The 144179-nt window shown below is 43.2% G+C and overlaps 4 protein-coding genes across 4 annotated transcripts in view; all 4 read left to right on the forward strand.

The window, feature by feature from the left end:
- The first annotated feature begins 24506 nt into the window (after positions 1–24506).
- On the forward strand, positions 24507–29953 carry cav2 (caveolin 2). The gene is made up of 3 exons (XM_076090005.1): positions 24507–24746; positions 24956–25143; positions 26911–29953. The coding sequence occupies exons 1-3, from the start codon at positions 24594–24596 to the stop codon at positions 27059–27061; spliced, it is 492 nt and encodes a 163-aa protein (XP_075946120.1). The 5' UTR covers positions 24507–24593; the 3' UTR covers positions 27062–29953.
- Positions 29954–34209: 4256 nt separating this feature from the next.
- On the forward strand, positions 34210–42901 carry cav1 (caveolin 1). Its single transcript, XM_076090006.1, has 2 exons — positions 34210–34397; positions 41799–42901. Exons 1-2 carry the CDS (start codon positions 34293–34295, stop codon positions 42138–42140), a joined length of 447 nt encoding a protein of 148 aa, XP_075946121.1. The 5' UTR covers positions 34210–34292; the 3' UTR covers positions 42141–42901.
- A 14616-nt stretch (positions 42902–57517) lies between these two features.
- met (MET proto-oncogene, receptor tyrosine kinase) lies at positions 57518–120346 on the forward strand. The gene is made up of 20 exons (XM_076090007.1): positions 57518–58721; positions 80490–80693; positions 85638–85766; positions 86120–86296; positions 88324–88478; positions 89012–89126; positions 89249–89385; positions 90440–90604; positions 90912–91011; positions 101289–101498; positions 104469–104618; positions 107718–107877; positions 109090–109224; positions 110698–110958; positions 113592–113672; positions 115925–116106; positions 116302–116411; positions 116813–116978; positions 117120–117256; positions 120031–120346. The coding sequence occupies exons 1-20, from the start codon at positions 57519–57521 to the stop codon at positions 120344–120346; spliced, it is 4293 nt and encodes a 1430-aa protein (XP_075946122.1). The 5' UTR covers position 57518.
- An 11681-nt stretch (positions 120347–132027) lies between these two features.
- The window catches only part of LOC142947800 (F-actin-capping protein subunit alpha-2), a 16943-nt gene continuing 4791 nt past the window's right edge, over positions 132028–144179 (forward strand). Inside the window, exons 1-5 of the mRNA XM_076089639.1 lie at positions 132028–132134; positions 141056–141119; positions 141576–141627; positions 142338–142401; positions 143394–143600. Of these exons, the coding sequence (XP_075945754.1) occupies positions 132096–132134; positions 141056–141119; positions 141576–141627; positions 142338–142401; positions 143394–143600 (426 nt within the window). The 5' untranslated portion in view covers positions 132028–132095. The remainder of the gene's footprint in view (positions 132135–141055; positions 141120–141575; positions 141628–142337; positions 142402–143393; positions 143601–144179) is intronic.

Consider the following 144179-nt stretch of genomic DNA (forward strand, 5'->3'; position numbering starts at 1 on the left):
GGGGGCAGTCATCCCTCAGTTATGTAACCTCCTTACCGCTGTTGTCATGGCAGCTTAGTGTTGTCATAGCAACCTGCTGCCAAAAGTTACAACTAGAGGAAAAAGGGGAGACACCGGTGTTGACAGAGAAGGAGCTCCGAGCAGCAGGATGTACGTCATCTGCAGAATGTTCTGGCTCGCTGCGTTGTGGTTTTACAGTGGTTGTGTGTGTGTGTGTGTGTGTGTGTGTGTGTGTGTGTGTGTGTGTGTGTGTGTGTGTGTGTGTGTCTGCGTGGTGGGGGGTGATTATGTTTTGGATTAGCAAACTTTTGTTTGTGTGTCAGTATACATTTTTGTGTCTTTGGCTACAGTCCTGTGTGTACATCAGACAGAACGTGTGTATACATGCAGACTTTCTTCTTGCTTGTCCACATTGGGTTCTACATGTGCGTTAAGAGGTTTTAGAAGCCACGTGTGGTTCAAGGCCTTCGTGGTTTCCTGACATAGCGAGTCAGAAAAAAGCCCAGTTGGCACCAGAGAGGCAAGAGATGAGGACCAAGAGCTAAAGATGGCCACTGCGTGATGCCTGGTTGGTGATGCACTTCCAGTAACCAGCGTCACCAAAGCCCTCGCTGTTCATAAAAAATAACAAATCTGTGTTTCAACATTTGAAGCCACGGGCAATTTATGCACCTTTACTAACTAAATTAATTATTCTTCTCAGTGGGCTTCTCTTTTTGCCCCATTGCATGCTTGATCCATTAATAGCATAAGCACTCAGCTAGTCACCTTCATCTAATGAAGCTGATGTTATGTGTTTACCTCTTTAGCACCATCCACCAGGATCAAAACTTCACAACCAGAAATAAGTGTAACTAGTAAATGCAGTCTATGGGAGATTTGCTATCATGTTCTGAGCTTGTAGATGCAACACGACTACCGCTTCTCCTACAGTTCAATTCAGTAGTACCTAGAGAAGCAAAGTGGCAGGACCTTCTTCAGATGTTCAGAAATGTTTTAGGATGATTTGGAGCCTAAAATCAAATGATTAGTACAAAGATGAGTATTGACAATAATCAGGGTTTTTTCTGACAACTTCTTACCAAGCATCATGGTAAGAAACAATCTTGAATCTTTACATATTGCAGAACACTGTATTCCGCACACTGAGAAAACATACTTATACCAAAAGGAAGAAGGGAACTCTGTTGTTCAAAGGCAAGACTGAGTCACCAGAACTGAAGAACATTTGTTCTTTCACCGCTGAGGACCACAGGATCAGGAGAAAGAGAGGGGAGGAGAAAGAGAGGAGAGGAGAAAGAGAGGAGAGGGGAGGGGAGACGGAGAGGCCGATAAAAAAGCATGGGAGCAAAGTGACGTGACATACAGATGAGAGCAGAAGACAGAGACGTGAGAAGGAGGCAGCAAATAAGTTAGTGGAAGAAGGGAGAGAGGGATGGGAGTGAGAGAGAACAAAGGAGCAGCTTTTAGTATGTATCTTGTCACGGCCGTTTACCATTGCTATAGGTAGCAGAGTCCTATATTATAACCATCAGCCCCCGGGCACAGACATGCAAAAGCCCCCTCCATTTCTCCTACATAGGTGCAAGACACACAGACGTTATAGTCGCTGGAAGTCTCTTTGTAGTTGCGTTGTGTCTCTTCTTGAGTGTCTTTGTAGTTGTAGTCATTGTGCCCAGTAGGCCCGTCCAGTAATTCCTCCATGATTATAACTAATAAATAGAGACATTGATGATAATGTGAACATGCTAACTCTCTTGTTTCTTGATATGTTTATGCTCTAACTCACCCTTGTACAGTCATACGACACATTCTCATGCACCAGGTGTCAAATATTGCACTAGTTTTGTAGCTCTATGTCCGTAGAGAAGGGCTATGTGGTAATGTCAAAAAAACTATTACTTCAACAGGTAGCTGAAGCCAGCGGTGTCACCGAAGTCATGTCTGAAAAGGGCGAGAGAGAAGACGGATACAGAAATGAGGAGAGCAACACTAGAGCAACACAGAGTGTTGTTTATTTGAGTGTCTTGATTTTCCCACACTATGTCCTGATAACAGAGACATTCAGACAGTTTACCTAATTACAAAGGCAGGCAGTGTGTGCATTCTCTCTCTCTCTCTCTCTCTCTCTCTCTCTCTCTCTCTCTCTCTCTCTCTTCACTCTCTGAATGTGTGCGTGAGTGCGTGTTTGTGTGTGTTTTATTATTGTATCCAAGGCAAAGCGGCCGTCTCTAAGTTTCCATCCTCCTCCTCCTCCTCCTCCTCCTCCCCTCCTTTTCCTCCTCCTTCTTTGGAGCGGCAATTTCCTGAACCGAGGCCAGGAAACTCTGCGTCGGTCGGTTGAGCTGAGAGGCAGAGAGGATTGTGGGAAGAAGGGGAGGAAGGGGGTGACGGATTGGTGAGGGGTGAGGGAGGCTTTATATAGACACTTCTATGCAGCTACACCGCACTTTGCTGATGTTTAAGAGCAAAGGGGGCATGTAAAGACAGAGAGGAGATTCATTTCTTTTCAAACGGGAGTAAAGGGGAAAAACGGCGAGTGTGCAAGAGAGAGATGGTGTAAAAAGGTGATGGAGGGATAGAAGTGGAGAAGTGACAGAGTGAAGAGAAGAGCAATGAGGCTTACAAATGACAGAAGAACAAATCAACTGCATTGACAGATTGACAGTTAATGAAGCGGAGGCTGACACAAAGATTCATTATTCATTATTTGAAGCTGTATTATTATATATTGTTGGCCACTAGAGGGCAGATCAATGCTAAAATAGGCTGAAAGATGCACAACCCTGCATTTTCATGTCTTACAAAGTTAAGGCTAACATGTTAGCAGACAGTTACAGTAACGCATCCTCCTTCGGCCTCCACGGAGCCAAATTAGCCTTCATTTTGAGTGATATTTCTTGCCCATCTGTTGAACGTAAGTCAAATATTGATTCTGGTTTTAGCTCTGGTTTGGTCTCCACCAACTCCTGAGGGAAATATGGTTGCTCGATTCTTTCAATTTCTCCAGCTATTAACAAATTTTCCGTGCACGGTCAGAATTGGGTCTATGTCGATGAGAGAGTTTTTACTTCTGCAAGTCGACCTTTGCAAACTTCGTGAATCTCTTTTACTCTTATCAGCGGTTTTGTGGCCATTTTCTGTCTGAATTCTTCATGGATGTGGCTAGCTGAGTAGGAAGATGACGTCCCCACAGTTATCGCTCCCCTACACTACTGAAGTGCCCTTCATCAAAACTTCCACCAGCTCATCAGTCGTTCCACAGCCTGACCTCGGGCTTGAGTTTTCCTGCAGCGATCAATTCAAAAATGGCGACCGGGGGCCTGAGGGGCCGAGATAACGCCTCTGATTTCATGTTCAGCTGCACAAAGAAAACAAATCTCACGCTTCCTGGTCGCTATTAATTAGCCTGAGCTCGGCCACTCGGGCTGCTTATCCAAGGTTGTATGGCTGAAGTGCACACAGATACAAATGGATGCACACTCAACTACACACTGTCCCCCTTCCCATTAGCTCGTTATCTTCCGTACACCGCTTCCTGAGTGGAATGTTGAGGAAGGATTGTCTCACTCTGGCACAATGTTGACATCCCTGGCAGAGCAGAGCTGTGTGTGTGTGTGTGTGTGTGTGTGTGTGTGTGTGTGTGTGTGTGTGTGTGTGTGTGTGTGTGTGTGTGTGTGTGTGTGTATGTGAGGTGAGATTCCTTAAGAGTGACCTCATTGAAGGCTCAGCGTGTTTTTAAACTAAACTACCTGACTTGTGTAGTGTAGCAAATGAACTGTTCACTGTGTAGAGCGGTGATGCTGGTTTCCAGCTGTTACTGAGTCTCAAACTTTTACAAGTTTAGCATCAAGATAATAACAGGGATATGAACTCTCACTGAAACCATAACTTAAACGCACTATAAACAAATAAAAAATAAAAAATGTGCATAAGCACAGCGACACACTTCTGGAGGTCTGTAAAAGCAGGGTTCCGGGTTGGGGTTGGGGGGGTAACCTCAGAGTTACCCATAGACTGTAATTGGACGTAGTCATCGTGACGTCATCCGTTGGTTTGTGGATTGCTGTTTTGAAGCCTTGAGTTCCACAATTTCACCGTCGCCATCTTGGATTACAGCCGTCGCCATGTTGTTTTTTTCGCAACCAATAAACAAAAATTGGCATATTTGGATTAAGGAGCAGTGACGTAGAGACGCCGTATACGTCTCTGGTAGCGGCAGCAACCTGTCAATCACTGTGTAGCCCCGCCCAAAAGCATCCCCTGCTTTATGGTCTGTTTGACTCTAAATGGACCATAATTTACTAAATGAACATCATGTTGTATTGAAGAAGACTTGAAACTAGAGATTGAGACCATAAACTCATGTAGTTTACAAAATAGGTCGTAATTGTGGGGGAACACATTCAAACTTTAAAAGAAATCCTGGCTAACAGTAAATGCAGAATAGGTCTCCACTAACTAACAATGTTACATGTCTAGTCTCTGGATTCACAAAGAAACCACAGATGAAAAGCTCAAAATGAGAAACACTCCCATGTGTTCATCCTTTGGTCTGAAATGCCTGAAATGTGGAGGAAAATCATCAATTCAGACAAATCCAGGCTGGACAGTTTTCTTAACGCGTTAGAAGTCGTTGGATGTGAACCAGTGTGATTTTGTCTCGTCTGCCCAGAAAATGACAGATTATGTTTCTACTCTCAGCTCAGCCTGATCCCACGAGGAGCCCAGATGCTCTCTCTCTCTCTCTCTCTCTCTCTCTCTGTCTCTCTGTCTCTGTCTCTCTGTCTGTCTCTCTCTTTGTCTCTGTCTGTGTCTCTCTCTTTGTCTCTGTCTCTGTCTCTCTCTCTCTCTGTCTCTCTCTCTGTCTCTCCCTCTCTCTGTTTTGACCCATTGGGTTAAAAGGGAAACTTTATTTGACACAAGTGAAGACATCTATTCTAAAAATAACTGGCACTCAAAAAGCCTCTTTCACACACAATCTGAAGTAGAATAGAGTTCATGTGCAGCCGTCTGCTGGAGCTAATTTCCGTGTGACGAAGGCATAAAGAATGTCTTCTATAAAAGGAGCTGAATGTTTTAGTTTGCTGCCATTTTACATCTGCTCGTTAGAATGGGATAATCCTCTCTGAATAGTGACTCACCAAGTGTAATCTTAGAAGTGGAGGGATCATTTGTTTACAGTGCATGTTAGCGTCGGTACATGATTAAAAAAATATATATATCTTTTTATGAGCGTTTTGTGTTGACATTTTTGGAAAAACATTACTTTGTTTGTGCACTTTTATTTCACTGTCAAAGCAAGTTTTGTTTTTCATATCTGAGGAGATTAATGTCTCAATAAAAGCCGGCCGAGATGAACTGGCTTCTGGCTGTTGATGCACACCAACACACACATGTAAACACGCAAAATGTCAACACTCGCATGTACAAATTGCAGTAAGGTGCTACTCGTGTCAGGACAAATGGCTGCATCTAATCAGCTTGGCAGTTTCCAGGCGTCAGCGACGTTACACAGTGAGGCTATATATATATATATATATATATATATATATGGATATATATCCATATATTGTATGTACAATATCACGCCTGTTATTTATTTAAGGCCTTCACACATCAGAGACGTTCTTTTTCCACTCCTTCTATTCTTACCTTTCACAATAAAAGCCCTCGACATACATACACTTCACATGCAGAGTATAGCCACATAGTTTCCATGGTAGACCATGATTATGTAAGTGTATATCACCCAGGGGGGATTTATGTACAGAACACACGGTCTGTGTCCCTACATGACTGTTCAAAACTCAGCAAGACAAAATATTCACATAAAGTCATTTCAGCTTGTTTATAGTTGATTTGTTTGTTGATTTAAAAATAGCATTTCAGATAATGCTTAAATACATCTTTTTTATGAATTTCCCAGAACTGCAATTATCTACACATTCAGTTCATAAGCGTCTAGGTTGTGGTTGTGCTCTATGTAAATGACCCCGCCCTGTCTGCCACACCCGACTACAGTTCACTCCCTTCCTTTAGTTCTTCATTCGCTTTGTCAGCAACTCTCCACCAACTTGTCAGCACAGTTCTGCCAAATCAATCGCCCTCATATCCTCAGGCAATGAATCTTTCTTTTTCATTTATAAAACTGTGTCGTTCCCTCGTTCAGATCCTACGGAACGTACCGACACAACAAAGCGGCGTGCCAAAGCTTCCAGTCAGACTGTTACGAGACAGGAAAACAGCAAAAAGGATAATCCTTCTCACACCTGACTATACCAGGAGTTACTGTTATGCTGCCGTGACTCAGCAGACCGCTGACTTTTGGTTGCATTGTTGATGATTTAGGAGCTGACGCTTATTCTACTGTTACACTCATTAGAAGTTAGTCTACTGTCTGATAATGGCAGTGTAATACACTGCAGTATTCACACAAACACTTTACTGTGTGATGAGTCTGAAAACTGTGTGGATATTCTATCTTTGATTTAAAGAAAATCAATTCACAAAGTGCTTCATTAAACCAGAACTTCTCATCTATTTTTACTTTGTGCTTTATTATGAAGGTTCATCTCTGCCAGGAAAAGAAAGAAAATGTAGATCATTGCAAATGTTAAATGTGTTAGATAAGTCAAAATGTTGGCATATAGCTCATCATTTTGTCTCACTGTGAGTCTTTTGTTTTTCCTAACAGTTCACTGTTTTATTGCTCTTTTCCTGGCCTGAATGGACCTCCATACTTTGGAGCAACTCCTGGTCTTGTCCTTGTCTTTTGTCTCTTATCTCCAGCTTCGGTCTCCAGACACCTTGCACACCCCTGACCGGTTGCTCCTCTACAGCAACGACTCTGTCTCCTCCTCCTCCTTCTCCTCCTTATTTTCCTCCTGCGAGGAGTCACTGGGTTCGGCCTTTCACCTCTGAGCCGAGCCCATCCTCCCACACCAGCGCCGCAGGTTGCGTTCCTAAACAGAGGAAACGTGTGGTTTCGATATCTGCTGCTTTCTCTCACACTAGCATTTTTCCAAGAATGTTCCTCGTCTACGTAACAATGAGACCCAAAAGGCCAGAGCCACGCCCTCCAACACAAAGGTTGGATGACAGCGCGGTGGAACACGGGTTTAACCCTTGACCTTTGACTGGATGTAAACACTACACGCTGATCATCCAGCGACCTACTGACATTTAAAAGATGGCCATGAAGCCAGAGCAGACAAATGCACAAAAACTTGACAAAGTACATTAACCTTTGAAAAGTTTGCTTTTGAGGCTTTTTTTTTTTACTTACTTAATCAACTTTACTACATTTCAGAGAAAAATATAAACAGTTATTTGAAAGCTGTAGTTACTAGTTACAGAGCAGATTATTATTCTAAATTTTCTTAAAAAGGCAACCTTGTTATAGATTACATTTTTTTATTTATTTAAATTTCCACAGCGGCATAAATATAAGTGTTGGAAGTGAGATGCCAAATCTGAATGATCCACATAAGAAACAATACTTCAGGCCAATCACAGTTTCATATTAATTTCATGTTAATATCTCACTGTCAATAATCCAATATTACACGCTTAATATTTACTTGAGTAAGATTTTATACGTTGAACTTCTATTTCCAATTAAATATTTTCACATTGTGATATTGCTTCTTTAAATTGAATAAAGGATCTGAATACTTCTTCCACTTCTGATTTCTCTCATTTTAATACGATAATGAGTCAAAGTCTTCAATCATCAAATGGGCTTCAATGGAAAAATGTCTCTTCCACGCATGATAGAAGATGTGGATGCGTGGCACTCGGTACGCAAGGTTGACACTCATGTCCGTGCATGATACCATTTTACATGTTACTGACTCTCAAGTCACTCCCAGAGTCAACTCTATAAACAGATATCTGCATATGAATGCAGATATCTGTGGGGAACGGGACATGTTTTTGGTTTCAGAAGCGTTCTGGTTTCCATTTGTAGTCTTAGAGCCTAAATAGCATAAACTAATGCCCCTTTCATGCAAGACAGGGTGTGCGCTCGCTGCTGGGATCAGCACAAACATTGCATTGCACTTTGCTTAAAAAACTTTGGGCACCGCATTCGACAAGGACGCTTTGTTGTCTGAGCAAAAAAGCCGTCAGGCCTTTGGAAATAATGGGTTTCAGAGTGCAGTGGTGCCGTTGCCACATTCTGTGTGAAAGGCCCATAAGATATGAATTCAGTCCAAATGGTGGCAGATTCTCTTTAGACATGGCGCCACAATTCTCTGATCTGGACTTCATGTTGTCAACGCTGGACGAAGAAGGCAAAAACAAACAGCTGCACTTGGTCAGCGGGCTGAGCTACGCGTTGCCAGATGAGGCTGTAATGAGTGAGCGGATTGAGTTTTCCTCCTCCAAAAGTGGAGTGGAGTGCTTGTTTGTGGACCAAGGTGGAAAGAAAATACCCCCCTAAAAAAATATCACCCAGGAGCCGCTTTGTCAAAGCCTGAAGGTGCGTGAGTGGAGGGAACAGGAAGAGGCAGAGAGAGGGTAACAGAGTGGGCAGTGTCTGGGCTTGGATGGTGTGGTTGAAGAGAGAGAGAGAGGCAGAGAAAAGTAGAGAGGGGAACTGAAAGTGAGTAAGTGAGAAATCAGACATAATTATAGACCAACGGCAAAGACAGGGCGATTTCTTTAGCGAGGGAACCCCTTGGACTGGTGAGAGGATTGGGTAAGGAGGTGAGGGAGGCGGCCTGTGACTCAGAAAAGGGATGTTTGTTTGACTGGCCCTGCGGTTGCTTCCCAACATGGCAACCGGCTGTTCGCAGCATAGCAGCCACTCCTTCCACTCGTCAGACTGAGGGAGATTCCTCAGCACACCGTTTCATTTTGATGAAATGGGAACCAGATTATTGTCCTTATCATGATTCCAGGGAAACCAGCCGGGCCTCCCAGGCCATTCAAATGTACAAAACGCAGTCGATGCACTGATAGACGATTGTAACCAAAGTATAACCTGTACAGTCAAATTAAAGGTTTACCAGTTCAAACCTCCAACACAGTGTTTTTCCATTGGTTGTAAAGTGTTGATGTCAGTATGAAAATTCAGAGGAGAATTAATTCTGGTGCTAAAGTTTGAAAAAAACTCTGACACTCTACGTGGCAAATCTGATTACGTATAACGATAAAGTTCATAGGGAGGAGGTCGGGGTGGATGGTCGGGTTAAAGAACATGGTGAAACACAGCGAAACCAAAAGTACACGTGAAGGTAGGTTACGTAAGTAGTACTGTTACTTCACTACGTAAGAAACAAACTTATTTCAACCCACACAATCGTTAACTAATGCCATGTACGTAAATTAACCAAAAGTCAACGTTGACCTATTTCACCTTCTTTTGTTATGTCATTTACAAACTTAACTAATGCCACGTGCGTACGTTACGTAACAATCATACTTATTCAAACCATAGCTACGATCTCTGCTTAAACCTAACCAGGTAGTCTTGTTGAAAAGGCATTGTATGCATGTTACGTCCGTAAACTGCTGCTAGAGGGGTACGTAGAGCGTCATAGTTTGAAGCTTGGGGCCACGGACCAAGCTGCCGAGTTTGACTAGTTGGGAGTGAGAACTTGTTTTCACATGATATTACTTGTCTTGTTTTTTGCAATTTGGCAACTAAAACATGGCACATTTTAGGATGGACAACATATTGTACTTATAAAATCCGAATGATTTTTTGTCTATTTTTAAATTGATGCTCAAACTCAAACCTCCATCGGAGGTCTTCTTCTCAGGATGTGAAGTGTGGTATTTGGATGAAGAGAGGTGTATCAAATACATGTAATCAAAAGTAATCAAACAGATTCAAGGCCGTCCGTTCATTTTCCCAACCCTTAAAACCCTTATATCTTTTTGCCACACAGCTCTTAAAAACCATGAATGTGTTGAAAGTTCTGTGAAGACAGATTCCTGCACGTGGATTGACCGGGTGAGCATCAGAGCAAATGTCTCGGAATTTATCCAGCATTAAAAAAAGCAAAGTCCAGAGTGAGTGTGTGCGGACAATGCAGCGCTGTATTTGTGAAAGTGGACTGGGCCGCATGCTCTGTCTTGAGGGGGAAACCCTGCCACTAAATAGCATCGTTAAAAACCGAAGATCTCCCCCCGCGGCGTTAAAAGAAGGCTCTGTGCTGTTTTGAAAGCCGTCCAGCGATGGCCATTTTGTGTGAAAGCATCATTCACGTCCCGGGCTAAGATTTCTGTGGAAAACTACCGAGGAGGCACTGAGTCTGTGTGTGTGTGTGTGGGTGTGTGTGGGTGTGTGTGTGTGTGTGTGTCAGCAGGCCATCGTGTCTATTGGCTCGTGGCTTCTCAGTTCGCCACACCCTCCATGTGTGTGTCAGGTGTGGAAGTAGCTCAGGAATGAGAAGACCTCAGCACGTCTGAGAGTTGGTAACCTTTTACACACTCAATAAAGAATGTGTGTTTAAAGGATCGTCAGCAGCATCAGCAGTAACTCCATTTTGTTATCAGTATTAGGTCCACAGAAACAGTCAGCGACTCAATTAAATGTACATTTGTGGAGTTCATATCTCCTTCAAGATGCACACGAGTGATGTTGCTGATAGAGGCAACAGAGAAGACAGCACAGTCGGCGTTTGTGATGGTTTATCTGCAAATGGATGTGGATCCAGGGAGGCACTCTGTTCCCTTTATTATCACCATAGCAGCAATGTTTGTCACAATGGCAACACTTAGTAACTCAATACATTTGTTATGTTTAAGATGATATATCCCACAAAGGCTCTGCAGTCTGCATTCTTTAAAGGTGTATCTGTAGTTTTATCCTTTGAACCCAGGGGTGTCAAACTACTGGTCTACTTCGTATCACAAGACAACTTCATATGAACTGTTTACTGCATGTTTACAGTTCATTCTTAAATCTGGTCTGCAAGCTTCCTCCTTATTTTAGAGCTATTCTTAAATGTGTGTAGCATTTAAGCGGATCTATTGGGAGAAATGGAATATATTTTTCACAAGTATCTTCTCTCTTGTGTCAAATCACCTGAAAATAAAAAGTCGTTATTTCTACAGTAGCCCAGAACGCACAAACCAAGCATCGGCTCTAGAACACGGCCATTCGCATTTTCGTCTTTTTGTGTCGGCCACCTTGATTCTCTTACACACTTTGCACGCGGGGGAAGTTTCAGTTAGCTGCAATCTGCAACCTCACCACTAGATGTCATAAAATCACTGCACCTTAACTTTTTGCTAGCACAGCTGCCAAATTGGAGAATAAAAATTAGATATTTACTTGAAATTTAAAATTTAGCAAGCCAGTCCACTACCACCTGAAATTATGTCCATAATAGACAATAGCTCCCAGCACAATTTACATTCAATGCCAACTTTATATTTCCAACGGAGGAAGTAGCGCTGCCTATATGTAGCAAGGTAGAAAGGTGATGTGTGGATGTTGGGATGGGGGGGGGGCGGTTAGTAACATGTAGCATGTAGCGTTTTTGTAATCATTGTATTTAATTTGCCATAAACACTAACTTGTCCTAATCGTAACCATAGAGTTGGTATTCACAGACATTATAAACGTTTTATAAGGGAGAATTTTAACAAAACGCTGGCATTGGTAATGAAAAAACTGAATCTAAAGTTTGGAAGAATTGTGCAATATCATTGCTGGCATTAGGTTTGAGCAAGCTGCACTTAACTATGTAACCTGTTGACATAAACAATTGAACTATGACTGAAAGCGCTGTGATTTACACCGTGCTTTGGTGGCAGAAGAAATCTGCAGTACAGTACAGTGACCAGCAGAAACAAGGCAGATAAAACCAAGACTATCCAAGAGTTTGTCTCAGTCAGCATCCTCGAATGGGCTCCAGCCTTCCATGACCCTCAACGGGATAACCGGTATAGCAACGGGGTGATATTGTGTTCAGCCGTATTGAAAGACGTTCTACTTTCTGCTCTTCTTGTCTGCCGCTCTATTATTTTCTGTTATTGCATTCGGAGTAAACAACCACTGGCCACGCGTAAATGAGCAGAATGATAACACTATCTGTGAGGGGAAATAATTGCTGTATCTGTTGCATAGTTTCGCAAATCTTGTTTTTGCCAAGTAAAAAGCCAAGCCCTCGCATTCCTCCGCCTGATGGAGGGTGATGGAGCAGAAGAGAAGAAATCAGACATCTTTAAACAGTTACTCAGAGCTTCCAGTCAGAGCTGCTGTGGTTTGGGATATGTGGGCTGGTGCAGTGTGTGTGTGTGTGTGTGTGTGTGTGTGTTGGTCTTGCAGAGGACTGATTCTCATGGAGGAGCTGGGTGTGTCAAACCCAGCCCATATTTGTGTCAGGGCGCATGAGTAAGGCCTCATGGTTAGAAGAAGCGGGAACCTCCTGAGCGACGGAGCTCAAGTAATCTTTATTCCTGGAAAAATCTACGCTGTGACACATTATCTATGATAAATGTTATAGATTCAAAGTTACGTGATCTTTTTATTCGTCTGTGCACAGATGGTTCATGCATCATTTCAGCCCTGTATTTACTTGAGATGGACACTTGTGTTTCCGAAAGTCACAACCTTGATCCCAAAGCCATGCTCACACAATCAAACAATCCAATGTCAGAGTATTTTGGATATTACAACACATGTTGGGCATGTTATCAGATCTTTGTATCTTTGGAAGACCCCTAGCTTATTCCCCCTGTAAGCAACGTTTGTTTTGAACTCGTGTTAGCGACCCAGTCTCCAGGGAACACAGCAGATCACGTAGCTAAGTGGGTGATGAAACATTGATTACCTTGCAGCCTGTACTGTATCACAGTATAAATATATTGTAGCAATTGGGGACCACTTTGCTGGACCACGTCCAACAAGACCAGCTCTGCTGTACATGGAGCTGCAGTGGGAATATCTTTATCTGACATTATTTTAAAAACTGAACAAACACCAAATAAGTCACGCAATGAAAGATGTAATGAGTGTTGTTTTTAACGTTGATGTTAACAAGTCTTAGAGCAAGGAGCAAAAACTTCTCGTTTATTTCCTGTCAAGAAGCTTTGTGCTGTCTTAAATTAACACGCCAACAAAACTCTATAATGTGTTATTATCTATTACCATAAAGCCCTAATCACAGAGCCTTGACATCATATCTGGGAGACAATGTCAGTAAATGTTAGTAAAATACAGACTTTGCTTATCGCGTGTAAATGCGTCACACGATGGGCTTAAGAAGACATTTTGTCCAACACGAGGACATTGTATGAGCAGTAGAGATTGTGCATTGTATCTTTCAGCAACAGTGGAATACATGAGTGATATGGAACAAGTGTGAAGACCGGTATTGTGAAAATCTGCAGCTGCTTCACAGAGTGATTTCAGAAACACTTTCACCTTCGGCTCCGTTTTCACAGAAGTTTGAGTGTTTGTGCTGTTGCTGCATGATGAGATTATCTGATTGCACTCGATCTGATAAAGATGTGCAACACTCTCTGACAGAACAGTAGCAGCAGAACATCTGTGTGCAAAGAATTGAGTAAGGCTGTGTTTCATTGCTTATGAATTCAACTTTAACTTGTGTTATTTAGTCTTTCAAAATACACACAAAGTTACCATTTACATTTTGCTGGCAATACTTCTTTACCTTTTCTTATCAATTTTGAGTGCAGGATACATTTTTCTTTTAACAGAGTACTTTTACACTGTTGTAGTTTTACTTAAAGCTACTACAAGGAGCTTTTATTTCGTGTGGATGTTGGCGGTCCCTGTGGACAAAAGCGGTAGTGTCTCGCTGAGCACCAGAGTCCCTTTAAAATACTTCTTATTTTACTGCTGCATGATCTGACAGTCTGACCCGACAGTCCTGGTTCTGGTTCTCCCGTGCCTCCCTTCCCTCCAGCGGGCCCAGCAATGCGGCCTGGGTCTCCAGCAGCGTGGTGTCGGTGTTGGCTCCACACGGGGACCGGAGGAGCAGCAAGGCTAAGCTCAGCTCCTGGCCGGGAGAAAGGTCCCTGCTGCCGGATCTTCAGACTGCAGGTTGAAGAAGGCAGAAAAGCCGGATCTAGGTCTGTCCGCAGCTGACGACAACAAATGATTAACATCTCAGGTTTACTAACTCTGTTACCTCGGGCTATGACGTTTTTGTTTCCGCGCTGAAATGCTTTCCTCCAAAACTGCTAAAAGATGTTTTGCCAGTTGTTCGGTGGGTCTGTCAGCTCTGAGCTGACTCAACACTAGAAACATTGTACCAGTGTGGTACTGTTCATGACCCAACAGCTGCTCTGCATACCTTCCAGTGCTGTCATCCTTCACGTGATCCGAAATCACTTTCAACGTGGGAGGAAAACACATCAGTGTCTCACACCTGGTTGGAGCCAGCACTCCCCACTTAAGAGAGCAATTCTTTGTCTGCCATCCGTGAGAGGAATTTACATCCACTTGGCACAAGGCGTGAAATCTCTATCAGTCCCCGGGATGACAGGGTGTTACCAACAGATTAGAGGGGATGCAGCGCAAATTATGTTGTTGTGATATTCTCATTGCCTGCTGCATTAGTGACTTTGTATTTTCGCTAAATACGAGCATAATAAACCTCACAACCAAAGACATGAGTGATGATCTGTGCCCTGGGGTCTCTGGAGTTCTGGGTGTTTATACTTCAGTTTAGAAGAAAAAGCAGTGGCAGGTGCACACAGGCCTCCTGCTCAGCGTGAGGTGATATTTTCCATTTTTATGTTATGAACCCGACGCATGACGACACAAGAGGCAGTTTTCTGGCTCCCCGAGAAAAATGGTGGCTTTATAAAAGGTGATCAAAAGTGTTTTCAAAAGTGTTTTCCTGGCCGCAATAGTTTCCTGTGTGATCAAAGCTACAATGCTGACTTTTCTATGGTGCTGTTTGGTGGATGGTTTCATTCACAGCTCCACTGTGGTAGCTTGTAAGGAAACTAACAACGACAACTTGTAGAAAGTAAACTTTCATGATTTTCTCAGTGCAGCACTCACACTGTAAAATGACAATTAGTCCTGTCAAGGTATGTTTTATGATGATTTTGATGTTTTTCCGCTTTAAGCTATTCTTAACGTACACAATGACAGTAGACACGAATAAGACAAGTTAACTCCAGGAGACCAAACCTCACTGGAGGTAAACCCCAAACTGGTGTTTTGTGTTGGACCAGAAGCTTTTCTGGCCTGCACCCAAGTTCACCAACAGCTTCAGCAAACATTCCAACTCTCAGGGACAAACTCTCCAGTCAGCCAAAGTGTGTAAACCTCACAGTCCCTGTCTGAGATGAAAGCACCTTCTCTATCAACCATTACAACAAATACAGGATTGTATGGTTGATGACTTGCACACTGATGGTTATACATGAATTAGCTCTGGTTTAGTTGGGCTACCTGCACTACAACTGTTACCAAAACCACTTGCTCTGAGGGCAAGAGGATTTCAACCAGCTTCACGCTCACTTCCTGTGTGACAGGCTCGCAGGTTTATCAAAATATAATGCAACAGAAAACTGCTCCCATCTGCTTTCATGTTTGTTTTGTACTCCCAACCCGCGTGGAAGCAGCTGACAGCTGAGTGACGGAGACACGATTGTTACAAGAATACCTTATAAAATAATTATTTGTATTTTGTCTAGAAAAGTCTAATCATTGTTTGTGAATGAATTAAAGTTACCACAAGTAACTTTAAAGTGTTTATGAAACTGTCTCAATTTAATACTGATGCTTCTATGATCTACACAAGTGAACATCATAGATTTTAAGATAGATTGTGGCAGTTGATTACCAAAAAAATGGATATTTAAAAGATTAGACAGCCGTGATTTTGCTCTAGGCAGCTAAAAGATAGCTTCTTGCTAATGTCAATTATTCAATAGCCCAGTTCGGGACTAGCGCTATTCATTGCAACCCTCTAATTAATTCAGTTTTGTCAAATATTGCGAATTTTTGGCATCAACTAGAAGAATAAAAGGCATCAGACTCAGTGTTCCAATGAAGGATTAAAGAATATTTGGACACCTCAGACATCGCTTCATGTTGTGGTGTTCTCCACCTCCCCGTATCTTTAGTATCAGGACTCCTCAGACCGTCAAATCCATTTGTATTAAGTGTGTTTGCATTACAAATGTGGCAAAACATTTGGAGCCTGTCCTGCCTTTGACCGGCCGGCACACTGAGAGCAGAGCGACAGGTGAACCTGACAACGTTTACAGATGGCTTCCAACACGTGAGACACATCTGAGCTATTTTGGAAAATGGTTTGAGGGGCTTTCGAGCTTCTTGCTGAATTTTTTCCACTGCCAAGAACAAATGTGACACTCAGTGCCTCAGTGTGTCGGGGCCTGTCGGGACATTCCTCCCTTCTCCCCCTCTCATCTCTCCATCCATCCACCACATCTGAAGAATGAGCAGGAAACGAGGAGCAGAGACAACGATATAAATACATACACCTCTATTTTTGAGTCTGGGGAGCTCTCTGTGTACTTTTACTACTGAAGTATGTACATTCACTTTTATTTAGGTAAGTTTAAATTAAGATATCAGTCAAAGCACCAATTACGGAGCACATTATTTGTGTGCTGTATGAAGGTGACAAGCAGTTATTAATGCTGAGTTTTGTTCATGATAGAGAGATCTATTTAACACCAAGTCTGAAAAGTGAAGCTAATGCTGAAGTGCCTTAAACCTGCATTCTCTCTAGTGTCCACCAGGGGGCGACTCCTCTGGTTGTATAGAAGTCTATGAGAAAATGACTCTACTTCTCTCTTGATTTATTACCTCAGTAAACATTGTAAACATGAGTTTATGGTCTCAATCTCTAGTTTCAAGTCTTCTTCAATACAGCATGATGTTCATTTAGTACATTATGGTCCATTTAGAGTCACACAGACCATAAAGCAGGGGATGCTTTAGGGCGGGGCTACACGGTGATTGAAAGGTCGCTAGTTGTCCGTGTTTTCCTCTTAGAACTTAAACCCGTTCACAGTGTGTTTTCAGTTGATGAAAGTTAATTGAAACATTTTTGTTGCCTAAAAATGTCTTGTAGAAAGTTAGGTTGTAACTTTAGCTCCACCCTCTCCCGTCAGTTCAACCTTGGACTGAATAATGCCACACATTTCAAAACCACTTCGTTTTTTTTGCTCACAATATTCTCGCTGCGTTGTATGGAAGTCATTAGTGTCTGGATGTTATCAACAAGTCACATTTCAACATGCACACACAACAGTGTTGCATTATGCATATTTGATTGACAGTGCACCTCATATGCGACATGAATTTGTGCTTGTTCCAAAAAAGAAAGCAACATCAACACTTGGGCTACAATCAGCAGCTTCTAAAGCAGGAATTTGTCTCCTCCAGTTACGATATTGTTGTGCTTTTATGTATTAAAATGGGAGAAAATATCAACACAGTAAACATTTTAAAGGATAAATTGGGATTATTTCATTCCCGTGTAAATACATCTCACTCTCTAAGTTGTTTTCTTGCACATTCAGAGTTTGTCTGCTTCATGAAATATGATCGTCCTCTTTTCTCAGGTTACGTTGCCCGCGGTGGTGAAGGGCGTCGCCTCGCTGCAGTACTGACGGTGAGGACAGAAAACCTGGCTTTAAGGAAGAGACTCAACTATAGCTTTACGGTTTTAATTATTGCTTGCCAGAAAGAAAGTAATGCTGTATCTGTTCAATTCTTTAACATAAAGAAACCGACCTCACAGGCCGTCACAGTTATTACAGACCTGTGCATGTTATTCCACAGAAGTCTGTGCTTTTATTCCATTTTATTAATCTCAGCTGTATTGTTTCTTTTGTATATTTATTAGCTATTTAAATTAGATTTAAGTCGTTTGATTCCATGTTGAAGTTACCTCTCTCTGTGGCAGACTGACGCACACAAGGCCTTGGTTTGATTTCGCTATACGGTCATTTTCTTTGTTTAACAGGCCCAGTTCTGAAACAGCTGCCCGTGTGCCAGAAAGCAATATTCATTATTACTGGAAAGAATTCGAGTGAGTCACTCGCAGAGACGGCAGCACCGGAGAGAAGAAAATGGCCGCTGCGTATGCCAGACGCCAGGACGGTTCACCCCGTCCTCTTCTGCCCAAAACCCCCAAAACATTTAAAATGCGGATCTGATGCATTTAATAAAGACATAACTACAGACTATCACTTGAGGTGGGGTCAAACTCGTGACCCTCAGGGTACAGGACAGCTCCAGCCGCCTGAACCGACAGAAACAACTACACACAGAACACACGCATGGCGCTCTGCAGGCGTTCACTAACAGATTCAGGGCAGAATTTACATTAAACAGACAACCTCATACAAACATGGATAAAGATAAATATGCCACAGAGCATATATACGACACGTGTGTGTGCTCCCACACAAATATAGACACACGTGTATTTATACACAGACCGTCACACAAACTCTGCGTTTCTGTGTTTTTTATCTGTATTTGCAACCTTTGCTGCTCTGTAGCACAAACCTGCTCCATCATCAGGCTTTGGACCGACACACAGACATTCATCAGGCTTTCGTCTGCGTCTCATTTATCAAACGTTTCACACGTATATTTATGTTTCTGGTTCGGCTCGAATCTGAGCCGAATACACGATTTATAGCCGACAAAACGATTACGATGCAAACAGCTTCATGATTAGGTTGATTTTTCTGCAATAAATAGAAAGCTAGAAGTGATGCCCTTCATCATCTGGGGAATAAACGCTTTAGATAACATGTGCTAAGCGAGTTTCAAGAGGCCCTTTTAACAGCAGCTCACTTTAACGGCTGTGACTAAATAGAATGGGACCTTTATCAGTTTTTTCAATCACACCTGTGTTTACCTTGCATTTACATGTCAAAATGGCCGCTGTGAAAAGGGCCCATAGGTACTTGCTGTCATTTCCCTTTTCTTCCCCAATTATTTTAGCTGAACGTCATATTTCCCCTGAGCTGATTGGAGGGTTATTCAGATCACCTGTTGAGCAGGGTGTGAGGGAGGGAAGGCTCCTAATTAAGACTTGAGAGCAGCTTGGTGCACTTCCCCTCTTGACCAATCAGAGTGTGTCGACGCCATTTCTTTAGGGATTTTAAGAGAAGTGGGGAACTGGTTGTTCTGATGCTTAGTGACTTAGTGCATATCTCATTTTAGCAGATAGTCAGACAGACGCTCTGGGTTTTAAGATAAGATAAGATGGACTTTATTGTCCTGAAGGACATTTGTGTTGGTGGACACATGAAGTATCTGCTGTTTAGGCTCTTTGGAGATTTTTGAGCGTTCTGAAACCCAGCTGGAGTGAATGTTAAAGAACACCTCAACGTTACCTGAATCACGACAGACCTTAGTGTAATTTTTGCAAGCGTTACTGCTATCCTCATTATAACCTATAACGCCCGCAGGCTTACTCTATTTCCATGAAAACCCTCTTCATACACAATTATTTATTATCAAAGAGTAATTTAATTGTCTAAGAAGCAATTATAACTGCAGAGGCGGTTTTTTCTTAGATATGAAAGAGGTACTTGTGAGTTGTTTCTCCAAGTAAATATTTTTATATTATGCGGTTGGAAACTGGTCTTCAGGCTACTTCCCCATCAGATAAAATCTGTGGAATCAGCACAACGATGGGATCAGTTGTTTTTCTGTGATGGCTTTGCTTCTATTCTGTTTCGTACCGTTCTGTTCTACTTTGTTTTTATTCCTTGGAAACTGGAATTCTGAGTTTAAGTTAACACTTAAGTGAGTGAAGGAAAGTGTGTGTGTTTCCTTTAACTCGCATACACACATGCAACCATATACATCTATGCCACATGCACAACCGACTCTGCTTGAATACACACACAATATTCACACAAGTAACGGCACTAACACACCCTTAAGGTGATGTGTGTTTCAGACCGTAGTGATGAGGGTCCTTTCGGGTGGAACAGGAAATCCCTGTGCTCTGCGGGTGAGCTGATATCATTGTTCCCTCTGGAAACTCCTGGACAAATATGCATTTGTTCCCTGTGATATCGGAGGAAACGTTTCCACGGCGCTCCGCGTCAGGACGCAGCTCCTCCAGGGAGCGCCGGCCGGGATGTCCTGGAATGTGGCCGTTTGGTGAATTCATTAAATCATTAACCTGCAGGATCGAGAGGCACGCAGGCCAGAGGAAGGTAAGCCGGTGGTGCCTGGAGTGGAGCTGCAGCCGCACTCAACGCCTGCAAACAAACACGGCACTTAAAACAGAAATCAAATAAAGAAAAAATCAACAAGAGCAAAATTGGAAGCAAAGTAGTTTGTACTTTTTGACATGCGAACCCTTGAATTTACAACAATATAACGTAAGTAGAAGTATTAACAGTGTTTTGTCTGTTATTAATAACTGCAGATACTCAGATCAGCAACAGGGTCTTATAAATCTCAGCTGCACACACGTTGGCACCACGTTGGACGTTCCCCAACACTACGACATGATGGATTGAGTGGGATCTAGCAGTGCAGCTGGTTAGAGCCTCGGGATAAGAGAGCAGCTGAGGAGTGAGGTGTAAATTCCTACTAAAGTCCAGTGGCTCATTCACTGACAGATATAAGTAGAGTGAGATGAAGGATGTTGGCTGTACTGAATATCAGAGGTGAAAACAAGATGGATTCCTGTGTGTGTGTGTGTGTGTGTGTGTGTGTGTTTGAATTACTCTTGATGGAGCATGCAAAGTGTTTTTTTATCTCAAAGCCCTGGTGGTTTTGTAGGAAATTTGGGTTTAGAACTGTGCTTTAAGAAATTATAATAGTGTTTAATAATTCATAATTAAGAAATCATAATTAGAAGTGTCTTGGAATACATAATTAGAAGATTCATAATTGTAGAAGTGTTTTAGGATTTGTAGTTTTAGAATTTGTAGTTAGAAGTGTATCTTAGTAGCACCTTTATATTTGCTTGTGAAACTTGTGAAGGTTTTTGCCAAAAGTTGCAAATCCATATCTTTATATAGAATGTTTACCATAGAAGTGTTAAGCCATAAAATACAGTCATTGAATGTTTTAAACTGTAAAGAATAGTATGTTGGGAGTAAGGGACAGATAGATTTCTAGACAGGCAATTACAGGTCATACCCGTGCGAGGGTCCTGCGAGGAGGAGGAGCCAACTGGATTTAGCCAATAGGAACTACGGACATTATGGGAGGTTTTTTGAACTATGTAAGGCGGGGAAGAAAGAAAGTCCGGCCTCTTGCTCCTGTACCACTGGGTGGGGGGTAACGACTTTTGGGGTGAGCAGGTCATATTCGGTGTAACTGTAAATGATGTACTCCACTATGCAATTGTTTTAGCATGAGAGGTATTAAATGCTTTGTTTATAATTGAAACCGGTTCTCTTTGTGTAAGAGGCTGGATTACATGCGGTTTCCACACAGTCTAGAGGTTCCTTGAACCTAACAATTTCAACTCAGGAGCTCAGTCCTCTGCACGTCTGATACTTCACTCCTCCTCAGCTGGACACTATGGAACATTTAAATATTCATGTTCATCTCAAGGAAGTGGACACAAAAACATCAACACCTCAAGTGTTTGTCAATCAGCGTCCTGTGAGGACCTGCTGGCAGTGAGGGGCGGGGTTTATGTTGTTCATTCAAAGCAACAATGTGGTTAGCGTGGATGCTGCGATAGCATCAGTTACATCAGAACTGGAGATTATTTATTCATCTCAACTCAAGACTTTCCATGGCAAAGACGTTTTCACTCTTCTCCCGACTCGCTTCAGCAAGAGTTTGATTGACAGATGGTTCATCCAATCACCTGCCAAGTATTTTTTGAAAGCGCCAGCTGTTTTCCAAATAGCTTCTCGTGACTGCTTGTCAGGTGGTTCTGTGTACCATTAGGATTGTTTTGAGATGAGCTGCTTCTCGCCTAGAACGTGAACGAGATCAGGCAGCAGCAGCAGGTGATGACAAAAAAACTGCTGTCAAGACGAACAGTTTGGTAGCCTTTAAAGAATATACAGATAGTCACAGGTACATCCTGTTAGATACGATCTGTAGGCTACTTGTATTTCAGGTTTATTCATATTTGATGTAAATATACATTTATGTAAAAATGTGTGTGTATCTGGAATTGTATTCTATTATTCTTTTTATGTTTGCCTTGTAAAACACTTTGATGCTCTTTTTGATGAGAGCCATATAAATAAGCTTTATTATTATCAACCACACGAGACATGTTTTTAGATTAAACCTTCATTGCACAACATGAGACTACGATCGAGCGTTAACATTTACAATTACAACAAAGAGTGCCGGCGCTCTCAGGACTGGCTCATCTCGAACGAGCCTGAACTGTCAGGTCACCATAAATGGTGGACCGAAGGAAGTTTGAGCTGAGCTAAATGTTAGGTCTCCAAACTCATCATCATTATCCTCCTGTGGGGACTCTGCATATCCGCTCCAAATGTCATCTCACTCGTTAACCAGTATTTGTTGATATATGCCCAAACTTTTGTTCAGACTGACTGACATCCGAATTAGCAAACATCTTGCTATAATCTCATCGCTGCATTGGTGTCCAAAACCCAAACCAAAGGCAATAACTTCCCCCCGCGGCTCTGTCTTTCACACACTCTCATGTCAACACTGTCCTCTCTCTCTCTCCCCCCACCTCACCCTCGGGCCATCCAGCCAGGTCTCCCCCCTCGCTGAATGCTTGTCTGTCAGAATCCCTCTCTGTTGCATTAATCCGGGAGTTTGTTGTGTCGTTGTCCAGGGGTCGGCCCTCGATGGCTCTGAAAGCCCAGCGCGCCTCTGTTCTGCCTGCTGCGTTTCTGCTTTGCTGTCACTCACGGTCCTGACCTACTTTATATGTTGTGTCTCTGTGCGTTCTGTCCGGGCCCTGTGGTCTAAACAAAAGAGTCTGTTGTTTACATGTTGCTCATCAATAGGCAGGATGCTGGACCTGCCGCATCAACAAATGAGATGTGGCTTTTTTTAGTAAGACAAACATTTTTGCTCACAGAGCTCCACTGGAAAAACCGTGAACTGGACGTGAATAAATACAAATGTAATCGCTATTCATGTTCTTTATTTGTGGTGGATTTTGGAGATGATTCCTTTTTATGCCTCTGGTCGCCGGTGACATCCGTGACCTGAGGCATTATGTTTTCAAGTTGTCCGTTTGTCCGTTCTAATGAACGCGATAGCTCTGGAACACCTGGAGGGACTTTTCTCAAATTTGGCACAAACATCCACCTGGACTCGAGGATAAACTCATTCAAATTTGGCGAAAAAAAAGGTCACTTATTTTGGCCCTAACTAAAGAATGAATTTGCTAATTGTGACAAATTTACACAAATGTCTAATAGGATACAATTATGGATGATGACATTCTGGACAGACATGGATGCAACTGGTTGGTGGAGGCGTACAACCGTTTAGGAAGAACTTCATATGTTTGTTTCTGTAATCGTGGAGGCAAAAGTCAGGTCAGACCTCTGTCCTCAGATAGTTCACTTTCTTGTCATAATAGTTTAGGTTTTTCACGTTTCATTTTTAGGTTTAGGACAAACCTCGTGGTTGGGCTTAAGATAAGTACGTAAACTAGGTCAAAAGTAAACTTTTGTGCAGAAAACACATCACAAACCTCCAAAATGTAACTTCAAGATACCTCAACAACACTTTGGTACATGAACACCGGGTTCCTGGGTGAAAGTCCTGTGTTTGTTTGACCCACCCACCATAAGTAGTCTTTCTCATACTTTATGCTACGTCACTTCCTCTGAGCGTAGCGTGTTCACATGCTGTAACAGAACAGACCTCGTGTACAAAAGACATGCAAAAGCATGAGTGGTGTTGTCATTGCACCCTATATTGCTAATAAATTGTTGTGTCATTCATACGTTTGGAGAGGCCGGCCTGGGCTGCCTGAGGAAAAGTCTTCCTGTTGTGGTTCCTGTTTAGGCATCGAAGGACCTGCAGTTATTCTAACAATGTTGGCTGGTGTGTTCAGAGCATGAAGCAGCCAGAGACGAATAAATCCATGCAGACCAAAAGGGAAACTTGCGGTAAATCCACTCAATGGGTAGAACAGTGTGTTCAGCTACAGCAACAATAATAACCAAGCTTTTAAAGTTACAAGGTGTTGTGAAAATAAACATGTGGGTGTTTCTTTCCAAAAACAAAATGCCCGGGGGGTTCAATCGTTAACTGATGCATCTTTGCATCTTCATTCAAAAGTGCAAATTTTTCAAAACATCACTATGTATGATGGAAAAGAAATGTCTCCACGGAAAACCACTTTTTAAAAAAGATGATTTGTGAAAAAGAAGAAAAGCCTGCAGGTTGTGTCTAATCATGCTTAATCACATGAGGAGGTTTGGTGTAGTGAACCCTGATGGCTCCTGGGTGTCCATGGCTCATGACAGTAGAGCCAGTCATCACAGGGCCTTTTGAAACGGGCCCGAGGATGTGACTTGGAGCTTTGTTGCGTCTCCTCTCGGCTCTGCTTTCCATACAGGGGCGGGGTGCAGCGCTCCAGTCCGGCGCACAGCGCGCAGCGCTCCTTCACCGGCTGCTGCTCTGCCTGCACTGCCTGTCCCGTCTGAGCGCGCACAAAAACATGGGTCTGGAGAAGGAAAAATCGGACATCAGCATAATCATGGACGAAGACGAGTTCAACAGGTCGATAGAGCCGATGCTGTCGAAGAAGGGGAAACGCACGTACGCGGCGGAGCCGGACCGAGATCCGAACGATATCAATGCGCACTTGAAGGTAAAGTCTGAACACGGTGTTTGAAAGTGAAACTACACAAGATAGCGGTTGTTAAGTTGAATTATGTACTCAATAATGTGAGTTTATTGTTTTCACGTCACACACTGTGTTAATCTGCAGCCGGAATACCTGGAAGTCGCTGCCTGCGCGTCAATCCATCATCTCCAAAGCCAGTTTTATTTTGTTAAAGCTCACTGTACTACCAACAGGTCGGCTTCGGGGACGTCATCGCGGAGCCCGTCTCCACGCACAGCTTCGACAACGTGTGGATAGCGAGCCACTTCGCGTTTGAGGTGGTCAAATTCTTCTTTTACCGCGTGCTGACCACGCTGCTGGCCGTGCCCATGGCTTTCATCCTCGGACTGGTCTTCGCGGTGCTCAGCTGCATCCACATCTGGTAGGGAGAAGTCCCCCCCCCCGACCTGCAGGTCTCTGTTTCTGTGCTGAGTTTAGCCTGGCGCATGTGGCACTGTGCCAAATGTTGGCCATTACAATAAATAATTATGCACACAGATATAACAGAGGGATGACATGAAATGCTCTTTTATGAGTGAAAATAAAACTATAGTCAGTAGATTAAACATATAATATTGTACAAAATATATAAAAATATATTTAAAAGACGTTCTACAAACATCATCAATTTCCAATATAAAGATTATTGAAGTATTATAGTGATTCAACAATCTATTTCAGTATGATAATGTCACTTAAACCCTGTTTTGAGCACTGAAAACACTTTTTAAATGTGTGTGGAACATTTGTTACCCTTGCCAGCATTGCTGTGGCTCTTTCAGGCAAACATTGAGAGAAGTTATTTTTACAGTCAGGCGTAGTATGACGTCAAAGTCTCGTCAGCGTTTTGTTTTCATACTTTCATTTGGACAGTGATGTCATGCATATGTCGTCTATATGCGCCTGCATCAAGTTAAACCAGGTGCCTCCAGGTTTAACTTGATGCAAGACGTGCAGTTCCCAACCACAACCCAAAGAGTCTGTTCATTAGCACTTGATGAAACAACACTTTATGCCCAGAAGTCAGCGCTGAATGGAAAGTTGGGAGGAATGTTGAGCTCCACTGGTAGTTGAGGGGGGGGGGGGGGGGGAAACGCCCTGTGCCCTTTGCTGGATAGCTGGCATTCTAGCAACAACATAGACCTGTTTGCAGACCGGAGTGGGACATTCTTCAGATGCAGATAGAGAACTGACCTTTTAACCTCAAGCTCAGGACGATTCCTTCAAGCCGCCGCAGGTATTCGTCAGTAGAGGACTGAGCGATGACGCTGAGCCGGTCAATACACACAGAGGGGTGCAGCTTCAAAGGAGGACACAGCTTTCACAACACACCTTTTTTATTTCATGTAATTTATCGGAGAGAACGTCACAAGCTGCAGGAATGTAACCATATGATACCGTTCTCTAACCAACATTTATGTAAAGATCAATGCATCCAAAACATAATTCATTTCAGAGCCATAGATTCTCACATACTTTTTAATATTTGACAGTAGGACAGAAGGTTGACATAGCTTCATCCATCAGCAGCATCCTTGAGCTAAAAGCTGGAGCAGCAGGGCAACAATTTCTACATGAATCAGTAAATCTGTGAAACTTGATGAGAGTTAAGTCACAGCGACAGCCACTTGAGATCAAGAGGCAAGCGTTAGATGGAGAGGTTGTTGATCGATATCGCAGGGTAAGAATTCAGCCCAGTCTCAAGGAAAACAACGTTCGTCATTGTATGTTACTGAAAACCACGGACACGTTCAATGTGGAACTTTCTTAACCCCAAAAAGTTTGGCCAGTGATGTAGAATAGCCAGCGAGCGTTATTTTAAAGTTACGTTGTATAATAACGAGTATAAAAAGCAAGAAAGTCCACTTAGGGCGGGTGTGAAGGGTGTTGGGCCGGTCAAAAGATAAGAGACTTTCACAAAGGAGCCAACACTGTTTGTGTTGTTGTGAAACATTGTTTTATGTTAAAGTTGTTACATTAAAAAGTCAATATTGATTGTACTTATTTAAAACCTGCAAATCACCTAAGTCCATCTCCAAAAGATGTCATTATGAGTGAGGATTTAAAGAAAAAGAAAAGTAAAATAAAAAACTGAAAGCATAACTCCTCAGCGTCTGTTCTGAAGAGACCTTTTGACCTCTTCCTGCAGGTTGGTGATGCCGGTGATCCAGAGCTTGGTGATGCTCTTACCGTCAGTCCAGGTGGTGTGGAGGAGTCTGACAGACATGATCGTCACGCCGCTCTTCCACAGTATGGGAAAGAGCCTGTCCTCCGTTCAAGTGGAGACCACCGAGTACTGATGCGGACGCCTCTCTGTCCCCCTGCGGAGAAAGAAGTGTCGGACAAAAGGCGTGACTGATGCTTGTGGTGGAATACATGAGCTCTTTATAAAGTCAAAGGTGAAACCCTGAAGTGTGCCGCACAAAGTACTTACAACTATAAATTCATCAGCCCAGCGCCAGGAAAAAAATGTTTCTGCAAACGTTGAATGTGGACGTTTATGCATTCGGTCAGAGCAGGTGACATCATACAGCAGCAACCAGTATTTAAAGTTACGTGGTGTGAAAGTTACAGTCCAATAAGGGTGGATGGATGGGTCAAACAAACACAAGACTTTCACCCAGGAGACCACTGTGTCCGTGTCAAACCAAAAGTAAACTATGGTTGTTACGCAACATTGTGCTAATGGTGGTTGTTACGGTTGTAATGTCATTATTTTAACAATAACAAATGTTTTTTTTCGAACCTTAACCGAGTCATTTTGTTGCCTAAACCTAGCCAACCGTTTCACAATGTTAAACACGTGTCATTGTGCATTTCTGCTGATATGAAACGTACAATGTTTGGGTTCAGAAACGTATCCCGTTGTTTACAGAAACATTTATTCCTTTTTTTTTTTTTTTTTTTTTTTTTACAATATTAGACAATACATAGACATAACAACAAGAGATTGACAAGAACAGTGGGATAAAAGCTAGCAAACATCATATAGTCAGTGTATGTGTGTATGTGTGTGTGTGTGTGTCTGTGTGTGTGTGTGAGAGAATGTCCTTGAGCCTTTTGAGATGGAAGGAGAAAAAAAAGAATAATAATAATAATTCAAAAACAACAAAGTATGTGTGCATATGGATGTTCATGTATGCATGTACGTGGGTTTTAATTGGTTGTCGGGCAAGAAAAACAACAAAACAAAAATAGTAGCAATAAATACATAAACAAAAAAGAAAAATAGATATATACTACACAAATTTTAATATTAATAGGATGGGTGATGTCACGTTTGCAGAAACATAGTGAGGGATGACCAGGTGGAGTGGTGTTCTGTTGTATTGTATATGATGGACGAGGTTAGATTGTCCATTGAAATATATTCTATCAGTAAGTTTCTCCAGTGTGTGATGTGTGTGTTATTTCTTGATTTCCAGTTCAGAAACATTTATTCCTGACGACTGGGTTGAATTTATTACAACGATAAATAAAAGAATCAGGCTTAGTAAGCATTAAGTGTGATTTTGATCATTTGCGGGTAAAAGTCTTCAAAGCTGCGTTAAATATTAAAAAGCGACATCTGTTTGAATATATTTGAATGTTTAGTGAGGACTTGATACACATTGAAACATAGCGATTAAATGCTGTTAAAACAACAGCTACACCCGACCTAGAAATCCTAAATAACACACTTGCACTGGTTCAAGACAACAGGCCTTCATGTCGTTTAATCTGCAAATCAACAGGGTTTATAGTCACATCACATCAGGAAAGTAGATGTTCCTGAAACCTTTTGTGACTTGATGAAAAGCTCATGAGCACCTCCCAAAATGGAGTTGTTGTGACCAAAAGAAGAAAAATAATTCTTGTCATTCCATTAGTTTGTGGCCGAGAGAGCCGTGGGATCAGCAAACTGCTGACTTGCTGAGAGATGTAATATTTCTGCTTTTATCATAAATTGTATATATTGCAAGTAATTCAGCTCGAGGTTGAATGTGTTGAACTGAATCAGAGTCTGAGAGGAGTTTGTATGAATATTAAATGCTAAGATGCAGCTTGTTGCAAATGTCCAGGCTTATTTTACTTTAATCTGCTGTGTTGATTTCACAGTGCATTGGTTATGATATTGGCCATTTGCTTTTACGCGGACGTACGATAAACTATACGCAATAGAGTTGTTTTAACATGTTGGATACTTTGCTTCCTAAATTATTATTTACATCTGCCGCCATCTAAGAACTTCACTTGAGTGAAGGACGGCGTGATAAAGGAGTTTGCTACAGCGCTGCTAGTTAGCAGGCCTGGTTTAATATTTCTACAGCCAGAGGGGATCAGACAGCAGCGTGATTTATATTTTTTTGCGGTGTAGTTGATAAAAGTTGATCTTAAGGTACAAAGCCTGCACGGTTCGCACTTGCGGTACAATCTGATATTTAGAAGGCGATATGAAGAGAGGAAGTGACAGTTATGGAGCCGAGTGTTGGGAACGTACTTATGAATGCAAACCCACCTCTGATAAACAAACACACACAACATCCTTTTTGCTCCCGAGAAACATCTGTCTGTGCCACTTTCGCTAGAAGCTAGTTGCTAACGTTGCGTGCGGTTTATCAGAGCTTGTTTTTCTGAAAATGGCCGCCCGCTGCTTCTGTGGGCATAAAGCCTGTCATAATATCGAGTTGGTTATCATCCATATTTTCCAGGTAAATGGGGATTAAATCAAGTGGGATTATAGCTGTAAGTAACACACGCCTACACGTGACTCAACATTGCACCGCGAGCCAACACGCGGCAGCTCCTACCTCCGACAGCCACACGTGATCTGGACGTTTTGTTTTGTTTTTCCAGCTGACAAAATGAATGGCAGCAGTTCTGTCGGAGCTTTTAAAATCCTTTCACAGAAGTTGGACCGCTGACAAGCTGCCAGCCAACGTGCTTGTGTTTACCGGAGATTCACTGTAGGGTTGTGCAATAGTGGAAGACGCAGGTGTCGTGTGGACGAAGCTTTTTCTCCCCTCGGCAATACCACGTAGTACTAACCAACCCCAGCTTATCCATTAATAAGGCAAATAAATCATACTGTGACATGTATCTGTCTGTAAAATGCTTTTATTGAGCCGTGCTTTGTGGATATACTCGTTTTGGAGCTTTTGCCTCAAATGTGTTCTTCATGACTGAAATAAAGATTATTTTTTTGCCTCGAGGTTCGTTTCTCTGCGTGTGGTTGCTTCTCCGTCTGTCACAGGAGATGAGTGTGGTTGGGATTTGCAGCTGAGTGCCAGAGAGGCCTCGTAAATCACTTCGCTTAGATTGCACGAGACACTTTTCCTGCACAAAGATGATCTGTAGGTCGAGGGAACGTGACCCGAGGCTTCTCTGTCAGACCTGCAGACCTGCACCAGCATCTCTACCTGTTAGAATATTCACCCACCATGTAGTACAGATTTGTGTATCTCGGTAAGTTTGTGATGTCCCGATACTACTATTAAGTTTTACTACAGCTATTAAACCTGCTGCAATGTCCTTCACCACTGAATACCTCGTATCGTCTGGTGTTCTGTTCCTGAAAGTCTTTTGTTCTCTGACTTGAGCTTCTCCAGCTCACACCCTCTTTGTCCTTTTCTGTCTTTTTTTAAGGCGAGACACTACATGCTAAAACCTGCACGGGTACATTGAATCTTTTTTCTTGTCTCATATTATTACTACTCCAAAATGACTGTTATACTTGACTCACTGTCGCCTTTGTTGCTATGTTACTACACTCCCTCTCTGATATTCGGGGGTTCCTATCAGTCTCGTGTCCACTGAGCTAAACATAGCACATGTGATAGCTTCATCATATCCTGTGTGTTGGTCAATATGATCATCTGACAAGACATCAGATGCTGCCTTCTTAATGTGAGCAAATGTCTTGTATCAGTTCCTCCTTTGTTTCTGCTGTGTCAGTGAATTAACTACATTTATCTGTATTAACCATCATCATAAAGCTGTGATGAATCCAGTCTAAAGCCTTCATGGGCTCATCGTTATCCTGTAAAAATGACCGTTTGTATATCAGTTACCACCCCGTGTTCACCTTGACTTCTTGAAGAGCACTTTGTTTTTGAGAAAAAGTCTTGATGATGTTAAATTGTGGCAGCGATTAATAACTGCAGAACTACAAACTCCCACATAACTCTTGCAGTATAATCCAAGTCTCCTTATCCAGTCCTATGCTTTAAATAGTTATTTGTATATGTAAAACACATCCGCACAAACCGGGTCCATCCCGCTCTGTTAAATATGAACAAATCGCTTACTTTTACTGTTGTTAAACCCACATTTACTTCAATTTATCAAGACTTTTCTCCGTCTTTTGATTGTTCGTTCGACGTGTAGGCATGAGAGAAAAACAAAGTTATCTTCACTAATTCAAGGTACCGCGGGTGAGTAATTGAGATGCAAATTAACATTTTGAGGTTGAAGTATTCCTTTTAAAAGTGAGTTTATTTCACTTTTGGGCTACCAGTTCCTTTTAAAAGAGCAGGCATCGCTTTTGTTAAGGTCAGAAAGTTCGTCCTGGCGTTGAGCATTCAGTTTGATCCCAGAGCTTTCCCAGCACCATCCTCCAGACTGAGGGAATCAGCTGTTCAACCTGTTCTGCCACTGGCCTGAAACACTCATTTACATGTGTTTGATAGTCCTATCATAAACCTAAGCTGCCCCAGCGTGAAGTTAACACAGATCCTGTTCTGCTGATGCGGAACCACGATTCACTCTCATAAAGTAGATGTTTGGGGGAAGTCCCACCTTGACAGAACTTTCTATACCCTGTAGCCTGACTTCAGCTGTTCATGTGGTGTTTCTCAAACAGAGAATATTCTAAAATGCTGATGTAGCGTCTTCTGTGAGTCGACATCAACATAACATCTTTGTTAGAAACAGGTTTTCATTTGGTTGATTTGATCAGAGCCACACCTGCTGAAGTAAAGATATGTTAATGTGTAAAGCACCTTTCCAGAGCAGATGTCACAAATCGCTTCACAACAATAAAACATTTGTTAAACTAAGAGTCACTGCACCCTTTATCATTTAACTGCTGCATTAAAACCAGCAGAATGAGAGAAAGACTAATTCAAAGAATTAGAGTCCTCAAGCCTTTTAGAGTTCTGAGTTTCAGTGTATCGACTTGTAGAAAGGAGAAGAACTAATACGCACAAATGTGTTGGCTGATGTCTTCCTCAGCGTGCAGGTTCAGTTCAACCTCTTTGAAACAAGAAGGGTTAAAAGAGCAGAATGCTGACCATTCAAAACACAGAGTGTCACAGCAATAAGAAAGCTGAAGCGTGTTTACAAAGAGTGGTGACACACAGACTCAAAGATAATTCTTAGAAATCTTGGTACCACTTTGCACCATTCAAAATGAGTTAAATTTAATTTATCCATAATTTAGAAAAACATCTTGAGTGGTCACCTGTTGTTGCCTTTGTGGTTGTTTTTGTTTTGCCAGAGTGATTTAGAGTGTTTTTATTCATCATTATTAATTTACAATCAATAAATATACCTTTTGAAACAAAGAATAATTTATTGATGTTTCCCATGAACAGTTATTACATTACCGTAGTTACTGATCTACTGTATTAGTAAAGTATTTATTGGCCATATCTTACTGAAATCGGTCAGCTTCTACAGGAAAACCCCCAAAACTGGCTCCTATCACATCCATCCAGAAAACAGCTGAGTGCGCCAGCTGCTGTCACTCCAAGGTGAGTTGATACAAGAATGTAAACAAACCAGAGTGACCAGCGTGGTGTCACGGCAGTGGCGTTAACGCTGAGAACAGCTGAGAGTGTCAATGCACCGTATTTGTGTTCATCAGAGCTTTAAATATGAGTATAAACTATTGTCTGAGGGTAGATGACAGACTGGGTTTTATATTCGCTGAAATAGGTAAATAAATTATGGAATGCTCCTTTAACTTTCTTATTTATTCATTTCTCTTTTGATTATATTTTTCTTGCTCTCTTCTAGCACTTCAATGGGTCTCCCTCAGACCCATTAGGCAAATATCCACACCTTGCCATTCCCAATTAACGCCCACATTTCACTGAACAAAAAGGTTATTATGCTCTGCCTCGATCCTCAAATAAAGTAATTCCACGGCAGTTTACAGTTACAACACTCCTACAGTTTGAGATCGCGTCAGTCTCTCCCCCCCCAAGTCTGGCAGGTTTCAGGGTGGCACTCCCGTCTCTGCTCACAGGTGACTGCGAGGAAGCGCTGTGCGGGAACCGAAGGAAGAAAAAAACCCGGAGGTTTCCCCTCGCATCTCTGACATTAAAATTCTAGTCACGTTCAGCGAAAAGGGCAGGAGTTAGATAGCCATACAGGTCCCTGAGAAGAGCCCCGGTCCTCTCATTTCGCCTCCACGCCTCCTGCTCAGCGTCCTATAGTGTCTTCTCGTCTGTTCACCGCGCTGATCCGTTCAAACTTGAGGACAGCATGACAGGAGGACTGAAGGACGGCGAAACAGAAGAGGTACAGTAGTCAATGCCTCTCATGCAAAGCCGGCACTGTTTGACACCGATTTTTCTTTTCGATCTCCATTGAGGAGCTGATTGTTCTCGCTTATAATTTGCATTCATGAAGGGCATTTGGATGTTTGTTTGTTTTTTCAAACTCCAGAGCGCTATCATTATCTTACTTTCTGGCACCGACTCGGGAACGCTTCTCCAACACACCCTGGGGGAATGCGAAGGACCACTGAGCATGCATTAGCACGTGGGTGTGAGATTTAACCTGCTAAAAACATATACTAACAGAACAACCGAGAATAACTTTTACGCACCAGCCATGGAAGTGTACATGCTCGTGCGTAAAAGTGCCAAGGAGGAAACCCACAACCATTTTCGTACGTAAGATTTCAGACAAAGATCATGAACATGCTTTAACACTAAATAATGAAGCCATAGGGAAAAAATGAGAAGGCGCTTAAAATATCTACAGAGGACAGAGTAGTTATATTGGGACAATGGGGGCGTTTTACGCACATCGTTATAAACCAATGGACACGGAAACCTAACATGTTTTACAGTACTTAAAAGTGTCCATGTATTGATAACAATATGGTTGATAACCTCTATTTGTTCAAAAAATATTGCAAAATGTATTTAGAAAGAGTTTTTCCCAAAAATAAGTATTTCATATTTGGAATTTTCGCCTTTACGCATTTCTTAAAAAACGTCGCCATGCCTTCCAGGTGCATGTTGAATCAACTTGTATGTCATGCCGGGATATTAGTTTTCTCTCCGGGTGGTGAGCACCCCTTGCGGCTGGATCGAGGGGTGTGGTGCTTCACTTCCAATTCATTTAAACCCATCCCTGTTTGTGGGGCAGGCTGGTAACGCGCAGCACCAGTCTCTCTCCCACTCTGAGCGCGCTGCACGCTATCCCTCCTCCTCTTCACTCTCTTCCTCTTTTTCTGTCTCCTCTGGATCACAGGAGTTTCTGCATTCGCCGTTCATCCGAAAACAAGGGAACATTTACAAACCTAACAACAAAGACATGGACAACGACAGTCTGAACGAGAAGACGATGGACGACGTCCACACCAAAGAGATTGACCTGGTCAACCGGGACCCGAAGCGCATAAACGACGATGTGGTCAAGGTGAGTCAAACCTGGAGGGTTGGTAACTTGTATTTGGGGTAAACGTGCAGCTGCTGAGAGCTTTCACTCTATTTTCGTGGCAACTGAAACCATCAACTTTACCAGAATACCTGTTGCAGAGTTTGCACTTAACTTGTGCTGAGTGGAGATGCCTGACAATCACCGTAAACTGAAATCAACTTTGGGAAACTGCGCTGAAATATGAGCTGTCAAACTGGTGTTATGTGCGGTTGTGCGCGCCAGACGCGCACGGCAGCTCTATTGCGCACGGCATTGGTTTCCAGCAGTGCTCTCCCTCAGTGACTTCCCCCTATTAGGAAAAGACCCTGCACATGCATTAAAGCCCACTGGGGCTCAATGGCAAGTTATCCACGCGTGTAAATATCTGCGCGGACTTGAAAACTCGAACATCATCGCACCAGCAGAGGAAACATTACGAATTTCCTGTTGTTGGAACACAGTATTTTTTCCCACAGTTGCACACGCCTTGCTGTTAGGAAAGTGGAGTTCTTTCCATAAGAGAGCTGCTTGGCGGCGTGGAGTGTTTATTTGGTTTAAAGGAGTTTAGCAGAGAGAGGGGGGGGGGGGGGGGGGGCGCTGGAAGCCACCTGACGCGTCTGTTTGGTAGCGGGTAGCAGCAGCTGTCTGAGCCCGGCCGCCCTCCTCTCCAGCTGGGGCAGTCTCTCTCTCTTTTTCACGAGAGTGGGGGGTTAAACGACTCGCTGCGTGGGACAGGAGGGGTCAGCTCTTTGAAATGCCTGAACTCTGCCTTGTTAAAACAAGGAAACACCCCAAGTAGTAGTCTGTGTCTGCGGGGGATATCCCTCACCACTCCCCACCTCTCCTCCCTTCTTTCCTCCCATTCTACTCCCCTCTCTCCCTCCCTCTTCCTCCCTTCTTCCCTACATGCCTTTAGTTGTGTCAGAGCAGCAAATGTCCATGTGTTGCTTTTTATTGGTTGCAGTCAGACTCCAATTGATTACTGTCTGTCTGACATTATTGAATTAGTTAATTGGAAAAATGATGAGATTCTTATTGGCTCACTGTTGGAATAAAAAAAATGTGCTGACTGTAATGATATTGATTTCAATAGATTGAAGCTTTATTGGTATGGTGTTTCCATCACAAACGGAGTAAACACACACATTACATGCATGAAATAGAAGCACAAGCTACCGATGCTACTGGAAACAGAAGAAAAGCACGTGTTTCATCGCACACATGAGCCTGAAGGTGACTTCATCATGTGAAATGCTGTTTCACATAAGTCTTACATTTAAACATCTGTTCTATAAGATGTGAGTGTACCTCTTGTGAAATGTTCGAAAACCACGTGTGCCGATATGTAAATTATTTCCCACGTGGTGAATATGTGAAATTCGTTTAACATGTGATGAATTCACATTTGTTTTTTTTATTTGTAGGGGAAAGAAGGTACATTTAGTGTATTGGAAGTATGAAAGACAGAGGAAAAAGGCCCCACAAAGCACAGTCAGATGTGCATCCTTCTTCCAGTTCTGCCACATGAACAGTTTCACCAAAGCGACTTTGCCTCCACTTCTTCCACCGCTCTCTGCTTTCTCTCCCTCCCAGTTCTCCTCCATTGTGACAGTGAGTCAGACTCTCCTTCCAGTCTCAGAATAGAATGCAGCTTCACGATCGTCCCGCCCCTCTCTAATCAACTCAAACAGACCGCTGGTGAAATTATCCGAAATCACATGTACACTCTAAAAACGTTGTCGGGAACTGTTGAGAGCCTGAGACTTGAAGTAAGAACATTTACTCAAGTATACAGTAAGATTATGAGACAATACCTTCTTATAGTGAGAGTTAAACCACCCAGCGGTATGTTAAGCTGCATCTCAGCTAGCGCTGGGTATCATTTATGAAATTACGATGCCAGTACCCTTAATGTGATGTCGATACCAATAGAGTACTTTGTTAGCGCTGTTGGCACCGCTAGCCCCGTTAGCACCGTTAGCTTCTAGCCCCCAGCTCAGACATCTCTGTGTTCAGATCCTTATGCAAGCTCGCAATCCCGGCTGTTCGTGTTGTACCTGCTGCGGTAGTGGGCCAATCACAGGTCGCATTGAATTGAAGAACGCTTGCGGTCATTGGCTGTGACCAACAACACAATTTTTTCTAGATCTTGGCAAGCATTGAATTTTGTGGGGTCAGGGACGTATCTAAAAACCTCACTTTTTTAGTGCACGTACTTGGATATTTGGAGTGCTTACCAACCCACAAACTGTAATAAGACAACCCATTCAGTTGTTTGTGGGCTTCCTAGATCAGACGACATTTGCTTCAACAAGCCAATCAGATTTGGCTCCCCATGTCACATGCAGGCTCATTGGAATATACCCCCGTCTGAGTATCTCCACTTATGGCTTGAGAGCAACCTTTGCAACGGTTCACCATATTTTTGTCGCCAGCCAATCAGAGCAGACTGGGCTCTTAAAGGGAGGTTTAAAGAGACAGGTACTAAAACGGAGCGTTTCAGACAGAGGGTGACTACAGATGTATTCAAACGGACAGTTGGAGAAAAATAAAGAGTTTTTTGAACATTAAAGCGTAAACATGTTCTAGTAGAAACCAAAAATACAGTTATGAACCTGAAAATGAGCATGATATGTCCCCTTTAAAGGTCTACTGTGCAGGATGTGGCAGCATCTAGTGGTGAGGTTGCAGATTGCGACCAACTAAAACTTTTCCCAAGCATGAAGGAAAACTACGGTGGCCGACGCGGAATGGCCCCGCATGTAGATATAAACAACTAATTGTAAGTTAACAAAAACACAACAATTCCTTGTGATTTGTACACTAAAGAGAATATACTTAATATTATCATATTTCATTACAACGAATAGATGTTCCTTTAAGTAAAGGCTCTGAAAACTTCTTCCACCACTGCTCTGATCTAAAGAAATACTTTTGATGGTTAGGAAGCCAACAGATGCTCACTGACTCTGGGTCTCAGAGTTTACTCTGATGAGCCTGTATGTTGTACAGTGTGCTCCTGTATACAGCCTCACTGAGGTGCTTTGAGGTCAATGAAACGGCTCTGCCAAGTGGGAGCGTGTGTTTGGTGTGCCCCAATGAAAAGCACAGGCAGGGAATCCCTTCCAGCAACCCCACCCCACCCCACACATGCAGACATGCTGTACTTATTGCACATGCAAACACACACACACACACACACACACACACTGCATTCCTGTAAGAAAAGGAACACAAGCCATTCTCTTGTTGCTGCTGCAGCTGGCCTCAATCACCCGGCCACATCAAACTCGATCCGTTACTGACATGCATGTGGCGTTTGCTCTGCGAAGAGTTTTTTATTTTTTCTTCCTCCGGAGAGTTTGTGGGTCTTCATATAACAGAGAGGAGTGGAAACGCTCCCACTGGAGAGAATCTTCAAAAAAGGGAGTTGTTAGACGTTTTGATCAAATGTCATTCAGGTCAAATTGAAAGGAATGAAACACTCCCTATGATTAGCAGTGGGTTATTTTTACTCCACCACCTCATTCTGGAATGTTTATAGATTTACAGTCATTGTTGTGTGAGAATCCCCATACTTGCAGTTTTAAAGATTTCTGCGCTTTTATCTGAACTTAACGATCACACGCTGGGTTGAGACGTCTCGTCGTGCTTATTTATGAAACTCTTTCAACATCAGCGGGATTTCTCTCCATCCAGATGTCATGCCAATTCAACAAAGCTATGAATACATCACAGAAATATGTGCAAAGGAGATGTTAACATCCAAGAATGTACTTTACCATAGATTCCTAAAAAATGATATCTTCTTGTATTGGGGATAAGAAATTGTAAATGAACGATATCAAAAACACACTTAAACTATACTGATGAGTGACATGAGCCTGCAGTCTGTTGTCTGTTGTCTCGGCTGCCAATCATCCTAATCTCTCCTGAACCAAACCAAACATTTCCTCTGACTTTACCCTCAAACTAACAGAAGAGTCCATTGATGTGCTTCGCTCTGACCTTCTCCTCCAGCGACCCACTTTGTCTATTCAAGCGTAGTTGACGGCCTGAAGACAGAGCTCTGGAAATAGCACATCGCCTTATTTGCTCCATAATACAGTCGCCTTGCCGTCTGGTCCCATGCTGACCCCGAGACTCCTCTGATTTATGCTTTGTGTTTTTTATACTGTAGATGTCTTATTTATTGAATTTCTTGATTCTGAAACTAGAGGAAAGTCAGAAACTGTGGACTTTTGTGATGTTCTTCCACAAAAACATCCTTACTTGGATCAAAAGTTATTGGACAAAAGTCTTCATATGGCAATGCAATCCAGTCATTTCTGGGTGATACTCGTCATATTAGCATATCAAAATAAAACCCTTTGAAGTCTGAAGTAGCAAAAAAATGGAACCACACCGTTGAATCTGAAGGCGATGCTTTTAGCCAAACTTACGCTAACGATTTTCCTCAAACTGTTGCAAACAGAACAGTATTTAGAAACGTTTTTCTTAAAAAGCAACAAACAGCTTGACTTCATGAAGTGGAACCTCTCCACCATCCTGCTGTGGTTGTGTTTGTGCCGCTCTGCAATCAAAGTCCTGGAAACTGCAGCAGAGTGGGTCCACTTTAAAATTTGTAGCTGTGGAAAAATTGAATGGACGCCGCGTTGGTTTTGTGGCTGCAGTCGGACTCATATTATAAGGCTGTCGTGAGAGCTGCCAGTTGGTGCTGTGAGAGAGGCTCTATGCTGCTGCTTGGAGTAAAAGAATTGGACTCACAAGCTGCTGTTTGTGGCAAAATAAAATAAAGTAGCATATGTGAAGAGCTCTGTTACAAAATAACATGATATTTACTCTGACATAATGAAAAGCAGGATGAAAGTGAGCCCTAAGATATGTTTTATAGTCTGTACGCTTTGAATTCTAGACTTAAATATCCTTATAGTCTTACAAGTTTTAAAAAAGTTTTTAAAAAGTGTTTATTTTATAAATTTAAGTGAATATTTTCTTAATTGTAGTGTAGCTACCTCCTTTATTCTTTCTTGTTTCATATCTTAAAATTCTTGAAGCAATACATTGTTTATGGCAGATTTATTTGGGGAATGTGTTTATTTCCCTTCCTGCTGAGTTAGGTCAGAAGATCGATGAATAAGATGGAGCCAGGAGACTATAAACATGCAGATTTAAAGGGGGCGAAACAGCTATCAAAATTGTGCAAACAGCGCCTCTAAAGCTCACTTAAAATTAAGAAAATGTGTTTAATCTGTACGGAAAACCAAAGTGTAAAAACGTCAAGTTGTGTATGTTGGAAATGTGCCGGAATGGTTTGGCCGGGAATACTGGCTTTACTCATAAAATCACAACTTGATGTTTTGTCACTATGCTTTCCTTAGTTTTTGTACAGATTAAAGAAATGATTTTGTAAATTAGCGCGCTTCAGAGGTGCTGGTTACCTTCGGACAGAACTGTTTCCCCTGGCCTCCAGTCTTCATGCTGCTACAAGCTAAGCTAACAGCTTAGCATTTCACTGAGAGTGGTAAATAAGAGAACTTCAAAACGTTTGACAAGTCTATTAATAAGGTGGATAGTTTTGCATTAATTTCCCATTTAAATGATGATAAATATCTCCATTAGAGCATGAATACATGTCATTACAACACTTGCATCAATTAACCGATAAAGTTATTTTTCAGAGATCTAAAATGGATAAAATGTGCTTTTCTTTGATGCCACCAGTCAGCGTGTGTAAGTGGGCATCATGTCTTCCAAACAGTGGATAGTGTCTCACTAAGGACTTTTCCATTTCACCGTCAGGGTGACACTGGATAATATCTGCTTGACTTGCTGATATTGCACCCATCGGCCCTCAGTAGCTCCACTCGCCTGTTAGACGAGACACAGTCTCCAAGTAACTGTAAATATTGACTTTGCTCTCAGAAGCCGGTGGAGAGGATGAGAGAGAGAGAGAGAAAGAGAGAGAGAGAGAGAGAGAATATGCCCAGGTCACGGACACGTGCAGTGATTGTCCCATTGAAAAGCCTGAGAGAGGAACACAACTTCCTCCCATCAGGACGAACAACAACATTGTTCGTCCTGATGGGAGGTGGAGGACGGCGGTGCAGGGACGTCTCCGTCTTTTGGCTTTCTCTGCTGATGAACGTTAAGTTTCTGCAGGTTGTTTCCCCGTCACTGGCCACACACTAACTGTGCAGTTTTACCTTCTGTTTATTTCACACACACAAAAAAAGCAGAAATGTGAAACACATCACATCCTGTGCGCTGCAGACTTTTTTCCGAACAAAGACGTACCACACAGCGAGTGTTTACAACGGCTAAAAGCTTCTAGGAACTCGGTTTAGCCTGATAATTATTTAGATATCAAACAGTGACGCCTTTAAACCACCAAGCAGACCAAGTCCTCACCAGCTTCTATTACCTGAATACATCTGGTCCACCTGTGGCGATCATTTAACTGAAGAATAACTGAGAGTTTACCTTTAACTTTCTACTTTAGTTGACTTTCTATCATCTATCTATCTGTCCATCTGTCAATCTATCTATCCATTTACCTATCCATCCATCCATCTATCAATCTATCTGTCATCTGTCCATCTATCCATCTTTATATCCATCCATCCATATCCATCCATCTATCCATCCATCTATCCATCTATCCATCTATCCATCTGTCATCTGACCATCTATCCATCCATCTATCCATCCATCTATCCATCCATCGATCTATCCATCTATCCTTCCATCTAAGTTTGATGTTTTCAAGATGCTCTGGAGACAAGGATCCATTGCAGAAAGTGAAGCAGATGCCAGAGATAATGTGTGTAGCAATACCGTATTTTCGGGCGGGGCGGTGTGTTGGTGGTTAGACCGTGTACCAGTCGCTGCGAGCGGAGATGTGAATCTTGCCAAGGAATCCCATCCTCCATCTCAGAAATATTAACAGGGAGTGAAGCTGCTGATTTATGTGTGAATAACACGGACAAGACTGTAGCATTTATGTGAAAGTTTAACTTGCACCATATTGGGGCTCTTGTGAAACACTGTTGGCGGCGGATGAAGGTATTCGATGAGTCTAATGTGAACGCGGTGGAGTGTCTCTGTATACTAACTGTACAATTAGTATTTTCTTTCAATACTTAAAACATGTAAATCTATGGCAGGTTAACCCTTTCACAGTGTGCTTTCAGTTTATGAAAGTTAATTGAAACATTTTGGTTGCCTAAAAGTGTTTTATTCGGTATTTGGTTGTACATAGCTCCACCCTCTCGTATCTCTTCTGGTTGCAAAAAAACAAGATGGCGATGGACAAAATGCCAAACTCAAGGTTTCAAAATAGTAGCTAGAACTGTCGCAAGTCTGTCTGACTAAAATGTCCTCCTCTTCCTCCCTCTTCAGGTAGACTTTGAGGACGTGATTGCCGAGCCTGCAGGGACCTACAGCTTCGACGGCGTGTGGAAAGCCAGCTTCACCACCTTCACTGTGACCAAGTACTGGTGCTACCGGCTGCTGACGGCCCTGGTCGGCATCCCCTTGGCGCTGATCTGGGGAATCTTCTTCGCCATCCTGTCCTTCCTGCACATCTGGGCCGTGGTGCCGTGCGTCAAGAGCTACCTGATCGAGATCCACTGCGTCAGCCGCGTATACTCCATCTGCGTGCACACCTTCTGCGACCCGTTATTTGAGGCCATGGGCAAGTGCCTCAGCAGCATCCGAATCAGCACAACCAAGGAGGTGTAGTGTCCACGAAGAGGAGGAGGAGGATTAACGGAAAGAGGGGAGGGAAGTAGGGAGGGCTAGAGCAACACAGATGGAGGGGAAAGTCACAACAGAGAAGAAGAAGAAGAAGAAAAATAGACCTCTGGGAAATGAGAAGTGAGACTTTTCCAGAGCTTGGCAGGGGTTGTGTGGAAGTGAAGAGGCGTGGTCACATGGCACCTCACCCCGCCAGCTGTTTTTTTCTCTCCAGTGTTGCCTTTACCAAACGGGTGGGCACAGGAAATCAAAGGGGTCGTTCTCCGGGGTTTATGTTGTTGTTTTGTTTGTGTTGTTTTTTTGTTTGTTTTTTATTCCTCCCTGTTTTGTCAAGCAAGCGACCGAGCTCTGTTTCTCTTTTCTGTCAGTTTTGCCAAATGATGTAAATTCCTTCCATTCTTTCTGTGAGCTTCTCACTTTGAGTGATTCATGTGAAGAGGGGATGTCAGGGTGTATCACTGTCTTCTCTCGCGCTTATTAGTGTGTGTGTGTGTGTGTGTGTGTGTGTGTGTGTGTGTGTGTGTGTGTGTGTGTGTGTGTGTGTGTGTGTGTGTTTTGGAGCCGTTGGGCAGGGCAGGGCGGTTGGATGTCGGGGGTTAAGGGGGGTCAAAGCGGAGAGAACGAGTGAGCGCTGCCAAATTCTATCTGACTCAGCGTAATCAAAACACAAGCCCGCAAGCCGAACAGCACAGCAACAGCCCTCCCTCTGCTCCCCCTCCACCCCCCATGACCTCCAACCTACCAAAGCCAACCGCCCCCCCCCCCCCCCCCCCCCCCCCCCACCCTTCGCCCGGCTTCCCAGCAGTCTGACACACTGAACCTGCCCTCGTTCCTGCATGCACCTGCGTGGCCTTGCCAGCAACTCGCCGTCCGCCACCGCCACACGCCCCCGCCTCGCTCACGGCTTCTTACCCCACCTCAAACTAAAGTCTCCATCATCACCATTATCCTCGTGTGTGACTGACAATGTTGGCCTTTGAATTTTTTACAAAATAAATATCCCTTTTGAACTCCAATGTGGGTTTACTGACCAACTTTGGCTTTTTCATTTTTCAGTGAAGCTCTTAAATGCACCATAGTCCCATAGTGAATGCTTTTTTTCCCCCTACTCTATGAATATGAAGAACTTTGAGGGTTTAACTTGTATGCCGTTGTTTTAATATCCTGTATGTACTGTATGGGTGTCGACTTTACAAGCTGTGGCCTCATTCCAGTGCACTAATCTATGGGAAAGTATTGTTAGTGAGTAGCACTAATGAAGATCTCCTGTCTCTATTTGCAAAGGTAGCAGAGTACTAGCGGTTACTTTTGACAAGCTTGTGTGGAGATGTTTCTTACGCGCTGTGGTACTTGCACAGGTTAATGCATTGGAATTAAGATAATGTGAGATGGAATGTGTGATTTCTTTTTTATGCATTTTTAGTTGTTATCTGGTCATTATTTTGCATCCCATCCATCCTTTTTTGTTGTTTTTTTGTTTTTTATTTTACCCCAAGTAACTTGTTCTGTTCGCTTCTTGACTGTGGACACGATGCTGAAAAGCATCAAACTGAAGCCTCCCGCCCCAGAGATGGGTGAAGGGAGGGACGGTTGGGTGGGGTTTCTGTAATGGGGTGGGGGGGGGGGGGTATGTTTTATTGAGACACTACACTACGCTTTGACTCCGTCACCTTCACTCTACTGCTGTCTTCTCACAGGGATGGTAATATCACAGCACCTGTTCCTTGAATTGAGTGTTTTAAGCTCCAAAAGTGATACTTTTATAAGAAAATATGTGTTTTTTTCCCTTCCTTGCTTTTACTGTACAATATCACGCTGTGCACATTAAAATTTAATATAATCCAGTGTTCATGTGTTTGTTTTTTCATCTACAGTTTCTTTAAAAGTGATCACCAGCGCGTGCCTCTCATGGAAGTCAGATATTAACAGTGGCTTTCTTGTTCTTTCTTTTACTTGTGATATTGAGTCATAGCTAATCTAATTGTGTAGTGACTCACATTAGATACTTGGTGACTGTTTTCATTCATCTGTGCTACAGGAACCAGCCAGTTGAAGCGGTGGAAAGAAAAGAAAAAAAAACATAACGAAGCCGAAGCAAGAGCAGCTGAAGAATGATTTCCAGCAGCAGCAGCGGTAGTGTTTGTATCTGAGTCTGTGTCGGTGAAGCCTGATGCCTTTAGTGCTGCTCACAGGCTTCTCCATGGTTACTCGATAAACACACAAAAGTGTTGGGCAATGCTCATGAGACTGGAGTCAAGTCTCTTGACTTAATTCAAGTTCATTTCCACCAAAAGGAGGCACATAATTATGCAGCCGGAGGCGAGCCTGGACTCTGGCTGTGAAGCGAATCGTTCAACAGTAACATCTGTAACAGTCGACTCAACAGTGGTTCATTCTTTTAATCCTTCAAGGGGGATTCAAGGACACAAAGCATGTTAACTGCTGCCTTTCTGTTTCAATTCATGGAGCCAACACTGGTGGTGGCCAAGTCCTAGTTTGTGCCTCGTAACATTTGAGTCATAATAAATGGCCAAAAGTATGTGGACAGACAAACATTACAACTATATGTGATGGGTTTGAACATTTTTAAAACCACGGGCATTGATTCGCTGCTACAACATTCTCCACTCTTCTGGGAAAGCTGCAGGATTTCGTCACCAGGCTGCAGGGGTTTGCTCAGAGGACGGTCAGGTCAGGTACCGGTGTTGGTCCGTAAGTTCTGGATCGCAGTTCAGGTGCTGGTTGGGGTTAAAGCCAGAGTTCTGTGCAGGCCAGTTAACTTCTTCCACAGCAGACTGGGAAAGGCCATCCCTGTATTGATCTGGCTTCTCCAAATCGTCATAAATTTGGAAACATATTATCTAGAATATCGTTGTAAAATGATGTATTATGATTTATCCTCATTTTGACTGTAGGCCCCAAAACATGAAAATAGTCTGACAACAAAAGTATGTGTCCAAGACTCTTCTGTCAATGTGGATTAAAAACATAATAATAATCCATCTGCTGCACAATAAAACATGTTTGTAGCCACTTAATTGTGACTATTTGTTAATCCAAGCAACGATACATGTAGAAGTGCTCCGTTTGGATCTTTTAGGAATTAACAACGGTCACAACTTAAGAAACCGGTTAAAATCTGCTTTAGCTGAGAGAATTATTTTAGATCCAAGTGAGAAAGAATGATAAGGAAAATACCTGCAACCAAATGTTTCCAGTGCTTGGGCCGTACGGGACCAAAGCAGACATAACAGGAGGCCGAGAGAACACAGAGACGGCTCTGTTACCTCCATGCAAGACGGGACGGGATTGGACGGTGAGCTCATGGCAGTGACCTGATACAACCAGGGTGAGAAGTTACCACCAGCTGCTGGAGCTCAAAGCTCCTCTGTGTGGTGGTAAGTTTGCCTGATCTGAGATCATTTGGAGGCTCATAATCTTCACTACAAACCTACCTGTCTGGTGGAATGGTGAAGAATCAAAGGACAGCACTTGTTTATGGATGCTATTTTCCTACTTGTCAGGCAGCTATTGACTTCCATTCATTTACAGACCGTAAATAGCAAATATGTGATTTGTAGTCATGGAGCAAAAGTAAGGAGAAACACTGGCATTGTCCTTGTTGGTGCTTCAGCCGTGTTCAACCGTCCCCCACTGAGGATAAATCCCTCGCTTTGATCCGGTTCTCTGCGGTGTTTGCATGTTCTCTCCAGGCCGCAGTCCTCCACAGGTCAGCTGGATCAAAGACTGTAAACTACCAATAAATAAGAATATAGTGTCTGAAATATCTGTGCTGAGCCTGAGCCTGGGGGTGGAAAACATATCTGAGGTGTTATTCTGCTCAGGTGCATGCTGGGAAAGGCTCCACCATCATGTGAATATGAATAGAAAAAGTAAATGATCTTTTATGAAGTCTCCTGACTCACCTTTTGAGTTGCTCGCCTCAGCTTTTACGATGCAACAACTCCCTCTAGTGGGATGAATTGAGAAATGCAAATATATGCTAAATTGCCAAAAGTATGTCCATTATCCGCATGTGATTGTTGAACATATTCCAAAACCATTGGCATTAATATAATTCCAACAGCATCTAGTCTTCTGGTGTCAGGCTCCACTCCAGATGTTTGAACCTGGCTGCAGGGATTTGTTCCCTTTCATATTTCAAAAACACAAATATTGACAATTTGTATAGTTTATTATTATTATTATTTATTTTATTTTATTTGTTGTGGCTCAAGGTGGGGCGGCGCCCTAGCGCCCTCTATTGACCAGCCGCCACTGCTTATATATATCACTTGAGTACACAACAGTCAGACTATTCTTGACCTTTATTTGTCCAGCCTTGTTGTGAGTATGTGCACATGTACTTGTCCAGTGAAGGTGATTCTGATTGTGCCGCGTTGCATCACATAACACTGGGAGGTTTTCGCATATTTAACATAAATAAATCAACACTGATATGTTTATGAGAGAAGTGTCGACGGCTTGGTCTGCCCTCTTCAGATGTTTTACCACATCTTTGGCCCTTGACTCCTCTCAAAGTGTGAAGCACAGTAGATTAGACCTGAAATCTTTAGTTGAACAAACATCCCGTGATAAAAAGAGTGACATAGCAGCCAACAAAGGTGAGGTAGACGTGATGTTCGGTCTCTCCTCTGGATGACTTAGTCAGTGGAAAGTCAGAGGTGACTTAAACATTGTGGCTTTTAAACCACCTCGGCAGCTGTTTCCTCTTTCTGCAGACACCACCGTGATTATAGAGAGAGACGTCTCTGGGACTCTGAGTGATTTAACGCTGTCAAAATCCATCATTCACCTTCCCTAAAGATGGTGCTTAACATACTTCCACATCTACGTCACTTCGACTCTGTGAGGTTTTGTTTGGGTGAAGTCTTTTAAGGCCTGACCTCCGACCCAACTGCTCCTTTGAGAGTTTATGTGGCAGATTTCAGCTTTGCATTGAGCGGATGAACAGCTGGGTGTGAGTTCTTATAGAAACCAGAATAACCGACCACATTGCTCCCATACTTGAGTCCCTACACTGGCTTCTTCCACTAGGTCACACAATTGACTTTAAAACACTGCTGCTTGTTTATAAATCACTCTAGAAGCAACTTTCTGATCGCATCAACCAAGCCAGCTTCACAAATCTGGACTGTGACTGTAGACTTACTGTAGACTGTTCGTTGATCTAAAGCACTTTTCCTTTTGAATCTTTCATTTTCATGTGTTCTTTTCATTTGAACTAGTTTTTTTATCTGCTCTCCTATAAAGTACTCCTAATTGCCGAATGTGTATGAACGGTGGCGGCTCACCACCATCAGTGGGCGCTGACTGATTCCACATTCATCAGCTGACCAGAGGAGCTGCAGCCTCACTGAACTCTTTATTTCAACAAACACCCTCAGAGAAGCTGCTGCTGTCCTGGTTTGCCCCCACAAACACACACACACAAACACACACACACACACACACACACACACACATACACTGTATGCCTGCAGGGCATCACAGAAATCAATAGAGTTCATAATATCTGTATTATCTTATGTTTATCTTATGTATTGTTTTACTTAAAGGGACAGTGTTCAGCATTTCTTGGGATCTATTAGCAGTTTTTCATTAGTGTATAATCACCTGAAACTAGAATTGTTGTGTTTTCGTTCGCTTTGAATGAGCCCTTCATTTCTACGTACATACACAAGATACCGCAAAAGAAACAGGGAGTCATATATTGAAAAGTATAAACCTCAACCTAAAACAATGGCATCTTTAATGATTTCTTAAGCCTCGTATTGAGCAGAAAGGGACAGCAAGTGCTTTTGTGCAGTTACAGTACATTTGTAATGCTTTATGCTGCATTTTACATCTTGGACAGGACGGTCTCTTTCCTTTGCTTTGGTCTTTGACAGATTTACAGAAGCTCCTTTGTGACCAGACCTGTAACGAAAACAAGACTTCACACACACACGCGTACACAAAAGGGATATCCCACATCTGACATTTTCATTATTCTGTGTCATCTTTGGCTTCACACTCTGTCCGCTGTTATGGCAGTGAGTAGTGGAAACGATGAAGCGAGCGATGACATCAAGCGAGAAGAAGGCTGGCACAGATTCGACCCCTCGGGCTCAGCGTCCGCCGCACCAGCCCTTTACAGATGTTCCTCTCCTCAGCAACACCTGGTACCTCCGTAAGTCAGTCAGTCTGTCAATCTGTGCACTCTTTGACAGTGTAGGTCACTTGTACCACATCTGTTGGAGACAACGTGATACAACACATATTACAGGGGGGGACCTGTGACATCTTCCCTTTGTTGAGTTTTGTTGCTGTGCTGTTACTGCACTGCATTTCCCAGAGACCACCCATCAATCTACCCTGGTGACGACGTCCTTCCTCGGATATTGCCTTGATGGATCCTCTGCTTGTTCAGAACAATGTGCTGATTGTTGTGTTGACCAAAATGTGCTGGAGTTGACTTATGTATCTTTTGTTAATTCACAGACTGCAGAACAAAGACAAGCAGGAAGTAAGGTGACGTAAGGCTGCCCACTAAATCAACACGACTACATCCTCTCTCCTCTCCAAGTTATGAAGATCTGCAGAAATATGGTTTTATTCAATGTTATTTTATAACAAAAGTGTGAATATTTAGTAATAGATTTAAAGGTCCTAAAAGCTAAATTCAGAGCATTAGCAGCAAACAACTATTTGCTCTGTTAAGATATAGTCATGTCTAGATGAGCACTGTTAGCTCTGGCTCAGCCGTCACCATGTTGAGAGCCATGTGGAGACAATCCCTTAATGATAGATATGCTCGGAATTTCAAATTTAGCGCCTTAAACAGACATTTATTTTGATGGAAATCTTTGAGATTATTACTTTAATACCTACAGTAGATTACTCTTTGCATTGAAATAAGCAGAATGAGATAGAAGTGGAGAATAAGTGCACAGTATATTTAGTATATATACAAAACGACTGTGATTTCACTGGCACTTAACTCTGGTTTATTTTAGTCAAAGCTTCCACGGATAAACAACCAGGACGGGAGAGTTAAGAGCTCTTGAAGGCTTCCCATAAACAGCTCAACAAGACGAGGGTGGAAATGGAAATGTAGCATATAATGCAGCCAAGACTTCTTTATTTTGCAAAAAAAAAAATGTATTTGATTACGTTGTAGAAACAGAGGAGGGTTTTACAGTAACTCGGGTCAAAGAGCAAAGACAAAGACAGTAAATCTGTAGCTGAGTTGTTCCAACTACGTGAGCAGAGTAAGAGGTCTTATTACAGCACGTAAACGTTATCTGCTTTGTAGAATATTATAAAACATGATAAGATGTTTTTAAGTTGATTTATCAGTGTCAGAATTCCTCGGTGTCACATTCTCAGTCACTTTGAGACTCATTTAAATATTCATCACACGTATTAAAAGCTGTCGAATGGACTGAAACTTAACCACATTAAATCTTCTGAGCTGTATCTCTTGTGAAACATCACACGGATATGAATGGACTATGTGATCTGAAAGCCATGTGTGTGTTTTCCTGAGCTTCTTATTGTATTTACACCTCCACCGACGGCCTTCGCCGGGTCTTGATATGAGCTGTTGTGACTCCGTCCATCCCCGGACAGACTGACGGACAACAGACACAACAGCAACGTATTGACTGACAGTTTTCTTGCCTGTCTGCTGCAGCAACCATTTCCTGTAAAGTATGAGATTTTAATCTTTTGATTTCCTTTTTCATTAGGAGTGAATTTATCTGACACACAGAGGACGATGGGAGCACTGATCTGTCCGGACGTTCAAATATGTGAGTCTGAGAATGAGTCTGATGGCTGTGAAAGCTGTAGCGCAAAAGGTGACAAAAGGTTCCGTCCAGGACAGGAAACAATATGGCATCGCATTTGAAAAACAAAAAAGCAACATGGCACAAAATATTTTATTTCTAATAAACTTATTTCAAGAATTTCCATTTTTTTTCCAATTCAACAAACATTCTGAAGCAACATAAACTGACATGTTTTGTTACATTTGACAGTAAATCAAGAAATCCAAAGTTTTTTATAGCGTACTAGATACTAGAACCAACCCTGGATTTAAAAGTGCAATATATGGAATTCTGAGCATTAATATCACATCAAACAATAATTGGTTATGTAAAGGGGTAGTGGGGTAATGTCTGAGCACAGAATGAAGTTGCTCTCCCTCTGTGTGTTTTTGTTATCACACCTTCTCTTTGTTGACGTAGCCGGGCCGGCCGATCGAGCTTTTAGTACATGTTAGTGCATGTTAGTGCATGTTAGTGCATGTTAGTGCATGTTAGTGCATGTTAGTGCATGTTAGTGCATGTTAGTACATGTTAGTGCATGTTAGTACATGTTAGTGCATGTTAGTACATGTTAGTACATGTTAGTGCATGTTAGTACATGTTAGTGCATGTTAGTGCATGTTAGTGCATGTTAGTGCATGTTAGTACATGTTAGTGCATGTTAGTGCATGTTAGTGCATGTTAGTGCATGTTAGTACATGTTAGTGCATGTTAGTGCATGTTAGTACATGTTAGTGCATGTTAGTGCATGTTAGTGCATGTTAGTGCATGTGAGCTGATGCTGATTGCAGAAGTGTGGCGCCCACCCTGCGGTAGGTAACCCCTCAGGTAAGCACTGCTAGCTGTGTCAGCACTTTTGTCGCAATGTGCGCTGTTAGCTCCTAGCTGCCAGCTCAGCCGTCACCATGTTGAGATCCATTGAGAGGCAATCCAAACGCTCCCGATCTCACGGATAGAGCCTTTAAAGCTTGACAGTGAGAATGAATGAATTATCTGTTCAAATGAAGGCATCAGCAGCACTTTTTGCTCTTGCAGTTACAAGCCTTGTAGATAGTTCTTCACTTTACTTGCCGTGGTTTTGACAGTATAGTTTATGCAAATGTCACATTTAAACCCGGATGAAGGCAACAATTCCAAAAGCATCCGGGGAAGACACACGGTATTGTAGAAGAGTTGTGTGACCTCGTCACATTTATGCTTTAAGTTGAAAGAGCAAAGGGTCAGCTATGGCTGATATTCAACTGTCAATTTGATCAAAAGGAAATGTTACCTGCGTAGCAGAAACTTAACCAGAATGCAATGCAGCTGGTGAGGATTTGGTAAGGTGGTGCATCTTTCTCCACAAGAAGAACAATATCATTGAAGTATTTTTAGCAATCTGAGACACACTGCAGACATTAACTAAAATAAGCTTCCACACTTGTCTTCAACAGCCTCGACTCTTTGAGAATAATCTGCTCTCTCGTTACATAAATGGTCAGAACAATTTAGAAGAGAGCATCAGCAAAACAGAATCCTCCCTTGACCCACTGTTGTCATGTAAGCTGTCATGAACGCTTCCCGAGCTGTAAGGATCCTGCTGAAGAAGCTTGTTTATGGAGATACACAGCTGAGTGATGACACTCTTAATCACCACTAAAGGAAGGTAAAGAGTCCATCCACAGAATGAAGCCGCGAGGGGTCCTCCGATGGGTCACAAGCATCAATCAGAGTTTACCGTCCCGGTCAGCAGTTAACCAGGGTTTGTATTGACCCTGCCGGTGATAAATAACCTCTGGTGGAGCGACACTGGACCGGGTTTAGGGTCGACAGAAACGGTCAAATCAAGACTGAGTGCAGCGCTGCTCCTCCCTGATAATCTCTGCATCTGTGCAGATCTTCACTTTATATTAAGGGAAATAGAAATTCTGAAAACCAACAGTATATAAAGTAAGTTACAATTAGCTCCACCGTTACCAGCTCCAACAATAAAGTGATGAACACATTAATTCATCACTAATTACGTCCAATAATACATAATATTCTGGAATGGACCATTCTTTAAAATACGTACTTTTACTTTTGATGCTAAAACTTTTTTTTAAGATTTTGAAAGCAGGACATTTAATTTGAACAGAGTATTTCTACACTGTGGTACTGCTGCATTTACTTAAATAAAAGATCAAAGTACTTCTTCGACCTCTGAGTAGCTTGGAAATCAGCCTGACCTGAAGCTCCCCTCATCGTCTCTGGAGACTAAAAGTGCCTGTTCACCTCGTGCACCAGCAGATGGCGCCACAAGGGGTCAGATTCCTGCTGTTGTCGTGGGATTTAAAGAGTCAGGTCACACAAATGAAAACCCAAAATGCTATTTGTGCATATCCAGGTTTGGATGGTTTAATCTACTGCTATAACAGCTTCCACTCTTCTTGTTTCAGGCTCTCCAGCTGATTTTTGGAACTTTAGCTGCAGGGATTACATTAGTTATATTGGCCGATAAGACCCGGCTCGCAGTCAGAGTTCAATTTCATCCATTCAAAATGATTCAACAGCGACATTCATTTCGTATAACATTTCCCTGTTGTTTGATACTTGGGTAATGTGACCCTTCAGTGCCACTCCACACAAACAGCCAAATATTCTCCTTTTCTAAATGTCCCATTCCGTGCAGTTTGGACCAAAACGTGCACAGAAAATAGACTTGGTCGTCGTGCTGCAGGTGTTGTGGTTGCAGGATGCAGATCATTCCTGCAGCACATGTCATACTCTGGGGTTTTCACATTCTGCGTGCCGACAGTGTGAGGTTCACCACCCGACCGACCTTTTCCTTCCTCTACTTCTTCTTCTTCTTCTTCTCCTCCCCGCCAAGACGAGAGGCCCAGATCCAAAATGTAGTTCACCACCACAGGAGCCACACAGACACACCCCTCGGGGTTTACAGTCACACACATACACACACACACACACACACACACACCCTGTGTCAGACACACCCCTTGGCAACTGCGTCAGAAATGCCCAGAGGTAAGACAAAAACACAGTTCCTCCAACAAACACAGACGAGCGAAGGAGTGTGTTGTGGAACGTATTGTTCACCAGTAACAAGTATAAGAAGATCTAAGAAAGATTAGGAATCTTTTTTTAGCTGTCTTCTGTCTCTTTGTAATTGTTTTGTGTCACTTTGTAGTTGTTTAGTTATTTTGCGTCTCTTTGTGGTTGTTTTGTATCATTTTTAAGTTGTTTGGTGTCTCTTTGTATTTGTTTTGTGTCTCTTTTTAGTCGTTTTATGTTTCTTTGTGGTCATTTTGAGTGTATTCCTGGTTGGTACGTGTCTCTTTGAGTGACATTTTGGAGCTGAAGGTCAGGGTGGCCCCTGACTCTTCGGGGCCCTGGGCCTGTGCCCAGTAGATCTGTTTAGTAATCCATCTATGACAGCCAGATTTTCACAAAGTGTCTGTATCAAGTAAAACAGTTTGGTTCCTGAGCTTAAATTTGATCATCATTACGCTTAAACTTTGTGAACCTAAAGGGAAGATTCAGGTCTCAACAACAAGACTCAAAGAAGGCACTACGTCCTGCACATAACCTCCTGTAAAACCACGAATTGTTGTTCTTACACTTCAAGTTTTGTATGGAATAAACAAACAAGATACAAGATGTTCATTCGTGACCTTTAGGTTAGCTGTTTCTCCCTGTGTTCAGTCTTTGTGCTGAACTAAACTAAGACAGTGAATAACTGTCAAACTCTTCCTTTAACCATCTTCTCTGAGCACTGATTTCATAAATTCAGATATAAAATTAAATTTGACTTTCGGCTTCGTTTCTCAAAATTGCACCAGAATGTTATGTTTTGTAGCTGAACATGATTGTAAATAAAGATTCCTCTTCAATGGTCTCGGGCTGATGATGTACTTTGACAGTTTAAGGGCTCTCTGGTGTGATGTCAGAGCCAACAGCGCTGTCCTCTGGGAAATCAGGGAGTTGAGAGTTGAAAAACATCGATGGATTTAAGGAGTATGTCCAGAAAGCGACTCCGTATGAAGTTACCGATGATCAGATTCACTGGTGAGAATGAATGAGGCAGACATGTAAAACCAGCTGAGCCTTTCCATCGTTAAAAACAGGAAAAAGGAGAAGAGAGGAAACTACTCTTGTACAACATGTTTAGTTTTACACAGAAGACGTCACAGATCCCGTCACATCTCTCGTCGACCCACTTGAACACGCTCGACTGTCTGTCTCATTAAACCCTCTCATGTCACTACTGTCAGAAAGTGAGTGCAAACAGCCGGTTTGCAGCAGCTCTGTCTACCTACTTCTGCATCCACACTCTGTTATCAGGGTTTACAGTCTTCATTCCTACTGACCTCCTTTCAGGAAGTGGGACAAAGGATTTTTTTTTTGTGCTGGCCACTGTGATTCATTGCTGAGACACACACACACACACACACACACGCACACACACACACACACACGCAGCCTTTAAAACTTAGCTCATTATTTATGGCTGAGTGAGCCGTTTTAACAGGACAACCAGCCGTCTGAGTCACGGCGGTGCGGCTGGAGGAGTCAGGTGTAGGTTGGAGAAGAAAGAAAGACCTTCTTCGAGTAGCCAATGTGACCTTTTTGTATCATTTTGAACATTCATAGAGTTGTGATGGTAAAATATGCTTTATTAAGGCAGTGGTGTAATGTTGTTACGACGGGCCCTATAGTTACTTACTGACGCTTTTATGTTGGAAAGGCATTACAGACGTGCTAAGCTCATCAGTCTTGACAGATTTAGCGCCTAAACTTGTCGTATACCTTATCATCTTGTCACATGATCAAATAGAGACTTGACATTGGTCAACATCAACAAACATATTACTCAGCAATCATCATTTCACATCTGTATTTGACAAAAATACCAAAGAAAATGAGAAATTATTATTTTAATTCAATTTGTATAGTTCTTTTTTGTTTTACTTTATGTAGAATAAGAATATCATTTTATTTTAGATTGTTACTGACAATGTTGCCCGAAAAATGAAAACCATGTTGGAAATAGTTTATATAGAAAATCTATAGGAATATATAGCAAATGGCACCTTTACAGATTCAGCGTGAGGTCTTGGTGTAACTTTCTGACGCGGTGGGTAACCCAGCATCAAACTGCAGTCGTCAATATTGTGAATTCAAACAGAAACGCTTGCTTAGATTTAGGCTCTCTGCGGGTCCAGCGGGCCCCAGTGCAAGCCACTGCCTGCACTGTCAGTGTGTACGCCCCTGGTTCAAGAATATTCTTGTGTGAAGAAGATCCGGTGGATAAATCCCTCCAAACCCAGTAGTTTTATGTCAGGTAACTAGGAATTTACATGCAATGTATAGTAATTGACATAAAAGGTGATATCAATGTTATTTAAGTTATATGAGGTCATTTTATAATAAAACATTACATGATACATAACAAAAACCCCACAATAAAACATTAAATAACGCATCCTTTGGAAATGTAGTCGGTCTTGTTGTAATTGGTGCTTCTGTGCCACATGATTACCACTAACTACAGCTCATCATTTACTGTTTGCTTGGTTTTTCTGGGTCTGCGTGTCTCACCTGAGCTCCGCAGAGCGAGGAGCCGCGGCACCACCTGGACGCGTCACAGAGTTTGGTGAGAAAGAGGCGGAGCGTTTACGCGCCACGCGAGAGAGGAGCTGAGATGTGAGAGAGCGGCTCAGCAGCAGCAGCAGCGTGTTTCTGCTGGATGCAGTCAGTCAGTCAGTCAGTGTTGAGCCACACAGGTTTTCTGCTGGAGAAAACACTTTTTAAACACTGGAAAACAAGACAGATTGAGGAAAACAAATCGGACTATTTCTTTCTGGGAGTTTTTTTTCTCTCACGGAGAAGCGAAGAGAAAATCCTCAGCGATCCTTTTTTTGACTTGGATGAGAAAGTCAAGAAGTCCCGCTCCCGGAGAGACCAGCGGAATATGATTTGAATCAAGGCATCGGACAGCACTGTTGCTATCTAACAGGTGAGTTTTATTATCTCTACTTTTCCCTCACAATCTCTTAACGTTTCTCTCTTTTTTTACATTTCACTCAAACCGTATTTCCATGCGTAAAAACGCACAGAAACTCCTGATCCCCCTCTCCTCCTCCTCCTCCTCCTCCTCCTCCTCCTCCACCTCTGGATATCACAGTTTTGAAACGTGTTGTTTTTTCTGGCCCCTAACACAATTTCACCAGCGATGTGTTTTCTGAGACCTTTCGCCATGAGTCACTTTCCTCTCAAACCGAAAACATTTTCACTGTTTCCCACCGCCTTTTGTCCTTTTGAAAACAGCAGCCGTGCAATGGGGAGCTACATTGATTGTGCTTGGTGCAGGTGCGCAATGATGTGCCCACTATTACTCATACTTTGTAGACCAAAACAAGACGATACTCGCCTCACCATTTCCTTCAAAGAAATAAAGCTCTAATAATGTCTAATATTCCCATAATCTTGTGTGTGATTTAGGTTCTAAATTTATACTTTTTCAATCTGTATTTTCCACTATATCGCCATTATCTCCCTACAGTGGTGCCTTATTGTCTTATATTATGTCTTTGGCACTTGTTAATACTGCTCTAAACTTCTATAAGATGTTTGCCTTGAAGCACCTGTCTCTCTGTCTCTATATATTCTCCCCAAAACACAATGATAAGATAAAGCACAACTCTAAAACACCGAAAACAAAACAAAAAAGCAGCGAGACTTCAGTCAAAATGTGCCCACAATGCAACAGTGTGGGGATGCATGTAAAAATACAAACTCACTGTGCTGGATTCTTTTGCATTATTTTGGTTTTCAAGGGATTGCGGCGAAACTGCATGCAGATAGGGAGCATGCAAATGCACACTTTGCAAATTCTCTGTTGTTGCCCCCCCCCCCCACACACTAAAAGCATCTCCCAGGGGATTACCATTTAGTTTGCTGGGGTTATTTATCATCTTGCAGGATGGTCCCCCTTACGGCCTCGTTTGTTTTAATTGAGTTTATCTCCGCTCCCTCGGGCCCTTCGTTGTCTAAACTTAGGCCTGTGGTTGCGTCGTCCCGCAGAGCGAGCTGCTCTCTGTGTGATTCACTGCTCTGCCTCCCACTGTGGTCACTTCGGAGGGAGCGGAGCTCGAGCACCGCAGAAGTGCTCACCCAGGTCTGGCTGCGGGGTTTGTCTTGGGTCAGTGGAGTCAGAAGTTGCAGCGCTGATGATTAGGAGGCTGATGTTAAAGCTTTGTGTCACCACAGAGCCTTCAGTCACTTCAGTATGAATGGTTTCACTGCTTGTGGTGGAGTGAGTAAACCCTGGTTTTATACCCTGACACAGTTCCATTTATGAGTCTAAAAAGGGATTTTGGTGTCCCTCTATTTTCTTCTCGGCAGCCTGCGCCTTTCTCCCACACATTCCCACTCCAGACAATTGAGGCCACCTATTCAAAGATATTCATGAGGGACATATTTCATTCTCTGTGTTCCAGCAGGGATGTTTCATCAACTAATTTGTCATGTCTCTTATTTCTGGAACAGGATGAATCTCCGTCTGCTTCATGCCGTCATGCTGCTGTGGGCCTTGTGTCCCGGCGCACACGGCCAGTGTGATAAGTCATCCGAGACCAACGCACTTGACCTCTCGGTCTCCTACAATCTCCCGACTTTCACAGCAGACTTCCCGATCCAGAACCTGGTGACGCTGGATGGGATCATCTACGTCGGGGCTGTAAACAGAATCTACGCCCTGGCCCCGAACCTCACGAAGCTGTCGGAGTACCGCACGGGGCCGCTGCTTGCCAACGAGACCTGTGGCCAGAAACTGACCAGCGCAATCGGCGGCGGTGGCAGGGTGGACAACCACAACATCGCTTTGGTGGTGGAGAACATTTACGACAAGGGGTTGTTCAGCTGCGGCTCGGCAGACAATGGTGTTTGCCGTCGTCACGTCCTGGACGACGGCATCAGCCCGAAAACCGTAGACGAGCAAGTGTACTGCTTTGGCGACAAGGTGAGGCAGCGCAAGGGTCAGCCCATCAACTTGGATGTTATGGTCAGCCCTTATGGCTCTCAGGTGCTCAATGTGGAAAGCAATGTCATCAAGTTTTTTGTTGGGAACTCTGAGATCCCGGGCAAAGGAAACGTGTCGGCCACTGGACCGCATCCCCACACCTTTGCTCTGCGGAAGATGAAGACGAGCCAAAACGGCTTCACTTTCTTCTCCACCCGCTCACACATGGACCTGATCCCATCTCTACGTGGAAACTACTACCTGCGCTACGTTTACTCCTTCCACAGTGGACCTTTCACCTACTTCCTCACCGTGCAGCGGGTGAGCAGGGACTCCCAGGCCTACCACACCCGCATAGTCCGCATGTGCTCCGGAGACATCGAGATCCGCCGCTACGTGGAGATGCCCCTCGAGTGCATCAGCACCGATAAAAGGCGACGGCGCTCCACAGAAGATGTGAAGATATTCAACATCCTCCAGGCGGCCCACGTCACCAAGGTGGGCAATGACGTTGAGCTGCAGAAGCAGCTGAAAGTGGAGGAAGGCGATGACGTGCTGTTTGCCGCCTTCGCCCGGGGAAAGCCGAACTCCCCAGAGCCGACCCCGAATTCGGCCGTCTGCATCATGTCCCTGACTCACATCAATAACATGTTCAAGATGTACATGCAGAGGTGCAACACAGTCGACCCGTACCACTTCACTGGATCGGACAAGAAGTCCTGCTACAATGTGGTAAGCGCTGGGCTTATTGTGTACTTATGTTCAATGCATTTGACCTGTCTTGGTGTCCAGGTGATACCGTATATATGTTTTTCTTCTTCACACTAAAGCTGATGCCAAACACTGGCCACATTCTTCGTTAAACAGTATTTTAAAGGGCTGTGTATTGGCAAGAATCTGTCGAAACGATACGAATCAATACAGGGGTGACGATACAATATATCGCGATGTAGTGCGATACTGCAAGCCTTGCAGGGGTTCTTTTTTCTTTCTTTTTTTTAGCAAATTTTAGTAGTAATTAATATGTATAAAATATTATAATGCATATAACATCCAACATCATAGCACAAACATAGTTTTATCCAGAGTGATGTTGACTGAGTCCCAGTCAACAGTCTCTGTAGATCAGCAACAGTTAGAGCGTCATCATGATGTGGTTTTACGATGTCTTTCAGACATAAAATCCGCCTCTAACAGTCATCTGTTGTATATGCATGCCTTGGTGTTTTTTTTATCTTTTAGAGTTACAGGGCTTTAGATGTTTATTCACTGCAGGCAGGTTGGCTTGTTGGCTGGAGAGACTGTCTCAGTAACTGGGTGGTCTCCAGGTTCAGGCAGCCGGTGTGTCCACTGGACCCTTTGTGTCCTTGTGTTCAAGTGTCCTTGAGCAAGACAGTGGAGCATGACCTGCTCCTGACCTCTGACCCCTCTGGTTCAGAGCATTCATACATGTAAGTCTGTATCATAGGAACATGTGAAGAAGCAAATTCCTGATTATGGTGTGATTAGTATTATTTTTGAGGTGTCTTCAAAGATCCTTATGTGCCGGTTTTGCATTCTCATGGTTGTGGATGGAAGTGGCACCTTTTTCATAGTCTTGTCTCGGCACATTGGACATGAAATGGAACAGTGACTGTAAGGTTAAAGAGCAGACTTTCAGCTTTAATTTGAGGCGGTTTACATCCATATTTGGTGAACTTAGCCAAGTATCCGGACAATGATCCTAAACCTACAGAAAAGACCAGTGGGAGGGTCTTGACTGTTCGGGTCAGTCACCTTACCTCAATGCAACTGATCATTTTGTGTTTTAGTTGTTGAGTACTGTGGGGGAAAAGCCATTTCAACATGCTGAAAGTCAAGATGATTTAAGCACCGGCCTCACCAGGGAAGACTGCAAGTGTCGGCTGGTGTATTTGTGTTGGATTTTATATGCATTTCACTGAAGTAACCTCCCCCCATGCTGCCGCAAGCCAGTCGTTGCCTCGCCTGTAGTCACTCACCTCCAATCCATCAACATTGACTCAATCAATCGGTTGAATCACCTGATCAATAATGACACGCAGTTAACCCGCGCCCACCCTGCCGGAGGGTCCGTCAATGTGAGCACTGCTAGCGCCGACTTCATCTTTACTTAACCTCAGCATCAGTCAGGCAGCAGATTAGCTTAGGCTCCTGGATTTTCTTAATACACTGAATATGCTTTCAAAGGGCAAGCACATACAGGAGTAACAGCAGAGTGTGTGTGAGTGTGTGTGTGTGTTACTATGCACGATATTCTTTGTTTTAGAAACTAGTTTGAACACCGCTGCACGCGCCTTCATTGTAGGAACGTTTATTTGCTTTTGTTGCTTGGCAGCGAACCTCAGCCGTGCACCATAACACCTTGAGTAGAAAGCGTCTTGGTGTTCACACCAGGTGAAGAAGAGTCCGGTGGTAACGTTAGTGTATCCAGTAGCAAAAGTAAACTGCAGTCAATGAGCCGCAGTCTGTTAAAGCCCAGACGACATGCTCGCCGCTGCACAGAGCGCCGTTTGCTTTGTTTATTCAATGTTTATTAATATGTGCTGCACGTCCAAATTGCACCAAATTTGACACTGCACTCCCTTGAGTACCCAGCAATACACCCACCAACCGGGAAGTCGATCGGTTGAACGGTTCTCGAAATATGCGAAGGACACACAGACGGACAGAAAGCTAGAGATTCCTTGTTTTATAGTGAGATGTTTATATCGGCTGGAGCTCTTCTTTTTCCCTGCTCTTTCTTCTTCGTTGGTGAGTTACCTCCACTAAATGTACATAAGTGGAACGGCATGACCCATGCATGCTCATATGGGCACTTGTGCATCTTCCTGGACGTAATACTAGAACACAAGATATAGAATAAACTGGCATCGATTACACAACACAAGAGCTAACTAACAGATTTTCACACTACACAAAACATAATGGAAACCAATGACTTTGTCGAAAGATTATAGAAATCTAAAAATGTACGGCATGGCATTGCAAATTGGTTGGCAAAAGCGTAAGGTACGCAAGAAAGTTCAATACCGTATGCATTGGTTTAGGAGACACAGGCTGCAGTGAAGAGATCAGACGGACAGACATGCAGAGTGATGTGTGGTTCGTAGCACAGATTCAATACATGCAAATACATGGTGGGTGGGTGTTTGGGTACGACAGCGCAGCCCTGACAGCTATCAGCGGCGGAGATCCACAGGGGAAAGTGAGGAATGCTGGGAGCTTCGGGGGGGTTCGGGGGCAGCGCATATCTGACTCTCAGCGAGCCGTGATGAATGGCTCGGGGATAACAGGGCATCAGCAGCTGGGCAGAAGATGATCCCCCGACCCGCTGTGGCAGCCGGCCACGCTGGCGAGGCCTCTTCCCAGCTCCCCGCGACCCCCACCTGTTACCAGCACCTGTGGGAAAGTGGAAGTCGCACAAAAACAAAGAGCCTTTTTTTTTTTATCCAGGTGGATGTTTTCATGTGTGATCAAATAGTATGATCTGCTGTCGATCCTTTTGAGGCATCTCATCTTGAGGTGATCACACGAGTTTTAATAAATTCTTTGGCACAAATTAGAGCCCATTCACAACTCGTCTTTGAACACATCCTAATGTGACTTGTAACATTTCTGGTAGGACGGCTGGCGTGCTGCCATTCGGCCCTTTGTTGTTGTTAAACAGTTCAATAGCTGATGACTTTCAGGCGGATCTTCTGGCTCCTAGCGTCTTTGATGAACAGATGTGAAACTTTTAGTTTCGTGTGATTCTTAACAGTACACACATTTTGTGCTCACTGGGAGTGTGTAAAAGTCAGTAGTCCTCAGCTGTAGACTGATTACTCACAGCCTGTCGAGCTACTGGATCAAAGTGAAAATCATCCCGTTGCAAATCGGATAACTGCCGCCTCATTCTCCGGCTTCAAACTGTCTAATAACAGTTGTTTTGTTTTTGTAAAACCAAAACGTAGTAGTGAATGAGTTGCTTCTTAGTACAAATAGGATGTATAATACTCTTCTGCCTACACATTGTAATGCCACCGCGCCGGTGAAAGACGTGGCCTTATGTTTTGGGGTCTGTTCTGCCATCCCATTCCTGTGAAGGTGAAATCTCAGGAACAACTGGAGGGAATTCTTTTCAAATTTGGCACAAATGTCCAACCGGACATGAACTAATATTTTGATGGTCAAAGGAACCCCTGGAAAGCAGACTGGCCTATCGTAGCGTAGCGTTGGTCGGCTCTAGCAACTATCCGTCTCTGCTCCTCAGACTCTCATCGATGGTTTCAGATGTCCTTCTTTTTCAGGCTGGTTTAGTGGATTTGAAGCTCATCGTGGTTCAACGTTGTGTAATAGTGATACTCGTTACCCAGAGAGGTTGGAAGGAGATATACGTTTATAAAACGTTTCGTAAAAACCTGTGGCGCTAACGTTAGCAGAGTTCGTCCGCGGTAGCTCTGACAGCTTGACGGAGTAGCAACTGAGGGGCGGGGCATAGCAAAGGGTAAATTACGACAACTTCAAGCAATTTTGTAATTAAATGATGACATTTTTGACAGACGTGGATGTAAACTACAACTTGACTGGTTGGCGGAGGCATACAACATCAAGGCGGTTTGTCTCACTTAATTTAACGCCCTATTGTCATTTTGTTTTTTATGTGCTTTTTCTTTTGGAAAATTCTTAATAAGGACCAAAAATAATTGATTACTACTGCTAGTCTTATAATACCAAGTGACGAATTCCTGAAACCCCAAACAGTGATTGTCTGTGTCCGTCTCTTGACAGTGACTGGTGGTATGAAAACTGTTGTTTTGATCACTCAGAGAGACAGTTTGCTTTTCCATTATTAGACATTCTTTCCTCCTGACTCACTTGATTACTGGGTTGGCGTGAGGCATGACTTCAGTATTCTGCAGGAGGTACAGGAGCATCTCCGCGCTGTATAATTATCATAGAGTCCTTCTGTTCCTAACGCTGCAGAGTAGTCTGAGCAGCTTCGATGTGTCTGCAAACAATCTGATTTAAAAGTTGAGTTTAAAAGATGCTGACTTCATTCTTTTATGCTGTCCTCACTCAACGGTAGCCTTTTAGTTCCTCAAAACCACAACAGACCAAAGACTTGATTCTTTTTCTGCAGGACTCAGCGGAGACAAATGGCAACAAAACAACTTCTGTTTCAACTTTCGTTTGAGTTTGACCTCCGAACACGCAGACGCAGCAGGTCAAGTGCCAAAAGAGCTTTTATCTCAGTGCAACTGTGAAGCTGTTGTTTTTTCCAAGTTCTCTTTTATTGCTGACGTGTATCCTCTTGTCTTCAGCTGCCAGGTTAAGAAACGAGCTGCAACCACAAAAGACCATTGAACAACTGTCCGTCTGATGCTCGTGCTGTATACGCCTGTGAGTTGAATGATCTAATCGTTGCACTGCCTAATAGATTTATGACTTGTATTCAGAGGCATATGGCAGGTAGACTCTGTTATCGAGAGCTTTGCGAGAGATAAACGCAGACCATAAATTCATAAAAGGCGAAACCGCTCGGAGGAGGCACGCCGAAGCACACAGGAGGTTATTTTGGTCGTTTGCTCCACAAACTTGTGTGTTTCTGGTGGAAAACTCCCAATAGGGATCTGGACGAGGTTGAAAGCTCAGCGTAAGGGCAGGTTTGAAGTTTTTCTTTTTAAGTGGTGGTTGTCAGCTCAGCTCAGACGGGCCTCTTAACTCCAGTTTAGGCAGCAAGATATGATAAATGTTGTAACGATGAGTGGCTCTCTTTTTCGTCTGTCTCTTGATGGATGAAATCTGTCGTTCTGGTTGTGTCTCCGGGGCCGTTTCTGTCTTCAGGCTGCTCTCGGTTACACGAAGAGCATGAAACTCAAGACGTAATTGCTATTTTTCACCGTGAGACGTCGAGTACGACTAATGATTCCTGTGCTTAAGTTTAAAAATAAAAAAAGATTTCCTTTTCAAGGAACAGTTGAGAATATATTTCTAATAATTTAGCTTTTGATATAAACAGCATTTACAGAAGCAGAGGCCCTTAAAAGTAGTTCCTATTAATTAGTAGTACTTCCTGTTGATTTGAGCAAAAGGAGAACCAATCCTATTATTTATAAAGCCTACGCGGAAATGAATAATCATTAATCTCGGTGCACACACTACTTACATTCTTCAGCCAGGATGATACTTTAACTCATTATTTTGAACGTCAAAACTTGCCCCGAGTGGAGTAACAATCTAATGTGAATTATTCTTAAGTGAACAATCTCAGTAGCTTACCTACCGCTCATATCTAAAGCGCTCTTTAAACTATCGATCCGACCCCCAGAATGTGCTGTTGCTCGATAGTATCGCTTAAAAAGAAGACAAGCGAGGCCATTTTGCACGGGTAATGTAGTGTGCAGAGACGTGGCCGGGATTTGGAGCGTCCCCGGCACGCCTGGCACCCATTCCCATAAGTCTATTGAGGGAGCAGGAACATTTGACACTAAAAATAAAGATCAGCCACGGGTCAAAATTATCATCGGATTACCATTGATTCCAGAAAACCCACCAAATGCTGATTGCTTTTAAATTGAATCTTCGGCCTGATTGATTGTAGTGTGTGCAGTATAATTCCAGCTGGGAGGCGCTTTTGACCGACAGTCATTTTAATTAGCCCGCCTGTTTTAATGAACACACTTTAAACAAGCAGCCATAGAGACCCATTCAGTTCATGTTATTGTTTCCTTATAGTTTCTGGTTATGAAATACAATAAGAGATCCAGTAATGTGACTTCCTATATTCCATATTGGCTCAGTTGTTTGGTCAATAGATAAGATGTGATTTCATTTTATTTGCACATAAGACATTTTCATAGAGCCCTCTGAGTGAAGCCATGTAGACATGAGCACTCAGCTGAGGTGACAGGACACACTGCGTGCAGATGCAACTCTTAAAGGAGCAGTGTGTGGCACTTATGGGGATTTATTGGTAGAAGTTGTCTGTAGTCGTGTTATACGTCTGTAAAAGCCACCGCTACTGACTCGATAGAGGTCTAGTGGAGTATTAATTATGTGCAAATACAAGGGCTTCAAATGGCAAGAGGCGCAATGTTTGTTGAGGCCGAAATCTGTGTCAAAATAGCATTTTAAATTAAATATTGTGGCGCTGCAGAGATGTCTCTGCGTACATATCGGATCCCACAGTCTTGAGAAAAGATCTTTGTTTGGTACAGATCAGATTCTTTTCTATGGATAATAATATACCGCTTATGTTGTTTTGTGAATTATTTTGGTCACGATAATCGTGTGGCAAAAATCTGATATGGAGACAGTCTTCAAATTGAGCGACGTAAATAGAATTGATGAGAAAAAGAGATATGGGATAACGTTTTGACTTTGAGACTTAAAACTTTGGCACAAGTCGGACTTAAGTCACGAAAGTGAGGACTTGAGACTTGACAAACTCTTGACATGACTTGAGACATTTGACCTGATAAAATCCCAAACAGCAACAGATAAATAAGAAAGTACCAATCCGTCCCTGAATAACTGCACAGCATGCATTGAAAGGACTTGACCCTACTAACACAGATGTTTTGTCCTTTTCATGGTCAGTTAAAAGGACAAAACGCCCTAAAAGCTTCAAAAGAACTTCTCTATATCGGTGCATTTGTTTCCGAATTTAGATTTCCGTAACAAACTGGGTGAGTCAACTTTATTTACCTTTTCAAAGCAACAGTTACAAAGAGGTTCACACGAAGAGATGGTCAGCATGATGAAAACATGAACCACGTAAAGTTATCACATCATGAAAATACCACGTGTTAAATATGTAAGAGCTTTCAATTCTGCTTCTTATCTACATGTCACTGTGAGCTGTAACATGAAACTGTCATGTGAAACGTGTTATTTACTTTCTCAGACACGCAGGAGTTTGCATAAGTTGCCTCACAGCGAAAAACGCAGCATGTGTCGAAGCTATAAAGAACCCCCCGCTGCTCTAAGAGATGTGCTGTAATAACACCAATCACAGATCAGTCGATCGTCGCTTTTAATGCCGCTGATATTTCATGCATTCGATGTAGTTTTCCAGCGACGGATGACAATAGAAGGGCTCGATGCTGTGAACGTCTCAGTAATGTTGCTGATTCTACGGGTTCCGCTGTGGATGTCACGTTTTTCTCTCAGCCCCACATGCCCGAGCCTGCTCATGCCATCACTAAATCGGTATTTGTTCGCTTCAACTCTCCTTCTGCATGAACCAGACGTAACATAACATCAACATCACCAACATCTAGAAAACATATCGTGGAGTCGCTTCTTTTCTTCTTTTTCTTTAGATGCTGCAAAGCCGATATTAGATTTGTGAGCTGAATGTTGAGGTGTCATTTTTATGTTTGACTGTTGGAACCCGCGTGATATAATACATTACATAAACAGTTATTATTACTATTGGTGGCCAGCAAAATGCATCAGTGGAAATCTGCTGTTTGTATAGCTCACTACGCTGGATTAAGCTCTCAAACTGTTTTTCATATTTCCATTCCAGGAGAGACAGACGAGTACAGAGTAATGTAGGAGTAGTATGGAGAAACGTGATTACACTATAGTATAAAAAAATACACAACATAGAGTGTAAAAGTGTTTTGGAGAGAAGAACCAAGGATTTTTTTTATATAATTTGTCACATATGAACTATTACTTTTCAAAAACATTGAACAATTCAAAGAAATCTGATTTACAAAAGTCTGTTTTTCAGTTGCATAAAAAAGGTTCTGTGTTTTTCTGATTTGGAATCTACCAGGCACAGTAGTTGTTGTTGTTTTAAAGTTTTTTTATACATATATATGATTGTGTATGATGAAGAGAAATATATCTGGGAAATGATCTGTCAGATTCTATGTCCTAGAAGCTAATCTTACCTAAGATAGGATCGACATAAACATGGAAATTAGCAAAGAGGCACCGCTGCCCTCCCACATGCCCGAGCCTGTCCGTGCCATCTCTAAGCTAGGTGCACAACCCGGAGAATTCAAATACTATGTTCCTGTCCCGTCCTGTCCTAATAAGATTGGATCTGCTCGGTTTTTGTGAACCTGCATCTTTCTCATCCATAACACACACTTTCACACAGATCTTCACATGTTCAAGTGCATGCAGGTACAAACACAACACAACACACTGTTGATGGATCAAGCTGTTGTTGTTTTTTAGCTTTTTTTTAAATGTCAGTTCAGCCGACATTCAATTTGTAAAAACAGCAAATAACTGCAAAATGACAGCAAATTGAATGCACTTGATTTGCATATTTTTAAATATTCTCGAGCTGAAACAATTAGTTGAATCAATCTATGAGTCCATCAACTCAAAGGTAACATGCAACTATTTCTTTAATCAAAAGATCTGACAATTCATGAACCAGTGAAAACAATGAAGAGAATATTGAATAACGCAATCGCTTGTTGCAGCTCAGCCTCTCATGATGATTACCGACTTATTGGTCACTATATGGACATTTTTATGTTATTGACTTATCGTACAAAATGATTCATTTACGTTATCGACTCATCCTACGATATATATGGACATGACCGTGATCATTGTTGCTTAACTCAATATTTAAACCGGTGTCTTTACGTGTTTGTTTATATGATGCCAGAATAAACACCATTATTAGACTTGAACATTTTGCAGACATTCCACATTTTTGTTCAACAACAATATTTAAATTTTTCAATTCACATTCGAATGTCTTAAAATTTTTAAGAATTAAAAGTTAATTTCTCTCTTGAAGGGTACTTATTATGCTATGATGTTATCATTGTATCAGTGGCATAAAATGACATAAATATCGTTCACCGCAATTATTTCTGGGACAATATACGGTCCAACAAAGGTAGTTATCGTGACAGGACTAGTTGCAGCCATTAAATATTGTTTTCAATATTTATTGGGTTCAGTAAAGAGTTCTAGTGTTGAAAAAAGCTTTATTGGCTGCTTCAGTGCAACTATCGGCCGTGTCAGTGGGTGCAACTACTGTTTACATGTTCTAACATCCTGGAAAACTCCGACTGGCCATATGGCGATGTGCTTTCAGTGCCGCCCCCCCACCGCCGATCCACCCTCAGGTGTGCGGCTGCGTCACCTGGCAGCCGTGTCCAGGCAGGTCCCTCTGCGTGAGGAGAGGCTCGGTCAGCACCGACATCCAGCTGCACAGCACATCAGGAACAAAAACATTTACTTCATCCAACGTCACGGAATGATGCGAAAGGTTAGCCTTGGAACGACCTCACCCCCAAGCCGTGCCAACCGGGTCCTACGACAGATCATTAATCTCACAGATGATGGCCTTGCAGAACAACAGATGTCATCATTCTTTTACAGGAGATAAAAATGTCACGCACGCATCGCAGAGACTTTATTTCGACACCACCCATTCCACCTCCTTAGTATCTCGTCGATGTCAGCCAGTTCATGTCTGCAGGCATTTCTACATGATTTCGCATTCACTTGATGTCGGTGTTTAGTTTTGAATCCATGGTTAATGATTTGCCCAGGAGTTCGTTTTCTTTTTTGTTTAGCTTGAAAGCTGGAAGCGTGTGTGTGTGTGTGTAAATCCTATTGCACAGGCTTTTGTGTGCACATCTTATCTGTGTTCCCAAGATAAAGAGTGGAGTAGTAAACATGCAAACCGCCAGTACCTGCAAGATGTCTTCCAATAAGCAGCAGGGTGGGAAACTGCCAGCAGCCAACATCAGCCAAATACTGTTGCATTCAGGCCACAGCTGATACGAGTTTTAGCGCTAATACCACTCTGTCAGATAAACACCGATCATTGCTGGTTTCCTCTCTTTCATATCATTGTTAATTGAATATCTTTGAGTGTTAGTGGGACAAAGTAATGTCAACATCAATTAGGCCTCTGAGAAGTAAAAAAATGTGTAATTTGCAACTCTACTGCAAACTTCTGCTGGTGAATTTTAAAATCTATCCTTCGTTGTTCTTTGGCTGATGGATAAAATACTTTGGCCCAATCACAAAAGTCCCCCCTAAGGCCTTAAACCCTGAACCCTCATGGATTTAACTGACCAAATGGTTGAGTGTGAGAGGCCGTAAGGGCTTGAAATGGTGTAAATACGAATAGGACGGCACTTCGCCGCGGCATATTTCATGTTATGTACAATCGTGACGTCCTGATGAGACATCATTGTCAAATAATCTATTTACTTGTTTTTGTCGTATCAGCTTCAATAACAAAGTTGAATGTAATCTCTGCTTGCATTCCTACGCTTGCTTGTGTTTGATGTCTTTAATCCCTAATGTATCAGTGTAAATCTAATGTCAGGCTGAACACGCGTGCCGTCCTCTTTGTTTACCTTTTCTACGTCTCCGGCTTCAATGCTTCCACTGGTAACCCCGTGTTTAACGTCGTATTTCTATGAATTGTGGGTAATTCCCATAGGCAAAATCTGCAGAAATGCGGACTTCAGGAAGGGCTCAAAATGTCTGAGAGAGAGCCTTCAAACACTCGACGATGTGACAGTAGAGCAGAGCTACACTTTAACAGACTTTAGTCAGCGAGTCCTTGACTGTGTAGCTCGGGATCGGACCCTCGTTTCCAGCCAGCTCGGTGATCATTGTGGCCGAGTCGTGTCATTTCTTTCCTGTTTTGAAACAAACGTAAGGCAGATGAGATACCTTAAATGCCGTCCCGCTGACAGACTCGTCTCTGATTGGATTTCTTAAACGCTTTCCTCCCCAGCACGGAGGCGTTTGCCAGCAGAGCCAGAAGCCATTCGCGGTGCACTTGTTTTAGTGTCAAATATAAAGGAGCTTTGCTCCGCTGAGCTTATGAGTCAAGGCCCCCCGAGCTATTTCCTAATCAGCGGCATGCTTCCTACTCTTCTATTTCACCACATGGTGATATCCTGCCTTCTACTGAAACGAGGCGTGTGGATGCTTATCTGTCATCCCCCCGTGCTCCAAATGAAGGACAAAAAGCAATCTCCTTTTCTCTTGCTGCCGTCCCGAGCGGCGGCCTCACCTCGACCCCCAGATTGCTCTCATTTCCTTGGCTCTGGGTCCTTCCAGCTTTGTCATAAGGTCTCAGTCTGGCCCTTTGAAAAACGCTCACGATCACAAAGCTCACCAGAGCAGCAAATCGTCCCGGCAGCCCTCCGGCTGCAGACGCAGGGAGACGCAAATGAAATCTTACCTCATCTCCATATTTCTCAAGTTTTAGTACTTGCAGTCAGGAGCACATGAAAGAGGCACGGTGCAGGTTGTTTGTATAGTCTGGTTGATGACCTGGTTGATACCATTAAGAAACTTTTGGCCGGTTCATCCAGTGAACCTTAACCTACGGAGTCCAACCAGACGTTACTGTCTGTAGCTGTAGCAGGCGCAGTTTGAAGCTCAGGTGAAGATCATCATGGTGTCACATGAAACTAGACGACCGTATGAATCCCTGGTACCAATCATGTCATGTTAGCTTGTCAGGAGGAGGGCTCACACTATTTTGCAGAGAGGAAAACTGAAATGGCCGTATTCACAGGGGTGCCTTGACCTCTCACCTCAGGATATCTGAATGAAAATAGGTACTTTGGTGCACACGAGTCAAACATAAAGAGGACACAAAATAATCTAAGTGAGTCTCAAAGGGTTGATTCACGTTTTATAAGTCTCCAAACTTGGATAAATATAACCAAAACCATCCGCATGTTTATTTACCATTAGAGTTAAGTGATAAAGTGTCATTTGGGTGAACTGGCCCTTTAAGTTTCCTCTGATGTGGACATTTTCCATCACATTTACATCTCTATCAACCATTTCAACGTGCCTCCCGAATACACAGATAACCTACATTTTCTTAACCAAATGGCAGCGGACAAAGCGTCATTCCTGGGGAAGGTCTCACCTCAGATGAGGACTAATCCCCGCACCCACCCCCCACTCCATTCACGCAGTAATCCCCACACAATGCCAGCAAAGGATTGAGCCTGACTGTGTACTCAAGTAATGGAGGCAAAGACAGAAGAAAACCCTCCTCCCCGTCGCTCTGTCCGCTCCCAAACAATGCACCACAAACAGAGAGGCTATCAAGTCAATCCCTGGGACTCCGCAGATATTGTCTCTGCAGGCTTTGATCTTGTCCTCGTCATCGGTGATCCTGGCTTGCATCACATTGCAGGAGGAAGAAAAGCTCACACCTGAGAGGGCTGAGTGGCTTTCCTCGGAACTGAGTGGTGCGTTTAGTTAAAACCCTTCTTTTGCCAGCAGCTGGGCTCTGCCAAGATTGCTTTGGGTTAAAGGTAAAAATAACGTCTCAAAGTGGTGTTTCAAAACATTTTTAGTTTAATTCAAATGCAGAATCAGTTTTTGTTAGGTTTGCCGACTTAAATTGCTTATTATTTTGGTGGGAAAATGATTACCAGTTTGCTTTCAGGTCAAGAAACCATTGTTTTAGTTCGGTTGCATCACACACCTTCCAGTCTGCACATTTTCCAAAGCAAAACATGGAGCCGAGCCCTCATCATGAAGTCGGTATTCTGAGATCCTCCAGGCATGGGCATTACAAATTCTGGCTCAGTAAGTGAGCGCAAGCAGATGCAGAAAAATTATTCAGAGCCCGATCCCCTGAAGATCTTTTATGTGTGTACAAGTGTGTGAGAAGGACGTTGAGCAACGCTGCAAATGCCAGAAACCAACTTCCAGGAGTTTTACAAGTGCGGAAAGAAAGTAGTGCAATGCTGCATTGTTGCTCGCGCTCAGCTCCCTGAGGACAGACGGAGGCTGATTTGTTTGCTCCGTCATGCGGAGCAAACAAGAACGGCTGCCACCTGCAAGCTGTCACGACATGCAATGAAATGTTTTATGTGGACTTCATAAATATCTGCTCCTATAAAAACCCCAGTCTGTTTTTTGAAGCCGGTTTGATGAGGTTTTGGCTGTTTGCGTGTTCGTGGCATCCCGCTGTTATATTTAGCTCCGTTGGTTTCCATGCAAAGCTGCTGCAATATTACATTTGCTTTTCTGTGTCACTTGGTAAAAAAATAAATAAAATATTGCAAATATGAAAGGCCGTGCCACTGAGCAATAAAAACACATTCTTCCATGCCGCTATATTTCAGATTTTCTGCACTCGTATTTGTTTTGTTTTCCTCATCTGGCTCTGATCTGAGATCTACGCGTACGGACGCAGAGCTCCTGCCGGTGACCTCGTCTCATCCAGGATCCGTGCCGAGATGAAGGGAAGAAGCCCGCGTGTTTCGGCCCTCGTGTCGACCCTCGGGTTGATAAGCCGCCTTGCTGCTGCAGCTCGGGCCACCAGCGCCGTTTACAACCTGAGGTTATCTGGCTGTTCCTCAACGGCTGCTGTTGGGCTGCGGCTCTCCAGCTGCCTGTCTCTCCCCTTCCCCTCCCCTTGCCTCGTGTATGAGCAAGGCCCCGGCAGTTCAATCTGTTTCCAAGAAAGTTAAAATTGCTCTTCAGCTCTGGAAAAAGAACGAGAAGCTGAGAGAGACGCTTATAGTCATGAAGGCAGATGCTTAAAAGGGTAGCTGAAAAAAAATGACGATTCTGCAAAGTATCTGCACCGGCGGGTGGCTTTGATTATTCTAGACTGCAAGCAGGACTTTCACAAAAACAAACATGGCTGAATAACTTTGAAATATGTCAGTTGTAATACTTGTGTGCATATCCCCCGCTTTAAATCAAATGCAGTCGTCCTCGGCATGCAGGGACAATTATTTTGACGTTTTCAATGAAGAGAACAGCACTTTTAACCCCCCCGCTCTGACTGTAGTAATCAATGGGAGAGGGCTACGCTAATGCTAATAAAGTCATGCAATAGATGATTGGTGCTAGCTCTCCGTAGCAGCCATGACACTAAATCACCCCCCCGCCCCTATATGTTTGAGTGTTTCTATAATTAAGAGCACATGTAGGAAAGGCAGCTGCTTCAGCGAGAAACGACTGATCGCTCCGCTTTGCTGGCAGATTGTAGATTGATCTGACCCCAGAAAGACATTAATGCTCTAAAATAATGTCCTGAGTGAGTAATACGCAGGCTGAAAATCACAACTCATTTCGTCACAGAGCAGTGGAGAAGTATTAAGACGGGGTGTTTGAGGGCATTTACATCCATATTCATCCACATGACGCTTGTAGCCCTTGTTACCCCTCGGGGACTATATATATAAAAAGCACCGCACTCCGTGACGCCGTTCATCTGATGTGAATGTAAACACTCAAATGTAAGGTCTGGCTTCACTCAAATGAACAAAAACATACTTTTTTTCTCATACACATGGGCGAACTACAGAGAACTACATGCAGGTAGTTTTGGTTTTATTTGTCCAGGTTTTGAGATAGAATGGGGGTGAAAGGAGTTTTGTCTGTGGTGCTCGTACTGTTGTCATAAAAATGACATTTATTATAAAATAGATTTGCGTGTTTGGTATTACTTACCAGAAAATGGTCCCACAGTGACGACAGTACAAATGACATGTTTCCCCTCATCTACTGTGGTGAAAACAGAGATATCTGAGACAGATTTCACCAAACCGTGACAAATGAAACCAATCTGAATGTCTAGATAACAGCTGGGCGATAACTCAATACGATAATTTAATTTATTTCAATGGAATATCTTTTGAAGATTGCAGTCTTGTTTTTACGTCACACGTTACGTTACCACTCGGTTCAATGCAGACAAACTGACAAGCTTCCAGTCTCGAGCTTCTCCAACCTTTCAGCTCCATTATCCCAGAATACAATACTGAATCATTGCTATTGTCGTAATGTGATTACTATGTATTTATGTATTTACTACCAGCCGCGACGAGGGCCTCACCATGTGAGTGTGTGTGTGAGTCATCATGGTCCTGGAGACGCTTTCTAAACTACCACAGAGGTGGTTTTGAGTATCAACAAGGTGTTCATGTATTTGTCTGGATGTTCTGTGAGCAAGATGCAGTCACAAGACTTTAAAGATATGTAGACAAGATCAAAATGAAGACAGAGTTTGAAGACGGGTGTGGATTCGAGCGAGGACGCTTGAGGGGTCGAGAGGAAGTGGGGAAGGAGCCATTGGTCCTCCAGCTTATTGCCCCTGGCACGATTTAGTGTTGCGACTGGTTTGATCCCATTGCAAGATGATCTCTAGTTTCACTTGGAAAATAATAGCCAAGACTAAATATAATTTCTGATAAAAATTCAATTTGTGCTTCTGGGCATCTTAATATAAGCGTATTGGTAGAATAGGCTCACGATCCTGTCTGGTTTACGGCAGGAGCAGCCTGTTGTAACCATCACGAGGGTCCCTGCCTCAGCATCCTCACAGCAGATGTCACAGCTATCGATGTGACCTCAGCGTTTCAACAAATAAAAGTCAGGGAGAAACGTGCGAGTCCCGTGAGGACCTTTTACTGTATGGCATGACAAGCCCGGCTTTATATGGTGCAACGTATCTCATATGTCAGGAGCTTTTATGAAACACCTAGGATAAGAGCTGCGTGGATGAAACCGAATATCAATCAACGGGGAAAGGGACCCATCTGTTAAGTAAATACTACAGAAATTGGCCTTATTGAATCATTACAGAGCCTTCTCCATGTGAAAAATATAGTCTCTTAATATCTCATCTCTATCGGTGCATGTAAGAGCGTATTAAGGAGTCTACCTCTCTAATTCCCTTTGATCTGCAGACTGTAACTGTAGCTACTGTGTCAGTCTGACCCAACTCTGGAAAGCTCATCTGTTGCTGCTAAGTAGAAGTAGAAGTGGAGCTCGCATGAATCCCAGATCTCCGATCAAGAAGAGGGGGGACATATTCTGTTTATGTGCGCAGAAAGAGCAAATCGTTTTGTGGAGTGACGATGAAAAATCATCCCGTAACTGTGTTCTCAGAGATGATATTTTAGGTCTCTCATTGGAGGCACACTCATCATCCACACAGTCAGGTTGGCTGATTTAGTGGCGCTGAGAGGCTGGAAGCTGCATTGTTCCTGTGTGGGAGAAGCCTGGAGGACACACACACAGATTATTTAACTAACTGGACCGTGTGTGTGTGTGTGTGTGTGTGTGTGTGTGTGTGTGTGTGTGTGTGTGTGTGTGTGTGTGTGTGTGTGTGTGTGTGTGTGTGTGTGTGTGTGTGTGTGTGTGTGTGTGTGTGTGTGTGTGTGTGTGTGTGTGTGTGTGTGTGTGTGTGTGTGTGTGTGTGTGTGTGTGTGTGTGTGTGTGTGTGTGTGTGTGTGTGCAGGGAGGTAAAGGAAACAGAGAAAAAGAGAGGAAGGCAGTTAAGAGAAGAATTGAAGGAGGGTCAGGAGAGCAGGTGGGGCAACATTTAACTCAGGAAAGGGGGGAGAGACTGAAACTCTTGTCTTCAGTATCTTTGCTGAACAATAATATGTTTCTGCCTTGTTGGTGTGTGAGAATTCTTACTCTGGAAAAGGAGGAAGTGATTTGTATTAGAAACAAAGAATTACGCTCCAGTCTGTGTGCTATCTGTGGATGCTTGTAGCGTGTGGGCAGTGCATCACTGTAGGCAACAAGACAACATTAGACTGATCCATGCTGAGATGTGTTCTTTCAGACTTTAAAGTTTCATTCCTCTCTATATGCTGAAGGTTGTTACAGAGAGGTTTGTTCAGATGTCACTCATAGATTGAATGATGCAACATTTTATTCACAAAAAGAGCGAGTCAATTGACTTTTTATGGCTGTTGACAGTATTTTCTGATTTATGGATTGATACAAAGAGATATCCAAATTCCCTCTGTATAAACCTTTGACTCTAATGCGTCAACAACACTTTGAACTTCAAGAACTTTGAACGTGGCTTTATTCAATGTTCAGATTTCTGTTATGGAAATGTATGCAAATTGGCATGTATTCAAGAAAGATAATGCATCATTTCCATATTCAAACGTACAATTTCAGCAAGCTTGTTGTACAAATAAATAGTCTTCATGTAAGTAATCAACTGGGGAATAGTTATATATGTCTTTACTCTATTGACCTGTAGTGTTCACAAGCTCAAAGATGTTGAGATACAGATTTAATGTTGTGGGGATGTCACCAGAACAGATACTTCGGTACCAAGTTGATGCCAAAATGTTCCGTAGCATCACGGGACCGTGCTGCCCAGCACTACAGCTGACTGAAGTATCTGTGCTGGTGAGCTGACTTTAAGTTAGTTTAGTGTTACAATTCATTTTCATGAACTGAAAACAAACAGTGAAAGTTGTAAGACAAAAACACGGACAACTCCCAGACCGGACAACGCTGTGGTAGCGACCTGTCAATCACAGTAAGCCCCGCCCTAAAGCATACCCTGCTTTATGGTCTGTTTGACTCTAAATGGACCATAATTTACTAAATGAACAACAAAAAATGACCCCTGGTTTATTCTTTAGCGTTATATCAAAGCTGGATGTTCAATTTTGGAAAACAAGTGTGTCGAAGGGATTTTAAAAAGTTCCCACTCTGCAGTTTGTAGCTATTAGACTAAACACTGAACATTATTTATTGATGTTATCAGTGCTACATCACCACAAGGTCTTTAACCGCTGATGTCCCGATGTCATGAAATGAAAATATGTCCATACATTTTTAGTCATTTTGTGTGTTGTTTCACGTTTCTGAAAGTCTAATTTCACAGTAATCTTCACATGTTATCCTCCCGGTCTCCTGTTGGACCTGTTTATGTGTGAGGCCATTACAAACAGAGCTGTCGTCCTGCCTGGCGTCTGGCAGGGTGGGGGGGCTGCGACTCGAATGTGTCCGCGCCTTATTGTCAGCTTCTCTCACTCCCTTAACTGTCCCTAACACCCTGACAGTCCCCTGCAGCAACACACACACACACACACACACATTAACACATGGCTCCATGCGCCTGGTGCGACCAGCCACCTGCGTACTCAGACACACGCACACACACACGTCACGGTCATTACAGCTACTGAGAGTCAGGTTGCAGAGTTACGTGCAACAAGAGTCCAGGTGGAGTACTCTTTATGTGTGTCCCGCAACAACACACACACACACACACACACACACACACACACACGCACACACACAGACAGTCCTATTTCTGCACTCCACATTCTTTTGCATTTCACTTTCTCTCTCTCTAAAACAAAAATTGCATTTCCACACACCCCGACGACAACCGAGCCTCGCCGCTGTCCGGAACGAGCAAATTGCACAAGCAATCCGTGGGTCAGAGGTCTGTTATTCCAGTGAGAGACAGCCAGCTGAGCGTCCAGCGACGAGACACACTTTTGTGCGTGTGTGCGCGTCTGCTAACTCGGGCTAAGCCTCTGCAGCACGGTGTGTGTATTTTTGTACATTAGCGAGAGCGCCTTCGCGCCCCTATTCTTTGCACGCACGACAGTGTTTGTATCCAAACCCTCTGCTGCTGGCAACCCAGTCCGTGGTTTATAATTCAGGCATTAGTGTGTCTATTCGCACACACACACGGGACCCCAGGGGCCACAGTGAGAGTATGAAAACGACATTAGACCACGCAGATCGCCTTTCACCCTCCCTTCTTGACTCTCCTGAGCCGCGCCGCGAGGGGTTTAGGAGCCCCACGACACCGAAACCCTATCGCCACGTCGTTGTTTTTGGGGACAATGGCTGCCGGTTAAGTACGGGGCAAAAGGTGTGCGATGTTTCACGTGTCTGCCCCACGGTGCCTGTTCAACGGCTGAAAGACACAGTCACAAAAACGGCCCGGAAGATGTCGAACATCAGGGCCACTTGCCATCGCCGTAAATCTTCCAAGAGACGAAAGAGAAAAATGAAAAATTTGTTTTTAAGTCAACTTCAAATGGAATCAGAATTAATAGACATTTATGGTTTTGTTGATATACTCAATGATTAATCATGCTTTAGGGCTGGGTATCAAACCTCAATACTTTTCTGAAGTCGATGGAGGTTGTCATTGCTCTCCGGAGGAACCTGTTCGCCTCCGTGTCGGTGTCGGTGTGACTTCCTCTAGAACTCTCTCTCCGAGCCAAGAAGCAGCCGTGGAATAACGACAGCGGCGCTTTAAACGGAGCTTGTCAAAACAGCCTTTCCACTGTCCCAATTTCACTGCCTTGATCCTCAGACACACCTCAGCTGAAGCAGAGGAATGCCTCCAAGACCTTTCCAGTCCTCCTTCCCATCGTCCTGCTCCGCTTCAACCGAACAACCCCCCAAAGTCCTGTTTGTTTGCTCTGAAAATAATCAGCCCAGGGCCTGTTTATTGAGCCGCGTGGCAAAATCTCCACAGCGATGACGCCTCTATCTGTTTTGGCAGATTCTCAAGTTGTTGTTTTTTCTGTTCTGAAAGTGCAAAGTTACGATGGAGCGTATTTTAAACTCAAGCTCTGGGTAAAGGTAGACATTTTAAAGGTTTGCTTCGCACATCAAAGGGCTTCCTGTCCATCATGTCTGAGGAGAAGGATCATTTAACTCTTCCTACGTGTCCATATCTTTATCCAACTTCAGTCACAAACTGTCACTTCTCATCCGGTTTGCACTCTCTCTAACCCTGAAGTAATTCAGTGCAGATTAGTTGGCTGCACCCACTCGCTAAAAACATCCAACCTTGACGGCCAGCTTTCAATTTCCTCCACATTTGTGACTGCACCGTTGTCTCTCCAACGTCTGCCGCTGGCTTTTGCTTCTCAGTTGGCTAGGTTTCTCTGCTTTTTCTCTTCCTCAGCTGTGTGACGTCACCGAGAAAGAAACTCTCCTGATGTATTACTCCTCTGTTCTCATCTTCAAAGCTCGCCTTTGAGATCTACACCGAACAAATGATGCAGCATGTTTCTCACAAACCACAAATAGTGGCCTTGTTGACGAGGTAGTGCTTTAGGTTTTAGAGGCAGAAAGAGATCAAAAGTGACTGTAAGAGATTAAACCCAATTTAGTTTGATGCAACAAGATCAGTACTTGTCCTCTTACCTGTGGTGTTATTTCTCAGTGAGATTGTTTGTTCGTGTGCTTTCTATCCCATATAATCGGACTAGATTTCATCACTCGGCTTCTGAGTGGAGGCGATTTCTTTCATGCAGATTATTTGCACCTCAATATATTTTTCCGAACTCTACCTTCACACAGAACGCGTTTATTACACGGTGAAAAAGCGATGCACTTTTTTTTCCAGGAAAGAGTGAATAAAGGCATCGACCAATCATGCTGTGCAGAATGTTTTTAGTTGCGTCTATATTCATGAAACAGCAACAGGGAGGCTCTGTAGGCTGAACCAAGAGGGCAAACTTTATTACTCCTTTCAACCTTGACAAAGGCAGCGCAGACCAGATCCTCTGTGTTACCTTGACTTATATAATTCCTTCTTTTCCGCATTTTTGGGTTGTTTATCTGTGACGCCTCCGGTGTCTAAAAGCCTTAAGTCACAACAAAAGGTCACAAACATTTCCCCGAGGAAAGCGTAGTTTTCTCCTAAAGCTTCATGCAATAAAGGCACAATGAGGTCGCTTTGAAAGAAGCCGTCCACAGGTCTTCATAATCACTCTACCTGTACACCCCCCCCCCCCCCCCCCCCCCCTCTCTGACCACTTTGTGACTCCAGTGAAGAGGTCATCATCCACTGAAGCTGAGATAACAACAGAAAGCTCAGGACTGGTCAGGCGACCGGGTCAAGGACCTTAAGAGCCACAAGAGGCCCGGCACCCTCTGGGTCATTAATAATTAATGAAACCCGAGGCTGGGACAGGAGGCCATGACTAAACACAAAAAGAGCCGGAGCAGAGCAGTGAGAGAGAGGGGGGGGGCAAAGGCCCTATATCCAGCTCTGGCTACAGTCTGTGCTTTCACTGTATGCTCCAAAGGCTCCAGACACAACAATCTGCACAACCCAGCGACGTTTGAAAACCCAAAGAGAGGAGCTGATGGGTTTTTGGTTCTAAACTCAAGTGAGAAAGTAGAGATGTGGTTGACCAGTTGGATGAGGGGAAAAGTTATTTTTCTCCATGGAATAAAAAAAAAAACACAGCATGAAGGTCTTCTCTTTCCCATGAAATCCTGCCGTCCCCTTAAACTTCTGTTCAACAAATCGTGTACTTGCCCCGGAGGTGCGATCTCGCCGAGAGACCTCCATTACGAGCACGGCCTGATGAAAGAGTAGCTAAGGGGAGGGGGGGGGGCTTAGGAGGTTTGGTTCTTAACCCTCCTCCCATCTGGGGCCAGATATGAAAGAAGATAGCCCAACATGATATTATATAACGAGGAGAGCAAAGTGTTTGGATAAGGAGATCTGAATCTAGCTGGCGATCCCCAGTAAAAATAAATTTCACTACATTAAAGTGGATGTTCTTCAATGTTGAACATGACGTTGCTGACATTTCTTGGCTGCGCCTTGAATCGTATCGATATCACGCCCGCAACCACAATAAGAAGCTCTCTCCACTGTTGTTCTTACTGTAGATTCTGTTTTTCTTGGTGCACTCCACGGGGATTTCTTCTTTCTAACCGAGTGCCTTTTTTTTCTCTTTGCAGAGTTCATCGGACGACTGCGGCCCACACGAGGGAATCCACGAGGGGAAAGAGGGCGAGTACCGCCTGCAGGTGACCCAGTTCGTCCAGAGACTCGAGTACTGGCACAAAGAGTTGACCAACACCTTGGTAACGTCGATCACCGTGGTGCCAGTGCATGGCCGTACAGTGGCATACCTGGGCACTGCTGACGGACGCCACATACAGGTAAAGAAGTCACTTTTTCTTCACAGTAAATGTCTTTAAAGGGTAGGTAGGAGGATGTTTATTACTGTGGTTTTACGTGGTCGTAGCTGTGGCTCTGTACTTCATGTGATGTTCATTTATATATTCTTTCCCAGTTGGTTGTTGGTGGTTTTTATTTAATTCAGGTGTGCATTTCCTCTCCTAAATCCGTGGGTTGTATACTGTGCTGTATTTGGCATGTTTAGAATGAAACATGTGCAAAATGGCAGTAAGTCAATATGTCCAAAGAACAAATATAATTTAAGAGAGTATCTAAAGAAGTAAAATACATGTGGTTGCCGGTTGCCTTTTGCTATCGTGCAACCAAACTCTAGCTGCTTGTGGAGGCCGTAATTGTAGCTATTTACATGTTTAGGTTAGGGGCCCGTGGCGAGTTTGCGTCCCGGGCCCGCGTTCATGTTAATCTGTCCATGCAGGAACCAAAATTTACATGGGAGATACTAGCAGTTAGGCGTAAACAGAGAGCCCGAGGCCCCCTCGCTCATTGTCCATGTAAATACGGCAGGATGTTGGTATGTGAGCAGTGAAAGCACTCCTGCTGGAGACTCGACACACACATGTCAGCTCCAGGTGCCCTCCGCTAGCAGGCATCTTGTGGGAGTCTGTGACCGAGCACCAGGATCTTTCTGTTTGCACAACTTGCTTACCTTTGACCCGTGCTCATCGAGCCTCCGAAAGGCCCACGTTCCAGTCTGCCATCTGAGCAAACAGTCCAGTCGGCCTATCGTTGTACAAACCAACAGTGGATTACAAGCTCCTGATCGTTTGTCAGCTGCTTTCAACGTCTCATACGTGACCTGTCGATACCGCTCAAGGCTGGGTTGCTCCAACAAGGATTCATGTAATCTTAGGATTAGTCGTAATCAGTGTTTGGCAAAACAACATTTTAAATTAAACAGAGCTCTGTTGCAAAATTAAAAACGAATCTTTGTTTAGTAAAGTTAAAACCAAAACCAAAATGAAATAGAGTTGAATCAATATAATATCATTTTGTAACTTGTAGGTCAAAAGATGTTAAAATTAGGCTAAATTCTATTGATAAAGGTTTCTTAGACTATTTACATTCAATTATCTTTCAAATATATTTGTCATTTACTTTGTTGTCTAAAACAGAACCTTCTACTTCAACCAAGACAATCCCCCCCCCCCCCCCCCCCCCCCATTAGTGTGTTCATGACGTTCCAGACTCAGACCCGCACATGAAGTACATGTGTAGCTTTTTGGTGCCAGTGCACCTGCAGTTCAAATGATGGCTTCAGCCTGTCGGAGGTCCGTTAGTTGCATTGATGTTGTGCTGATCATCAGGTGAATTATAGCATCTTGGCATCCAGCTTAATTAAATCAATATGACGAGGCTGCACGTCAACCAGTGACTCACTTTCTCTGCCTCTTCATGTGCTGTTCTTTAGTTTGTACTGTACACTCCTGCGATGGTTACAGCTGCAGAGTAAAGTGCAGCGAGGGACGGCGTGTCGGTGCATCGGTCCAGCGAGGGGCCCCGAACAAAACCACGACAACGAAATGGAACAAAACACGTAAAGCGAAAGCTGAATTACCTCACGTGTTTTTGAAACACAAGAATGAAAAAGACACGCATGGAAAAAAACAAAAAAAGGCGACAGAGACGTGGAACAAAAAAATAAAGGGCCGACAGCTGCATGGTGGGGGGGGGGCTTACAAGCCGAACGGCACGTTAATGGTGAACGGCGGGCTCCGCTGACACGTTCACTCGCACGGCATTTTCTACTCGCCGAGCATCCAGTGCAGCTGTTGCCGTGTGTTTCTCCACCATCAACCCCCCCCCCCCCTCACACACACACACACACACACACACACACACACACACACACACACACACACCCTCACCACTCAGGCTTCTTCAGTTTTTTCTCTTTTGGTTGTTTTTTTCTTTTTTATAGTCGGCTGAATTGGCCGAGGCTCATTGTTTTAGCAGCTGTCCTGCACTGCAAAACTCTGCATTTTATCAAATATGTTCTGCCGATCGTCTGACAGAGAAGCACCAGACGCAAAGATTTGATAAAACCATAACGCTGATATTGTACAGTCATAGTAAACGTTATCAGGACTGCAGCAGTACTGATGATTTAGCGATACAGGGTTCTGTCTGATCGTGCAGGTAAAATGAATACAAATTAAATTGATTAGGTTAGAGTTAATAGATAGAAAAGGGAGAGAGCAAAGAAAGAGGGAGGAGCCAGAGGAAGAAATGGGGGAGAAGGAGACAAAGCAGGAAAGATGCTTTCCAAGAAACCCAAACCAAGAAAGCAAAAGAAAGAACGGAAGTGCCGTTACTTAAGACGGAAGTTATGAGACAACCAAGTTAACGTTGATTTTCACGAGGGACGCGAACGGCGGTCTCCTGGGTGAAAGTCCTGTGTTTTTGGACACACTTATCTACACTAAGCCCCTTGTTGCTCTTAAAGACAAATTTGACTTTAACATTACTTTTGGTACGTACGTAAGAACAGTGAATGAAAACAGGCTGAATGGTTTAGATATTCTGACTGAACTGGTTGTTTTTTTTGCCCTGTACTTCCAGGCCGCCTTGTTCCCACATCGCAGCACTTACTTTGTTGGGTAGAATTTGATTATAACGGATATAAATGACTCCAAAAGACCCAAGTTGTAATTAACTGGAATAACCCATCGAGCACTTTGCTCATTGGTTTGCAGTTTCATTCACTTTCATTCAATTTGCTCTGATTTTTCCAAGCCGTGCGCCTGAACTGGCGACCCTCCGGCCACCTGCTCTCTCCCAAAGATAAGCCACAATAAGAATCCGTGAGAGGTGTTCGTCTTTGCCTTCCTCGGCAGCTCGTTTCATTGTTAGTGCAAGAAAGAAAGAAAAAAACAAAAGAACCTGTCAACTTTTCGTGTACTTCGGTTTCCTGGTCGCTCCCAGCGGGACGAGACAAGCAGGAACGTGGAGTCGAGGCAGTGAAAGAAAATAGTTTTCTGGCTCAGGAAGTGTTTCCCTCGGCTTCAGTTTGGGCCACTGTGGGAATAACACAGTGGAGGCCAAACTCTCCCCCCCCAGCCTGCTTAATACAATAAGCTGTAATTTACACCGCTATTACCTCCAGAGAGATGCCTGTTGTATGGCCTCGTCCCCAGCGGAAAGCCACCCATTATGCTCGCTGTTACAAAGCCAACGTTGATCATGACGGCTCAAACAGTGGGAGGAATCACGCTGGGGAAAAAATCTGCCAACCGACAGAAATCACATTTAAAGTGCACAATACAGGTGTGTGTGTGTGTGTGTGTGTGTGTGTGTGTGTGCGTGTGTGCGTGTGTGAGACAGGGGGTACTGTATAATTTGGAGGGCTCAGTGTAACTGGAGCAACCACACGCCCCATTAGAGACCCTGTTCTGTTCTGTTTGCTCCCAGGCTTGTAATTGCAGCATAACCGCAAATGATAAATGCTGTTCCAGGTGTGTGTTGACTGCGCGTGTGTGTGTGTGTGTCTGAAACACCGACCAACGTGTCAGAGGACACAATGTTTCCGCCCAGACCAGTCTCTCATCTCTCTCTCTTAACCGTGGGGGAAGTAAACGGGTTAAAAGTCTCTCTTAAGACAGTGTGTGTATTTCAAATGAATTGCAATGAATTCAAGACATCAATGTTTTGTGTCTGCAGGCAGTTTTTAATCTGCAGCCGGGACCAGTTTCTTATCTGTCAAATGCAAATTGCATGAAATCTACTGAAAGGATTGTAAGTGTCTCTGACTCCAGTGTTTGTGAAGCGAGGCTCGTCATTTTGAAAAGGTATTTCTTGTACCCACATATATGATACATAACATATACTTTACTATTATTTTAAAAGCACTTTTCGGTGACAACAGACCTATTTATTCAATTATATTCTATGTTTACATACATTTTATAATGGACCTATTTGTTGCAGCATTAAAAAGGTTTGCACTTAAATAATGTAATGATTTTTTACCAAGTTGCCGTTGTACGTTTTATTACTTTAAAGGGACAGTTCACCCCAAAAATCTAAAATACACGTTTGTCCTCGTACCTGTAGTGCTGTTTATCAATCTAGATTTTCTAGAGTTTTTTTGATACGTCTAAATCGAGAAAGGTCTGTTGAAACATTTGTTTTCTAGACGTGACTCTGGGCTAAGAGCAAACATTTTAACTCCAGTGAAAGAAGAGAAGATGACACAATCCTGGATCCTATTCCTTCAACCAAACTCCCCCGGTCGAGGTGTGCCGGCGCCGCGCCAAAAAAATAACGTGTTCCAGTTTTTCCTCCTGGAGGCGTGGTTTTCCCTCAGGCGATGCTGTGGATCTATTGTTGTATATTTCAGACTCCGTGTAATATTTCCTTCTTTTTAAATTCACGGTGCGTATCGGTGTACGAACACAGCGACGATGGGGAAACAAGTGGGACAAAATCCCGCCTCTTAACCAGGTGTCCTCAGCTGACCTGCGTGATTATTTGTTATTATTAAATGCAAAAGAAGCAAATAAATAATTTAAGGTGGATTTCTGTGTCATTTACTCATTCAGAACAGATTACATTTGAATGCATTAATACAGGTTACTATATTTCTTGCACGTTTTGGAGACTTGATCATTCAAATTTCTCATAAGAGATCTAAGGTTGTAGCTTAGCGGCAATAACTCAATACTTTAGTTAAACAATGTCTGGTTTAAAGCTCACTATAGCGAAAAACAATAGTTTGTCTATTTGCAAGTTAAATGTCTTAGAAAGAAGTATTCTTCTTGAAGCATTTTGAATATTACCTCGCATGGCAGCGTGATATCGCACGAGAATCCATCTTGTTAGCCTTCAAGTAATGCGTTTGTGAGCTCGTGACACTTTAAGGCTGTCCCAGAGTCACATTAAAATGATGCCCCTCCTTCTTCTTTCAGGTGCTGTTCTCCCGATTTGCCTCCCCACATGTCAACTTCCGGCTGGACTCGAGGCCCGTCTCCACCGGCGTAGCGCTGCTGGACGCCGACGGCTCGGACGGAGCCATGCTGATGGCGACAGGGAACAAGGTGGGCCGGGAACCACAGAGATTAATTAAAGACCTTTTTTGGTTCTTTCCTCAGCAAAATCTGGAGCGTCACGACACGCAGAGAACATGTCGCTATTCTACAGATTCAGTAGTTTAAGACTGTCCTGTGTTCGTCTCTGAACCACAACAGGAAACATAAGCCGTACAGATGTCTTGCATTAGTGAGATGATTACGAAAGCAGTGAAGGCGGATCAGAGCCACCAGATAAAAGAGAATAATGCTCCTGGAGGCTTAACCCAAACACTTCTCTCTGAGGGGAAACACTTCTGTTGTGTTTCTTCATTTCCGTCCGACACACACACAGACTTTCTCACGTCTTCCTCTCCCTGTAGATCACTAAGATCCCTCTGATTGGCCCCGGCTGTGGTCAGCTGACCACCTGTGCTTCCTGTTTGCTGTCATCGTGGGTGACCGAATGCGGCTGGTGTGACGGACGCTGCAGCCGAGCAGACCAGTGCCCGCCCCCCTCCCTCTGGACCCAGGAGTACTGCACACCTGTCATCACTAAGGTAACCGCACCGACCTCACCGGTCGCCGTCGACCTCGTGCAAAAACATTTTTTCATTTGAATAACCAGCATCAACATGATAAATGCTACCTGTGCATGAATGAACGCAATCTCATAAGAATTGTAAATTAGCATAATCAACGGCCCAATGATACCATATAAGGCTCGGCTTAAGTCCTCCATTCGGAGATCCATGAAGGGAAGTATCATTTTGAATTCACATATTTTCATGTGCATTAGAAAAGCAGCGTGGAAGCTAAATTCTATAAAACTTCGGCCTTTGCTGAACATATTGTGACGTTGCGAAACATTGAACTTGCGAGAATAAATCAGCTGTGTGAATGCTTGTCTTTGTCTCCAGACGACATGACACATGGACAGCAGATCGTTAGATGAGATGACTTGTTTTGTTTCCGGTTCTCACACGTAGCCTCCAGCACCAACTTAAGACAAAACTGCGCTGTAGCAGAGTTTATTTGCTCCAAACCGGCTGATAGAAACGCGCCTAATTGGCATTCCTTTTTTTTTTTTTTTGTAACAATCCAAAAGTTTGCTTGAAATTCGCTTGACAGTTGAATGTTTCACGGCTCTGTCGCTTCATTCATTCTCCACCTTGCTCGACCATTGCTTCTCTCTCTCTCTCTCTCTCTCTCTCTCTCTCTCTCTCTCTCTCTCTCTCTCTCTCTCTCTCCACTCATTGAGCCGGGAAAGAGAGAACGACTTTGAATGCTACGTGTTTGCGAACAGCAACCGACAATTCTACATATTATCCCTTTAAACTCTATTTCCTTATTTCTTATCAGTTCTTCATTGTTGGCGACTCCTCTGGTTGTATAGAAGTCTATGAGAAAATGACTCTACTTCTCTCTTGATTTATTACCTCAGTAAACATTGTAAACATGAGTTTATGGTCTCAATCTCTAGTTTCAAGTCTTCTTCAATACAGCATGATGTTCATTTAGTACATTATGGTCCATTTAGAGTCAAACAGACCATAAAGCAGGGGATGCTTTAGGGCGGGGCTACACAGTGATTGACAGGTCTCTGCCGGAGCCGTATACAGCGTCTCTACGTCACTCCTCCTTCCAAATATGGTCGGTTACGTTCACTGGTTGCAAAAACAACAAGATGGCGACGACCGAAATGCAGAATTCGAGACTTCAAAACCTCAGTTCGCAAACCGATGAGTGACGTCACGAAGACAGCGTCCACTTCTTATATACAGTTTAGGATTCGGATCCCTTGGCAGCACTGAGGTTTGAGCAACAGAACTCCTTGGTCAGGTTTAGTAAATCATTGTCCTGGTTAAAATAAGTATGTTTCTTACGTAACGCGGGGAGTCGTGGCTCTCATCTCGTCTGGTATCGCTAAGGATGGTTTTACATTCGGTTCTTTCTGTACGTCTCATACAGACACTCTCTCTCTCTCACTCTCTCACTCCTCTCCTTCCAAAAACAGCTCGTATAACCTGCCGTCCGTTGAACCCGGCGTCTGTATGTTTGCACTGTATATTGTCTCAATGGTGTGTGGTGAACAGCAGCACTGTCCTCTTTACCACTGGGTTCTGAGTGAGACGTTACTGAGCATTCTTTCTCACTTTAATGTTGCACCCCATGCTGTCTCCATATATATATATATATATAAACACCAGGCTATTTCCGCTGAACTAAATTCAACAAAATGGGTTAATGGGACGAGAAAAAACACCTCTTCCTCTGGTATATTTTAGCAAGAGGAATTAAAAAAAAACATCTGCAGAAAGTTTGCGTGGATGTTTCTTATACAACAGTTACCTACTAGATAAGATAAACTGTACATTCCCCCACTGCGGGACTAATAAAGGATTATCTTATCTACAAATCTACCTGGGACAACACCAGGGAGAGGCAGGCGGGGAACGTCCTCTTTGAAACAGGAAGCAACTCATTTCTTGCGAAAGTAGATGGAGAGCAGCGGTGCTGAGGAGCATTGTATTATCACGATCTCAGACTGAGGAGTAAATGTTTAAAATGTTTTGTTGTGCGTCAGGTGTTCCCGACCTCTGGACCGATACGAGGCTCTACGGTCGTGACGATGTGCGGCAGCAACTTCGGCTTCGACAAGACGGAGAACTTCAAGGCCTCTGAGGTAACGGTAGAGGTGGCGGGAGCTCCCTGCAGACTGCCCCGACAGGACATCAACAGGTGTGTGTGTGTGTGTGTGTGTGTGTGTGTGTGTGTGTTTTGGGGGTTTTCCTCCATGTCTTGCAAATAATACATGCCTGTGAGTTTTTGCACGTCCGTTAGACATTTAGAAAATGAGCCCCATGCCGTCTGAAAAGAGAGACAGAGCGGGTGTTTACGAGATGAAGGGACCCGTACACTGGCGTCTTATAGGGGAGAGCAGGAGTTTAATAAGGGGGTATTGTGTTGAAGGAAGAATGTTAACCCCCCCCCTCACTTTCCCTGTCTCTCTTTCTCCACACATGACTTCCCTAACTGAGAAATTGCTGGGAAAAATCTCTGCATCCAGACTTTCCACTCTCCCAAATCCACTGGGGCCCAATTCAAAAGCCCCTTTTGCTACAAACAACCTCATTACAAATTGGGAGGAAAGAGAAACGATTGCCCCTTTGTGCGGTGGATCATCATTGAATTAGGATAAATGCTCGGTGGCTGCGGTAGAGTATAATGTGTGGTCTGTGTGCTGTCTGGTGTGCGGGGGTGTTTGTGTTTAGGTGGACTGTGATGCAGTGTTCCCCCGTGTTCAGTGGGAACTTCACCCCGTCAGGACACACGGTGAAGATCACGAGTGGACACAAGGTCGCCACGATGGAGGGCTTCACCTTCGTGGTAAGAAACGCCGTCTTTGGTTCCGCTCTGTGCAGAATACGAGTTCGACATAGAGAAATTTCACATATGTATGCAAAGCGCTATGCATCAGTCAGAGTTGTTGAAAGTGCCTCTGCATCCAGGACCCCGTGATCCACGAAATATTCCCAACATTCGGGCCGAAGTCCGGGAACACCATGCTGACCATCAGGGGAGCCTTCCTGGACACCGGGAACAAGCGAGAGGTGACGATAGGGAAAGCAGCCTGCAAGATCCAGAGGTCAGTTCACAGCTTTTCTTTTGTCCTTTCTTTTCCCGCATAACAGAAAACAGCTCTTCAAAAATAAAATACATCAAGCGGCTGTGATACTTTCTCTACCTTTTTCTTTATTTCCTAGAAATGAATTGTAGAGGTTGTACGGTCACAATTAATCAAATATAAATCGCGATCACGATGTTGGCTTCCCGTATTTAAATGAACAGGATCTACTGAGATGTTGACGTTTAAAAATGCCACCAGGGGGGCGATCCAGATGTTTTGGCTTCACTTTTTGGGGAGCTGTCACTGCCGCTGTGCACGCAACCTCCAGCGGCTGTTTATATATTATTTATGGGCAAAACGCACTGAATTCAAGTCAAAGTTGGACTGACGCAGCAAAAAGCCGCCGCGGCATTGCGCAAGCTATTTGAAATAATGGGTTAAAGATCACAGTGGTGCCGTTGTTTTTGAAAGAGCCTTCAGTGAGTGAAAGACTGAGAGAGAAATGGAGAGGGAGGTAAAAAATGAACGAATGAATTAAAAACTGATGGATATTAGTTTATTCCAGAGATTCACGCAAGTTTGCACCAGAGGGCCAATTCATTCTGTATTCTTTTGAGAATTAAAAGTATTAAAGTTAAAAGTATTTAACATAATCTGCAGTACTTCCAATTCTTTAAAAGTCACCAGAATACAGGAAGCAAAGTCTAACAAAGGACCCTGAACCACGCTTTGGTTTTCCAAATCCGTCCTATTTTTGAAGTCTCAGTTTGACAGTAGAGTACATATGTTCTGCAGAGGGATTGTGTTTGTTAAACGTACTCAAATGTGTCTCGACATCACTGTCATTTTACTGAGAACTCTTCTTTCCTGTGAGCTGGAGGTTAAAGTCGGTCAAAGGTCTTTGTTTCTCGCTGTTTTCCTCATTCTGTCTCCTCTCCCGCTCAATCGGGAATTATCTGCAGGACTAATGCGATGCATGAATGGAGGACAATGGCTACCACTGTACATGCTAACACAACAACATATCCAGTGTGTTAACTCATTCCCCCCCCCCCTACCACCCCGACCTCAGCCTATCGTCCAACATGCTGACCTGCAAGACCCCTCCGCACGCCGTTCCCTCCATGCAACCCGTGAAGCTGACGGTGGATTCGGTGGAGCGTCTCGCGCCCGTGCCGTTCACCTTCAACCAAGACCCCATCATCAACAGCATCCAGCCCTCACGCTCCTTCATCAGGTTAGTAATGTTCATTCAGAATAGGGGGGGGGGGGGTTCAGTCTTAAAGCCGTTTCTCACCAGTGGGATGTGAAAAACACGGTGAAGGAAAATCCCTCATCTGTTATTTCACATAAAGACCTGAGAGAGCGAGTGTGACTGAGGGGGACAGATTCATGCTTTAGCTTGACAGCAGGAGGAAACGAGTAGGAGGTGACGAGTGGCTAAACTGCTAACGCTAACAGCAGGGTCCCTCCCAATGGGGATCTACTGTGTCTCTGTCTGATGCTAACGCTAATATCCGCTCCCCCCCTCCCCTTCAATGTAGCGGAGGATGCACGGTGTCGGCTCACGGCTTCTTCCTCCGGTCCGGCCTCCAGCCCCAGATGGTCCTCACCACGGGTCAGGATGCCGTGGTCTTCCATGTGGTGAGTACGAGAAGGGTGTCACTTCCCGAAAATATGAGGTATCCGTCATTTGGATTGCAAAGTTTTGCACAAGCTGAGTTGAGGTTAAGCTTTGGTGAAGCAAAGAAAGACCCGTCTACAAGTGTAGACCTTAAATTTCATTTATGAATTGTTTGGGAAAAGGAACTTTAAAACACTCAGGAAGTCATTGCTACTTTGGAGACAGACGTCGTTTCCTGCTGGCGGGTCAATCTCTCTTTTGCATCTCTGCACATCAACTTTCCAACACCTGTTTAAACGTCACATTGACATCATAAATAAAAAACAATTAATTTAGCATTCCTTGAGATGAAGTGGAAATGCAGGAACTTTCCCCAGGAACCAGGATCTAAATTAAGTTCTGTAGACATTTTAAAAAGGTTCCTGGTCGGGGGTGTGGTACTTCCTGAAAGTACAGGCACTCTGAGGGCGGTGTTTGCTGAGACGACCATCACTGATTGGTCCAACACACACCGCGCCGCTGCGTTCATAAAACAAGGAAGTACTCTAGTATTGCTTTAGGGCGTTTGTCTTTGTTTCACGACAGTAAAAGTAAAGTTATTCTCTGCTGTCGGCTTCCCGGCTCCAAAAAAAAAAAAAAAGAGAGAGAGCAAGCTGAGAAGGCGAGCGGAAGAAGAGCCGTTGCCGGAGGCATTTTGCTTTTGGGTTGTCCGTCCGTCTGTCCGGTCCATTCTCATGGACGCAATATCGCAGGAACGCACGGAGGGATTTTCATGATATTTGGGGGTCGCATCGCTGACAAATTTGCCTTTTTTACAACGGAAATAAAAGTAGTTGGCCCAAGAAAATTGCACACAAACCAATTGCATCGTCTTGCATTCAAATAATAACATTTTCCTCCTCTGAAATTCATTCATCACATTGTGCATCAGTGAATACTGTGTAGCAGTAAATGTCTTCTCAGTTAGACAAACCCAAGGGTTTTTTCAGATGAAACGGGCGGACGCACTGAACTGAACTCGTCTCGTATCAAAGCTGCCTTTCCATACGTCAGTGTACTAATTTGCCTAACCTTAGCAGGTCTTTAGACCGCTATGGAAAGGTGGACTACGACGTGCTGAAGGAACCTTTTAGCTCCTTGAAAATAACTCAAATTACCAGAAACTTCTTCTAAAGGAAACGCGGCTTTAGTTCCTGCGTCTCCTTATATGGTTTTAAAAAAAGAACCCATCAGGAATATCACATGTTGAACAGCAGGCAAATACCTCGCTGTCACATGCATGGTATTGTCATTATACAAGCTAAAGCCCCCCCCCCCCCCCCAAAAAAAACATCCAGAAGAAACAGAGAAAAAGAGTTCTAGACAACGGAAAAGAGCTAAAGTATCAGACAAACTCGAGAAGAAAGGAAATGGAAAATCCACAGTCTGATCTGCGGGATCCAGCTGTCACATGTGACGCACAGTAGCGGAGCGAGGCCTCCAGGACGCTCTGGCTCTCCTCAGCCTCCCCTCAGACCTTATTCTACTTATTGGTGGGAAACGATACTGCATGCTGGAAGCATGTCATCGCTCCCTCAGACTGGCGGCGGCCCGGAGGTGTTTTAAATTACCCGACCCTGACACTTTCACCGCGCTGTCTGCAGGCCATCAAACATGTCCTGGAATTGATGTAGTTTAGTTATAAGGGCCTTTAAAGTGACGTTAAATGTGTAAACTGTCATCCAGGTCATAAGTCAAAGTGCTTGGTTTTAGTAATGCAGGTTTTAAAGGTTTCATCAGGCTGATCGCAGCCATTCTATATGTTGTAATATAGGATCATATGGTCAGAGGAAAGGACATCTTTCATAATAAATATACCAATGAACCAATAAACAACACGAAAATGTGAAATACTCGCCTGCCAATATTTTGCATCAAAACTATTCTTACTGGCAGCGATACGAATTTGCAGTTGCAGCACTTTTTCAATGAAAGGTTCAAATGGATTCATGCAGTCAGAGGACCAACTACCAGGACCCTGTAGACCCAGATCAGCCTGTCAGAGGGAATCTGTGGTACAGACTAAGCTACTGTAAGATCTTTTATTGACTTTCCTTTGAGTGAAATGCTCGAAGTGAATTTGAGTTCCCTCTGGTAAACAGTTACTCTGTCTGCATGTCTACGGCTTTTATTGTGAAAGTAAGAACAGAAGGAGATCTGCGCTGTCAAGGTTTAATTAAAGGAGTAATACATTACATTACATTACATTACAGTCATCAAGCACCGTAGGTGTAATTTAGGGGGTTAAGTGTCATAAGTAATAAAGATGGCAATCTTGGTCCGGACTACGAAGACTCCTTGTCTTTGTACACTATAGTGTACGTTTTGTCCACTATAGTGTGAACAACGTGATTGGTTGATGCCGATATTCGTTAAATAAAATGAATTTACATCACCTTTTATCCACGTAATATTGCCGTTCTCTGTTAAAGTACTCGTGACAAAAACTACAGAAAGAAATATATCAACGGGCGAATTGATCTTCATGGAAAAAAAGGTGATTGACGTTTAGCTTTTGTTGACAAAATGAACACTGCTTGGAACATCATTAACGACATGAGAGGACTTGGACCTTCACTTTATAACACAGAGACAACATTCAGCCATAAAAGAGTCGGCGCTGTCTGAAGTGATGACGACAGCCCCACAGAAACTACCGCCGTGGCTCCCCTCTGTGTGACCTCACTGACCTCCTCGTCCACTCTCACAGCTCGCTCAGACAACCGACTCACAGCTTCAGTTTCATTGCAGTTGCTGCTGAAGTGATGCAGTATCCTTTGAGAGAAAACGGAGGACTGGAGGAAACTTTTTCATCAATTGAACTGCACGAAACTCTCCAAGTAAATCAAAGTCATTTCACCTCTTATCAAGTCCTGCTTTACATCAGCAGAAGTGAAACCTTCAGATGTCTTTGCACCAATTGAGGACTTTTTTTAACAGCGTGCATTTCATTAAAAGGATCTATTCTTTCAGCGCGAAGGTGCCACATTTCTTCGTGAGTCACAACACACAGAGCGAAGGTGTGTTGTTCTCAATGTTTGCCTTTGGGAGGCAGTTTGAGGACAAGCTGTGCTTTGTGGTGATGTTATCTGTCATCCTGAGTCACTCGCTGCTGCAGGTTCAGTCAGGACATCATAACACGCTCAGTACATATGCACACACACACACGCTGATACAGAGCACGTATGACTTCCATCTCTAAACTTCACTGCATCGCTTAATCCAATCCGTCTTTCTCCCCCTTGTTTGTCTCTCTCTCTCTCACACTCACACACGCACACACACACACACACACACTCCCTGCAGTGTCTCGTCTTTCAGTTTCCCTTCCCCTGGTCATTGACCTGTGTTCAGGTCAGCGGTTGATGGGTCTCTGGAGAGCTCGGGTCTCTGAAATCAGGTTTATGATCCAAAAATGTGCCGCTTCGCAAAATCCCTGATTCACCCGACACCCATCTGGACTCGCGTCTGCCTCTGAGGGTCAACGGTTTGCTGCTGCGCGTGGACGCTTCCTTGGTCAACTCTCTCTGGGTGAATTAACAGTGGTTGAAAGCTTTAAAAAAAAAGGCAAACTGGACATTTTAAGGCTGTAAATATCTGTTTGCATTACATTAAATATCCTGTTAGTGATCACATACAACCCTGACATACAAAAACAATCTATATTTATATACTGTATGTCTTTACACGGGCCAAAGGTCAGGCTGTGTTAGGGCTGCACAATTATTCAAATAGTAATGAGGATTTCAGCTTTCCACAATTAGATGAACACTATCGACTGTGATATTGACGTTTAAAATGCTCCGCTCGCACAAAACAGCGCTGCATATCAAATCAAGCGCTTCCTTAAACTAACAGCCAGCCAGCAGGCCCAGATGTTATAGCTTCACTTTTGCGCTCACCCTGCAGCGGCAGCCTGTGGAAAACATAACTGAGCGTTGCAGTTGCAGTCCAAAGTAGTATAGAGTAATATAATGTGGATTTTGCAGGCAAAACAAAAATGCACGGAAGTCATTTCAAGTCTTATTGTGATATTGTGCAAAGATGTGTACATTACCAGGATTGTAACGTAAAAAGTGGAATCACTTCTTTCTTAATTACATTTGGGGTAAAAAGTTTCGCTACAGTTTTAATTAGCTCCTAGGAGATGCTCTGTCATCTTATTTTCATGCAAATAAGTTAGGTCAGTGAGCGCTGACATCTGGTTACCTGCCTGTTAAACTACTTTGCTCACTGAGTTAGATCACCAGTTAACGGACCGGAACCGCACTCATCAATCACTAAGGTATCATTTCATTAAACAAAACACTTTTTTTAGGATAGGCTTTAAAAGAAATAATAACAAATTATTTTGTCAAATAAAAAAAAAAGACCAAACATGTGTTTTCCGTTTTTTCTGGGTTGTGCTTGAGTTCACTGGGTGTAATTTCACCTGTAATCTTAGAGGAGTGGGGTCACTCTGGTCTGGTCTTTATGTGTCACCTGGTGCTGCAGCACGGTTTACACCAGCAGTCACTTCACTTCCAGGTTTCACAACACACTCTACACCTCTCCGTTAAGATGTGACGAATAAACGACTCTCGCGTGACTGAAAGGTGTCGCATCGAAGCTGACCCTCTCTCCAATATTGTATTGTTGTTTCAACTGGAATAACAGAACAGAGAGAAACAACAAACACAAACCTCTAGCTCCCTAAAGAGAGAGCATGAAGCCAGCAGTGTAAAATAAGGCTATCATTGCTAATGATTTAGGATGGGATCATGCCCCGTCGGGGCCCAGCTGTCGCCTGTTAAATTCCTTCCAGTAAATGGGATGAGTTGAGGCTCAGCCTTGGGAAGGGACAGTATGAGTGTCTTATTGTCTTAACCCCTCAAAATAGAGGGACGGGTCTCTCACAAACCGACCGTCCCAGAGGTTTTCCATCGGCACCGTGGGTAATGTGAGCCAGCGTCTCGTGCCCACGGAGCTGCGTTCATGAACCCTTAAAAAATACGATGTTCGGTGCAGTTGGTGAAATCTGTTCTCCAGTCGGACGGGAATTTACAAGATCTGCACACCGAAGATCGGAGAGAGGAAGAAAACCAAGACCTTCAGGGGTCTCAGTCGGGAGTCGGAGCATGAAAAAAAACCAACAACCACCCAGAGTTGACTTGATATCTGCCTCTCAGATCTCCAGTAAAGCCTGGTCTCAGCCAATCTCAGCTTTCCCACACACATGAAAGAGGTGGTTTCTTTTACGATCAGTCGTGAAAAGTTGGCATGGTCACAAAGCTAAGGGGGGGGCTGCACATACATGAAAAAACAGTGAACATTCACAGATCACTCGCAAAACAGATGGAGTGAAGTTCTTGCTTTGCAACCATCGTGTATGGTTTGGTTTGGCTTCACCGTATCCAGACACCTGTCACCTGTATTCACGAATCGGCTCGTTTCGCGTCCGAGTCGTCTTCCTATCTCACCCCAGCGAGCTCAAACCCTCCAGCTGACACCTGAACGCCTCACGAAGCCTCTTCCCTTTCCCACAGCGGGAGGGTTTCTGAGAGGAGGAAGAGAATGAAAGTGAACGAGTAACGTTTACAGCATATCTGTTGCCTCCACACGGCTCTCAACATGGCGACAGCTGAGGCGGCGGCTAGCAGCTAACAGTGCTGACAGAGCTAACAGTGTTAACCTGAGCATGTAACGGTTTGTATGATATCTCACGAAAAGTACATTTTTGTGAGTTTTCCTACGAAAGACCAACGCGTGTCAATTTCCGCTCATTACATTCATACAGTCTTTTCAAAATAAACTTCCGTCTTCACAGGAAACTACTTACTTTAGGCAACAAAACTACTCTGTAAGGTTTAGGAAAAGATTGTGGTTTGAGGGCTTTTGTTGAATTACGGCACTTTTCTGTCCGTAGGTTTAGTTGAGAACGAGTGGATGAGGCCAGCTTGAACTGTGGGGGAGCCGGATGGTGGATGTTAGGCTGACAACGCCGTCCGACGGCGAACCGCTCTCGTATAGAGAACCCTTAATGTCGACTGCGACATCAAGAGATCAAGAGAGCTGCTGATGGGACAATATTCTATAAAAGTTTTGGAAAAAGAAGCCATTGCATAGCATCTATGTGCTGTCAGTCCAACTTACTTAAATGGGAGTTTAAAAAAGGCCAAATGGATTACATCTGGGAGCTTTTGTATTAAGAGATGTCAATCTGTAACTCAGAGAGCATCATTAAATGAGTAATGATTGCAGTTTAGTGCTGGTCTTTTGCACAATGGTAAAACAAAAGAGTTGAACGGAGATAGCGTAGAGTCCTGGAAAAAAAAGAGGAGAGGATGCAAAACACATTACGTGCGGTTGCAAAAGAAGAAGAAAGTGAAATGTACACCTCGAAATCTAGATAATAAGCAAAGACGCAGCTGACCTGGAGGCCTTAAAGCCAAAGAAAACAATAACACGACACAGCGTGGTAGGAAAGGCTGCTGGGATTAATCACTCTAGATTTGACAGGCACTTCTGTACGTGGGAGCTCCGTTATGACTTGGCCTTTTTCACAGGCTGTTACACTAATGATCCTTCAGGGACGGCGGAGGTTTTCTTTTTTTCGGGATCGCTGGTTCTCTCATCACCCCACAGTGAAAACCTCTCGGCCCCCGGCTCTCTGAGCGATTGTATTTACAGCTGCTGCCGACCTACAGCCCTTCACCTCCTCGGCCTTAAATAAGAGGAGACGTCCGCTGAACAATGAAACTGACTGATTTTTCCACTAATTCACAGGATATTTTTCATTTCGCTGCACCCGTGGGAGACTGAGGGGGGGGGGGGGGTTACCCTACAGTCCCGCTCTACTCGCTCCATATTGGTGTGTGGAGGTTAATTGGATTGCTTTTGTTGGGCGACCCAGCGCTACCCTCACATTGACACATTCAACGTGCATGTGGGTATTTTTAAACGGTTCCATGTCTTTGAGTGTGTGTGTTCGCGTGCGTCCATCTGGGCCGCTGAAGCTCACTGGGGAGGCAGATTAGGAAGCGTACGAGGAAGTGTCAGCGACAGAGCTGCTGCTACTGCAGGCAGATATGATTTCTGTTGAGTTTTTTAGTTTTTTGGGGGTTTTTTTGTGTTACAAACTTTGTAGACCGTAGTCAAGAGGGCAGCGGCTCCTGACTGGTCTAAACTTCAGAGGATGGTTTGTTTCACAAAATGAAAATATAGATTTAGTTTCGTTTCTTTTGGTGGTTTTAAACTTATTGAACTCAAATACACCTATAAGAAAAATATAAAAACATGTATATTACACTGCAAAAACAGCAACGCAATTTCTTTCCGTAACAAAGTGGATTTTCCTGAGCTTTCTCACTGCGAATAAAGGCATCAACCAATCAAGATGACACATTGTATTTCTCCTTTCAACCTTGACAAATACCGCGCAGACCAGATCCACTTCTTCCATTCTTACCTTTCACAATAAAAGCCCTAGACGAACAAACTGCGTAACTGTTAACCAGAGGGAATTCAGATTCACTCAGTACAATATGTTACAGTGACTTCATGCTGTACAATATGTTACAGTGACTTCATGCTGTACAATATGTTACAGTGACTTCATGCTGTACAATATGTTTCAGTGACTTCATGCTGTACAATATGTTTCAGTGACTTCATGCTGTACAATATGTTACAGTGACTTCATGCTGTACAATATGTTACAGTGACTTCATGCTGTACAATATGTTTCAGTGACTTCATGCTGTACAATATGTTACAGTGACTTCATGCTGTACAATATGTTTCAGTGACTTCATGCTGTACAATATGTTTCAGTGACTTCATGCTGTACAATATGTTACAGTGACTTCATGCTGTACAATATGTTTCAGTGACTTCATGCTGTACAATATGTTTCAGTGACTTCATGCTGTACAATATGTTACAGTGACTTCATGCTGTACAATATGTTACAGTGACTTCATGCTGTACAATATGTTTCAGTGACTTCATGCTGTACAATATGTTACAGTGACTTCATGCTGTACAATATGTTTCAGTGACTTCATGCTGTACAATATGTTTCAGTGACTTCATGCTGTTCAACAGTTTACGTCAGACAGACTGAAAGATGTTGCTCTGGTCGATATGATCCTGGTACTTGGTCCTCTGCCTCCATGAATCGATTTGAACTTTTATTGAAAAAGTGCTGCAGTTGTCACAAAGCTGCCGGTACGAATAGTTTTGATGGAAAATATTCGCCCCCGGTGAAGTACTTTCTTTTATCATGGTGACAAACAGAAGCTTATGCTAACTGAAAAGGTTGAGGCTGAAGCCTTAGCTTTATACACCTACCCTTTCATATATATATATATATATATACAAACGATATATTTATATAAGATTAGGTGCAGTTGGTGCTAAATCTCAAGAAATTAACAGTATTTCAACCAACCATTGAGCACCTATTTTTCCTTCCTCGTGTCCTCATATGCACTCAAGGACACGTGTACCTTTGTAGCCCAGAAGATAAACACGCGCTATCATTGGTCACCGCAGCGCAAACATCAGCATCGATCTCTCAGCGAGCAGCCAAACAAGTCCGGTTTGTTCTGAGCGCACCTGTGTGAAGGAATATCGCCTCTTATAACAGATCATTCTAAACACTTAACCGCTCCCATTGCTCGTATCAACAACAGCTTTCACAATACTGTACCCATTTATTTCCCTTTTTTATAGTCAGTCTATTGATTTCTTGTTTCTGGGAACGTTGCCCCAGACCCAGATCCCAGTAACTCCCCCATTTTGGATGCTGTTCCTTCCCCAAAATTCTCTCCCATAATCTGTTAGTAAAAGGGCGGACAGCTCAGTGGCTTTGCTGTTTATTTACTTTATTGAAACGTAGGAGAGAACGGAGTTAGATGAGCCACGTTGCAAACAAAAAATACTTTGTACTTGAGGCTTTAATCTTGATTTCAAGTGTTTCTGCCCAACTGTCCACCGGTTCTACCCTCCAGGTCAGGTCAGTTTACTGTTGAACAGGGAAAAACTGCACGTCATTTAAAAGCTCAACTGCACCAAAGTCAACCATATTTGCCATCATAATAAACTATAAACAGACTAAACGTTTCAATAATATCACTTAGCTAGGGCTAGGTGATTAATCAAAAAAAACTAATTCAATCCGCTTTTTGGATTTTTAAGTATCGATTATGAAAACCAGCTGATCGAGATAAAACAATTATCGATCCACATCGATGCTGTCATTTTGTCATTAAATCCAGCGCACCCTGCCTTTTTTTTTGTTTGAGTAATCGTGTTAAATAATCGTGATCTCAGTACTTACCAAAACAATCGTGACTTTTGCCCTCGAGCAGCTCTACATTGTGCTACTTGTTGGTGCTCAGCTGGTGTCGGGGTGTTCAGCACACAAGCTTATATTTAACCTCCACCATACTTTCATTTCCCTCATGTGAGAGCTTTGTGCCACAGAAACAGGACAGGATTCTTTTAACACGGACATGAAGTCCAGTTCCTCTTTAGTAACCCAAACCCAGGTTGATTCACATAAGGTTTAGATCTCTGCCATGTAGCAGGAGAAGTCAAACCTCTACAAGATGAAACTCCGCCACACCTCAATAAAAAAGGACTTAGGGTGTTTCTGTCTCTCACTGGGGGTTCTTAGTGAGCACAAAAGCTGGGAGGCCTACGTGGGCTGAATCCAACACGGGATTAGACTCTGTTGTGACCTCGGGCCATGCGTGTAAACACTGTAGAGTCTAAAAACAGGTGGTGTCTCATATGATGTGTTGAGGATGAAAGAAACTGCCAAACTGAGGAGTACCGCACGGTGGTTCTACATAGTGACGGAGGGAAGACCTGGAGGGAGCTGAGAGGTAGAGGTGTGCCGGTACCTCTGTATGCATGAACGTTAGAGGTGTAACAACACGTATTTGTAGTAAACCGTTCGGTACGAGGCTTTCGGTTCGGTACGCATTACAAACCGAACAATTCGTTTGAATAATACTATTGAGTTGACTCAAATACACACACACACACACACACAAACAACCAAACGCATGCTCTCCCTGCAGGCTTACGTCTGGCGGAGATAACGATATCGAAAGAGACCAGCTGACAATCATACAAACAAATCCAGCTGAAATGATATTAATGTTTGTGTGTTCCCTTAATAAACGTTTCATTTCATCTACATAAGTAGAGTTCTTCTAACCGTCACGTTTTTGTCTGTCTCTGTTCCCGCCTGCCTCTCTCGTTCTAGAGCTGTGTGTACGGTGAGAACCGGACGTCCATCCAGTGCACCACGCCCTCTTTGGCCAAACTGGCTCTGCAGCCGCCCGTGTTCACCAAGGTGGCGTTCGTCCTGGACGGCTACTCTACGGATCAGTGGGATCTGATCTACGTGGAGGACCCCCTCTTCCAGGACCCCAAACTCACCTCCAAGGACAACAAGAGCATCGTGGAGCTCAAGGTAAGACTAAAGACTAAATATTTCTACACAAAGTCCGGTTGGTGACAGTGTGGGCTCCATGGCAGCTTGATCGAGTAGCGGCAGGGGGCGGGGCTTAGCGAAGGGTCAGTTGTGCCACGATTGGTCATTTAAAGAGAGAAGACTGACTTTTTTTAAACTTTCATTTTCTTTCAATTACTTTAATGTTTATAAAGGTATCACAGAGCCGCAACGGTTAGAGGCAGAACTGCATCCTTTGGTAAAGATTCAAAGTGAACTCCAGCGGGGCAGACGCTTGGAGAAACAGGTGCAGAAACTCAAGACACCTGGAGAAACGCTAATTGTCGAGTGTACGGTTGTGGTAAAGTAATGAAATCTGCTGGTATGGGCTGTGGCGAATGTGAAAAGCTAAGAAAGTGCTTCACAGAACAGCGAGAGCTACAGATCTGCAGGGTTGTGTTCATATAATCGACACCACAGATCTGTTACATTTATAAATGTAGTTTGCAGAGCTTTTACTGAATGGGATGAATTCACAATTTGGAAGCAGGTTGATGTTCATTCTGCTGGTGGCTGCACTTTGCTTCCCATATTCACACGTACCGCAACTTCCATGGTCCGGGTCAAATCGGGAAGGAAACAATACTGAAAGAAAAACAGGAAGTGGATTCTGTTTCCCATCGTTTACACCCCATCCCCTCCTCACCTCTCTATGTATTCTCTCCGTTGACTTGCATTGTTCTGCCGGCCTCGAGGTCAAAGCTTTTGACATATTAATGCCGCTTTTCAAACAAGCCACCACCACATTCCCCTGAGCCTGTTTTTAGCAACACAATGAAAAACACATTTGTACTATTCTCTTTCTTCAATTTCAATTTTTCTTTTGTTTTTTTGCTCAACGGTTTGTGGCAGCTGTGCTGAACCTCTCGCAGGGAATCCTGCCTGGTTTTTTCTTCTTCCTCTCTTTTACCAGACATGACCTTGGCCCCGATGCTAAATCCAACCACCGACCCAACCTCTATCCCCCCTTCATCCCAGGCAAACCCAGGGGGGGGGGGTTTCGCACTGAAACAGACCACATCTGATAACCCTCTGCCCTGCAGTGGCCTCCAGTAAAGGGCAAACACTGGGCTCATTTCAGCACCACATGATAACTCAAGCCCCAAAAACGTCTGCCAATAAAAGACAAATAAAGGAATATTGGGCTGTGACTGACAGCTCCGGCACCACGCAGCACATTGAAAGAACCAGGCTGTTGATTTTGGCGCGTGGCCAGGCTCGATAACATCATGGGAGACGGCATCTCGCTTCCATTTATCATCATAACAATGTATTTAGAGCGACAGTGGCGGCTCTTTAATAACTTTAATAACTCCTCTGCTGTGTGTACAGTATCTTCACGCTGACAGCCTGGAACAAGGATTTCATTGGAAGATCTTGTTACACGGTGTTGTCTCAGTGTGTGTCTCCTAATTGCAAGCAAGTGAATTAGCGGTCTGTGTGTGTGTGCGTGAGAGAGAGAGAGAGAGAGAGAGAGAGAGAGAGAGAGCAGGAACAGGTGCGAGTCTCCAGTCTGTGTCAAATTGGAAAATCCCAAGCTGTCACGCAAGGAATGTGATCATTCTCTTTATTGCCTTCTGCTGCACTCAAACAAGTGTGTTTATGAGAGAGAGCGAGAGAGAGAGACACAGAGAGAGAGAGAGAGAGAGAGAGAGAGAGAGAGAGAGAGAGAGAGAGAGAGAGAGAGAGAGAGATGGCACAGAGGAATGACAAAAAGTGAGCGGGAATGAAAAAAACAAGAGGACGAGAACGAGTCTGAGAGTGGAGAAAAGAGAGCGAATTAGGCTGCATCGTTCTCTCACAGCTTCCAGTAAAACGACAATCGCTGTGTGAGCTTCCAGTCAGATCTCAGAGGGGGGGGGGGGGGGGGTTTGTTGTCGTCGTCTCACGTCTTCAACAAGTTGCTGAGTCTTGGTCATATCAGCAGCAGCAGCATTTCCATCACTGTGAATCATGAAGAACTCTTGCCAGGAAGAGAAACCTGCACCTGATTTACTTCAGAGAGTTTCCAAATCTCTAATACGTCCTAAACAAGCCGCGAGGTCGCTACTAAAATATGGCTTCAGACTATAAAACTCATATAACTTTGTTAACATGCACTCGTGTTACTTAAAGTCCTATAAATAGTTCAAAAGCTGCAGAAGGAACCTTTGAAGAATGTTTAGGACTCCAGTTATGGAGGTCTGTAAATGACAGCGAACACCCCACCCTGTGCACCATACAGGCACAGAACATATAACACGGATTATACGACTAAATCTTAAAGCTGCTACGGGGAACTTTCATTTTGTGTGGATGTTGGCGGCCTCTGTGGACAAAAGCGGTGTTGTTTCCGAGCGCCTGACTCCCTTTAGAAAACCTCTCATTTTACTGCAGCAGGGTCAGTCTGCCTCCTCTCAGTCCTGGTCCTGGTTCTCCCGTGCCTCCCTTCCCTCCAGCGGGGCTCAGCAATAACGACATAGAAATAGCCAATCTTCTTGCTGATGGTCTCGTTTGCTTATGTAGGTCATACAGAGGCATCCGCATTAAATCGAGACTGTTCCTTGCAGTTACTTTAAATAGAGTCGTTCCACATAACGGGGACTCAAAGCTGGCCAATAACACAGAGCTTCCCCTAAAGCTGCTCTCATTCTGTTCCTATCGTGTGCACCAGTATTCCCAAATTGCGTGCACATTTCTACCCACTGCTTTATGTCGGTGAGTTGCAGAGTTTGTCTGGACACTTCTTGCTCCCGATTCTTCCTGCAGGCATTGAACACACCTTCACCTGACAGCAGAGTAAAGAGGTTCAATGTGACGTATCTCAGTGATGCTTCTCTCTCCTGCATCCTTCCCTGTCGCTTTCTATCCCACAACTTCCTTCTCCCCTCACTCTCTCTCATTCTCTCTTTCTCTTTCCTCCCCCTTTCCTCCCCCTTCCCTCCACCGCAGGGTGACCATATGGACAGGGAGGCGATGAAGTGTCAGGTCCTGACGGTCTCCAACCACAGCTGTGAGAGTCTGACTCTGAGTGGAAACACTCTGGAGTGCACCGTCCCCACCGAGCTGCAGGCCGCCTCCTCCAAGGAGCTGCAGGTGGAGGTGAGACACGTGAAATGTGCTTTTAGGTTTGCATTAAGAGCAGAAAAGGTCCGTCTGTTCTTTTGATCTTCAGCAGCAATCTTAAATTGTTACGGTATTGTTATGTTCTTTTTATTGCCCATTTTCTTTTTGCACTTTGTCACAAACCTTCAAAACGAGATGTAGACACATACACATTAACATTTTCACACATACAGACTACAAAGCCATGTATAGAGATTCACACACACACACACCTAAACATACACGCTACCTCTCAATCGCGTGTGCAACAGTTGGTCAACAAAGACACTTTCTTTACTAAGCGCAGCCTTTTGTTAATAGAGACACCCAGTTCACCAGAAATACACACACACACACACACGCTCTTAACTCATATCAATAGATGTCTTGTTCCAAAAGCTGTGTGTGTGTGTGTGTGTGTGTGTGTCAGGGTGTGTTCTTTATTGATGCTCAGATTAATTTAATTTGCATGTTAGTGGATTAGCTCATCATCCCTTTGAAGTAAAGAACACAAGAGTGTGCAAACAGCAGCAGAAATGTTGCAAAAACAGCGGATGACTGAATCAACTTTCCTCTCTGTATCATTCCAACTGTGTTTAATCTAATTTGCATGTTTCAATCATTTAATAGGCGGTGTAATAAGTAATCAACTGGGGATCTGTGAGTTCATGTTGTGACCCTATTCACCTGTAGAGTCTCTAAATGTCTGTAATGGAACTAAACGTCTCTTTAAAGGACGTTTCCTCTAAATGAGTTTGTTCTCAGACTCTGATCCAGAAATCTCCACTTCAGCAGCTCTTACATTCACCAAACTTTACTCTTTCATTCCTCTCTGTGTGCTGAAGGTTAACACAGAGGGGTTTGTTCACACATCACTCATAACCTGATTTATGCAACATTTTATGGCTAAAAACATGGAGAAAATTATATTGTTTATGGCTGTTGACAGTATTATTGTGTGATACGAAAATATATCCAAAATTCCCTCAGTGAAAACCTTTACCATAAAAATATAAACAAAAAGATACAAGAATTTATTCAAAGAGAGAACGCCTCATTTGCATATGTAAACAATACAAAATATATTTGTCTTAATGCTAGTTATAAACTTGAAAGGTTTCGTGGTAATATCTATTAGTTATATATTAGTTTACCTTTAACCCTCGTTCTAACAGCACTAATGTTCCTGTGAGCCAATAAAGATCACGAGAAAGCTTTTGATGTCCAAACAACATATTCTGTGTCAAACATCTGCTCTGAGACAAGTGGATGCGGAGCAGCAGAGATCCATGAATCCACTTGTAATGCTTTCATGTGAAAATCCCCCGCTGTCTGTATTATCAGGCTCACAGGAGGAATTTCAGCAATAAAAGGTATCGTATCAGATCCCAGCGTCGTAGTATTCTGAGGAGGAAGAGGCCGAGACACACTGATGATGGATGGATGTGAAAGAACTAGTTTAGCCCTGAACATTTTGAGTATATTTTAACTTAACTTAGTTAGAAATGAATAACAGCTCCAGGTTCTATTGAAAGTGTTGTATTTCCAGGTTGACAATAATAAAACGGATAGACTTTACTTGCAGTAACAGGATCATTCGGCCGTATCGAACTCTTCATTCTGCGCTCTGGGAAAATCCATGGGAAACGCCACATTCCTTCAGCGCTCCAGATCGTTTACAGCAAACTTCAATAACCCTCCTGTCCTAATGCAGTCCCTTATACAGAACGAAAAAAAACAGAAAGCAGCTCAGGGAGAATTTATTAGACAGTGTGTTGAGTGAGAGGGCTCAGCATCCAGCTGTCTTGTCACTTGGATATAATTCATGAGAAGGAGGCGTACAGTACAGAAATGTCAGAGGAACCAAACCCCCACGGCTCACGCTGTCTTTTATTAATGAGGGTTTAGACGGGACAGACGTTTAGCACCTGGGACTCACTCTGCGGAACAAAGATATCTTAAAGGCAGGGTTGTAATCTTGAGAAACTAGATTTTTAAAAATGAACCAACCTAAAAACCCAGCCCAGTGTAGCCGACTCTTTTAAAATGAAGGTAGCGAGCAGCATTAGCTCCAAAAATCGCTGAAAATAGCCAGAAAGTCACCAACTCTGCTACTCTGACAGCCCGTCCCTTCAGGCCTCCGTCCAAAGCCACTCCCCCAAATGTATCAGTATGAATGTACGCAACAAACACAGATACACATAAAACCTTCACTTTCCTGCTTTTACTCAACTTCTCCCTCAATTTCAAGAGATTGTGAAAAGGCGTTCTTGTAAACGTAGAAGTATAGTTGAGGCAGTTTAGATGATAACTCTGTTAAATCTATAATTTTTTACTTTTAAACCAAAAATGCAACTTGCAGTTTTAGCATCCTTGTTTGCAGCAAACAGCCTCCAAACATCCCGGTGGGTTATAAGAGCTTTGATAAGAGACGCGTCCTAACTTTCATGACACAAACTAATATTAGACGCTGCGGTCACTCAGAGATAACTTCCAGCGGTCGCCGTTCTCCAGGCCGGACGTTATCGGCCTCATCGCTGTTGACTTGTGAACTGGCCTTCAGAGGAAAAGCCACTATCTCAGGGGATGGTCAGCCAATATCCCTTAGCTCACACACTCACTCACACACACACACACACACACACACCATCCCATCTGCAGCAGCAGGCAGCAGTAGAAACCTCATTTCCACTAAACCTAATAATAGCAGAAGCAATATCACTGATGTAATCTGCCTCCAGACTGTGGTGTGTGTGTGTGTGTGTGTGTGTGTGTGTGTGTGTGTGTGTGTGTGTGTGTGTGTGTGTGTGTGTGTGTGTGTGTGTGTGTGTGTGTGTGTGTGTGTGTGTGTGTGTGTGTGTGTGTGTGTGTGTGTGTGTGTGTGTTTTGTTGTTGCTTACCATATACCTGAATGCCAGTTTCATACCTTTTACATTCTTGTGTATATGTATATGCCATGAATCTTTACCAGTTCTTCAGTTGATTACCTCTGCCCTCCGTATGGATGGAGGGTTGATCAATGGTAAGTTTCGGTGTTGTTGAAATAAACTTCCTTCCCTCTGTGACACCCCGAACCTTCTTTTCGCTTCTTCTCAGTGGCGCCAGGCGGACTCCATCCGGCACCTGGGCAAGGTGACGCTGGCTCAGGAGCCGGAATACACGGGCCTCATCGTGGGCTGCGTGTGCGTCAGCCTGCTGCTGCTGCTGCTGCTGCTGGGAACGCTGCTCATGTGGAGGAGGAACAAACACATCGACGGTAAGAGAGCAGAGACGACGGGGGGGGGTCAAAGGTTTAGCTTTAATCCTAGACAGCGACCGACTGGCTTTGATCTCACAGTCCTTTCTAATGTTATCTGCTCTTTGAGATATTGTGTTAATGAGACTCTCCAGTCAGGTCAAGTCCAGTGAGGTTGTGAAATACAACTGGGTGAAGCCAGAATATTGGAAAATTGAGTAAATATTTTGCAATCGAGGAGGCAGCGACACAAGTCTGCCAATAAGAATGAAATATGTCAGCGAATCGAGATGAAAATAGATTTTAAAGTCCCAGTGGAACGGAAGTTACGTTTTCAAATGTGGGATGACTCAGCGTGTCCTCATGTAACGGTTCGTATGATATCCTACAAGAAGTTACTCCTTGTTTATCGTAAGTTTTCCTACAAAAGTCCAGCAACACGTGTCACTTTACGCTCGTTACATTTAAATGGGACTTTAAATCTATATGATAGCGTGCTGCAGGAACGAGTTATAAAACCTGGAAATTAATCTGCATTTTTGCACTTTGTGTTCCCTCATCTGGAAGTCAATGTTTGTTTTTTGGTTGGATACTTGACATAATGTCTGTGGTTCACACAAGCTTAAGATACAGTCAGTAATTACCTCTCTCGTGAATTTTGAAGCTCTTAAGCGTCTTTAAAAAGGCGGTCGCTAACCAGAGGCTAAATGAGACTAAACATCACGCCGACATAGCTTAACGTTAGCTTTTTACTTCTGCCGATTGTATCCACGCTTCAAAGAAAACATAAAAGTGGTGTACATTTGTGAAGATTATCTTTCTGAACAAAGCGTTTGTTTGCCACAGAGCTTATTTTCTGCAATAATCAATAATCCAGTGGGAGGGAACCAGTGCGAAGCTAACTTCCTGGTTGGACTACAAAATGACGTCATCCCTGCAGCAGCCCGTGTGCGTTCATATGTTTGCGTTCATGCTGCTGCAGTTCAGTGCGTCTTCTCTAACCTGTGCATGTGTGTCTGCCTGGTGGTTTTATGACAGTGAGTTTGTGTGTTGGGAGCACTGGTGAAACGCTTTGCCTTTCTGAGTAATTCTCTCATCTCTCCCCCTCCCTTTATATCTTTTATCTCACTCCTCTCTTCTCTCTCACCTCTCCTTCTACGCGCTTCCTATCCCCTTTATGTCTCCATCATTCCTTCTCTCCCCTCCTTCCTCCCTTCCTCCCTCTACTTCTAGATCTGTCTGAGGTGTGGTATGATGGCCGGGGTCACATCCAGCATCTGGACAGGCTGGCTAACGCGAGGAATGTCAGCCCCACTAACGAAATGGTCTCGCACGAGTCGGTCGACTATAGAACAACCCTGATGGAGGGTACGTCAACCAGATAAGCCCCTCCCCCACCCCCACCTGACATCTTCTTGTCCCACCTCCCATTTACCTGCTTGCCTCCCTGTGGGACTGAACGCTATGCTAGCAGTGCATGCCTTAACATGTTCTGAACTAACATCCGCAGGCTTCTTTTTTCTCAGTGTAGCATAGACCCCATAATCCAAATGTTTTACATTTTTTAAGTTGAAGTCTTTTAAGCTAAAGTTGTTTTTTAAGTTTCATGAAGTTTTAAAGCTTTTTTAAGTTCAAGGTTTCTTAAAGTTTTTAAGTTTTACATTTTTTAGTTTTTAATTTTTGGTTTTCTTTTAGTTTTGTGGGTTCATTACGAACAAACATCCTCAAATTAGCTGAGAATACAATACAAAGGACTTTAGATCTTTAAATCTTTTTTACTGAGGTTTTCAAAAGTCATCAAATAACTGTTCGTGGTGCGGATTCATCTAAATGTGTCTGCTGTGGCTGGAAACGAGTTGAGCTAACACTCGTACAAGTGTGTCGACAATGTGCTCATAGGTTTCTTGGAAATAAGGCATGAAGAATGACTAATCAAGAGAGTTTAGTCGAGTAAGACCAAAACAACCGATTAGTCGTCCTATAGAGGCGGCAGCTCTAGAAACGAGGTTGATGAGAGAAGAGTTAGTGAAACTAAAACTAATAAAGGCTTGAAAAGAGCTGCAGAGTAAATGATCATCCTCTGTTGGTTAGTCACTGATTTAAAGGAGATATTCACACAGATGCAGGTTAATTTAAACCTTGATAAAAGAAGATCTGGATTACTATCCATTTATTTATGTATTTTGATGTTCATTTTTATTTTATTTATTTTATTTTTGTATTCATTTATTTTTTATGAATCATAATTTTATTTTGGGGGGCTTTTTTCATTATTGGATAGTCGTAGTTTGGAAAGGGAAGAGAGAGGGGGAGGGAGAGAGAGGACTCTGATCTTCAGAGTCACCTGTGGTTTTGGTTTCTTGAGCTTGAATCCTGAGGGCGTGGGGTGGGGGGGGGGGGGGGGGGCGCTCCATGTAGTCTGATCCTGAGTATGATGGGCAAAGCAATTTTCCTGCGTCTAAACAGTGCCTTGAAAGGCTTAAAACGTGAGTAGATAGACTTACTAATGAACTAGTGCCTGTCCTCGGGGAGAGTTGGGGTTTAGGATCAGCGGTGGTACATGTATAAGGTTATACCTGAGCTCATTATGTCTGTGAGTCCCCTCTGTCCCCTTCTTTGGAAAAGATTTTTAAATTGTTGCACGCAGTTTCTTTGCCTTTACTCTCCGTCCACTAACGGCAGCAGAGGAGAAATCGGAGACTTTGTTTTTCTCCAGCTTCCCTCCATCACAGTGTCAAGTTGCTCTCTGCCTTTGTAGCCGTTCCTTTCTGATCATGTGACACACCTTGACCTGTGGAGGCCCCGCTGATACAGTCGCTGACCCTCCGTTGCTTCTTCCAGATCAGGGCACCGACAGGCCGGAGACATGCCGGGCTGCTCCTCCCATCTACGGGGGCAACGGGGAGCTGCTGTCTCCCAGACTGAGGAGAATGGGAGGTGGTCTGGGGCTGGGAATGGAGGGCGAGCTGGTGTCCCCCCTGCTGATGGCCCCGGTCCACATCGACCCGTCTTGCCTCCACCCGGACCTACTGACCGAGGTGCAGCACGTGGTGATCGCCAGGGAGCAGCTGCTGCTCCACCTCAACCAGGTCATCGGCAGAGGTCGGTCACACAAATACTTCCTTCACTGTTAAAATAGATCGTTTTAAAGTGTTACATATCACTGGGTCTCTCTCGGGGTCGTGTTTTCATTTATTTTGGTAAAATATTTCAGGTTAAAAGAGCTCAATGGTGCCACTTCCACAAATGAAATTCCCATTCTTATCGTGAATCAAGGATTTTGATTATCAGCCATAATGTCGTGACAATCCGAGGTGGACTTACCTCGAGAGGCTAAGCCCCGCCCCCTCTGGTGGAAAACCATGCAACCCGTCCCTCAAACTTGCATTCTCTCTAGTGTCCAGCAGGGGCGACTCCTCTGGTTGTATAGAAGTCTATGAGAAAATGACTCTACTTCTCTCTTGATTTATTACCTCAGTAAACATTGTAAACATGAGTTTATGGTCTCAATCTCTAGTTTCAAGTCTTCTTCAATACAGCATGATGTTCATTTAGTACATTATGCTCCATTTAGAGTCACATTTTTTTGATTTTCAGAAATGTCAATGGAGTGAACAAATGAGATTTTCACTTCCAGAACTGGAGCTGTTAAAACCTTTGAGCCCCATTGAAAAATGTTTTTTTTATCATAAGTGCTCATAACAGCTAACCCAGAACTAACCCAGTTCTTCTTCTACTCACTCTCCACAAAAAGGAAATGTAAAATGCATAATTCCCCGTGCATTTCTTGGCAAAACAAAACATTTTCCAGGAAGGAGCTGCAGGCTACTAATGTGCAAAATAAAACAGCGAGGCCGACATTTATTAAGTTGAAAATGTTACGTCAATACAAACCGCTGTGTCAAAGCTTTTAAAGCATAAAGTCAGAACTGAGCAATCGTCAATCCGAGTGCCACCGTTGCAGCCATGCTAGAAAATATTCAGGGAGTGTGCCTCTGATGCTGCATTAAAGAAGAGGATTATAGCTTTGGATGTGCATTATCATGAATAATAAGGGAAAATAAAAGTGATAAACAATGAACTAAAACATGAAAGATTGTCTCATCATGTTTGCCTAAAGTCTGCTTTTAATCTTTTCCGTTTCAATATATTTAGCGTCCAGCATCTTAAAAATGTATGTTGTAAAAAAGGAGAAATAATAACAAAAACGTATTCCAGTGGGACTCTATCTCATGTGGAGTGATGCTATCGTCCAGCGAGCTCAGAATGATTATCAGATTCATGTGAAGCGATGCAAAAAGATAAAGTCGCCCACAGGGAGCTTAATTGCCTGCTTCATCGAAACCGCGAGACACAAAAATCACCTCGCACTTAAGTAGCCGAGTCAGACCCACGGATCAAATTCAACATCAAGAGGTGAAAGACCCCCAAACGCAGCCCACTGCCCCCCCCCCCCCCCCCCCCCCTGAAGAAAAGAGCCTGGATTTCGGGGCTGTTGCGTAGGATGATTTGTTCACAGCTAGTATTCCCAGGCCCCATTGTTGGGAGTCGTAATCCGACCCCCTCAGACATTTACAGAGACGTGATAGGAGAACGCCGCGCTCATTTTATTCCCCGCACCCCTCCCGGTCTGGGGGTGAAACCCTCACGTCTTAAGAGATATAATTCAATGAAATTCACAATTCAAGGGGGTTTGGCAGAGGCTAATAGCCTGCGTGGGGCTTTCATGAATAAAGCTTCGTACTGGGTTACTTGAGGGGGCAGATTTAGTGCGAGGATGACGGTAACTTAAGAGAATCTGAATTAGCTGTTTGAAAACCAGTTTTCCTTGCATAAAAAAGCAGCACGCACAACATGAAATCACCTTGATGCTTCTGCTCTAAACAAAATGATTCCTATGTGTGAGCAGTGGAGATATTCTTTCTTCTAATTTCTGGGAAAGTTCTGTGATCAGGGAGCCAACTGGCAGGACGCAAGATCTTAATCATAGAGGCTCTGTCATGAAAAAGAAATCCAAAAAAGGGGGGGGCTTCAGCTAGCCAAGATGGAAATGAAGGATGCTGGATTCTTGCACAACATCCAAAAAGATCGGCCTGCAAACGTCTTCATGGTCATTTAGCCGGTGCCATACAGCTGTTACCGTTTATGGGCAAACGTCAGTTCGCTCCTTCATCCATCAGGACGAGTACGTGAAGCAACAGGCGGTGATCAGAATCAGACCAGTTTATTGGACGAGTATGTTCGCTTATACAAGGAGTTGGAATCGGGCTGTCAGTAGCTCTCGGTGTGGTCACTCTCTGGTGATGTTTCTGCTCAGGCCTCATGGGTTAGTTAGCAAGACGTTACAGTGTCATCGCATTTAACTTTAAATGATTTGCAGACAGGTTTGTGATTATTTGGGATGTAAATCACAAGTTTAATTAAAGTCTGCCACCATTAGGGATGTCACGATACCAACAATCTAGTAACTTTAACGTCCCAAACGGTTAGCGGTTAACATCCCAAAGTACAGACTGATGCTGGCTTCCATTCTTCACCTGCTTCACAGCTGTGACCTCATCGTCATTGGGACTGAAAGTTTTAATCTCAAGCGTCACTGTTTAAAGTGGATGTCTTTCAGGGAGGTTTTTCGCGTGGGTTGATTTGCCAGGAGGGACCCTACAGGTTTGAACAGGAGCTGCTGAATTCACCGATGCTGACTGATTCTGACTGACGCGTCGTGTTGTAACCTGCAGGTCACTTCGGGTGTGTTTTCCATGGAACGCTGCTTGAGCCGGACGGGCAGAAGCAGCACTGTGCCATCAAGTCCCTGAACCGTAAGTACAAACCCCACTTTACATGTAAAAGCCTTTAGAAATAAGCAAAATTACACGTTTTCCCTTTAACTGTCACAAGAAGAGTGCACTGAGCATAAAAGCTTTTTTTCTTTTCTGCAACGCCCGGCTTGACATTTATCATTTTTTTACATAGATTCATCCGTACCGTCTTCTTTTCACAAAGAAAAGAGTGTTGCAGCTTTCAATTACGTTTGGAAGTTAAGAATTGTTTTTTGGGGGGGGGGATTCTTTAGCTCAAGAGTACCAGAAACATTTAATTGCACAGTTTAAATTTAAAGGAACGGTGTGTAGGATTTGGTGACATCTATCGGTGAGGTTGCACATTGCAACCGATTGAATACCCCTCCGCTCTCTCCTTCCTTTCTGCGAATGGCGTTGGCCTCGCTCAGAGGCCATCCATACCATAATAACACTACTTTAGGAGCAACGGTAGACAAGACAGCTGCTGCCGGTACCGCGGTTTTGCACTCTGCAGCTCACGTTACACAAGGAGAACTACGGAGGCCTTCAGGTAGCATAACAACGCTAAAGGCTTTGCTTTAGAGCCAGTGTTCAGCTTGTCCTTTCTGGGCTTCTGTAGAAACATGGCGGTACAACATCGCGGATCCCGTGGCATTAATTAAGTCTGGAAGTTACATAGAGAATAAGTCAACGTTTGGGTTGAAATAACTATGCAAGTGTTGAAACTTAAGTACAGAAGTTCGGGGACAAATTAGTGAACGTTGACTTCTGGTTTCAGAACACAAACATCAGTCTTCTGGATGACAGTCTGGTCTTTTTTTAGAGCCGCCCGACCTCCACCCTCTGGGGACTTTGTTGCTCTTTCTACTACATCACCTGTCAAACACATTGCGTGGGTTATGAATTAATTATATTACAGGACTTTTTGTAGGTATTAGCTGCAGTGTATGAAAACAGCCTGAATGTGGCTTTTTTTTTTAGGTTTAAAATCATGCAATGCTAAAAGAAACAACTTCCAAGTGTTTTCAAAAGCATGTAGTCTTGTCATGTGTAATGTGTTGACCGTATGGGAAGCCTTTATTGTAACGTTTATGTTTATGTAACGTCTTGTCATGAGCTTAAATTCAACAAAATGCTGCAAAAAGGACGTTTTATGTTTTATTCTTTTCTCAGAACAAACACACACTCAACACACTCTCTCCTCGTCCAAACATATTCACATCCAGCCGTAATTATTCTCCATCCTACATCTGCTTATAATGCGTACTTATTGTATGATATCACAACGCTCCAATAGCATTAAGGATCTTCATCTCATCAGAGCCCCCGAGTCCTTTTTGGCTGAGCTGATGGTGATGAACGAGCGTCCCGCGGTGAGGACGGCATTAGGGTCCCCGCTAATCGTGTAACCTGTCAGTTGGACCGAGGGAGATTGATGCTGGAGTAATGTGGGGGAAAGCTCAAGGAGCCACCAAACACAGCGGGATGGGATGAACTCGGCCTGCTGGGGTTTCGTCCTCTGGGATTTGGACCTTTTTTATTAAGTTTAGTGATTTCTCAGGGCGCCATGTCATCGTTTTTTTGGCGTTCTTTTGTTATATTTGAGACCTTGAGTTGATGCTTTTCCTCCAATATATATTAGGCGATTTGTTGAAAGTAGAAGAGCCAAAGACGCATTTTCTATGATATGACATCATTTTTAGGCTTTGAAATCAAAAGTCATCTCTTTCTATCTTTGGGGGGGGTCTAACCTCAGATGAAGGCCAATCAGCTGGTTTCTCCAGACATAAAGAGCTTCCATCTCTAACCAGATTACAGCAGAGTCAGTGGGGCTAAAGTGCGGGACATCAGAGGCAGGGATGCAATTGGCAAATGGGAGTTTGGCGTGGGTCAGGTCCGGGTGAGGATATTTTTTGTGCTTGATTACCATCATCATCCTTTTTTTCCCCCAGAAGTATAAGGAATGACCTTCATGCTGATGTCAGTACAGCAGAGTTGCTCCAAATCTTTAAATGTAGTACTCCATAATATATCCCACATCGCCAACTCTTCTGTCCTTTACCTGCTCTGGAATATAACAGCTGTTTATTTGGGCCATTGTAGGTCGAAAATAAAAAAATAATTACAATGTCGGAGGGGGGTCAAATTCCCCCTCCCCGGGCTCCGTAGTTTATTTTATTTTTTTCACCCTCAATGACCCCAATACGCCATCGTCGTTTCCTCATCTACAATTTGTTAATGTTTGTTTTTTCTCTCTATTTTTTATGAAGGCATCACAGATCTGGAAGAGGTGTCCCAGTTCCTGAAGGAGGGGATCATCATGAAGGACTTCAGCCACGCGAACGTCCTCTCTCTCCTGGGAATCTGCCTTCCGCCAGAGGGCTCGCCGCTGGTGGTTCTGCCCTACATGAAGCACGGCGACCTGCGCAACTTTATCCGCGATGAAGGACATGTATGTACACGAGATAGACGCATGCATGTTCTGATTTATTCACAGGCTCTTGAAATGCATATTGAGACATTTACACATATATGTATATGTGCTGATGTACAGTACATTCTACGTAGATCATGTTGAAATAGAAATGATGTCAAACCAAGTCAGCTGTTTGTCTCCCAGTCCTCTGATGGTAGTTTTTACCAACAGAACCCGACAGTGAAGGACCTGATGGGCTTCGGGCTGCAGGTGGCCAGTGGGATGGAGTATCTGGCCAGCAAGAAGTTTGTCCACCGAGACCTAGCTGCCAGGAACTGCATGTGAGTTCACATCTATCTGTCATATGAGTGTATTCTACAGTATAAATACAGCAAGGTACTATGGATGAGACTAAAACAGAATTAACCCTATGAGCCCCAAAACCCGCCGACGGGATGGAAAAGTAAGTTTTTATTTAAACAATCGCCAGAAGCTGTGAAAAAAACTGTCAGAATCGTCAGATTTTCATCTTTACGAGGGTCCTTGAACACATCATGACGAACGCTTCTGTCAGCAAAAAGCAACCAAAACTAAACTTAAAATTGTGATATTTCATCAAATACAGCTCGGAAGGGTAGAGAACAGAAAAACATAATGCTGTAGAGGAGATGAGAACGAATACAAGAGACAGAAACAATAGAATCCAGAATAATAAAAAGTGACTTCTTCTTTGCACCGACAGGCTGGATGAGAGCTACACGGTGAAGGTGGCAGACTTCGGCCTGGCCAGAGACGTTTACGACAAAGAATATTACAGCGTCCACAACAAGAGCGGAGTCAAGCTGCCCGTCAAGTGGATGGCTCTGGAGAGTCTGCAGACACACAAGTTCACCCCCAAGTCAGACGTGGTGAGGGCTCTTGGCAATTTTTATTTTACATTACAACAAACAATGTGATGTAAATAACTTCAGAATCAGTGTCCATGGATAAAAGTGTGCTTATAGCGAAAGGACACAAGTGGGAGTTAATGTTGTTGTGTTTCCCTGTAGTGGTCGTTTGGCGTGTTGCTTTGGGAACTGATGACCCGCGGAGCTCCACCGTATTCGGATGTGAACTCCTTCGACATCACCGTGTTCCTGCTGCAGGGGAGGAGGCTGCTGCAGCCCGAGTTCTGCCCCGACGCTCTGTAAGTGTACTCACACACACACACACTTATATCTATACCAGGGGGCTCCAACAAGTAGCTACCCGTTTCTGTGATAACACAAAGTCACTTCGTTTAAACTTCCATCCAATCAAACTCACAGATACACCAACCCCTTCTGACACAAAAATGATTATATATATATATATATATATATATATAAATGATTATCAGCTGTCAATTAACGAGTTATGCTGCTTTCAAGTCTGTGTTACATCCAGGCGACAACCTCCGGTTCTGCCGAGTGAAGCTGATGCGGAAGTGTCTTAAAGCTGCATTCTCTCTACTGACCACCAGGGGGCGACTCCTCTAGTTGTCTATGAGAAAATGACTCGACTTCTCTCTTGATTTATTACCTCAGTAAACATTGTAAACATGAGTTTAGGGTCTCAATCTCTAGTTTCAAGTCTTCTTCAATACAGCATTGACGATGACTACGTCCATTTCTTATATACAGTCTACGAACAGAGAAGGTAGAAGAGCTGAAAACAAAGCTAGTACAACAAAGACTTTATTTAGTGGCACACATCCCGACAAAACACAAAAATCCCTTAGCCTATGGTGTAATTTTAATAGAGGTGATGACTGCGGTGACCAAAAACGTTATTAAAGCACCATAAAAGTAAGACAAAAGTTATATTTCAGATGTACTACTTGGTGCTATGAGCAGCTCTCGACACTTTTATTTAGTCAAATTAGCTCTCAGAGGAAAAACAGGTTGGAGACCCCTGATATATACATACTAATACTCACCCGTCATTCGCCTCCTCTAGCAAAGTGCCACGGCTCGTTTAGTGTGAGTGATATATACTTGTAGAGCTGCACTTAAACACATCACGAGGAAAGAGCTACAGTCTGAAGTCAGGAAAGGGCAGCAGGGGGAACGGGTGGAGGTGAAAGAAAGAGCAGAATAAGCAATTGGAGTCATAAATAAAAACCACTCGAGTTGAGATCATCCATCAACTACCTTAGCAATGGTCTGAAGCACACTCGCCGTCGAGCGTTACGTCTCATCGCAGCTGTGGGTCAAATAGAAGTCACAGTTTCAAATCGAAATCCAAAGCCAGTTACTTTTTTATTTTGTCTTTGTGGTAGTTAAAGAGCGGTCAACACAGGATAGAAGCATAGAAATACAATACGGGGAGAAGGGACATTCCTGTTCAAATCAACGTAGCTGGATGGTCAGAGCGGCGGCCATTTTTATGTGTAACGTCACCATTACAACCGTTGTAGCGGGCCGTACAAACTAAACCGACTTACTGCAAGTTGCGGACTCACAAAACCAGCAGTGGTGTAGAAACATTACAAAGCATAGTGAGCAGAGTAAATGCAAACTCTTCTCACAGCGTAGGAAAACACATTGCTGCCACCAGATGAGTGATCTCCTGACATGCTGTGGTGAAACCAGACTGTTTAACTGCAGTATTTCAGGTAGCTCTGAACTGAACTTCAGTCACAATCTGCCGATAACAATTCCGCCACTACCTGACGTGGCTAAAGCAAGTGCAACTTCTATGTTACGAGAAATGAAAGCAGCAAAACATACAGTGATTTATTACCAAATATCACATCAAATCACAGGAAAGTATTTCAGTGTCAACACAGCACTCGCTGAACTGTCTATCCATTAAACTCTGACCCGCCGTTACAGTGAAACGAATGCCAAGTGGGATCTCATGCCGTGCCGATAAGTCCACGAGGTCCACTGCATGTCTATAGTGTGGTGTGAGTGCAAATTAGAGGGGAGTGTTCAGGTGAGGGAGGCAGAGGCCCAAAGAGGCCCAATGTTCCCAAGCTGTAAGTTAAACAGAGACATCAGGGGGTGATCTGCACGTCTGCAAACATTCCCGCAATCCTTCACTTCCAATCGTTCACGGGGCGTCTTGGTGATGGCAGCCGCTGGCAGATACCTCGGACGTGTGGTTAATGGGCCCATTCTTCTTCATTTTCAACAATGAAGAGGGTGGCTCTGCCAAGTCGGTGGGGGGGGGGAAACACTAACGGCAATATCAGAGACTCAAGAGTTCTGTTGATTGATAGTCAGTGTGAAAGTTATCTTCGAGACACGTTGAAATAATAAAGACCTTTTCACCTCACATGCACATGCATGCACATGCACTACACCTGAGAGGGAGGAATAACTTACAGCATGTTTGAGGACTACTGAGTGGTGAAGTGAACTATTAATATCTATTGCAGCATTTCAGAATGAAGCCCCTCTGATACAGTAAAAAAAACATTACGTTTTCCAGGTTCAAATAGTGGCTAATAGACGATTTATTGTTGCATGGAAAAAACTCTACAAGAGGAGAAACAGAACTTTATGCTGCCACAAAAATGTGAAGAAATTAAAAACAAAACGTCAAAACATATCCCTAGTGAAATAGCAGATAAAAATAGCGCAGATGTGGAAGACTGGAAAATTGTGACCAATTAGAGAAGACTTTTGCTGGCTTTATCGGGAGAGAGGTCTTAAAGAGACAGGCGCTAAAACGGAGTGTTTCAAGCAGAGAGTGACTACAGGTATATTCAGACAGACGGTGTGAGAAAAATAAAGAGGTTTTTTGAACATTAAAGCATGTAAACATGTTATAGTAGAAACCTAAAATACAAGTCTGAACTTGAAAATCAGCATATGTCCCCTTTAATTTTCAGCTTTTTGATGTACTTATTAGTTGTATAGTGCATAAAATAGTGTAAAGTTCTGAAAAAGGGTAAATTTGAGATTTTTTTGAACTCCTTTCCTGTCCCTCCAGCTACACCCTGATGATCGAGTGCTGGCATCCAAAGCCGGAGCGGCGACCCTCCTTTTCCGATCTGGTGTCGCGCATCTCCGCCATCTTCTCCAGCTTCAGCGGGGAGCACTACGTCCTGCTCAACACCACCTACGTCAACATCGAGAAGATGAGCCCTTACCCGTCTCTCCTCACCTCCTCCACCTCACCCACAACCACCATCACCAACCGCACCGCTTCCTCCTCCTCGTCTTCCTCACCCGACCACTCCACCTCCACGTCCCTGCCGGCCCAGTCCCCCTTCTTTTGCAACGTGAAGCGAGACTGCTGCATCTGAGAGGGGGAAAAGTGGAGAGTGGAGGTGGAAAAAGACTCGTATAACTGAGAAAGAAAGAGCAAAGAAGAAAGCAGTGAGGTGATGAAGAACTACTGTATGTACTTGTGAAACACTGGACACTGTATGCTGAGGAAAAACACAGTTTTTTGGAGCTTTGACTGTTCACTCAATGTACATAGATGATCTTCTCGAGCATCGCCATGAACTATAGGGCCGAACTTATCGACTTTTCCTTGACCCCCGGGGAGCGTGAGGTCAGCCGTCCCGCGTCCTCAACAAGACGATTACACGACGCCGGGAAACGCCTTCTCGAAGATTCCCACCCCCCAAAAAAAAGATGTCATCGACTGCTGCGCCCACTCGCGGAAAGGATTGATTTCCCTCTCTGGGTGGCATGGCGTGCTACGCAGAGGTGGGCCTTGGACCTTCTCTCCCCCCCCCCACTGTCTGTGTAATGTGAATGTTTGACAAATGGCCGTGCTTTGTGTCGCGTAGAAAATGTCACACCTCCTCCCAAAGCCTGCTTTGATAGATTGTGGCGCCCCTCTGGGTGAGTAACACCAAGGCGCTGTGGAGGTCGATGGTTTTGCTGGTGACGGGGTGAAGGGCGGTGTAGGTGTGAGGTGGGATGTGAAAATAACCAAAACCTGCTGCCTGTGTGCAGTTCACTGGATGCTTTATTTGTGTAATTAGCTTAATTAGCCTTAGTGCTTGAGGGGAGGGGCAAAAAAAAAGCATCTCGCAGCCTCCAGATGTTTCCGAGTGAGAAGTGTCAGAAGCATCTTTTAATTTCCTTTTTCTTTTTTTTTTTTTATCTGAAACGTCCCATCATGTCAAAACAGTGACAACATACACACACATAGAAACTTTGAGGTTTGCAGCAAATGACTTGCATTTTATTGACAGAGAACATGCTACATCTGTATGAAACGGATCTCTAGACGAAGAAAGTTCCTTTAACGAGACGCCCACAAGTTCATCCTCAACATTTCATTAATTAAATAACTTTTGGTCAAAATTCCACTAAGTACTTCATGTTAAACTTTTACCTCAAAGGGTCCCTGTGTTCATCTGGCTTCAGCATTGTTATGTAACTATCAGCTGTATATCACTGTATGTTTATGAATGGAATATTTTTATGTTAACTGGCCGTACCAGTGTGTTTGAACATTTTAGCTTCTCAACCACAACTTGTGTAAAAGTTGCACTTTTGTTGACCTTTTTTTTATTTTTATTTTTTAGAGGATGCTGTACAGGTTTTACTCCGTTCCAGGCAGCCACTAACTTCCATTCATTTCTGTACAGTATGAAAATCTGCTACTCCGTCACAGTCAACATCAAGTCTACGTATAAGTTTTGTCAACAATATGTAAACATATAAAACCAAAGACACATACACAAAATACAAAATATGTTACGTCTCTTGCAAAAGCAAACACTTCATTCACAACTTCGTAAGTTCTTGTAAAATTGGCATTTTTTGGGCCGGGATAGTCGTGGAGTGAATGTCTGATATCGGGACTGCCCTGTTCAACACATTCCTTTTTTTTTCTTGTGAAAAAGTGACGCCTACGTTACCCACAATGCAACTTGACCGCCGACCGGCTTGTTAAGCTAGCCTCGAGCCGCTAGTAACGGCCGCCTCTAGTGACATCACTTGAGGCATTTGATCAGATTTTATTTGTGACTGAAATATGATACAATGTATAAAAGGTTTGCTTCCGTCAGGTCATTCTCTTGAAGTGGTGTACGAGGATGAGTTACACGACTCAAGCAACTTTCAACAGTTTTCATATTTACCTGAAATGAATGGAAACAAATGGCTGCTTTTAACAAAAATACAATTTTAATTTGAATGGTTCGCTGTGATGCAAATTAAACGTAATTTGTCGCGAATGTGCTAAAACTTCCAAATCTCTGCTGAGGTCAAAGCCCCCTTTAATGTCTGCTTTGTGGAGCAGATTATGTTTTTTATTATTTTATCTGAATGGCTGCTGATGTGACCGGGCATTGACGGACAGGTATGAATGTTTGCTATGACAAGAAAAAATTGCTGTACTATATATTTTTGTATCGATGATGAGCCTCTTCTTTAGGTCTGGTCTAGATTTGACGACCAGTAGTGAGTGAAAAGTGATCAATGAACAAAGCCACCTAATCAATCTTTTGTTTTCTAGAGGAACCACTGCCATCTTGTAAATATAGCGAAGGGATCGCATGGGATCTGTGTGTGTGGGTTTTGCATCTCGCTGATAATCACGTGAGCAGATGCTCACCCGCACGATGCTCCAAAGTCTCTTTGATCATGTGACTCTCCACCACTTTGTCTGTTCTTAACACTGTCTGTTCCGTGTGTGTATGATGTTGTTGTACATAAGAAATCCTGAAGGTACATGTTCCTATGTAATGTCAAATCAACCTTGTCGGTGTAATAAAGCTCTACTATCAGAGGTTTTTCACGTCCTTTCTTATTCAAGACAAAGGATGTAGAACTTTAATTACAAGCACTTGATGTCTAAATTACTATCTGCTCACATGGTTTGTCCCGGCGTCATACTTCCCATATATATCTATGGGTATTGTGCAATTGATGTCCAGCAGCCCCTTTGTCAAAAAGGCCTCAATGTGACGATACAATAACTCTTCAAGACCTTCATTTAGACAAAGAGAGACGATCATTCGTCCTCAACGCACTCGATGCTTGTGCAACATTCTGAGCACACAGACCCCGGCCTTTGTGTCTGGCTGTTTTGTTCACACAAAGTCACCGTTCTTTTGTTCCCACTGGTTGGCGGTGACCTCTGACCCTTCACCTCCCGCTCCCCTCTCTCCTTTTGATCCCTGCAAGTGCAGCCGTCTAGACTTTTCCTCCCTCGCTCTGTCGAACTGAGCCGTGGCCGTGGCTTTCAGGACCGGGTTGGACTTTGGAGTTTTGTAAAGTCGCACAAGAGCTTCGCCTGTATAGAAGTTAGAGAACTCAGGCTTATGAGTTTTGTTTTAATACCACGAAAACCTGTTTCCTCGAGGAGATCGTTGATCGTGTCGCGTGTAATTCGTGAACTTATTGAAGTTTATTTGTCACGTAACATCCGTACTTAAGTAGAGCCACTTCCGTAGGAGTTTTAACTACATTTGAACCCAAACCAGAATCTTTTCCTTAAACTTAACTATGTTGTTTCCTGTGAAGACGGTAGTTTATTTTGAAAAGACTGTAAACGTGTAACGAGCGGAAATTGACACGAGTAGCTGGACTTTCGTAGGAAAACGAAAACAAAATGAGGAATAACTTTTTGTAATTGTACAACGTATATTTTAATAAATGTTTACTCTTGAAAGGATGAACTCTTAGACCTCTCTGTGATCATTGATCCTCTTAATGTTGAGATTTTAAAGGCGCTGGAGGAGATCTGCACTCTACTGAGTGAACTTTTCTAGTCGTCATCGTCTTTGTTTTCCTTTATCTCTAAACCTGACTCTAGGGGAGAATTAAAACGTCCTGAAAACTTTTAAATTAGTTGTTTCTCACAGCTAAGAAAGTCTGAGAGAAACAGACACACAGGTGACAAAGGCTGTGGTGGAATTTTCCAGCAGAACACGGACCATCAGTTGTAGTTTTCCTCCTCCTTGCTGAAGTATCTTTCGCCCCGGAGGCCTAAATGATCCCAGAGAAATCCATGTTAAGCCCCGGCAAACAGGAGCATGAGGCACGTCTGTCTTTGCGTCTCACTCTTAGCATCCATCACCGGGCTCGTTGTGTCTCTCATCCCCCTTCACTCTCCGTCCTTCTCTCACCCTCCCACCAGCGCTACCGGTCTCCTCTGATCACGAGTTTCAGATTGTGTGCTTTGACATCAGTAAAGCCTCATGTATGCACGAGACACAGCAGACATTTTGTATTACTTAAAGTCACAAATTTAGCCACTTTAATAACAAAAATTGTGTTTCTGCTCATAAAAAACTTTTAAACTGTTTTTTGTTGTCGCTTTTTCTACTAGAATGTGTTTCGAAACACATGAGCCGTATATGGAAAATTAAAGAAACATCTTGTCATTTGAATTAAGAAACGATGCATAAAGTGAATGCAACCTGAGTATTAGTGACGTAATGGCAGTCTCTCCACTCCCTGTTCCTAATCCCCTCCAAAGTCAACACCATTAATCCCCCCCATGTTCTCTACCTGTGTCAGTGTGGGTATTTTAACGTCTGTGTGTGTTTGCCCGTCTCCTGCTGTAAGTGATACATGTTAAAGACACGGCCACACGCGTGTTCAAAGAGAGGACAGGTGCGGGTGTTGACGGGATCACAGGAGAAAAGTTAAACGGGATGCAGGTTGTTTTGTACAGGGAGTCACCAGGTGATTCAGCAGCATCGGTATGTGTGTCAGAGGGATCGTTGAACCGACACACACACACACACACACATATCTGCTCTTTGAAGGAGAACGGTTTAAATTCAGTAAGTTAACAATTGATTTTAACAGGAACAAGTTTGGTATGCTACTTCTTTACAGTTCAGCGGGGAATATTTATTTCCCTACTTTTACATGACAGCTGTCGTAATAAGTTACTTTGGATGTTGTGATTTGTGAAAAAAAGAAAAGAAAAGTCAAAATCAATGCTGCAGAGGCCAAAACATCCTGACTTTTTAGACTCTATTATGGGTCCAACACTCCAAAAACATTGGATCCTACATTTTCCCATAATGCAACTCCATAGCTTCTTTTTTTTTGCTTTTTAAGGTCCACCGTCATAAACTAGTTTGAATTAAATTTGCGATTAAGCCCAAATTGAGATTCATACATTCGTCCATACATTGTTTTTAAGGTAAATCCTACTCATTCTGCCTTTAAGTAAAATATCTCCTCCACCGCTACATACTGAGCACACAGGCGGGCAGTGGAGACCTGGATTATACTTCAGGTTTAAAATGTTCCAATGGAGATTTAGATTTATTTAGTTTTCTGTCATTATCAGAATCTGTTGAAACTGACATGAATTTATGCCGATACTTCGATGTTCTCTGTGATAGAGGAAACTGCCATCTTAACAGTCATCTTTCAACAGGAGGAGGGGGGGGGGGGGGGGGTGATACTTGAAATATCTTGGGTGAGTATCATTGCTACATTCACATGGACACACACGCACACACACACACACACACACACACAACCTTATCCTGCTGATAAAGCCGCCACTCTGACCTGCAGAGTCAACTTGTACTCATTAAACTGTTAATGAGTTTTGGCCAATGAGAAACCAGGGAGGTGGATGGTACCGGGTGGTAGAGTATACCAAACACACACACACACACACACACACACACACACACACACACACACACACACACTCACACACATACCTCTGATACCTCGCCCCATCACATACTTCATGGTTTAGTTTGAATCTATCAGGATGAAACCTTCACACCACAGCAGAGGGTTTTTCGGGTTGTTGGCGCCCCTCATTGATTCTGCATTGTTCCTGCACGCACCTTCATTGTTCCTGGACTTCATCCACAGGATAGGTGCTGGACAAAGAATTATAGGTGTACCACATGAAAGAGAAGAACTTTAACTTTGAAGTATTGTTGCGCCGCAGCTGCAGCAGTGAGTCAAGGGTTGGCTGCCGACTCACGGCACTTATCCGTTATAAAAGATTACAATTAGCGCTTGACTTGATATGTGAGTTCATAAAACAACAAGGGGCGAATTACAGAGTTCCAAAGGCAATGCAATTTTATTCACGGAGCAACATTCAGACACGCGGCAATTCAAAGAGCTTTACAGGGGCATAGAAATACATTAAACACATGACGATAAGAAAACATTAAAAGTGCATTTAAAGGACAATAAACAATACAAATAAAAACAGAAAGCGAGAACAAGCAAATGAAGAAGTATAAAAAATAGAAATAAATGGAATTTCTATGTTTCTATTTCTCTAAATCCAAAAGTAAGCAAATAAAGAGTTTGTCTCTTGTAGATGTTGTTCATTGTAGGAGCATCTGCTTCCTTATTTGTACTCTAGAACTTTCTTTACTTCTATTCTAAAAGTGGAAATGCCACTTCTATCTCCACGTGCATATATAAACTGGAAACATGTTTGAAGATCCGTTCAGTACCCCAAGCGACACATTTCATATATGGTATGATAATATTTGAGGACAAATGTCTGCTTCTCTGAAGACTTAGTGTCTTTTCCTTACCTTTGAGAGTGTAAGTACACAAAGACTGTGCTCTCCCATGTGGTGTGGATGTCTTTTGATGCACACGTAAAGTTTTATTCCATAGATGCTTAAAAATATTACATTTAATATCAATATTTCTGAGATAAGAAACATCAAGCTGATCAAAGCGCTACATAGTTGGCCGTTCTGTTAAAACACAACATGATTTCTGTACTTTTCCCTCACGATGAATCATCACAATGTGTCTTTTTCAGTTGATTAACATCTCACTTTGGCACACGTTTCTTTTTTTCCTCGCTAGACGCTATTTATCACACGCCGACCTGTTTTCTACTGTCAACAAACCAAATGTGAGCTATACTTCTCACATGTTTCACCTTCAGCTGCAACCTGTGTGTGAGTGAGGCCCGAAAACCCCCATAATTCAACACGGTGCTTTATGGTGAGCGCCTCTTAAATTCAGACCTACGGGCGCGTTGGCTGAGGATGTTCATTCCAGCATCCAATCTCCTCCCGAGGTCAGCGGGTCTTTGTGCATGACCCTGGGGATGAGTTGGGGAAAGTTTTCTTTTTCCACCTGCTGTATGTCTGTTGCTCTCCAGTCTTTACAGGCTTCTGCAATATCACATTCTAATAGGTGAGAGGAGAAACTTAACACATTCGGTGTCTGACTCGCAGGAGACACTCAGCAAACAGTCATTTCATCGTGCCTGAGAACTTAATCTCCAAACGTAAACTTGAAATCCTCAAATTTTTCATTGACTAACCAAGTGTGGTTGAAAGCCTCCTCACCAGAATAACTCCGCAATCACTCAGACGAAAAATGTAATCGCTGTGAAAGGACCGATAATCAGGACTGGGAGTGCTGGCGAACCAAGGAATTCCAGGGGAGTGTGATCACAGCCAGACTGGCGTTGAAAGCTCATATCTGTGGCTTAGTGGGGCACCAAAGTCCCACAAGGCCACGTGGAGGGTTGGAGATGGATGTGGTGTTTTAGTGGGTCTTTTTCTGCAAGAAAGAAGTTAAACTCCTTTTATATACACACACACACACACACACATACACACATGGCAGGGGACGATAGCATAATTGAAAGCAAACCAGTAATATGCAAATAAATCAGCAAATAACAACAAGAAAAAAGGCTACTAAAGATACATCTTAATAAAAGACAAACATTTTAACACATCTTAAAGACATACAGGCATATTTTACATATTTCTGTGAGGCCTGGATACAGCAGCACTTTGAGCTAAAAAGCTAATGCTAACATGACAACATGCTCACAACGACAATACACCTTAGTTCACCGTTTTAGCACGCTAACATGTGCCGATTAAAACACAAAGTACAGCTCGGGCTGATGGGAATGTCGTTGGTTTTGCAGGTATTTTACACATAAACCAAAGTATTGGACAAAAATGAACTTTTGATCCCAAGATGACACGAGGGGAAAAGTTAATGCATCATGATTCATGCTGCACAGACATTTAAGCGTTGTATAAAATGCACAGTACATAGATGTCTGAACCTTGTGGTGGTGCTGGATAGTTCCACTTGCTTTGCCCGGGGGCAACTTTTGCAAAATGACAGGAGGCCAGTGGTCCAGTTAATAAACATACATTAATAATATTTAGCAGATAACATGAAAAACATTAAAATTCCCACAATTCATTTCTTTTCAGACATTTGGGGATCCTCCCCTGGCACTTTTTGCTTTTTATGCACTCTGGTACCTTATTTACTTTCAAAGTACCAAAAAAATACCATTTTTAATAAATGAATTAGTATCTCAGTTTGGTTTTGTCTGTGAGTGCATGCATGCGTGCATCTCCATGTCTGTCCACAGCTAATTTTACACACTGCTGCACCAAACTGCGTAATGTTTTGGGTGCTCATTCATGGCTGCATGCACAGCATCACTGTGCAAGAGGAAAGGTCAGGTGACCACCAAAGTCAGTAGGATTCCTTGTCTGGGAACCACGAATACCTGTGCAAATCTTCGTGCCAATCCACCGAGTAGATGTTTCTCAGGATGAGTGCAAAATTTGACCTGCTGGTGGTCGTACAGGAAAAGTCAGGGGATCACATCCTGTTGGGATCATGAATGTCTGCACAAAACTCAATGAGAATTCATCCAATAGTTGTTGAGATATTTTAGTCTGGACCAAAATGGTGGACTGACGGACCGACATTGCTGTATGCCTACAGAGCAACACCTCCAGAGCTGCTAAATGAAAAAAGCTTTCTCACATCACCTCACCAAAAACCACACCCTGACTTCCTCCAAAGGTTCGTACGTGCAGGTTTAAACCTCCGCTGTAGCTCTTCTGTGCAGGCACCTCATCCATCTGCGTTGCTGCTGCTGCTGCCCCGCATTTCAACAAGGCATACTATTGAACTGGCACAAAGCAGACTCCACCAGATACTGTCAGGAGGTGTGGAAATACAGTCTCACTCACCCCCATGGTGCTGCCTCCTTCGACTTTCATGCGCTGCCAGGAAGACATTTCTCACACTGATACTCACAGAGAGGGACACCATCACTCAGCGTGGTGTAACCAAAATGATACTCGCACACAAAAGTTCTGCAACAAATAAATATCAGCGCTTTGTCATTCTGCATCTTTAACACCTCAAAGTTTTTCAGTCCGCCGGGTTGATTATTGTCCAAGTGGGAACGGTGTAATGAGTATCCGAGGTGACTCACCCAGTGGCTGGGGGGTGAGTCACCGAGCGGCGCCCCTTTCAGGCGCAGAGAAACTTGGGAGCTCTCAATGCCCCCTTTTGGTCCCCGGAGGTGATGAGTGGCTCCAGTGTCGACACAATGGCCGTTCAAATTCCAGGCAGAGTACAGGGATTTTTTTTTTAATCCCTTCGGTTTGATCCTCCAGCGTGCCTCATCATCCCAAATCTGAAGAAGCACAATTATGATAATTATGAGCTTCTATATGAAAAGTATAAGATATGTTAAGCATACCTAGTTTAAAGTCCAGGTCCAGAAGGTGTTTGTATGGATTGTCTGTGAATTCATAACATTCATAATGAAAGTTGCAACAAATAAAGAAGAAAACAATACTGACTACATTTGAAATGTGTCACATCTGTAATGATAGATGCGGTGATGGCACGTGGATGAAAGGGAAGGTGATGGACGGACAGATCGGGCTTGTTGTAAGAGATAAATTATCATTTCACAGCTCTCACCTGTGAGAGTGGTGTAACACGGTGGCAACACCAGTGATGAGGTGACCCCCACCTAAACAAACACAGAGTGTTGGCATCGCTTGAAGACTTGAGTCTTTTCAGAAGGAAGCGATAGATTACAGTCTTGGAGGGAGAGGGACATGGGCACGTCATCGGGGAGGAACGTAGCCGTCAGGCAGCAGTTTAGTTTGAAGGGTTATTTTTACATCTCAATGGTGGCTTAACCTGACATTACCTCAAGAATCTACCTGTGGGGGAAAAGAGAAAGTTGTTGTGATGTTCTTGGTTACAGCTCATAAAGTGGTCCCGATCAACAGCGTGGTCACGGAAAGCGTAGCTCAGGTAAACACTGTTTTAGCTCTGTCAGCATTGTTGCTGTTATTTGCACTGTTAGCACTGTTGGCACCGTTAGCTCCTAGCCGCCGGCTCAACCGCCGCCATGTTGAGAGCCGTGTGGAACCAATAGATATGCTCTGAATTTTGTATTGAGCACAAAAGTTACTAGCTTGTTTTTAGCTGTATAGTCTCTACTTAAGGTAACTAAGTCGGCTATAATATTTCCATTTTATGCAACTTCATAATTCTATTTTACTACAACAAACTTCAAAACTTTTACTTGTAATGGAGTATTTTATTCATGGTGGTACCACTACTTTGACCCGCAAAGGATCTAAAAAGTTCCTTCGTGACTGAAGGCAACACATACCGATGTAAGCGTTTGGAACTGGGTTGTGTGTTTCTGCACATGTAGAGGTTCGCACTGCTTGGATCGGGAAGATGCAGCGAACAAGACTTCAGTGACTAAAAAGAATCCTTTCAACTGGACTCCTCACCGCTTGAACTGAATTCTTTGAACCTCCTAAAAGCTCACAATCATCTCGCCATCTGTGATAATATTTAACAAACCTCTCTTTCTCTCTGTCTCACCCTCCCTCTGTCTCAGCGTGGCTACGGTCTTTTTGTATTGAGTATTAAGTTACATGCTGTCTTTTTTAGTGTGAAAGGGAATGAGTCAGACAGTGAAACTGACCTCATTCCTCTGACAAACAGAAAAGTATTTTTTTTTTAAACAAGTAGTCTTAGCTCGCCATCTGGTGGTGAAAAACACGACATACACAACGTGGCAGCATCTCTGGGTAATCTCATGTCTCCTCCAGATTGATGTAGAAGACATATTTATACCTTAAAACATGACATTTTCTTAATGTATGGAAGAGGAAGGATTTCTTTAAAATGACTGTTGTGTGTTGCATCTAATACAAGGTTCCCTTGGGTGTAAATGTGAGGGTCTACATGAACATAAAAAATTATATATTTCTGTGAAAGAGCATGCATGTTAAGTCAGTGTTGCATTTGACAAAACAAACTTAATACCGATATATTTTAACACAGCATTAAAGGCACTTCAATATGCTTATTTGTGCTTAAAGTTAAAAACAAGTGTGAGACGTTTAGAGACTTTTCTGACTTGACATTAGAGACTGCACAATTTACACTGCTAGAGGAAACCAATGATGAAATCATGAAAGAAAGGGACATGCAGGACTGGAACCCTACACCATCTGTAAATGCTACAATTGAGAAGCAAAAAGAAGAGAATGTTCCTTGTTCTATATCCAAAAGCTGTAAAAAAAAAAAAAAAAAGAGGAAATATAAAACAATTCTTAATATGAACCTCAGATGTGCTCACTGTACAATATTAAAATAAAATACAATTTGATTATCTGGAATCATGTTTTTTTGGTGCCAAATATGGTTTCACATACATGGAATTTGCCTTAGTTCTTTGGTTCATGACAATAAACATATTAAGATCATAAAAAGGATAGAAGGAAGTACTGCAACAGTCATGAAACACAAATAAAAAAGAAAACATGACAACAAAAATATGTAAAACAAATATTAAAAATATGTATATCTGTTTTTGTGCAGGAATGTTGCACAATGCAGAGAAAAAATTGTCCAAGAAATGTGCAAAAGTTCACAGTGCAAAGTTTGTAGGACATGTGCAATGTACTGAGATGATAATCCAAAAGATGTGGCACATGTGGAGACTTTATTTATTTATTGACACCCAGGAGGAAAAATATTTTGCATATAAATAAATAAAGTCAGAGAGCTGTACAGAACACCTTAGACAAGTCTGCATAAATCAAGTACATTTAATAATAAAAATTTAAAAAACAGCACAGTGATTAGTTTTGCAAGCATACACACATTATTGAATTATGCGAAACGCGCAAGCTTCGCGTGAACTGTAGCGTCAATCACGCGCCGAAGCCAAGCTGTGGGAATCCACCCCGCGAGCGGTGACGTCACGGGGCTCTGACAAGCTTGGTGGTGCCGGAAGAAAAGATGGCGGATCATGAGGAGCAGCTATCCGACGAGGAGAAGGTAAGACGCCGATTTAATCGCTGGACAAACTCAAGCTTAAGGGAGCACCGTGTGCGGCGGCTGGAGTCCGTCTTCCTCCGGTTGTTTTCTCGGTCGTCGACCGGGATTAAGTTGAATTTTGGAGGAAACTAAAACCTCCTCCAGGCCTCAGCAGAGATCCCGCTGCTGCTGCTTTATTATTTTTAGCTCCAACTTCCGCTCGTTTTAACGGAGGCTCCTTGTACGGTCCTGGCTCAAAAATAGGAACCGTGTACATATTGTAATAAACTCACATTAACATTGACTCCCACGCCATATGCTCGTGTCTGTGCACATGCTGTTATCCGCCCCCCGTTCTGTGTTTCTTATTGTTTTTGTGTGAGGGAAGTTTCCACATCGCTAGCTTGTTACGTTAGCATAGCTAGCACTGCTAACAGACAGCTCCAGACTTACTAACACGCCCTTTTCACTGTGTTGACACCGCTTTTCTGTCGACACAATACAGCAAAGTGGTGAATTGTCAAGAGTGTTTTAATTAATAACATTTCCGGATTTCATTTGCTATGTGACAGCAAACCGTGGGTGTTCTACAAGCTAGCATGCTAACAGCTGTACCTTTTAATAAGTAACGTTTCACAGACAGTACAAAAAAATATGGAGGAACTATAGATATTTATATATTTAATATATATTAATAAATATATTATTATTAAATATATACATATATATTATTTAATATTATATTAAATATATTATAAATAAGTAATAAAACAGTAAAGAATATTAAATAAATAAAAAGTCAAAAATCCACAATAACTAAAATATTATGTATACAGACAGAATAATTGTAGTATTGCACAGTGTATTTATACTGCACATATTTTTAGTGTCTACAGCCATAAAGAGGTTACACCCTTTAAAGCTGCGTAACGTTAACAGTGTTAACTGTTAGCACTGTTTGTACCCCTATTACCCCCCCCCCCCCACCCCCCCACTGCTGCTGTCTGGCTGTTTCATTTTCTCATTTCCTTAAAACAGCTCACACACAAACAGACAAAACCCTGAGACAGCATGAGCTGCTTACACAAATCCTACTTGTATTTTATTGTAATATCCTAATAAATGGGTTGATTTAGTTATTTTTTTTGGCATATTGACAGCAGCTTTGAGAGATAACTACTGCTTGAAAGCACTACCGCTGAGACTATTTATCAATTTATTGACAATTTGGTAATTGTTTTTATCAGTTTGTAAGTTGGGGGGGGGGGGGGGGAAATGTACTGCTTTAATCGTTACAGATGTGAAGATTCACTTCATGTTCTTTTTTTTAAGGCTTTGTAAATTGAATAGCACGTTTTAGAAATCTCCATGAGCTCTGGTTACTTGCTTAACATGTTTTGTAAATTCCCAAAAGATTAAATATGAAAACAGACGGCAAATAAATACATAAATAAATAGGTTGTAAAAAGAAGTCTGATTGTATAGAAGTCTATGAGAAAATGACTCTACTTCTCTCTTGATTTATTACCTCAGTAAACATTGTAAACATGAGTTTATGGTCTCAATCTCTAGTTTCAAGTCTTCTTCAATACAGCATGATGTTCATTTAGTACATGATGGTCCATTTAGAGTCAAACAGACCATAAAGCAGGGGATGCTTTAGGGCGGGGCTACACGGTGATTGACAGGTCTCTACTAGGCGTCTCTACGTCACTCCTCAGTCCAAATATGGTCACTTCCTGTTCATTGGTTGCTAAAAACAACATGGCGAAAATGTTTTCAGGTGTGTGTTCATGGTGTTGGGCTTGTGGTTTAAGCTAGTAACAACTTTAAGTGTTGGTGCTGTGAGAAGGATGGGATCTGCTTTTCATCTCTTAACCACATTGGTTTCCACATTTGTCACTTTTCGACCAGACAATTCTGATTTTGTAGATCTGAAACTGAGAATGATGGTTTAGCGACCTGCCAGGCTGTCTTGTAGAGAAAGGGGGCTCGGCCAATACGCAGTGTTTAGCTGGGGGAAGCTGTTTATTTCTCTCTGGATACGATTGGTGCAGTACCAAGTGGGTTACCTCCATCCCAACTGTATGTTGTGCTGTTCAATGCAAACACCACAGTTGTGTTTTTGTACTTTGAAGGCTGTCTCTCCAGCGCACTAGCTCACAGCAATCGGCCATCTGTTCCAGGCCCTCGGCCCTTTTCTTTTCTTTTTTTAAGCAGTGCTGAGGAAAACTGCAAAAGGAGGAGGAAATGAGCCTTTTGCTTTTCAACTGCATAACACTGACAGTGGGTAATAGTTTCCGAAAGTCGCTAGTCAATTTGAACAACTCTTCCACTGGCTAGTCATGATTTGTAGAATAAAACTACAAATGTGTGGTGGCCTGCCAGGGAGCGGATAAAACGATCAGCCGAAGCCAGGATGTCCTGGCACACGTCTGTTGGTACTTTCCCCACATTTGAACGACAAATCTACAAACTTTCTTATCGTGGGAATCCTCACTAGCTGCAATCTGTCTCATTACTGTGATGGCTGTTCAATCTGCTTAGGAAGAAGACACTGTTTTGATAGGTAGCCTTTAGAAAAGTTGACCCCGGACATTTCTTCCGTGTCGAACACAATAAATAGCTTCGAGGTTTGTCTCTTCCTAAATGTGTCCCATGAGAAATCTCCATGTTGTTGCTGTTGTCAGACCTGAAAGCTCCCTGATGGGGGGATTTCTAACAAGTCTCTTCCATTTGTAAATGATTAAACGGTGAGAAGAGTCTCTGTCACAGAACTTATAACACATTTCCGCTTGTAGTGTTTTTGAGTGATTTGGGCACCGGCCTGCCAGCTTCCTGATCACACCAAAGAAACCACACATGGGTATAACAGGAAGCTGCTCTTACTCAACGTGTTTCCTTTGTCTGTACTTAAGTGACAGGTACCAGAAGCACTTTTTAACAAACTACATTACCTGTCAACTTGATTGTTTCACTCTGCAAGTAAATACCTGAAACAATAATCCGGCACATGACAAAATGATTGACAGATGAGACAAACTCACTACCCACAAGCAAGATTTATATGCAAATGGAAGCTGCCCACCTTGTTTTGCTGTAGCTTACACTTCCATTGAGTAGTGTACATTGTATTTTACACAAGAGGTAATTTTTGCCAGCTTTTCCTGGAGTCGTTATAGGTCAAAAGAATCCTCGAGGTTTCTGTGCTTTGGTTCCTGTTTCAGAAAGAGCAGACTTTTCTGTCAGCTGGTTTGGTGAGAATCCATAACCTCGTGAAAAGGAGTTTTATTCAATCAGGGATGTAAGAATCACAAAGGCAAAACTCAAACTGGTCCTACAGTCGGCTCCTCGTGCGACTCAACGACATGTGAGATGTGCTTTCCTACGCTGTGACAAGAGAGCGTGAAAGAGGCATTAACTTGTTAAATTTGGCTCAATAAGCAGCTGACTCGTTAGCTAGCTAGCCTGCTAATTCCACCATGCTTTCATGCTACACTGGTTACACAAATAATAGAGTAAAGAGACTGATGGCCAACACTGGACAGCAGCCAAATGTCACTTCTGCAGTTAAGTTAGCATTACAGTTAATTTATTATACTGCCAGAGAAGAAGGTAAATTGTCAGAGTGCTGACAATACCAGGGATGGTGGCGTGATTCCTACCAGGGACTCCAGTGTAAATAATGCATGTAGTCCTGGTACAGTAAGGCTTTATGAATGAAAGCATCTCCGACATCCCATGTTTAGAATAACGCCTGTCTGGATATTTAGTCTACGCATCCTACAGGATCCGTACAAAGATTTGGACGTCTGTATGTCAAATATATAAACCTTTACGTAGTTACCTTTCACAAAGTACAATAAATTACAGAAATACATTCTTCTTATGATGGAGATAGACTAAAACTACAAGGTTTATTCTCAAATGATCCAGTTTGAAGGTTTTATTGCTGTCTGGGAAGTATTAAAGAAACCTCAGACAAAGTATACTCCTTTTTAGATAATGCTGAAGTTAAAGGGCCAACAACCCCGGATGTGTCTCTGAGCTCGGCTTGTAAACAGCTGTCTTAGACCGTAGGGAGATATAGCAAAGATGAACGCTGGAAACTCAGTGGGCATCTCCCTTAAACTGAAGAATGCATAGACAGAGGAGCTGTCTGTACTGCAGCAGTGAGAGAGATGTTATCTGTCTGTGCTGAGGCTTCACACTGATGCCCTGTTTAAGGGTTAAACGGATTACTGCCTGGTTTCCTATAAACTGATAAACGTTGATGCGCTAAGACCGGCGGCTTTGCCCTGGAGTGTTCGCATACTGGAGGTGGTAATGCAAGCCAGCGATAGTCCGTACATTGCATAGCTGGCTGCTGGGGGGTAAAATGACACTACTTTTACCAGTAAGGAGAAGTCATCGGGGGTGTTGGCTGAAGGTGACAAATGTGCACATCTGAAGTAGACGACGCAGCAGTATTTATGAAGTCAGAGTCCGTCCAGGAAGGACGCACGTTTGATCCTCGCCAAAGTGTCCAGCATGTGTGTGTCATTATAAACAGTTGGATTAATCATTGACTTTAGTCTCTTTTTACAGCTAAAATCGTCACAAATATAAGTGCGCATGTTGGCAAACGGAAGTCTAGTTAGCTGTAAACATGGAATTAAAAAGGTCATCGCTACTAGAGAGACAGAAGACAAATGAAGGTCAATAAAATTCAATAAATAGTGAAGCTGTTCGGTTTAATTTCTTTATGTTCCTGTAATAAATATTTAAATATGAATTGGATGGTAAATCTGCACCAGAAATAAAGAAAAATAAATCAAATTTAATCATAATATAGTGAAGGTGTTTTTACGCAGACAGACGGGATCACTATAAGAGTTTCCCACTAAATCCTGTGATGGGCTTCTGCAAGGTTTTTGACATTTTTATTGACTATCGAAAGGTTTTTAAAATGTCTGACTCTTTCAATTAATATCAGAAAAGACAAAGTAGCAGACAGCAACACAATATACAGAGACAGACAGAGAGAGAGAGTTTTGTTTGCTTTCCTCAAAACCGTCGCATACGTTTGACAGCAAAAAAATAAACATTCATTACCCAGCAAAGTTGACGTTAATGCTCAGCTGAGACGAACTGAAACTGGTGGCTGCCTGGAAGGAAGGAAGGAAGGAAGGAAGTCAATCTGAAAAATGGCATTTATGATTCACAGTCTATGTGATTTGTAGTTAAGGGGCTGAAACCTGGAAAACAATCGCTGGTACGCTATGTGAACCTGCAGCTAAGACAGTAGAGCAGGCGGCATTGTGTCAACCTGAATATGAAGCAAGTGCCCCAGACAGTCATTACTCTGTTCAACACAATTATTGAAAAAGTCATGATCTTTACTATCATTAAACCGTCTGCCTCCGACTGTATTTATGCCCTCATTTCTTCAATTTCATCCTGAGCCGACCAGCCGCCACCTCCTGGTTTCGATTAGCAGAGGAACATTTCTAGTCGCCCTCCGGCTGACGGTCGTCCTCCTCCTCTCTGCCATCGCTTCTCTGGACTTATTATTCATGAGTTATAGCACCCGTCACCCACCCTCATCAATATTCACCCTAATCAGACAGGTTTTCCCTCTAAACTCGGCTGTTTCAAGCATTTCACGGTCTTTTATTTTTTAGGATATTGAAATGGATGACTACAGTCAGCTCTTCTGCTTTTGTAGTGCAACTGTAGTGCGATTTTACCAAAGCTTTTTCATTTAATTTTCTCATAGACTGCTATACAACCAGAGGAGTCGCCCCCTGATGGACAGTAGAGAGAATGCAGGTTTAAGTCACTTCAGCGTTGGCTTCACTCTTCATACCCGGAGTTTGCCGAATGGTAAAGTCCTGTATCGTCCCATCACTATTTGGGGCTCAAAGCGGATAATTAACTAAATTTCCCCGCAGAGACTCTTTGCCTCAGACTCGTGTCTTCATGTAGCACGTTCGCTGTTAGAGCTCGAGGCTAAAACGAGGTCTCAGAGCTCCGAAGTGTCCCAGTGGCTCGTGTGCCGGCGTTAATACTTAACCTTGCAGCTCAACATTTAAATTGCTCAACAGTAATTACTTCTGCAAAGGAGGCCATGCTTTTGCTTCCATTTGTCTGCTAGCTAACAAGATAACTTGATTGGTTTATTTTGCTGGGGAATAGTGCACATAAAATAAGAAACATCTCTGTAAATGCGCCAATATGCTATTTTTCATCTATAGTCCCTCGACAGATGTTACAAAGTCACCCTAAAAAAACAGAATATAAGATTAAAATGACAAATTTATTCATCATTAATCATTTATAAGCATGCAGAAACAATAATAAAAGAAGAGAGAATATTAATATAAGAAGAAACATCATTCAGGACAGCCTTACACTACATTGTCGAGCAACACAGAGGCTCATAAAACAACACGTGCAAAGCAATCAAATGAGGGAGAATTATGTGAATAGAAACGTGGACTAAAGACATAATTCTGCTGCATCTTTAGACAATAAAACAAAGAATCAGTCACAGCAGAACAACGATGAACGACATGCATGCAGGTCTGTGAGGGATGACGAAGGATCTTGCTTTTGGAGCCAAAATTCTCAAACAGTATCGGTGTCCAGCCTGTTTAACATGTAAATAACCTGCAAGAAACAGGTGGAAACGTGAGTGTATTGTTTAATTTAATGCGTGTTTCCTCTCTTGCTGTTACCTCAGTGCATCAGCAGAACTGGTTTGAGGTACTTAGAGGAAAGAGGAAGTATTACTCTCGTTCTTAACTAGCTTTTAACAGTCAATGGCGTACTCATAATCCACTAATGGAGTATCCTCTTCCTCCTCCTGTCAGTGATTCATCTCCTCGCCTCTCTCCATGCGCCCTGAAAACAGTTATCTGTCAGAAGTGATTGTAAAACCGTCTCCGTCTGTTTCCTGTGCAGTCCTTCACCGGTCTCTCCCGGGCTGTTGGCGCTACGCAATTAAGTCTACGAGCTCACACAGACGTTCACACCGGAGAGTAAAAGATCTGCGCTCTGCACCATTTAAGCCAATAATAATAATTAAAGTGTTGAATGTCTTGAAACGGTTTAAAAGGCATTCATTCAGTGTTTCATCCACACTTTTTGTGTCTTTATCTGAAATGTAATGACAGTGGCCTGCTCAGATTTAAACAATAATTAATAATAACTAATTGACTGGCTACCTGTAAAACATGCTACCTGCCTTTTCGCCAAAGGCATGCTGGGTAAAAGGCTTCAGTGTGTTCAGCGTCTAGCAGCAGTTAGAGTGGACTTTAAATACTATTAATAGACTTTATTGAAACCAGATCTGGGTGTGACGGGTGAGAGAGTTAAATTTTATGATATTTGAACCAGTTGAGGGTCTTAGTTTGTCTTATTTACAGACTATTATAAATGGCAATTCTCATAGTTAGTAACTGTCCCATATGTCTATAACTGTCATACTATACTTTAATTACCAGATGAAGTGCAGATAAATCTGATAAAGGAGACATTTTTATGTCCATATTTTGTTTTAAACAACATGAGGTACCGATAGAAGGAGGTGCTCTGGTAGCGACCTGTCAATCACAGTAAGCCCCGCCCTAAAGCATACCCTACTTTATGGTCTGTTTGACTCTAAATGGACCATAATTTACTAGATGAACATCATGCTGTATTGAAGAAGACTTGAAACTAGAGATTGAGACCATTCCTGGAAACGGCCAGTCGTGTCTGGGGAAACCCTGTTTAAACACTTCCGTCCAGTGTAACGAGGGAGAACCCCCCCGACGCAAATTAGTCTTTCCCACGGGGACGTCGAGACGCAAACAAACAACTTCTTTTTCCCACCGGTTGTTTTCATAAAACGAGACGCACACGCCGCCATTGTGTTTTTACACATTTTTAGTGTGTCATGATGATCTCATGACAGAGGATGCAAATGCAGATACACTTTGATCTCAACATTACACACACACACACACACACACACACTCCTCCCCGAGTGCCTTCCTTTCTCTCAGCATCGCTCATTAGCGATCAATCTGCAGCTCTGCGCGAGTGCCAGAGCACTTGTATACACACACTGCTAATAAGGGCCCAGGGGACAAACACACACACACACACACACACACACACACACACACACACACACACACACACACCTTGTCTCTCACACACACACACACACACACACACCTTGTCTCTCACACGCACACACACACACACACACCTTGTCTCTCTCACACACACACACACACACACCTTGTCTCTCTCACACACACACACACACACACCTTGTCTCTCACACACACACACACACACACACACCTTGTCTCTCACACACACACACACACACACACACACACCTTGTCTCACACACACACACGAACACCTTCCCTGATACACCAGCTTGTGATAGAGAGGAGTTGAGGCATATAGAGGTCGGGCGAGAGAGAGAGAATTTGTGCACTGGAGGCCTCAGCACATTTTCATGTCCTTATATGGTTGTAAACCACACGGGGTGAGGGAGGGAGGGGGGGGGGGGGAGGACCTGGAAACATGTGACCTGGAAACAGGAAGTGTTGCGGTGCAGCAGCAGCAGAGTGAAGAAGTAAAGAAAAAAAAATAAGAATATAGACTGCTCATACGCGGTGAGACATTGAAGCGCCTCACTCCACCATGACACAGTCTCATCACACCCTCTGTTGGCCACCGTGCGTACACACGGTCAGTGGCTTTATTGTGAATGATTAAAAACTAAAAACAATAAGTGGTGGCAAATTGTCCAAAAAAAGAGGAGTAAAACGGTCTATAATAAAGAGATTTAAATGTCATATGGTGTGTAATAAAGACTGATTCATCGTGTTAATGTTCTGTGTCAGATCAGTGACTTCCAGCCTTAACTTGTACCTTTTTGTTTTTCTTGCCTGCAGGTACGCATAGCAGCTAACTTTGTCATCCACGCCCCGCCAGGAGAGTTCAACGAAGTGTTCAACGGTAACTACTCTGGTTTCTCTTCATGTAACATGTGATGTGTTTGCTCAGAACTGGACCTTCATCCCTCCTCCTCCTCCTCTTCCCCTCATTACCTGTAAAACTGGGCGTCTGTCTGTCTGCCCGCCCGTCTGTCTGCCCGTCTATCTGCCTGTCTGTCTGTCTGTCTGTCTGTCTGCCTGTCTGTCTGTCTGCCCGTCTGCCCGTCTGTCTGTCTGTCTGTCTCTCTGCCTGTCTGCCTGTCTGCCTGTCTGTCTGTCTCTTATCGCAGCCCGACAGCCACTTTGTCTCCTTTCATCTGTGTGCGATTCTACAGCCTCTTCCCACTGAGCTGATTAACCATGTCCGCCTCACTCTCCCCCCCCCCCCCCCCCCCTTAAGTGTGTTGAGGCTTTGTCTTGTGTGTCTTGTGTGTCGGTGTGTTCGTGGTGCTGATCTGCTGTTCTCGTTTCTCCTCAGATGTGCGATTGCTGCTCAACAATGACAACCTCCTCAGGGAAGGTGCAGCGCAGTAAGTCTCTCCTCTTGTAGTGCTTCATGTTTTGGTTTTTGCAAAAAGACTTAAAAGTCTGAAGCGAAACATGCATCATATGAAATGACGATATTAAATTTCCTGTCCCGATTATCCTGGCTAACAGAGTTACGATTTATGATTTTATCCTGATAATCGTCATGAACTTAAAACTCTTAAAATGGCAATAAAACATGCTGGAATCACTTTACCAGAAATAAATATTTGTATTGCATCACAGATAGGATATGCACCAAACCATCTTAAATATGTCAAACCATACGGTCCCCCTGCATAAATACAGGATAAATAACAACAATAATCAACATTGTATGAGTCTCTTTATTAAATGAGGCTCTATTTATCATTTCTGTTATGACAAGCTAGACAGCTTTTCCTAAAATCCTGTATCATCCCTTCCTTAAATCAGACTCCGTGTCGTTCTGCATGTTTGTTATTTCTATTCTTCTATTTTGTTTTGTGTAATATTGCGTCTGGTAATGTTTGTTCCAGCTGAGTTTACTTTTATTTATTTAATCTGGCAGTCAATGAAAACTCCAGCTGTCGACTTGTTAATACTTTAGTCTCCGTCCATATTATCATGAAGTCAAACTTTAAACTTTAAATCCAGCTCAGAGCAGGAAGTGTGTTTGTATGAAGTACAGAGGTTTGAGCGTGTGAACTCATGTTTCGGCTCTTTTTCTCTGCAGTGCCTTTGCGCAGTACAACCTGGACCAGTTTACCCCCGTGAAAGTCGAGGGCTACGAGGAACAGGTGAGTTCACGCGTTTGTCTAAATGCAACGGGGTGACGTTACGAGTCTGAAGCTGTTTAAAGGAAAACTTCACCCACAAAATGACCATTTGATTATCGAATACTCGTCCAGAAATCTTTTGTTTTTCTCGCACTCCTCCATCTTTAAAGAAGTATCAAAAAACCAGAGAGAAGTCTTGATGAATTGAAGTAAATGGAGTTTGATAACAGATACAAATACTCATTTTGTGGTTGAAATAATGAATATTATAAATAATGAATATTATAACTCCAGCCGAGACAATCATGCCTTTCATATGCTGTATCCATGTGTGTTTAAGTCGCATGTTTTACTGCACATGCTAGCGATTAAAACAGCAGTTTTGTATAGTTTCTTTGTTCTCGTTCAGCAAAAATACAGTAAAAATACATGAGAAGTAGCAGTTTATCTGAGCCAATAACAAGAAAAAAACGGGACAAGGAAGCAGAAAAGTTCTTATTATTATTATTGCACTAATGTTATGATGCCATTAAAGCAGAGGGGGGGGGTTGAATTACAGCATCAAACAAGTCCCAGTGTTCTCCTTTGCCTCTACAGAAAACAAGTGTGTGTGTGTGTGTGTGTGTGTGTGTGTGTGTTAGCTTCAGTAACGATTGCAGTGTCTTATGCAAAGATGTCATCATGTCCCTCCGTTGCCACATCACGGCTTTAAATTCCCCCGTCTGAGGTTGTCGAGGTGGAAGACGCTCGTGTTTTTCTGTCTTCCTTTGTCTTCGTCCTTTCCTTTGTCTTCCTCCTTTCCTCATTGCATCCCTTTAATTCATCTCTAGACTTTTCTCTCCCTGCCCACAAAGTCTCCAGCCTTCTGCCATCTGGTCTTGTTCTTCCTGTCTTTTTCCGGTTGTTCTCTTTTCTTTCTGTCCTCTTTCTCCTGATACCTCTTCTCTCGCTCTTTCACTCTGATTTTTCTTTCCTTCTATCTCACTCCTAACTCTTGATTCCCCCCCATCCAGGTCTTAATCACAGAGCACGGCGACCTCGGGAACGGCCGGGTCCTGGACCCGAAGAACAAGATGTCCTTCAAGTTCGACCACCTGAGGAAGGAGGCCAGCGACCCGCGGCCCCACGACGTCGACGGCTCCCTGGAGGGCTGGAGGAGCGCCGTGGACTCGGCCGTCCGGGCCTACGTCAAGGAGCACTATCCCAGTGGAGTCTGCACCGTACGTCAGAGCCTTCCTCATTACCACAACCATGTAGCTAATGTCACTGAGGGGGGGGGGGGGGGGGGGGAATGGGGGGGGGTGAGCTCATGTTGTAGCGTCACAATGCTTTCTTTCCCCCCCAAGACCTTCTAAAACGCTTTCCCATGAGGTCTGATGAAGGTTTCTGCATGATGACATTGCTACACATCTGTGTCTCTGTCTGTCTCTCTCTCGCTGTGTCTCTGTCTGTCTCTCTCTCTCTCTCTCTGTCTCTTTCTCTCTCTCTCTGTGTCTCTCTTTCTCTGTCTCTCTCTGTGTCTCTCCGTCTCTGTCTGTCTGTCTGACAACAGGGTGGTGCACTAAGTAAGATGCCGCTAAACTAACATATTACAAGGAAGTTAAGTTTAAATGTTGGATTTTTATCTGTAAAAAAAAAGTGTGTGTGAGACAACTGCAAGACTTTTAGCTTCTTTCTTTCTTCTTCATTACTTCTATTTATTAACATAAGAACAAGAACACGTACAGCACAGGAAGTACAGGTAGGCCAGTATTTAATAAATGTTTGCAGTCTAAAGCTGTACAAAGCTTCTGTTGTGC

The sequence above is a fragment of the Anarhichas minor genome, unplaced genomic scaffold (assembly GCF_050575085.1).
Source record: "Anarhichas minor isolate MPS153535 unplaced genomic scaffold, ASM5057508v1 ptg000011l, whole genome shotgun sequence".
NCBI lineage: Eukaryota > Metazoa > Chordata > Actinopteri > Perciformes > Anarhichadidae > Anarhichas > Anarhichas minor.

Coding starts and splice junctions, on each gene's coding strand:
- cav2 (XM_076090005.1), top strand. CDS start 24,594: ATGGGTCTGGAGAAGGAAAAATCGGACATCAGCATAATCATGGACGAA. Junction 24,747..24,955: donor ATATCAATGCGCACTTGAAG/GTAAAGTCTGAA, acceptor TACTACCAACAG/GTCGGCTTCGGGGACGTCAT. Junction 25,144..26,910: donor CTCAGCTGCATCCACATCTG/GTAGGGAGAAGT, acceptor CTCTTCCTGCAG/GTTGGTGATGCCGGTGATCC.
- cav1 (XM_076090006.1), top strand. CDS start 34,293: ATGGACAACGACAGTCTGAACGAGAAGACGATGGACGACGTCCACACC. Junction 34,398..41,798: donor TAAACGACGATGTGGTCAAG/GTGAGTCAAACC, acceptor CTCCCTCTTCAG/GTAGACTTTGAGGACGTGAT.
- met (XM_076090007.1), top strand. CDS start 57,519: ATGAATCTCCGTCTGCTTCATGCCGTCATGCTGCTGTGGGCCTTGTGT. Junction 88,479..89,011: donor CCCCGACAGGACATCAACAG/GTGTGTGTGTGT, acceptor GTTTGTGTTTAG/GTGGACTGTGATGCAGTGTT. Junction 89,386..90,439: donor GCAGCCTGCAAGATCCAGAG/GTCAGTTCACAG, acceptor CCCCGACCTCAG/CCTATCGTCCAACATGCTGA.